Source organism: Bufo gargarizans, chromosome 2 (assembly GCF_014858855.1).
Source record: "Bufo gargarizans isolate SCDJY-AF-19 chromosome 2, ASM1485885v1, whole genome shotgun sequence".
NCBI lineage: Eukaryota > Metazoa > Chordata > Amphibia > Anura > Bufonidae > Bufo > Bufo gargarizans.
This window is the reverse complement of record NC_058081.1, coordinates 517,835,312-517,979,490: the sequence shown is the minus strand read 5'-3', so window position 1 is coordinate 517,979,490 and position 144,179 is coordinate 517,835,312. Positions and strand designations below refer to the sequence as shown.

Here is a 144,179-nt window from a genome sequence, read left to right as displayed (position 1 = left end):
TATGGGGGCACTAAAGGGGAGAACGGCACTATGGGGGCACTAAAGGGGAGCTGGCACTATGGGGGCACTAAAGGGGAGAACGGCACTATGGGGGCACTAAAGGGGAGCTGGCACTATGGGGGCACTAAAGGGGAGAATGGCACTATGGGGGCACTGAAGGGGAGCTGGCACTATGGGGGCACTAAAGGGGAGAACGGCACTATGGGGGCACTAAAGGGGAGCTGGCACTATGGGGGCACTAAAGGGGAGAACGGCACTATGGGGGCACTAAAGGGGAGAACGGCACTATGGGGGCACTAAAGGGGAGAACGGCACTATGGGGGCACTAAAGGGGAGAACGGCACTATGGGGGCACTAAAGGGGAGAACGGCACTATGGGGGCACTAAAGGGGAGCTGGCACTATGGGGGCACTAAAGGGGAGAACGGCACTATGGGGGCACTAAAGGGGAGCTGGCACTATGGGGGCACTAAAGGGGAGAACGGCACTATGGGGGCACTAAAGGGGAGAACGGCACTATGGAGCATCTGGTGGTACTTTTTTTTTGGGTGGCACTTCTTACTGGCACATTATGGGGGAGAGGAGCACTATGGGGCATCTGGTGGCACTATAGGGGCATTATTTGGGGGCACTAAGGGGAAGTGGGGGCTCTAAAGGGGCCTTTATTCTTATTGGCACATTATGGGGGCATTATGGCATTTGGTGGCACTAAGGGGGCATTTTTTACTGGCACATTATGGTAGGCACTATGGGGGAGAGGAGCACTATTGGGGCATATGGTGGCACTTAGAAGGGGCATTTTTTACTGGCATATTATGGGGGACACTATGGGGAAGGGGGAGAGGAGCACTATGAGGGCATTTACTGGGGCACTATATAGGGGTATTTTATACTGGCATACATTATGGGGACATTAGCTCAACAGCGGGCACTAAGCGGGGGTATTTCATGTACTGTCATATTGTAGGGAGAATTATTAGTACTAGGAGGTATTATGCGGAGCTTTGCTAATACTGGGGGGCTATGAGGAACATGATTACTAGTATGGGCACTATAGGGGCATTATTACTACTAAGTGTGCTCTGGCAGAGAATTATTTCTATTTTGGGGAGCCCTGTTACTTTGGGGGCACCCTGCCACGTTTCACCTTAGCACAATAATTTTTGGGGGACATTATCTTTATACTATTAGTGTCTGGGCGCAGTTATTTTTTTAGAGCACTGTGTGCCAATAATTGTTGAAGGGGGCACTATCTGTGTGGTAGTAGTATTTCCAGGGGGACTGTTTCTGCAGTATAGTATTGGGGGCACAGCGGGCACAGTATTGGGGGTGGCAGGAAAGGGTGTTCAGAAGATGATGGAAATGTGGGAAACTAATGTCTGTTTGTTAATCTCTGCAGAGACGGGAGATGGCTGAAAAATCATCATGGCGGTCTGGTCTGAATGGAGAAGATGAGGAAAGAGAACGTCTACAACAAAGGTGACATCACTGGATGTAAGAGGTATGAGGCGCTATGTAGGAGATAAGATGCTCCGGGTCCTCCCCCTGCCATTTGCAGAAGGAGGATTCAGAGCTGGGTGAGGACGGCCAAAGGGGGCAGCAGTCCACGGGCTGGTGGCAGATGGTGGGGGGGGCCACAGGCCTTGAGCAGGGTCTGGGGAGGGAGGAGAGCGGAGGAGCTTTCTGGCTGTAGTCTGCTGTTTATTGTATAATGTGAAGCAGGCAGTGCAGCCAGGACAGACCCTCCCCCTCTCTCCATATGGTGTGTAGAGACAGGCCGCAACTATGTCAGCTGTACAGTGTTTGTTGGGAGTGGCCTATTATATGTAGGAGGGGCTTTTAATAATGGGCGGGGCCAAAAAATTATTGATTTCCTGCTGAGCTTTTAGGATCGCCAAGTAAAAGAATCAGCACAACACACTATACCCCCTCCCTGCAGTTTTAAATATAAAGGGGGCTTTGAAAAATTGAATTAGCACAGCGCACTACCATGCCACATTTCTTTGCCTTTCGGACCCCCCCTAGACAAAATTCCTGGGTGCTCCCCTGCTCTCACCCAGCATGGGTATATGTAAAAATACATGTTGAACAATAAATTTAGTGAAAAAATTATATAGAAATGTAGTTTTATTTGAAAAATTTTACAACCGAAAGTGAAAAATTTCATTTTTTTTGCAAAAATTTCGGTCAATTTCGATTAATAACAAAAAAAAGTTAAAATGTCATCAGCAATGAAATACCACCAAATGAAAGCTCTATTAGTGAGAAGAAAAGCTGGTAAAATTTATTTGGGTGGTAAGTTGCATGACTGAGCAATAATGTGGAGTGCCGATTTGTAAAAAAGGGCCTGGTCACTGGGGGGTATATGTCACAACCAGACAGCTAAGAAGCTCTGACAGAAGCCTTTCAGAACCTCCTCCTTGAGTTTTCTTTGTTGTGATGTTCAGTTCCTCATCTCGTTAGCCTCTCTCAGCTGTCATGTAGTTGGACTGATTGCTTCCCTTTAAATTCCTCCCCATAATGCATTACTGGGCGGCTTATACTTCTTCCTGGAGTGTGTGTGCATGCTGATCCTATTTCCCACTCTGCTACTAAGTTAAGTGCTGTACATTTATCTGCTATTTTCTGTTTGCTGGATCCCAGGTGACCCTGACTCCCTCCGTGTCTGGTGTAGGGAGCCGGTGGTCGTGTCCCCTCACTATTGTAGGGTGTTCAGGTGTTATATAGTCGAGGTACGTGGATATGCAACCATCCACCTCTGGGATTTTTGCATAGGCTGAGCAGCCAGGGAAAGTGCCAGGTTTTGTGCAGGGGTCTCCCTTTTGGTTCCTTAGCTTTGGATCCAGTGAGTCATATATGCATGTTGCATTGTCTTGTTTCCTGTACACCGTCCGTGACATTATAAGCCGCCAAAACCGTCTCAAGCATGGATCCGGTTTCACTTTTTGGCTGAACGCTTCCAGGGTCTTTCATTGGAGGTAGCTGATCTCCGTAACACTTTTTCTCAGCTTCAAGTGACCGGTTCAGCTTGCGTTCATGGAGTTTGTTCTGAGCCTAAGATCTCGCTCCCGGATACGCTCTCCGGGGGTAGTGAGAATTTTGTGCATTTTAGAGAGGCTTGCAAACTCCATTTTCGCCTTCTTCCCCATTCCTCTGGTGATGAGGAACGGAGGGTGGGGATCATTATATCGCTGCTCAGGGTAACGCTCAGTCTTGGGCCTTTTCGCTGCCGGAGGGGGCACGGCCTCTCCGTTCAGTGGATGAATTATTTTTAGCCCTGGGTCAGATATATGATGATCCGGATCGTATTGCTCTGGCTGAGTCTAGACTACGTCTATTATGCCAGGGTAAACAATCCGCAGAGATATACTGCTCAGAATTTCGGAGATGGGCAGCTGATACTGGTTGGAATGATGCTGCACTCCGAAGTCAATTTTGCCATTGTCTTTCAGAGGGATTGAAAGATGCATTTGCCTTTCATGAGAGACCTACCTCCTTGGACTCTGCTATGTCTCAGGCCGTTCGTATTGACAGGCGTCTTAGAGAGAGAGGAGAGATATCTCCTTCCTGTCATACTCAGTCCCGGGACAGTGCAGCGGTCTCATTCTGTGCGCAGGGGTCTCGGTCGCTGTCAGCCCCTTCTGAGCAGGAGCCCATGCAGCTGGGGTTGATTGCTTCTGACAATAGAAGATTCAGCTCGCATGGGAGGGTTTGTTTTTGTTGTGGAGGTATAAATCATTTGGCAAATGTTTGTCCCTCTAGGAGATTCAGGCAGTTTTCTGGGAGTAATAAAGAAACAAACAGGAAAAAATCTTTTAAAAATGTTCCGTCTGTTACTATTGGCAGGGTTGAGGCGGAAATTGAAGGTTTTCCGTTTTGTCCTGCCTGCTAGGGTGGTGCTAGAGAGCAAGAGCATTTTTTGTGAGATTTTTGTGGATAGTGGAGCAGCTGTCAATCTCATTGATAATCAATTTGCAATAACTCATGGTTTCCAGGTGCGCACTTTAGGAAAGGATATTCCTGTTTTTGCTATTGATTCCGCTCCACTTTCTCAGAAATGATTAAAGGGCATAGTTCACAATATCCGTTTAATTGTGAGTGATGCTCATGTTGAGGATGTGTCATGTTTCGTCCTTAGCGGTTTGCCTACTCCTCTAGTGTTGGGGCTCCCCTGGCTCACTAAACATAACCCCACCATTGATTGGCAAGCGAGGCAAATAAATGGTTGGAGTGACTTTTGCAGAGAGAATTGCCTCACGACATCTGTTTCTGAGGTTGCTACTAAGACTGTACCATCTTTTCTCTCTGAATTTTCGGATGTCTTCTCTGAGAGTAGAGTTCAGTATTTGCCCCTGCACAGGGAGTACGATTGCCCTATTAATCTCATCCCAGGCGCCAAGCTGCCTAAATCTCGTTTATACAATCTTTCCCAACCTGAGAGGATCGCTATGCGTGCTTATATCTGAGAAAAGGACACATACGACCCTCGAAGTCACCTGTTGCCGCTGGTTTTTTCTTTGTTAAGAAAAAAGATGGTTCTTTAAGACCTTGTCTGGATTTCAGGGAGCTGAACAGTATCACTATTCGTGACCCTTATCCGCTTCCTCTGATCCCGGACCTGTTTAAACAGGTTGTTGGGGCTAAAGTCTTTTCCAAATTAGATCTTAGAGGGGCATACAACCTGGTCAGGGTCAGAGAAGGAGATGAATGGAAGACGGCCTTCAATACCCCTGAGGGCCATTTTGAGAATTTGGTTATGCCTTTTGGTTTGATGAATGCCCCAGCCGTTTTTCAGCATTTCGTGAACAGCATTTTTTATCATTTGATGGGAAAATTTGTATTAGTGTATTTGGATGACATTTTGATTTTTTTCTCCTGATTTCAAAACTCATAAGGAACATTTACGTCAGGTCTTGCTCATCCTGCGGGAGAATAAATTATATGCGAAACTGGAAAAATGTGTGTTTGCGGTTCCAGAAATTCCATTTCTGGGGTTTCTTCTCTCCGCTTCTGGTTTTCGCATGGACCCCGAGAAGGTCTGCGCTGTGCTTGAGTGGGAGCTTCCTGAGAATCAGAAGGCGCTGATGCGTTTTTTGGGCTTTGCCAATTATTACAGGAAGTTTATTTTGAATTATTCCTCTATTGTTAAACCACTCACTGATATGACCAAAAAGGGGGTAGATTTTTCTTCTTGGTCAGTAGAGGCGCATAAGGCTTTTTCTAATATCAAGGAGAGTTTTGCTTCCGCTCCCATCTTGGTGCAACCTGATATTTCTTTACCCTTCATAGTTGAGGTTGATGCTTCTGAGGTGGGTGTGGGAGCGGTCTTGTCTCAGGGTTCCTCTCCTGCCAAATGGCCACCGTGTGCCTTTTTCTCGAAAAAACTCTCCTCCGCAGAGAGAAATTACGATGTGGGAGATAGGGAATTGTTAGCCATCAAGTTGGCTTTTGAGGAATGGCGCCATTGGCTAGAGGGAGCCAGACACCCTATTACCGTATTACTGACCATAAAAATCTGGCCTACTTGGAGTCAGCCAAGCGTCTGAACCCGAGACAGGCCAGATGGTCTTTGTTCTTTTCTAGGTTTAATTTTGTTGTCACGTTCCACCCTGAAGTTAAGAATGTGAAGGCAGATACCCTGTCACGTTGTTTTCCGGGAGGCGGAAATTTTGAAGACCCGGGTCCCATTTTGGCTGAAGGTGTGGTGGTCTCTGCTCTTTTTTCTGAATTGGAGGCAGCCCAGTCAGAGGCTCCTGATCTTTGTCCTCCTGGGAGGTTGTTTGTGCCTCTTGCTTTAAGACACAAGAGTTTTAAGGAGCACCACGATACGGTCCTTGCTGGGCACCCGGGGGCAAGAGCCACATTGGATCTCATCGCTCGGAGATTCTGGTGGCCTGCGCTTCGTAAGTCGGTTGAGGGTTTTGTGGCAGCCTGCGAGACTTGCGCTCGTGCCAAAGTCCCTCATTCACGGCCATCAGGTCCTCTTCTTCCCTTACCCATTCCTTCCCGTCCTTGGACACATCTGTCCATGGACTTCATAACGGACCTGCCTCGTTCCTCGGGGAAGACTGTGATTCTGGTGGTGGTGGACCGTTTTAGCAAAATGGTGCATTTCATCCCTTTTCCTGGTTTGCCCAATGCTAAGACGCTGGCGCAGGCATTTATTGATCACATTGTCAAATTGCACGGTATTCCTTCAGACATAGTCTCTGATAGGGGCACGCAGTTTGTTTCCAGATTCTGGAAGGCTTTCTGTTCTCGCTTGGGGGTTCGGTTGTCATTCTCTTCTGCTTTCCACCCGCAGTCGAATGGCCAGACAGAGCGCGTCAATCAGAATCTGGAGACATATCTGCGCTGTTTTGTGGCGGAGAATCAAGAGGATTGGTGTTCTTTTTTGTCCCTTGCTGAGTTTGCTTTAAATAACCGTCGTCAGGAGTCCTCTGATAAGTCACCATATTTTGGTGCATATGGGTTTCATCTGCAGTTTGGGACTTTCTCGGGAGAGGGGTCTTCTGGTTTACCTGATGAGGACAGATTCTCCTCGTCTTTGTCATCTATTTGGCAAAAGATTCTGGATAATCTAAAGAGCATGAGTGAGAGATATAAGCGTGTGGCAGATAAGAGACGTGTGCTTGGTCTGGACCTGAATGTTGGTGATCTGGTGTGGTTGTCTACCAAGAATATCAAATTGAAGGTTCCCTCCTGGAAGTTGGGTCCTAGGTTTATTGGGCCTTACAAAATCCTGTCTGTCATCAATCCTGTTGCCTACCGTCTTGATCTTCCTCAGACTTGGAAGATCCATAATGTTTTTCATAAGTCCTTATTGAAACCTTATGTTCAACCCATTGTACCCTCGCCTTTGCCTCCTCCTCCGATTATGGTTGATGGGAATCTTGAATTTCAGGTCTCTAGGATTGTGGATTCTCGTCTTGTCCGCGGTTCTCTTCAGTACCTTGTTCATTGGAAGGGTTATGGTCCTGAGGAGAGGATGTGGGTCCCAGTGACGGACATTAAGGCCTCTCGTCTCATCAGGGCTTTCCATAGGTCCCATCCTGAGAAGGTGGGCTCTGAGTGTCCGGAGTCCACTCGTAGAGGGAAGGGTACTGTCACAACCAGACAGCTGAGAAGCTCTGACAGAAGCCTTTCAGAACCTCCTCCTTGAGTTTTCTTTGTTGTGATGTTCAGTTCCTCATCTCGTTAGCCTCTCTCAGCTGTCATGTAGTTGGACTGATTGCTTCCCTTTAAATTCCTCCCCATAATGCATTACACTCCAGGAAGAAGAATCTCGGCGGAATAACAAGTTAGTAGATAGGCGGTCTGAGGGAAAGGATGGGCGGACGGAGGGAAGGAAGGGGTGGGGGGAAGTGAAGAAAAGGCTGAGCTAGCAGGGCACCTACGAGGGTAACGCACTTGCGAGCCCTCATTTCCATATGTTACAAAGATCGTTTTTAACGGTTTTATAAGTCCAGGATTGATGCTAGAGGTAACGTTTTTATTAACTGTAAGCATGCTAGAGAGCTATGGGAAGGGTTAAAAAAGTGAAATGCTGATGACAGACTCCCTTTAAGGACTAAATATTTTTACCCTGCATCTGAAAGCTATAGACTGATCCAGATTTTGTCCTTTTGGCAGTCCAATGTGGGGACTCTCTCATCCATCTCCTGCTCTCCTTTAGAACTTTTTATCTTACATTTTTTTAGAAGGGTAGGACTGTTATCTCTCCTCTATTGTTGGTTAAACACTCCATCCAGTGACAACAAGCTGCCCTATATGTCAAAGTGGGAGGAGGACATCTATTGCTCAATGTACATAGCTAAATGGCATATGTGCTGTGAAACTATCACAAGGGGCAGCTGGCAAGTATCCCTGGTGGAAACTTCTCTTAAGGTCCTCCACAGGGCCTATTTGGTACCCGAAAGGTTACATTGTATAGATCCATCGGTTTCACCCCTTTGCTTCCGAGGCTGCAACGCTACTGGATCAATGTACCATATATTGTGGGCATGCCCTGTAGCAAGCTCTTTTTGGTCAGGAGTTTGCGCAGTTCTGTCAGACGTTTTGGGCACCAACTTTCATAAGACCCCATCTGTATGTCTCCTTGGAGATATGCCTGTAAGCTTAAAATACACCCTATTTAAGTTGGCCCAACACTTCCTGCTTGCGGCGCGTATACACATGGTAGCCAAATGGCGATCCAACGCCCTTTGTCTTGCCGAGGTTGTCCAACGAATGGATAGAATGGCCATATATGAAAAGATTATATCCACTATGGGGGATACGATGGAATCATACCTGAAACTCTGGCAGCCATGGCTGGCCTCCTCCCCCACTTCTCATAGGATACCCTACTTGTCATTGTAACTTTGGTTACAGGTTATTGACTTCCCCTAATGTATGCTCCGAGATGCATGGGTTAGACTCTGTCCCCAACATCTGCCCCCTCCATGTATTACAATTTTGTTACCTGATATATGTGAATCTATAGATTTTTTTTACATTTTATTATTTTCTCCCGTTCACCTATCCCATGTTGCGGTTTTCTCTCCCGTATGGCAATGCAACTAAACGGAACTAAATGTATTTTGGAGCATTCTGTTCTGTTCAGTTTGTCCCCATTGACAATTAATCGGGACAAAACTGAAGCGTTTTTTTTTCCAGTATTGAACCCCTATGACTGATCTCAATACCAGAAAACTAAAACGCTAGTGTGAAAGTAGCCTAGATTAGGTGAAAAAAACATTTTACATTTTTAAGAAACGAAATACATATCTCCCCCCCATTCTTGATGTCTGGTAAGCTCCACCATAAAAAAAGAAGATTTTTCAGGCTATAATAACCCCGCAAGTTGAGGAATCATTTAGAAGGATGCTTTCCTATGTATAGTTTACCCAGAGTGCCCTTCAATGCTTCTGTAGCATACCGTTCTGTATATTAAAAAGCTTGCATAAGGGACATAAGGTCAACTTGTGGTATATGTTTGGAAATAAACATCCTCCATCGATGAAAGAAACCAGTGTTTTTTTTTATCTTTTTGTGTTTCTGTGTCTAACTTATCCATATACATATAATGTGTCATCTGAGATATAACTTCGGCTATCATTGGAAGAATTGTGTCACGAATCAGTGGGTGTGAACCCACTGTGCCACTGACTGGCTATACTCTGGAGGGGCATGTCTAAGCAACTCCCTGGTTTTCACTAGAGCCTCAGATGGTGAGGATAGATTTGAGCCGTTAGGGTAGTTGCCAGGGGCTACTCCAGAGCAATCCCAGAGTCAGTGGCAGCTGGTCCAGGCGGACCAGGAGATACCTGGGTAAATACTAGAAGTATACGCGTAGTCAGGCAGGCGGGGTCATTTCCAGGAGCAACAGTGCAGTACCGAAGGATGAGGCAGAGACGTTGTCAGACAGGCAAAAGGTCAGGGCAGACGGCACAGGTCAGGCAATTCGGGTCGGCAACAGGAGAGACAAGGCAAGTAGGCAGGGATCAGACGATAAGCAGAGTCCAAGAACGAAGTATAAATCAGGAGCACATAAGAGTATTAGGAACCAGCAAACTCAAGGACCTTGACACTGAGGAATCTGGGAAGAGGGCTGAGACACTTAAATACCTGCAGGAGAGCCAGTGTTGGTCAGCGAGGTCACCTGACCTAATTCACACAGCCCAGGGAGTGATGCGCTGCCCCCTTAGAGCAGTGTAACACGAAACCAGACGAACTGGTGTCCAGGGCTGAGTGGAAGCTGTGGAGCGGAATCCTCAAAAGCAATAGCACCTACAGAAACAGAGCCCAGGACCGCAGCAATGAAATGGGAAGCACCGACCACAGGTCACCGCTGAGCGCAGCGATAAGCAGGGGAACAGCGGCGCACAGCAGCCACTGTTACAAGTTGGCTGCAACCAATGTTGTAAGAGACCCCTCATGGCCACCAACAAGACCGCATCCATTATCAGAGGTGGTTTATGTTCCTCAGCAAAGATATTGAAGAGCATCATCTCCGGAGATAAAGATATCTCTTATCCCCATGTATCAGAAATCCAATACACCACTTCTCTCCAAACTGCCTTTGTTTGAGGGCATTGCCAAATGCAATGGACCAGATCTGCCTCTGTGAGCCCACATTTTGGGCATGCCTCTAGATGGTCAGGGTTCTTAGAATTGTGGGGAATGTTAAAGGCTTTTATTGCTGAATGTCTTAAATCAAAAAAGTATGCACTTTACTCTAGAACAGGGGTGCACAACCTTTTTTGTCACATCACTCTATTTCAAGGGTCTGCAGCGTCCCACTACATGTGTGTGGGCACTACTTAAAAGCACTTTTTTCTCTAAGAATTGTATTATGCTATGCTATGTAATTTTGTACTAACTTATCTGCAAAATCCCTGTTTCTAGGCAGATTAGGTGTAATTTATACATCCCACCACTAGATGGGCTTAGCACCTAGGTCCCATAAATACTTAGGTCAGACCTAGTGAGACAGATTAGATTAGATTAGTGAGAGAGTAGTAAAATGAGAATGCAGAGTGAAGACTCCACACCACAGATTAGTGAGTGGAGCCAACTTCGCTATGAGGTAGTACCAAGGTGTGAGGCGCAGAAGAGCGTTTTCCTTCTGTGGCCGGACTATACACTTGCATCCCTGACCAGTAGGGGAGAGTTTGCCTCCCTGGAACAGACCCAAGCACCAGAAAGATTAATCGATGATAATAGCAGTTATTTAGGGCCACAGACACCTTTGCGCATGGTGGAGGACTTTAGGGCTTCTGGTCGACACACCATAACTCTGGGAAACAGATTAGCTACCTGTCCCAATATTCAGTTTGGAGGGAAAGGACAGGGTATAGGACTGAGCATACCAACAGGAATAAGGTACTCCATATCCACAGCTTAAATCCAGCCTAAGAAAGCCTATAAACAGTGGATTCACAGATTAACTCTACTGCTAACCAAAAACTGCATTTTGATTGATGTACCTACTGCAACCGGAACCATCAGTAAAAGTTGTGAGCCACTGTCTACCTCATTATTACTACTATTGGTTGTACCACCATTAACGGTACTGGCGTCACGACAAATACCATGAAGGGACTCAGCCGCAACAAGCACCCTAAGCACCCCTAACATCAAGGGCACCTCAACCACCATCTTGGCTGATGCTTCCCTACCACAGAGCATGCCCCGGAGGATTTCATGCTGTCCACCTCAACACTGTGCTGTCAGCCCAGGGAGGCTTTCTGCTAACCATGAGTAAACTGATGAACTGGGTGTTATTATTTGGCCCCTCATCGGTCCACCGTGAACCTCACGTGTTGCCCCTGCGCTACTGGCTGGCTGCATGTCCGCAAAAAAAAATTAAAAATTAATCAGTGCTTGTCATTGCTTCCTCATTCAGTTCTTTTGATTATCGGTAGCACATTCCTGATTATACAGGGAGATGTGCTGACGATTATCGTACATCCTTCATGCTGATAATATATGCAAATCAGCCGACAAACGAGTGATTCCTTGTTTATTGACAGATCAGCGGCACGATTATACTGGCCAGATATTAGGAATGAGCGCTCCTAAGAACACTTGTTCCCAGTAATTATCCTGAATATCGTGCAGTGCATAGGAACTTTCCCAATAAAAAAAGATTTTTAACATGAGCCTGCAGCATGGGCCTGAAACAGAAGATTCATACTTTCCTGCTCCCGCTGTCTCCATCTTCTGGTTTTGACGCTGTTTACATCCGGCTGGCTATTGGCATAGTCACATGTACCTCTCCAGCTAATGACTGGCTTCAGTGGTGATGTGGCCACAAGCAGCATTTCACCGCTGAAGCCAGTCATTTGCTGCAAAGGTGCTCTGGGACCCGAAGATGGAGACAACGAGAGCAGCACGGATCAGGAAAGCAGGACCTTCTGTGTCAGGGACCATGCTGCAGGAACTTGTTGAAAATAATTTTTACTGGGAACCCCTTTGAGTGGCGGCATTTCCTTCCTGCGTCCTATTCACTAATAAGCGCTTTCCTTCACTGCAGAGGATGGGGCTCACTGGTTCTTACTGCCTCCTGCACCGCCCCATATACTGTAGGTGCCCTGCAATAACCAGTAAGCCCTTTCCATGAGGGCTTACGCACACGGCCATTGTTTTGGCCCGCATCTAAGCCTCCGCATTTTTTTGCAGCTCGGGTGCGGACCCATTCACTTCAATGGGGTCGCAAAAAATGCAGACAGCACTCCGTGTGCTGTCCGCATCCGTTACTTTGTTCCGCAAAATGCTGAACACACATGGCTGGTATCCATGTTTTGCGGACCGCAAAACACAGCACGGTCGTGTGTATGGGGCCCTACTAGTGGGGAATGCACTAATTGGTTAACCCTTTAATGACCAGACCTGAAAAGGCCTTAATGGCCAGTCACTGTTTTGTGATTTAGCGCACTTGGTTCAAACACTTGTAACTTTTTTATTTGTTGGACGACTACCAAAATAAATTTTGCAGCTTTTTATTACATGACACAGGGATTTTTAATATATATTTGTACTTTTATTAGGGGGAAACTGTACAAATGTTTTTAAATCACTTTATTATTTATTTTGAAAATATATTTTTGCCCATGTCCCCCAAGAGGTCAAAAAAAGACCGTTGGGGGACAGTGAACAATTTTATTTTGCACTTTTTCATTTTTATTGTTTTCTTTTACTTGTATTTTTTTATTTATTTATTTGCTAAAATTTTCTTTTCTTTTAATATATTTTTGCAGCACTGTATGTCCCCCAAGAGGTCTTTAAAAGACCTCTGGGGGACAGGGGGACACTGCCTTTTTTCTTATTATTTTTCCATTTTATTTTCTTTATTTATTGTGTTTTCAAAAAAAATATTACATTTTAATATTTTTATATATATTTGCCACATACTTTGTCTCCAAAAGAACCATAAAAGACCTTTGGGGACACAGACTTTTTTTGCACTAGTTCCACTGTAACTGGAGCATCCAAAGGAGCCCCAGTTACAGGGAAAACCAGCCTGCTGAGAGGGGTTTTGTACAGGCCAGGGCTGATCAGGCTCTGCGCTCCTCTGTCTCTGACACCCAGCAATCACGTGATTGCCAGGTCTAAACTGCTTAGCGTGCCGTTCACCTATCTAAGGAGAAGGCAGAAGGGCTGATAAACCTCTTCTGCCTTCTCTGACAGCTGGGGACCGTCCTGCTCCTTCTACAGTGCAGGGGCAGGAGCTGTAATCCTGCATTTGTGCGGCGCTCTGGGCAGAAACACAGCTGATCGCATGATCAGCTGTGTTTCTGCCCAGCAGGACGGGGGCCACAAAACCTGGCTCTGAGGGCCGCTTGCAGGCCGTGGGTTGTGAACCCTGCTGTAGAAGCTAGAAAAGACAACCTAGCTCTTTTACGTACTTCCCTTCAAGCTATCATGGTATCTCTTATAATTATTGAGAAGTGTGATGGCATGGCGGATCTCTGTGTGTGTAACAGATTTACCAATGGCCATGGGGATGCCAACTGTTGTTCCAAAAGATAGAGTGTGCTGGGGAGAAAGATGGCTAGAAGGTTGGAGGAGTGTTTAAACTAGGGACGGGGGACGGGGGGGGGGGGAAATTACATTATAGGAGGGGAAAATAGTGCAGATAGAGACATAGAGACCGGGGGCAAGGTAGTGGGACTGGGGGAGGAATGGAAGCAGGGACTAGAACAGTTCAGAAATAAAGGTGTAGGGTAAAAAATATACATAAACCTCTCAATGTATGTATACTAATGCCAGAAGCCTGACTAATAAAACTGGTGAACTGGAATTAGTGATGTGTGAGGAGGACTATGACATAGTGGGAATAACTGAGACATGGCTGGATGATAGCTATGACTGGGCAGCTAATGTTCAAGGTTACAGTCTGTTTAGAAAGGATCGTCAAAACCGGAGAGGAAGGGGGGGGTCTGCCTTTATGTAAAGTCCGGTCTAAAGCCCACACTCTGGGAATATATAAGTGAGGGACATAAACATGTGGAGTTACTGTAGGTAGAGATACATGGAGCTCAAAACAATAATAAATTACTAATAGGAGTTTACTATAAACCACCTAATATACCAGAGTCCACAGAAAATCTACTACTAAACGAGATAGACAAGGTGGCAAATCATAATGAGGTGGTTATTATGGGGGACTTCAACTACCCAGATATAGACTGGGAAACTGAAACTTGTATATCTCATAAAGGAAACAGGTTCTTGGCAATAACCAAAGACAATTACCTCTCCCAACTAGTTCAGGACCCGACTAGAGGGATGGCCATACTGGACTTAGTATTAACCAATAGACCTGACAGAACAACAGACATGCAGTTTGGGGGACACCTGGGAAATAGTGACCATAAAGTAATAACCTTCCAATTATCATTCAAAAGAGCGTTTCTACAGGGAGGAACAAAAATACCAAACTTTAAAAAAGCTAAATTTAGCCAACTAAAAGAGGCCATAGGCCTAACTAACTGGAACAAAGTCCTTAAAAATAAAAATACAGCCACAAAATGGGATATCTTTAAAAGCATCCTAAAATCTCATTGTGAGAGGTACATACCGTATGGGAATAAAAGGTTAAGGAACAAAAAAAAACTACAACTATGTGGATAAATAGAACTGTAAAGAAAGCAATAAATGACAAAAAGAAAGCATATAAATCACTAAAACAGGAGGGTAGCGAGGAAGCACTGAAAAACTATTAAGAAAAAAATAAAACATGTAAAAAACAAATAAAAGCAGCCAAACTAGAGACCGAGAGATTAATTGCCAAAGAGTAAAATTAACCCTAAAATGTTCATCAATTATATAAATGTTAAAAAGTATAAATCTGAAGGTGTCGGCGCTTTAAAGAGTAATGAGGGGGGAGTCGCAGAGAGCAACGAGGAGAAAGCAAAGCTGTTAAATATTTTTTTTCTCCAATGTAGTCACTGAAGAAAATAAACTGTCAGATGAAATGCTGAATGTAAAAATAAATTCCCTATTAAAAATGCCCTGTCTGACCCAGGAAGAAGTACAACAGCGACTTAAAAAGATTAAAATAGACAAATCGCCAGGACCGGATGGCATACACCCCCGTATCCTAAGGGAATTAAGTAATGTCATAGCCAGACCCTTATTCCTGATATTTGCCAACTCTATACTGACAGGGAATGTCCCACAGGATTGGTGCATGGCAAATGTGGTGCCAATATTCAAAAAGGGTCCAAAAACAGAGCCTGGAAACTATAGGCCGGTAAGTTTAACATCTGTTGTGGTTAAACTGTTTGAAGGTTTTCTAAGAGATGCTATCTTAGAGCATCTAAACGGAAATAAGCAAATAACGCCATATCAGCATGGCTTCATGAGGGATCGGTCATGCCAAACTAATTTATTCAGTTTCTATGAGGAGTTAAGTTCTAGACTAGAGTGATAGAAAACAGAGGGTGGTTATTAACAGTACACACTCAGATTGGGTCACTGTCACTAGTGGGGTACCTCAGGGGTCAGTATTGGGCCCTATTCGCTTCAATATATTTATTAATGATCTTGTAGAAGGCTTGCATAGTAAAATATCCATTTTTGCAGATGACACTAAACTGTGTAAAGTAATTTACACTGATGAGGACAGTATACTACTACAGAGGGATCTGGATAGATTGGAGGCTTGGGCAGATAAGTCGCAGATGAGGTTTAACACTGACAAATGTAAAGTTATGCACATGAGAAGGAATAATGCAAGTCACCCGTACATACTAAATGGTAAATTACTTGGTAACACTGACATGGAAAAGGATCTAGGAAATTTAATAAACAGCAAACTAAGCTGCAAAAACCAGTGTCAGGCAGCTGCTGCCAAGGCCAATAAGATAATGGATTGCATCAAAAGGGGCAAAGATGCCCGTGATAAGAACATACTCCTACCACTTTACAAATCGCTAGTCAGACCACACATGGAGTACTGTGTACAGTTCTGGGCTCCTGTGAACAAGGCAGACATAGCAGAGCTGGAGAGGGTCCAGAGGAGGGCAACTAAAGTAATAACTGGAATGGGGCAACTACAGTACCCTCAAAGATTATCAAAATTAGGGTTATTCACTTTAGAAAAAAGACGACTGAGGGGAGATCTAATTACTATGTATAAATATATCAGGGGTCAGTACAGAGATCTCTCCCATCATCTATTTATCCCCAGGACTGTGACTGTGACAAGGGGACATCCTCTGCATCCGGAGGAAAGAAGGTTTGTACACAAACATAGAAGAGGATTCTTTAAGGTGAGAGCAGTGAGACTATGGAACTCTCTGCCCGATGAGATGGTGATGGTGAGTACAATAAAGGAATTTGAGAGGGGCCTAGATGTATTTCTGGAGCGTAATAATATTACAGGTTATAGCTACTAGAGAGGGGTCGTTGATCCAGGGAGTTATTCTGATTGCCTGATTGGAGTCAGGAAGGAATTTTTTTATTCCCCTAAATTGGGGAAAATTGGCTTCTACCTCACAGTTTTTTTTTTCCTTCCTCTGGATCAACTTGCAGGATGACAGGCCGAACTGGATGGACAAATGCATTTTTTTCAGCCTTATGTACTATATTACTATGTTAATAGTGGATATGATGTATCCAATATAAGCAGTGTCTGTATAAACAGGTTATTTTGTATAGTCTAAGATTTGGCACATTTAGTCCCCCCTTGCTTCTAGACAACATATGTTTAGTCAAGGCTATCTGTGGTCTTTTTCCTGACCACAAAAAGACATTAAAAGCTGACTGAAGTGCCTTAATGTCCGAGGACAAAGTAGGTTCAGAAAACATACCATCTTAAGTAGATGACATCTTCCCATAAGGGACAGCGAGAGATTCTGCCATCTCTTTAGATCTTCAGCTATAGTTTTAAACAGTGGTACACAGGGGCGGATTGGCCATAGACCTTACAGGGAAATTTCCTGGTGGGCCGATGTTCAGGGGGCCCCCTGTGCATTCCTCTCTGCCGGCCAGTGGAATTTTTTGGGGATGTATTTTGTGCTGCTGAGGCAGTATTTTGTGATGGTATTTGGCTCTGTTGGGGTGGTATAATGTGCCACAATATGGTTTTGCTGGCCCTGCCTTCCATCAATTTGGGCCCGACTACAAAACGGGGCCACTTTTTAGCATTTTTTTCCAGAGCCACTTTAACTTCCCAGTCCGCCCCTGGTGGTACATAGTTCAAGGAGTATAGGGAGCTGGGTGTTTTACTTATCTTCATGCCCAGATAGTCTGCTATTGGGATTTGACTATATCAGGGGGGCAACCGCAACCCCGAAGATGATGTGCCCAGATGTACTAACTCAGACTTATCTGTACTGGCTTTAAAACCTGAAGCTGTTCCAAAGAGTCGGAAAAACTCAAGGACTTTCACAAGGTCTTCACTTGGTTCGGCTATAAAAAGCAAAACATTGTCTGCAAAAAGCGATGTACGAATGCCTCTGAAGATCTCTCCCTCCTCCAATATACATGCCAAGGGCTCCAAAGCTAGATTAAATAGCAAGCAAGATGAAGGGCAGCCTTGAAGTGTGCCTTTTTGTGAAGGAAATGGATTGGAGAGGAACCCGGGGATGGACACCCTCGCTTTAGGGGCTGTATAGAGAATGGATATGAATGTCCTAAAGGGGCCGGTGAAGTTCATCTTATCTAATACTCCCCCTAACGAGTCCCATCTAACGTTTTTGAATGCCTTCTCTGCAACTATCGCCAAAAGAGAGGTGACTCTGTGTAGGACCGCAAGCACTTTTCTAATGTTTGTAACTGTAGATCTATTTCTGATAAAGCCCGACTGGGATGGTGTGACGAGCCCTGGTATGAAAAAGGATAATCTATCTGCCATAATCTTGGCCACCAGCCTCAGGTCAACGTTGATTAATGATATTGGATGGTAGGAGGATGGTTGTAACTGATCCTTGGTTTAGAGATTAATTTTATATAGGCCATGTTATCTGTATCAGAGAGAGCATTACCTGCTAGGAACCCATTAAAGAGATTGGAGACAGGCAATTTAATCTCTTCCCCAAGAGCCTTAAAAAATTCCCCGTGTATCCATCTGGATCAGGGACCTTGTGTAGGTGTAATTTCTTTATAGCCTCAATCAGCTCCTCTTCTGTGACCGGTGCATTTAAAGCCTCAAGTTGATCCTGTGAGAGAAGGAAGAGACACACTATTTAAACACTATTGAAGGCCTCATGCACACGACCGTTTTTTTTTAAGGTCCGCAAAAACGGGGTCCGTAGGTCCGTGATCCGTGACCGTTTTTTCGTCCGTGGGTCTTCCTTGATTTTTGGAGGATCCACGGACATGAAAAATGAAAAAAAAATCTAAGTCAAGTTTGCCATTGAAATGATAGGAAAAAACGGACACGGATCACGGACACGAATCACGGACACGGATGACAATCTTGTGTGCATCCGTGATTTTCACGGACCCATTGACTTGAATGGGTCCGTGAACCGTTGGCCGTGAAAAAAATAGGACAGGTCATATTTTTTTCACGGCCAGGAAACACGGATCACGGACGCGGCTGCCAAACGGTGCAGCTTCCGATTTTTCCACGGACCCATTGAAAGTCAATGGGATCGCAGAAAAACACGTTAAACGGGACAACGGCCACGGGTGCACACAACGGTCGTGTGCAGGAGGCCTAAAATGAAGTCTGCCACAGGATCAGTTGAACCTGGGCCTTTGTATAAAGATTCATAATAGTCCCCCAATATAGAGATAGCCTTATTTGGAGCTCTGTGTACCACTCCTTATTTGTCTGCCAGACCCAAGATATGTTGTTGGTGTCTCGAGTTCCTGATCAAGGCAGAGAGTAGACAACCAGATTTATTTCCATATTGGTAAAACAGAGCTTCTTTATGGGACCTGTCAAACATCATCTTCCGTTCATACCTAAATTCATACTTCCGTCTTGCTGTCTGCAATTGTTGGTTAGTCTGATCAGTGGGTGTGACCTGATAATTCGTTATGTTATATGTAAGGCTTGATTAGCCTCCTGTAATTGCTGTGACACCCGCTTCTTGAGACCCGGTGTATATGCTATAATTCGCCCTCTAAAAACAGCCTTTCCTATATATATTAATAAACAGAAGATTTGTCTAGTTATTCAGAAATCAGTATCGTCTCCCCTAAATTCCAAATACGATCTCTTCAGGAGATCTCAGAATTTATCATCCTTGGTCAAGAATGAGGGAAAGCGCCAAATCAAGTCACTGCCTTTCAGATGTTGATCCAAGAGAGTAATGGATATTGGGGAGTGGTCAGACAATATCATGTCATGTATAAGCAATTGTCACGGATGGTGTAACAGAAAACAAGAAGTTACAAATAAGGATCCGACTGGCTTGATCCGAAACTAAGGAACAAAAGATTGGCCCCTATTTAAGCCCTGAAACTCTCCCTGTCTTCTCAGCCCATGCAAAGATCTCTATGATAGAAAATTGCATGCCCTCGTGCCTCGACTGTATGACACCTGAACACCCTATAATTGCGAGGGGACACGACCACCGGCTCCCTACACTTAATGCGGAGGGGGTCTGGGTCACCTAGGATCAAGCAAACAGGAAAACACAAATAAATGAACAGAGTGTGTACATCAGTTGTAGCATCCAGCATGTACACACTCCAGGAAGTTGTATAAACCGCAAAGTGATACAGTATGGGAGGGGATTTAAAGGGATGCAATCAGTGCAACTAGATGACAGCTGAGAGAGGGAAACGAGATGACAAAACGAAAGCAAAACGAAAGAACCTCAAGCAGGAGGTTCTGAAGAACGTCTCTCAGAGCTTCTCAGATGTCTGGCGGTGACAGTACCCCTCCTTCTACGAGTGGACTCCGGACACTCAGAGCCCACCTTCTCAGGATGGGACCTATGGAAAGCCCTGATGAGACGAGTGGCCTTAATGTCCGTCACTGGGACCCACATCCTCTCCTCAGGACCATAATCCTAGAGACCTGAAATTCAAGATTACCATCAACCACAATCGGAGGAGGAGGCAAAGAGGAGGGTACAATGGGTTGGACATAAGGTTTTAATAGGGACTTATGAAAAACAATATGGATCTTCCAAGTCTGAGGAAGATCAAGACGGTAGGCAACAGGATTGATGACGGACAAAATTTTGTAAGGCCCAATAAACTTAGGACCCAACTTCCAGGAGGGAACCTTCAATTTGATATTCTTAGTAGACAACCACACCAGATCACCAACATTCAGGTTCGGACCAGGCACACGTCTCTTATCCGCCACACGCTTATATCTCTCACTCATGCTCTTTAGATTATCCTGAATCTTTTGCCAAATAGATGACAAAGATGAGGAGAATCTCTCCTCATCAGGTAAACCAGAAGACCCCTCTCCAGAGAATGTCCTAAACTGCGGATGAAACCCATATGCACCAAAAAATGGTGACTTATCAGAGGACTCCTGACGACGGTTATTTAAAGCAAACTCAGCAAGGGACAAAAAAGAACACCAATCCTCCTGATTCTCCGCCACAAAACAGCGCAGATATGTCGCCAGATTCTGATTGACGCGCTCTGTCTGGCCATTCGACTGCGGGTGGAAAGCAGAAGAGAATGACAACCGAACCCCCAAGCGAGAACACAAAGCCTTCCAGAATCTGGAAACAAACTGCGTGCCCCTATCAGAGACTATGTCTGAAGGAATACCATACAATTTGACAATGTGATCAATAAATGCCTGCGCCAGCGTTTTAGCATTGGGCAACCCAGGAAAAGGAATGAAATGCGCCATTCTGCTAAAACGGTCCACCACCACCAGAATCACAGTCTTCCCCGAGGAACGAGGCAGGTCCGTAATGAAGTCCATGGACAGATGTGTCCAAGGATGGGAAGGAATGGGTAACGGAAGAAGAGGACCCGATGGCCGTGAATGAGGGACTTTGGCACGTGCGCAGGTCTCGCAGGCTGCCACAAAACCCTCAACCGACTTACGAAGCGCCGGCCACCAGAATCTCTGAGCGATGAGATCCACTGTGGCTCTACCCCCTGGATGCCCAGCAAGGACAGTATCGTGGTGCTCCTTAAAAACCTTGTGTCTTAAAGCGAGAGGCACAAACAACCTCCCAGGAGGACAAAGATCAGGAGCCTCTGCCTGGGCTGCCTGAATCTCTGCCTCCAATTCTGGATAAAGAGCAGAGAGCACCACACCTTCAGCCAAAATGGGACCCAGGTCTTCAAAATTCCCACCTCCCGGAAAACAACGTGACAGGGCATCTGCCTTCACATTCTTAACCCCAGGGTGGAACGTGACAACAAAATTAAACCTTGAAAAGAACAAAGACCATCTGGCCTGTCTCGGGTTCAGACGCTTGGCTGACTCCAAGTAGGCCAGATTCTTATGGTTGGTAAACACGGTAATAGGGTGTCTGGCTCCCTCTAGCCAATGGCGCCATTCCTCAAAAGCTAACTTGATGGCCAACAACTCCCTATCTCCCACATCGTAATTTCTCTCTGCGGAGGAGAGTTTCTTCGAGAAAAAGGCACACGGTCGCCATTTGGCAGGAGAGGGACCCTGAGACAAGACCGCATCCACACCCACCTCAGAAGCGTCCACCTCAACTATGAAGGGCAGAGAGATATCAGGTTGTACCAAGATGGGAGCGGAAGCAAAACTCTCCTTGATACTAAAAAAGGCCTTACGCGCCTCTACCGACCAGGAGGAAAAATCTACCCCCTTTCTAGTCATATCAGTGAGTGGTTTAACAACAGAGGAATAATTCAAAATAAACTTCCTGTAATAATTGGCAAAACCCAAAAAACACATCAGTGCCTTCTGATTCTCAGGAAGCTCCCACTCAAGCACAGCGCGGACCTTCTCGGGGTCCATGCGAAAACCAGAAGCGGAGAGAAGAAACCCCAGAAATGGAATTTCTGGAACCGCAAACACACATTTTTCCAGTTTAGCGTACAATTTATTCTCCCGCAGGATGAGCAAGACCTGACGTAGGTGGTCCTTATGAGTTTTGAAATCAGGAGAAAAAATCTAAATGTCATCTATATACACTAGTACAAATTTCCCCATTAAATGATAAAAAATGCTGTTCACAAAATGCTGAAAGACGGCTGGAGCATTCATCAAACCAAAAGGCATAACCAAATTCTCAAAATGGCCCTCAGGGGTATTGAAGGCCGTCTTCCATTCGTCTCCTTCTCTGACCCTGACCAGGTTGTATGCCCCTCTTAGATCCAACTTGGAAAAAACTTTAGCCCCAACAATCTGGTTAAACAGGTCCGGGATCAGAGGAAGCGGATAAGGGTCACGAATTGTGATACTGTTCAGCTCCCTGAAATCCAGACATGGTCTTAAAGAACCATCTTTTTTCTTAACAAAGAAAAAAACAGCGGCAACAGGTGACTTCGAGGGTCGCATGTGTCCCTTTCTCAGGCTCTCAGAGATATAAGCACGCATAGTGACCCTTTCAGGTTGGGAGAGATTGTATAAACGAGATTTAGGCAGCTTGGCGCCTGGGATGAGATTAATAGGGCAATCGTACTCCCTGTGAGGGGGTAACTCCTGAACACCACTCTCAGAAAACACATCCGAAAATTCAGAGAGAAAAGATGGTACAGACTTAGTAGAAACCTCTGAAACAGATGTCGTGAGGCAATTCTCTCTGCAAAAGTCACTCCAACCATTTATTTGCCTCGCTTGCCAATCAATGGTGGGGTTATGTTTAGTGAGCCAGGGTAGCCCCAACACTAGAGGAGTAGGCAACCCGCTTAGGACAAAACATGACACATCCTCAACATGAGTATCACTCACATTCAAACGGATATTGTGAACTATGCCCTTTAAAGATTTCTGAGAAAGTAGAGCAGAATCAATAGCAAAAACAGGTATATCCTTTCCCAAAGTGCCTACCTGGAAACCATGTGTTATAGCAAATTGATTATCAATGAGATTTACAGCTGCTCCACTATCTACAAAAATCTCACAAAAAAATGTTCTTGCTCTCTAGCGCCACTCAGGCAGGTAGGACAAAACGGGAACTACAAGCAAACGGAAAACCTTTAATTTCTGCATCAACCTTGCCAATAGTAACAGATTGAACGTTTTTAGAGGATTTTTTTCTTTTTGTTTCTTTATTACTCTCAAAAAACTGCCTGAATCTCCTAGAGGGACAAACATTTGCCAAATGATTTATACCTCCACAACAGAAACAAAGCTGAGAGCTGAGAGCTGAGAGCTGAATCTTCTATTGTCAGAGGCAAGCAAACCCAGCTGCATGGGCTCCTGCTCAGAGGGGATTGAGAGAGACTGAGACCCCTGTGCACTGAATGAGAACGCCGCATTGTCCTTGGACTGAGTATGACAGGAAGGAGTGATCTCTCCCCTCTCTCTAAGACGTCTGTAAATACGAACGGCCCGAGACATGGCAGAGTCCAAGGAGGTAGGTCTCTCATGAAAGGCAAATGCATCTTTCAATCCCTCTGAAAGACAATGGCAAAATTGACTTCGGAGTGCAGCATCATTCCAACAAGTATTAGCTGCCCATCTCCGAAATTCTGAACAGTATATCTCTGCGGACTGTTTACCCTGGCATAAAAGACGTAGTCTAGACTCAGCCAGAGCAATACGATCCGGATCATCATATATCTGACGCAGGGCTAAAAAAAAATCATCCACTGAACGGAGGGGCCGTGCCCCCACTGGCAGCGAAAAGGCCCAAGACTGAGCATATCCCTGAGCAGCGAGATGATGATCCCCACCCTCCGCTCCTCATCACCAGAGGAATGGGGAAGTAGGCGAAAATTGAGTTTGCAAGCCTCTCTAAAACGAACAAAATTCTCACTACCCCCGGAGAACGTATCCGGAAGCGAGATTTTAGGCTCAGAACAAATTCCATGAACGCAAGCAGAAACGGTCACCTCAAACTGAGAGACAGTTTTCCGGAGATCTGCTACCTCCAGTGAAAGACCCTGCATGCGGTCAATCAAGGTTGAAACCGGATTCATGCTTAAGATGGTTTTGGCGGTTTATAATGTCACGGATGGTGTAACAGAAAACAAGAAGTTACAAATAAGGATCCAACTGGCTTGATCCGAAACTAAGGAACAAAAGGGTGACCCCTATTTAAGCCCTGAAACTCTCCCTGTCTTCTCAGCCCATGCAAAGATCTCTATGATAGAAAATTGCATGCCCTCGTGCCTCGACTGTATGACACCTGAACACCCTATAATAGTGAGGGGACATGACCACCGGCTCCCTACACTTAATACGGAGGGAGTCAGGGTCACCTAGGATCAAGCAAACAGGAAAACACAAATAAATGAACAGACTTATCTGTAGAAGCATCAGTTGTAGCATCCAACATGTACACACTCCAGGAAGTTGTATAAACCGCAAAGTGATACAGTATGGGAGGGGATTTAAAGGGATGCAATCAGTGCAACTAGATGACAGCTGAGAGAGGGAAAGGAGATGACAAAACGAAAGCAAAACAAAAAAACCTCAAGCAGGAGGTTCTGAAGAACATCTGTCAGAGCTTCTCAGATGTCTGGCGGTGACAGCAATTCAGGTATGTAGGAAAGAAGAAACAAAAAAGTTACCGGTACGTCATGTGTAGATCCGATCACTGCCGCCCAGCGGGCGCTGATCCGAACACGGTACCTGCTCAAATCATTCAGACCTGCGGTTTGCGGCTTTTACAGGTTGTGGCGGGCGGCGGTGCCATCGGGTCCCCGTGGGGTTGTAGGGGGGACCTCAGCGCTGCCTTCCTGTGATGAGCCTTTGAAATCCAGCCCCCTGGATCTCACAGAATGGAAGCTGTATGAGTAATACACACTGTATTACTCATACAGCTAATGCATTCCAATACAGAAGTATTGGAAAGCATTGTAAAGGGGATTAGACCCCCAAAAGTTGAAGTCCCAATGTGGGACAAAAAATAAAGTGAAAAAAAGTTTAAAAAAAGAAAGTTTTCCCCCCAAAAAATTAAAAGTTTCAAGTAATAAATAAACAAAAAAAAACGTAATTTTCCCCAAATAAAGTAAAAAAAAATTGTAAAAATTTTGACATATTAGGTATAAAAAATAAAAACTGCTAAATAAAAAAATTTTTGTCACCTTACATCACAAAAAGTACAAAAGCAAGCGATCAAAAAGGCATATGCCCACCAAAATAGTAGCAACCTAACCATCACCTCATCCCACAAAAAATGAGCCCCTAAGACAATCGCCCAAAAAAAAAAAACTATGGCTCAGAATATGGAGACACTAAAACAATATTTTTTTGTTTTAAAAAAGCTGTTATTGTGTAAAACTAAATTAAACAAAAAAAATTGGTATTTCCGCGTCCGTAATAATCTGCTCTATAAAAAGATCACATGACTTAACCCCTCAGGTGAACACCGTAAAAACAAAAAAACGGTGTAAAAAAAAAAATTGGGGGTCACCTTACATCACAAAAAGTGTAATAGCATCCGATCAAAAAGTCATACGCACCCCAAAATACTGCCAATCAAACCATCATCTCATCCCACAAAAATCATACCCTACCCAAGATAATCGCCCAAAAACCGAAACAACTATGGCTCTCAGACTATGAAGACACTAAAACATGTTTTTTTATGTTTAAAAAATTAAATCATTGTGTAAAACTTACATAAATAATATTTTTTTATACATATTAGATATCGCCGCGTCTGTGACAACCTGGTCTATAAAAATACCACATGATCTAACCTGTCAGATGAATGTTGTAAATAACAAAAAATTAAAACGGTGCCAAAACAACTATTTCTTGTTACCTTGCCTCACAAAAAGTGCAATATAGAGCAACCAAAAATCATATTTACCCTAAACTAGTACCAACAAAACTGCCACCCTATCCAGTTTCTAAAATGGGGTCACTTTTTGGAGTTTCTACTCTAGGGGTGCATCAGGGGGGCTTCAAATGAGACATGGTGTCAAAAAACCAGTCCAGCAAAATCTGCCTTCCAAAAACCGTATGGTATTCTTTTCCTTCTGTGCCCTGCCGTGTGCCGGTACAGCAGTTTACAACCACATATGGGGTGTTTCTGTAAACTACAGAATCAGGGCCATAAATATTGAGTTTTGTTTGGCTGTTAATCCCTTGCTTTGTAACTGGAAAAAAAAAATTTTACTGGAAAATCTGCCCAAAATTTGAAATCTTGAAATTGTATCTCTATTTTCCATTAATTCTTGTGGAACACCTAAAGGGTTAACAAAGTTTGTAAAAATAAGTTTTGAATACCTTGAGGGGTGTAGTTTCTAGAATTGGGTCATTTTTGGGTGGTTTCTATTATGTAAGCCTCACAAAGTGACTTCAGGCCTGAACTGGTCCTTAAAAAGTGGGTTTTTGAAAATTTCAGAAAAATTTCAAGATTTGCTTCTAAACTGCTAAGCCGTATAACTTCCCCAAAAAAATAAAATGTCATTCCCAAAATGATCCAAACATGAAGTAGACATATGGGTAATGTAAAGTAATAACTATTTTTGTAGGTATTACTATGTATTATAGAAGTAAAGAAATTGAAACTGGGAAATTTGCAAATTTTTCTAAATTTTTGGTATTTTTTCTATAAATAAAAATGAATTTTTACCCACATTGTAGATGTAGATGTTTAAAGTGTCGCAGGATTTTGTTGCGTTTTTGAGGGGATTTCAACCCCTTAACATTTCAGGGTATAATCCTATATATTATATACATATATATATATACATATATATTATATCTGTGTGTGTATATATATCCAACGAAGAAAAAACAGCAGCACTATGAGATAAATACTGGTGCAAATTCCTCAGACCATGGGCAAGATGATCATCAATGGTAGTAGTTCTCCAAAAAAGAGGCAAAAAAGAGGCAAAACATCCACATTTATACCCACAATGCCTTGTGAGCCAATTAGTGAATCAATTAGTGATAATTACATAATCAAATATACAAAATTATATAAAATGCATAATCCAGTGTAAAAAGATGATACAAAAGATACAAAACATATAATGGATCAGTGACATGTACATCTTGTGAAACCATGATTGTTGATCTTCAAAAGTCACATACTTCATTGTAAATTCCCATAAAGTGCCATGTGCATTAATAAAGTGATCACCTGTGCGCGTTTAAGTAAACGGTCAATCGGCCACATAAATTATGTGAAAAACAACTTACACAGCAGCGTACTTGGATGGCGCCCATCTCAGCGTCCCCAGTCCGTCGATGCGCATGCCCGGTAACCAGGATACCAGTGCACACTAGGTCACGTGACCCGTCACATGACCACACGTGATCAGTGACGTCAGTCGCGAGGCATGCATCGGCAACCCGATTCCACCATAGGTGCAGGTGACGAGCTAGAAAGAGGCACCCCAGCCGTCAAGTCACAGGATTACATGAGCGTGTCACATGAGTCGTAACCCGGCAACCGGAAAGCGTCCCAGAAGCCGGCAAATCACTACCACCCAGAGCGGACAGGGCACCGCTAAAGCCAGACTCGGAAGGTGATTGTGTGTACATATATATATATATATATATATATATACAGTACAGACCAAAAGTTTGGACACACCTTCTCATTCAAAGAGTTTTCTTTATTTTCATGACTATGAAAATTGTAGATTCACACTGAAGGCATCAAAACTATGAATTAACACATGTGGAATTATATACATAACAAAAAAGTGGGAAACAACTGAAAATATGTCATATTCTAGGTTCTTCAAAGTAGCCACCTTTTGCTTTGATTACTGTTTTGCACACTCTTGGCATTCTCTTGATGAGCTTCAAGAGGTAGTCACCTCTTGAAGGAGTTCCCAAAGATGCTTAGCACTTGTTGGCCCTTTTGCCTTCACTCTGCGGTCCAGCTCACCCCAAACCATCTCGATTGGGTTCAGGTCCGGTGACTGTGGAGGCCAGGTCATCTGGCGCAGCACCCCATCACTCTCCTTCATGGTCAAATAGCCCTTACACAGCCTGGAGGTGTGTTTGGGGTCATTGTCCTGTTGAAAAATAAATGATGGTCCAACTAAACGCAAACCGGATGGAATAGCATGCCGCTGCAAGATGCTGTGGTAGCCATGCTGGTTCAGTATGCCTTTAATTTTGAATAAATCCCTAATTATTACCATCATTTATCAATATATAACCTATAAGTGGCATCCTCCAGACATCCATTGCAACCCAAACAACCCCCCTCCCCCCCAACAAAAAAACTTCCCAAAATGAATAAACATCAAGAAAAGGACAGAGAGCTGTTTTCAACCCCTGTAACCACTCCGTATGGCCCTTGCAGACTTCACTTTTTTCCCACAGGCGAAAAAACTGACGTCATTTTTATATAAGTATAGCCCTCACCCACCACCTCAGCTACTATATGTTGAATGAGCATTATGTTAACCCTTAAAACAAGTAACATTTATACTTATATGGCTCAGCCAGGCAATCAACTTGTCAAGGGTCCCACTGAGAGACCTAAAACATCAGTATGAGGCCCCCCACATCTCAGTCCAGTCCAAACAAAGTTTATCCCCCAGAACTCAACGTTACTGCTGTAGTCGAACTACTTCAGCGCCTCCCTCTCAGTTTAACTCAAGACAACATCATGGAAGCCGGGAATGCATCTTTTCTTGCCACTGTTCAAGTGGGTTTTCATGGCTTCCTCAGTCCCTGTGGTTCCACCGTGGTGGAGAAGACTAACAGTTGGTCTGGTCTTGGGCCTTTTGTGACGCATCCTTCAAACGGCCATCACCCAGTGCTGCAGATGCCTCCTCTGGATTGGTATAAGTGCAAAGGGTCCCCCCCCAGGGCCCTCTTATAACACGTCCCAGGTGTAGGAAATGCTGAGTTGTGTAATGGTGCCGTCCAAATCTCTCTTTATGTGTGTCACGGTGCTCTTACCTGAATACGGCGGGACCCCAGGTGTAACACCCCAGAGTGGTATTACCACTTCTGCACCTTGCTACTATCTCTAATGGGCTAACACCAATGCCATCTATGTATTTTGTCCAGGTCCTTCACATTGTGCATTCCTAATCTGTTTGCAACTGTTATGTTCATGTAATATGCCTGGTTCACCAGCAGGTGGCAGCAAACATGGCAGAGCTGTACTTAGACAGAATGGAACTTACCATTCCATTCTAATCCCCCTATGGAGAGGAGTGGGCTAGTCCTACTTCCTGCAGGAAAGGTGGGGACCAGTTAGAGTCAGTCTAGCTTACCCCAGCTAGGGGAAGGGTGTGCAGGAGAACGTCTCTGCTGGACGTGCCCACGCCAGCCAGAGCACCTTAAGCTCTGCTGGCCATGGAGGCCAAAGCTTTAGGCCTTAGGAGCCAGGATGAAAGTTCCCTGGCATAATCTAGAGACAGACTACAGAGAGAAAGTGCAGCATACAGAAGAAGCTAAGTTATACAGCCAGCCTGTCAGTACAACAGGGTCAGAGAGAAACAGATATAGCAGAGTGAAGTTTGCCTGCCAGTTTCATGCTAACGTTTATGCAAAGTAAAGCTGCCATTGAACTTCATCTCAATGTCTGGACTCAAGTTATTCTTTTATCCCTCAATTATTCCTTCTATTTATTGCTTCGGAGCCAAGGCCTGGGGTCTAGCCGTATCCAGGCAGGAGCACCGTGACACACATAAAGAGACATTTTAGGCCGCACTATACCACTCGGAATTCCTACACCTGGGACACTTTTTATAGAGGGCCCTGGGGGGAAGGCAGCTAATTGCACAGCTTTGGCTCTGAAGCAATAAATAATGCCGTGTGAACCAAGCATATTACATGAACATAACAGTTGCAAACAGATTAGGAATGCACATTGTGGAGGACCTGGAAAAAATACATAAGATGACATTCAGGTTAGACCAATAAAGACAGTAGCAAGGTGCAGAAGTGGTAACTTACTTAAAACCAAATCGGCTTGTGCTTAGGGTGTGCTCTAAGGGTACCCAAGGAAGGTTAAAGTGCTGCATGAGACTTTATACTATCATGACATACATATACTAACATAGAGACGGCTACCACTAGGTTCCTGCCCATATGAGTAGGGTGTCTATTCACAATTTGCCCTCTTGGTATAACCAGTAAACCAAAAAAGATACTGCACTAAGCGATCAAATACTCCACACAGAACTGGGCCAGAGTCGTATATGGAACGTGGGGGTGTCATGTACTGTAATCCCTTCACGATACTATGAGACGCCCGCAAATAGAAGGGTGATTTAATCCTGTATTCCCTTCCAAGCACTAAGGCCTTATAATGTTTTACGCTTAGTCACCTTGATGACTGAAAAGGTAGCCAAACATACATATCCATAAGGCTGCGCACTAAGCCTTAGGAGACACCAAAGTAAGAGGAGGAGCCGGTTCTCTCCCAGAACTCCCACGAAGGTTAATCCCTCTACACACACATTTTTAGCAGCGGGGTTACCCTTGACATTGTTAGACCTGCTTGTGACTGTACATTGACGTCCTCAGAGGTAGTCCATATGAGCTATGAAGTAAGGTGCTAGCTATCTGGCTAACTATATTAAGTTCACAATCCATTTGTAGTGCATAGGATCAGAGTGTTGTACCTGTAAAAGAGTACATACAATAGGCTAAATACTTGAACTTTGCTGAAACTGTAAAACATGAATGCAAAAATAGTGCAAATATATAATGCAGTAACATAGTGCAATCAAATTTAGATTGGAGTCTTTTCCTTTAATGCTGGTGGATCAAGTGCACCAAACTGGAACAAATAGTGCCAACGTCATTTGTAATCCACATGAGGTAGCAATGTCATCATTTGTAATCCACATGGGTATAATATAAAATAGCAGCAATGGTAATGAGAAACCTTTGAGCAAAAGGGGGTTCTCACTTAACCTGAGAAGGGGAGAAAAAGGAATTGGCACAGACATGCGCAACTTGGGAGTGTTTCTGCAGATGGGGGGAGTCCTTACAAGCATATCTATCCAGATGAGGGCCAAACAAGGGCAACAAACAACAAAATAGCCAACAAGTCCTCACCCTTCAAAAAACCATCCATGATGTGGCTCCCATTAGTCCATGATTTTTTTTCCCTTCAGGATGCAGTAAAGGGGCTCCTTAGAGGAGGTATCGAAAATCCTCCTCACTGCTGGAGCTGCTGAATGACATTAGAGGGCGCTCCTGCCTCTTGTAGGCCAAACTCGCTGCCATAGTGGTGCTCCGCTGACCTCTAGTGGAGGACTTCTGTAGTGACCGGCTGGTCACGCTGGCTATGGCGGCAGCCACATTTTCCTTTGAAGTGCCAGAACCTCCTGCCGGGGCAGGGGAGCTCGGGATCTCCAGCTGTAGGGGCTGTGGCCAAGGAATCTCCAACAGTGGTGATGGAGCCCGGGAACCTCCTGCTGCAGTGGACTGAGGATGTGGAACACCCAGTCCTCAATGCTTTTTTGTAGTTCCACGTTGTTTGGCCGTGGGCTGTAACTTCCGGTGGGACCATCGGGTTCAACTGGGAGAACGAACCGCTCTTCCTGGGTGGTGGAGTGGGCACCTCCGATCCACGCTTAGGGTTCCGCTGTACTTGCAACAGCAAGATTGTCTCTGGTCAACTTGTAGTTCGGGGTTTCTACCCTAGACCATTTCACCCCACTTGGGCTGCAGAGGTCGCGCCATTTTTGTCTTCCTCTGTCTCTCCGGCACACACTGGTAAAAGGGGCATACTCTTGGAGGTGGATTCTTCACTTCCTGCACTTGCATTGGGCGGTTCACAGTGGTCAGGGCTGCCGCTTCCCACTCTTGGGATGGGCGGTTCCCTGTTTTACCGGTCTTGTGGTACAAGAAGAACATATGCCATCACTGGTAAAGATGGCGGATTAACTCCTTGGTAGCGGCATGCACTTTCCTGCGCCTGTCGCTCCGCAATAAACGTAGTAAAGTCATTTTTAGGAGGTTCTCTGACAATTCTGTAGACCTTGTAGTACAAAGACACAAAGGTAAATCCTGTTCGTCATGCCAAAAATGCAACGGGCGCCTCCCCCCAGGGTCCTCTTATAACGCATCCCAGGTATAGGAAATGCAGAGTGGTGTAATGGTGCAGCCCAAATGTCTCTTTATGTGTGTCACGGAGCTCCTACCTGGATATGGCTGGACCCCAGGCTTTGGCTCTGAAGCAATAAATAAAGGGAATAATTGAGGGATAAAAGAATAACTTGAGTACAGACCTTGAGGTGAAGTTCAATGGCAGCTTTACTTTGCAGAAACGTTCTTCAACTCGGTTTACAGGCTTTGTCTTGGTTCCAGCAGGCTTTAGCATGAAACTGGCAGGCAAATTCCACTTTGCTACATCTGTGTCACGAGGGTATCAAGAACCACGCCTGACTCCGTTATACCCTGGGTCAGGATGTCGCAGCGGTTGGCTGCACGCTCTATGTAAGATAGGGCTGTTTCCTTATTGTAGCTTTCTGGGTTTGCTTTGCAACCCTTTTTGGCTCACTCAGGGATCCGTAGCTCCTTCTCCTCAGCTGTTCCTTGTCCAGCACTCCCAACCTCCTTATATTCCCCTCTCACACTTCTCTGGTTGCCAGATATAGAGCTTCCTGCCTGGACTTCTATACTGACCCACTGGAGCTGTGTTGCTGCGTTCTCTGGTTGTTGATACAGAACGTTTCCCTCCAGATCCATGTTGGACCTTTGTAGTCTGCTGTGGTCGCCCACCTGGGTTTATGTGTTTGTCTGTATTGTCTGTCCTCTCCCTGGTGTTTCCCTCTTAGTGTCAGTGGTGCGGACTAGCGATCCCACCGGCCCGTTCACTATCTAGGGCTCAATTTAGGGAAAGCCAGGGTTTAGACACGTCATCGCCGCACGGGTGAGGAACCCGTCTAGGGACGTCAGGGCAGTCAGGTGCCAGCCGCAAGGTGAGTCAGGGGTCACCACCTTTCCCTCTCCCTTGGGCAGGGCTTTCCCTTTTCCCTCCCTGTGCGTGACGCCGGTCATTACATTCTGTTTCTCTCTGACTCTGCTGTACTGACAGGCTGGCTGTATAACTCAGCTTCTTCTGTATGCTGCACTTCACTTTTTAGTCTGACTTTAGGTTATGCCAGAGAACTTTCATCCTGGCTCCTGAGGCTTCAAGCTTTGGCCTCCATGGCCAGCAGAGCTTAAGGTGCTCTGGCTGTCGTGAGCATGTCCAGCAGAGACGTGCCCCTGCACTCACCTAGTAGGGAGCAGGGGCGGACGGGCAATAGGAGATTATGGGGCCCCTGTGTCCCCGCCCACCCTTAAGCCACACCCACACACAGACCCACACTCATATCGTGCCGCCCAGATCTCAAAATTAATCCAGATTAGCCCCCAAATTCATACAGACCCCAAATCAGTCCCAAATCAGTCCCAACTCCATTCAGACCCCAGAACAACCCCCAAATTCATACAGATCAGCCCACAAATGTATACAGGCCTCAAATGTATTCAGACCCCTGTGGCCCCCCATAACCTCCACCTCACTTCTTAGTACACTAAATGCAGCCCTCAGACTAGAAAAAGTATATATACAGTGTATACTCCCCTCTCTGCTCCTCCTCCAGGCGCCATCGCTCTTTGTTTAACACTATGTCCTGACATCAAACAGTGCCAGGTCATAGCGCAGGAGTAGTGCCACCACAGTATCTCCCCTCATACACTGAGCACCCCATCCTCCTCAGTATCTCCTCTCATACACTGAGCACCCCCATCCTCCACAGTATCTCCGCTCATACACTGAGCACCCCCATCCTCCATAGTATCTCCCCTCATACACTGAGCACCCCCAATCCTCCACAGTATCTCCCCTCATACAATGAGTACCCCCATCCTCCACAGTATCTGCCTTCATGTACTGAGCACCCCCCAGCATCTCCCCTCATATACTGAGCACCCCCCAGCATCTCCCCTCATAAACTGAATACCCCCCAGCATCTCCCCTCATGTACTGAGCACCCCCCCAGCATCTCCCCTCATGTACTGAGCACCCCCCCAGCATCTCCCCTCATGTACTGAGCACCCCCCCAGCATCTCCCCTCATGTACTGAGCACCCCCCCAGCATCTCCCCTCATGTACTGAGCACCCCCCCCCCAGCATCTCCCCTCATGTACTGAGCACCCCCCAGCATCTCCCCTCATGTACTGAGCACCCCCCAGCATCTCCCCTCATGTACTGAACACCCCCCCCCCACCATCTCCCCTCATGTACTGAGCACCCCCTAGCATCTCCCCTCATATACTGAGCACCCCCCCCAGCATTTCCCCTCTTGTAATGACACCCCCCGCATCTCCCCTCATGTACTGAGCACCCCCCCAGCATCTCCCCTTATGTACTGAGCATCCCCCAGCATCTCCCCTTATCTACTGAGCACCCCCCAGCATCTCCCCTCATGTACTGAGCACCCCCCAGCATCTCCCCTCATGTACTGAGCACCCCCCAGCATCTCCCCTCATGTACTGAGCACCCCCCAGCATCTCTCCTCATGTACTGAGCACCCCCAGCATCTCCCCTCATATACTGAGCACCCCCCAGCATCTCCCCTCATGTACTGAGCACTCCCCCCCAGCATCTCCCCTCATGTACTGAGCACTCCCCCCCAGCATCTCTTCTCATGTACTGAGCACCCCCCAGCATCTCTTCTCATGTACTGAGCTCCCCCCCCCAGCATCTCCCCTCATATACTGAGCACCCCCAGCATCTCCCCTCATATAATGAGCACCCCCCCAGCATCTCCCCTCATATAATGAGAACCCCCCCCAGCATCTCCCCTCATATACTGAGCACCCCCCCCAGCATCTCCCCTCATGTACTGAGCACCCCTCCAGCATCTCCCCCCATGTACTGAGCACCCCCCAGCATCTCCCCTTATCTACTGAGCACCCCCCAGCATCTCCCCTTATCTACTGAGCACCCCCAGCATCTCCCCTCATGTACTGAACACCCCCCAGCATCTCCCCTCATGTACTGAGCACCCCCTAGCATCTCCCCTCATATACTGAGCACCCCCCAGCATTTCCCCTCTTGTACTGACACCCCCCGCATCTCCCCTCATGTACTGAGCACCCCCCCAGCATCTCCCCTTATGTACTGAGCATCCCCCAGCATCTCCCCTTATCTACTAAGCACCCCCCAGCATCTCCCCTCATGTACAGAGCACCCCCCAGCATCTCCCCTCATGTACTGAGCACCCCCCAGCATCTCCCCTCATGTACTGAGCACCCCCCAGCATCTCCCCTCATGTACTGAGCACCCCCCAGCATCTCCCCTCATGTACTGAGCACCCCCCAGCATCTCCCCTCATGTACTGAACACCCCCCCAGAATCTCCCCTCATGTACTGAACACCCCACCAGCATCTCCCCTCATGTACTGAACACCCCCCCCAGCATCTCCCCTCATACACTGAGCACCCCCCCAGCATCTCCCCTCATACACTGAGCACCCCCCCAGCATCTCCCCTCATACACTGAGCACCCCCCCCCAGCATCTCCCCTCATACACTGAGCACCCCCCCAGCATCTCCCCTCATACACTGAGCACCCCCCCCAGCATCTCCCCTCATACACTGAGCACCCCCCCAGCATCTCCCCTCATACACTGAGCACCCCCCCAGCATCTCCCCTCATACACTGAGCACCCCCCCAGCATCTCCCCTCATACACTGAGCACCCCCCCAGCATCTCCCCTCATACACTGAGCACCCCCCCCCCAGCATCTCCCCTCATACACTGAGCACCCCCCCAGCATCTCCCCTCATATACTGAGCACCCCCCCCCCCCCCAGCATCTCCCCTCATGCACAGGCTCCAGCACATGTACATTATGGTTTTTACTCACTGTGAAGAAAGTTCCTTACAGGTCAGAGCTGCCTGACTCCTTCCCAGATAAGCTCCTCCCCCTCCCTTATGCCGCTCCACACAGCCCTCAGTGCCTTGTCCTCTCCTCACACAGGCCCCACCTCCTTGCCTGACATGCACCCACAGGCCCCGCCTCCTCCCTCACAAACTGCACAGGCCCCGCCTCCTCCCTCACACACTGCACAGGCTGCTCTAGCTTCTATCCCAGGAAATACTGCAGCCATAGTGAAGAGGAGCAGCGGTGAGTGCAGCTGGTGCTGGGAGCACTTTACTCGGTGTTCCTTCAGTCTCCTCCGTGCAGTGGCAGCCCTGGCCTGGCTCTAGAAATGACCCTGCTGGCAACCAATAAAAGGTACCAGGAGCCTCTCACTGGGCCCCCTAGTGGCCGCGGGCCCTCGGTCCATGCCCGAGTGCCCGAATGGTCAGCCGCCCCTGGCAGGGAGTAAGCTAGAATGAAGATAACTAGTCCCCACCCTTCCTGCAGGAAGTAGGACACGCCCACTTCTCTCCAGAGGGGAGTTAGAATGGAATGGAAGGTTCCATTCTACCTATGAACATAACAGTTGCAAACAGATTAGGAATGCACATTGTGGAGGACCTGGAATAAATACATAAGATGACATTCAGGTTAGACCAATAAAGGCCTCTGTCACACTTGGGTTGTTAGGATCCTGCGTGCACTTCCGTTGCCGGAAGTGCCCGCCGGATCCGTAACACTGCAAGTGAACTGAAAGCATTTGAAGACTGATCAGTCTTCAAAATGCGTTTAGTGTTACTATGGCAGCCAGGACGCTATTAAAGTCCTGGTTGCCATAGTAGTAGTGGGGAGTGGGGGAGCAGTATACTTACCGCCCGTGCGGCTCCCGGGGCGCTCCAGAATGACGTCCGAGCACCCCATGCGCATGGATGACGTGATCCATGCGATCACGTCATCCATGCCCGTGGGGCGCCCTGACGTCACTCTGAAGCGCCCCGAGAGCCGCACGGACGGTAAATATACTGCTCCCCCGCTCACCACTACACTTTACCATGACTTTAGCGTCCTTGCAGTCATGGTAACCATTCAGAAAAAGCTAAACGTCGGATCCGGTAATGCGCCGAAACGACGTTTAGCTTAAGGCCGGATCCGGATTAATGCCTTTCAATGGGCATTAATTCCGGATCCGGCCTTGCGGCAAGTGTTCAGGAATTTTGGCCGGAGCAAAAAGCGCAGCATGCTGCAGTATTTTCTCCGGCCAAAAAACGTTCCAGTCCTGAACTGAAGACATCCTGATGCATCCTGAACGGATTTCTCTCCATTCAGAATGCATTGGGATAATCCTGATCAGGATTTTTCCGGCATAGAGCCCCGACGACAGAACTCTATGCCGGAAAAGAAATACGCAAGTGTGAAAGAGCCCAAAGACAGTAGCAAGGTGCAGAAGTGGTAACACCACTCTGGGGTGTTACATAAGTAGTTGACGGTCTGCCTGGATTGAAAACTTCAAGGTTAGCTAGATATATTAACGCAAACCTGGTATTCTTGCGGTATAATTGAGAGCAGATAGACAAGAATGTCTTGCGTTTCTTAATGACCTCTGAGAAGTCTCCAAACAAAAGGATCTTCATTCCCCGTAGCGAGACAGGCTCTTTGGCAGATTTAAACACCCTAAGGGCTGTTTCACACGAGCGGATGCCGTGCGTGTCATCCGCAGCGTGAATAATAGCCAAGCCCCGTTCCGGACAGCAGAAACCTGGAGCAGTAACATGACTGATGATGCTCTGTGCCTCTCTGTGATCTTTTTGCTACAAAATCACGGTGACAACTTTATCTCACTGTGATTTTGTAGTAAAAAGGTCACAGAGAGGCACGGAGCATTATCAATCATGTTACTGCTCCGTGTCTCTGCTGTCCGGAACGGGGCTTGGCTATCATTCACGCTGCGGATGACACGCACTGTATCTGCTCGTGTGAAACAGCCCTAAGTATCGCCAATTTGTCTGTATAGTCAAGGTATCGTACAATAACTTGTCTTGGCCGAGTAGATGATCTCTCTGATGATGGAGGTCGGGGCCAACTCTGTGTGCATGTTCCACTTTGCAATGGCGCGAAAGTCCCAACACTTGTGGCAGCTCCTGTTCAGATTTTGAGAAGTTCCCCCGGAGGATTTCTGTTTCAATGCGTGTGTCCTCCTGCAGCAAGGTATTCTGTATTTGCTGCATGGCATTGGTGACCGATGCGGACAGGGTTTTCTGTAGATCAGAGACCGGATGCGTGGCCACTTTTATGGCAAGTCTTTTATAATCCAGATAGGTGGCAGATGATGGCTGGGGATGTTCTGCCGACGAGCCCTTAACTGTGTCTAGAAAGTATGTCAGACTCCGATTCTCCCTGAGGGCTTGGGACCATATTTGACATTTCGGCGTCTTCAAGTGGAGGTGGGAGAGCCTGTTTGCTCTTGATTTTCTTTCCCCTATTGAGTATGAAACGTCCATATACTGTACCTTGTAGCCTACCTGTCAGACTACCAGCTGGATCTCTCTTGTTGGCAGGCGTATGCAGATATTGGATATCAGGCAATATGTAGCCTAGTTTAGCTGTGTAGCTTAGGAGCTCGCCTCTTCTGCTTGCTCACATGTCGGAACAGGAAGACAAGATGCATTTTTAATGGCACCATGTAATTTACCATATGTTGTATTGGAAAATTCTTTGTGGGGTAAAAATAAAAAATAAAAAAAAAAACACAATTCCGCCAAATTATTTTGGGTTTTAATATTACGGTGTTCACTGTGCACTAAAAATGATATGACTTCCTTATTATGCGGCTCAATATGATTACAACTGTACCAAATTTGTATAGTTTTTATTTTGTCCTATTACTCAAAAACTTTCTTAGCATTATTGCAATTTTATGTTATGTTTTATATGTTATGCAACCTTTATATGTTATGTTTATTCTTTACTGTTTATATATTTTTATAAGTCAAATTGAGAAAAGGAGTGATTTGAACTTTTAATATTTTCATGTTTTTGTATTTTTTTAACTTCTCTTTTACCTTATACATAATAACTTTTAGCCCCCTTAGGGAACTAGAACCTGGGATCTTTTGATCTATTGTCCCGTACACCATAATAGAGAACTATTATAGTGAATGGGATTCTGCAGATCTGCCTGCTGAGCTGTGCCTCGGGCACAGCTTTGCAGGCAGATTACCATGACCATGACATGGCCTGGGAACCTTCAGCAGGCCCCCAGCTGTCATGGTAACCAACTGGAGCCCCATTATATCACTGTGAGGGCTCCAATCGGAAGACAGAGGGAACGGCATCTGCGGCTACGTGCCCATGGACAGATTGGCCATAGACCCTATAGGGAAATTACCCAGTGGGACGATTTCCAGGGTGCCACTTAAGGGATAACTGTTGTATTTTATTTCTTTGGAGTATTGAATTGTGGTGATTATTATCACCTTGGTGGCCCTATTTCAACTTTTCACTGTGTACTCAATTACCCCTTAATTCCACATTTTTGTTCCCTGTACTGCCTATTTTTACCTGTGCTTAAAATAGGGTTGCTAGGCATGGTCCGTCTATCTGTTGAAGGATGGAGGTGTCACAACCAGACATCTGAGAAGCTCTGACAGATGCCTTTCAGAACCTCCTCCTTGAGCTTTCTTTGTTTTGGTTTTCAGTTCCTCATCTCGTTAGCCTCTCTCAGCTGTCTTGTAGTTGGACTGATTGCATCCCTTTAAATTCCTCCCCATAATGCATTAGTGTGCGGTTTATACAACTTCCTGGAGTGTGTCTGCATGCTGATCCTATTTCCCAGTCTTCTACAAGATAAGTGTTGTACATTCATTTGTGATTTTATGTTTGCTGGATCCCAGGTGACCCTGACTCCCTCCGTGTCTAGTGTAGGGAGCCGGTGGTCGTGTCCCCTCACTATTGTAGGGTCTTCAGGTGTTATATAGTCGAGGTGCGAGGATATGCGATCATCCACCATTGGGGTGTTCGCATAGGCTGAGCAGTCAGGGAGAGTGCCAGGTCTTATGCAGGGGTCTCCCTTTTGTTCCTTAGTTTGGGATCCAGTGAGTCATATATTCATTTTGCATTGTCTTGTTTCCTGTACACATTCCGTGACAGGAGGATGCAGAAGCACGCTGCCTGCAAGGTCAGATTACTGACAGCCAGAGACTGTAAGTAAATGATTAAAGCCAGGTCCTCCCCAGCAGCTGATAACAGTGCCTGGGCTGTGTGCACTTCTCCCTGTCCCTGCACTTGGCAGACGCTCCCTCACTCAGCAGACTGGGACAATGCAGAGTGGAAGCAGCGCAGACCAGGGAAGGGAGATCTGCCATCTGCTCAGTGTATAAATTAAAGGGCTATGGTTACTGACACTTTTGGGGGGCTATTGTTACTGGCTAGTGAGGGCAGGCAGGATTAGGGTAGTGTCCCACTAGGTAAAGGTGGGCACCACACAAAGGGGTTAATGTGTTTACTGCCTTACTGTTATGTGTATGCATTTCTTGTGTTAACTGGGTGTCAGGCCTGTCAGGGTGCAGTTTAGCCTCCCAGGCTTTAGAGGGAGCTGGAGAGCCCTAGTTATATATAGGACGGCCCAGACAGGGGAGAGGCAGTGTATTCCAGGGGACTAGAGGAGTCACCTAGTCAGCCTGAAGCTCCTGAGGCTAAGGATAGCTCAGTTGAGATACCCCAGTAGTAGGAAAGCACCTCCTGGGAGAAACCTGCAGCCACCTTTCCCATCCAGCAGTGAAGACAGCTAGGAAAAGAAGGCATTGTAACCTAGGCAAGTGCCAATACAGGAGGAAGGATTTTATACCAAGGATTTAAGCCAGCAATTAGGCATCCGGGCCTTGGGATCCAGCCAGCTAGAATAGCTGTGGGGATAGAGCAGCATTGCACTGCAAAGCATTAAATATATACCCTCCAAGTATCTTGCAAGATTGAAACCTGCTGTGACATAAACCTGCTGTGCATTTGGAACTGTAAAGGACTGCATTAACGTCTTCTGTAACTACATGTACAAAGTTGGACTGTTTTCACCAAGTAAAGCAACGTTTGGTTCACCAACTGTGTACTCATTTAATCCTCCTGCAAACCGGTGTCCGACCGTTAAAGGCACTGGCGTCACGATCCTTAAAGGGACCTTACCTAAGGCACTCAAAACACCTACCACATCCAGGGCACCTCACACACCATCAGGCCCTATCTACAGAGTGTGCCCCAGAGGAACTAGTGTCTGCCTCTCTTTCACTGTTGCATGCCTGCCCAGGGTTCTCCTCAGAAAAGTGAGTAACCCTCGATGCCCATACCGTGACCTCACTGTCGCTATACCCAGCAGGTCTGGCGTGCTGCATAAATTGGCATCACAAACAGTATACGATCATTCCTGCGCCATTGCAGATACAAAAACTGTGTGCTGTTATTTGCCTTAAAGTGACCAAGCCCTAATTGCTTTATTGAAAATTACTGGGCCAAAGTGAACTATAATAATTTGCGGTGTGAAGATTATATTGTCTGGACTGTTTGCTGCTTATTTAAGCCACCGCTTGCTGTCAGTGAATCGACAGCGATTTTGCCCACTTAACCTGAATTGGCGTACAAGTGCGCCTTGTGGAACTGTTTGGCGCGAAAAAGAGGACTTTGGCTTCAAAAAGAACAAGGTGGAGTCATCGCCCAGCCAACAAGGAGGAAGAACGCCGCCCTGTCTGGAAGAAAAGGTGCCGCCTACCTGAGTCCCGGAGCTACGAGAGACCGCGCCCACCAGCTGACGCTGTACGCAGGACGCTCGACACCCGTAGCCACGCATCTCGCAAGATCTGGAGCGAGCATCTCCAGAGTAAGTACGGACTTTAAACTTTTGCCGGCTCTTCCGATTACCTTACCGGAACATTCCCGACCCCTGCCAGGGCACCGGAGGGGATCCCTTTAGTGATCAAAGACTTTATTTTGAAAAAGTTATCACATTGCCGCTCTGGTCCGCTCCGCTGCAATTAAAGGGCCATACCCACATATTAACGCCATGTCCGCACCTGAGGAAATCGGGCAGGTGGCCCCAGTCGTGCCTTCTGAAGTACCCACCACCGACTCTAGGGCCCCTGCCGCCGCGGCACCGCCAAGCCTGATGCCGTTAACCATGCCGTATTATTTTGGGGCCCCCTGGTTCCCACGTTATTCAGGGGAAGCCCACAAGTTAGAGGACTTTAGGGAGCAGATACTGGACTTGTTCCGGCTTTATCCCATATCTGCCAAACAACAAATGGAGATCCTCCTAGCTCAGTTAGAAGGGGCCGCCCGCAGGGAAGTCATGTCATGGCCCCGCTCTGAGAAGAGTAGCCTGGAACAGATTTTTGATCGCTTGGGCACCACATTTGAGGCCAGAACGGTGCCAGAAGTTAAAATGTGTTTCTTCAGCAGAAAGCAGCAGCCTGGAGAGTCGCTCCGCAATTTTGCCCTGTCCTTACAAGAGACACTGAGAGCTGTAGTCCAAGTGGATCCCAAAGAAGCTGAGGACCAGGACCAGACTCTTAGAGAGCAGTTCATTGCGGGCATAAGTACTGAGCATTTAAAGGGCCAGCTACGGATGTTGTCAGCTCAACACCCCCACTGTATATTTTTGGATTTTAAGGAATTGGCCATCAGTATACTAGGCCAGAACCCTGCTCCAGAGCCAGCAGCCTTCCCTGAACCTCAGGCTTGTCAGCCAAAGACTGTTAATGTGGGGCCTGCAGGAGTCAGTCAGGCCACCCAGGCTCTAGTTACCGATGTAGTGGCAGCACTAATGGAGCAAGTGAACCATCTTACTCTAAGCTTAGAGAGGGTGTGTAAGAAAATAGAGGAGTGGGAGAGACCATTGTTACTGGAAGATGAAGGCTCTTTTCCTCCAAGGCTCCCACCTGCCTATAGGGATGTATATCCAAAAGAACCTGATGGGCGACCGAGTCACCAGCCCAGAAGTAGAAAGCAGCTTGTCTGCCATCATTGTAAGAAATATGGACATACTGAATCAATGTGCTGGCAGTTACAACGGGCAACCCCTGAGGCAGAGGACCGCCCTTCGGGAGGTAGAACAGTAGGTCCAAAGCATCAAAGCTGGATGCCTAAATATGTAGGATCCCGTCCAAAAATTAAAATATGTATCAACGGGATACCCTTTGAAGCCCTGCTGGATACTGGGTCACAGGTCACCACTATTCAACGACCTGCCTTTGACAAGTTCTGGGATCCAAGTCTCCTCACCCAGCCACCAGAGTCCTGTCTAGATATCATTGCCAGCAACGGTAAGCCAGTGACAGTCCATGGGTATTGGGAACCTACCCTTCAGGTGGGAGAAGCAACCCTGCCACAGCAAGGCGTGATTGTGGTACAAGCAGGAGATAAAGGAGGACACCCTGTGATCTTAGGGACTAATGTAACTTAAAAATTGTTACTCCAAAGTGCTTGACGCCCTGAATCAGACTATATCTTCAGCCTTGCCTGCTTGCAGAAGAGTCATTCAAAAGACTATCAGCGTGCTGTGTGCTCAACAAAGGTTCGCCAACAAAAGAGGAGAAATTTGTACTGTCCGGATCCGGGATAACTGGCCGGTAATACTGCCTCCAAATTCCCAGATCATCCTGTGGTGCCGTTCTGTGTTAGGGATCCAGGGCCAGGACTATCAAGCCCTAGTGGAACCTATTCCCATTGAGAATCATCCCTTCGTACGAACAGCCAAGAGCCTGGTGACCGTGTCTCAAGGTAAAATGCCTGTTCGTTTAATTAACTTTGGTGATCACCCCGTTACTCTCCTTAAGCATTGCCCCGTTGCTCAGCTTTTCCAAGTGTCTTTCCAGGATGTGATCCGTCTGCCTGCCACGGAGGCGTTCCAGACCACACAGAGCAGCAGCACCCCTACAACATCCTGGTGGGAAGAACTACATGTGGGGAACGAATCCACCCCAAAGGAGCAAATAGTGGGAGTCCTGAAGCTGGTGAAGGAGCACCACCAGGCTTTCAGCAAACACTCCACGGACTACGGAGAGGTCAGTGTAATCAGACACACCATACCCACTGGCTCTCATCCTCCTATTAAGGAGAGATACAGACCCATACCACCTACTACCTATCAGTCTGTGAAAGAAATGATACAAGAGATGAAAGACTCTAATATAATCCGGGACAGTCATAGTCCCTGGGCTGCGCCCCTAGTTCTTGTCCGAAAAAAAGATGGCCGCATAAGGTTCTGCGTGGATTATAGAAAAATTTATCAAATCACCCACAAAGATGCATATCCATTGCCACGCATTGAAGAGTCCTTGACTGCCCTGGGGTCATCAGCCTATTTCTCCACCTTGGACTTAACCAGTGGGTACTGGCAAGTACCCATCGCCCCAGAAGATCGAGAAAAGACTGCTTTCACTACACCTATGGGCCTGTTTGAATTCAATTATATGCCGTTTGGACTGTGTAACGCTCCAGGAACGTTCCAGAGGCTGATGGAACATTACTTAGGCCATAGGAATTTTGAGACTGTACTATTATACCTAGATGACGTCATTATATACTCCAAGACGTATGAGGACCATTTAAAGCACCTGGGTGAGGTGTTTCAAGTTCTTACTAAATATGGCCTCAAAATCAAGCCATCCAAGTGCCACCTGCTGAAACCAGCAGTCAAATACCTCGGGCACGTTGTCAGTGCCGATGGAGTACAGCCTGATAAACTTGCTGCTGTCCGCAACTGGCCTACTCCTACGACCGTGAAAGAGGTGAGAAGCTTTCTCAGTTTTGCAGGGTATTACAGGCGTTTCATCCCGCATTTCGCTCAAATTGCGGATCCCATCCAGGAACTCCTGAGGGGGCATCCAAAGAAGAGCCCAAAAACTCCTATTCCTGTTGAATGGAACGAAGAACGGGAAATTGCCTTTCAACTCCTAAAGAAGAAGTTGACTGAACCCCCTGTTCTGGGTTACCCAGATTATCAGAAGCCATTCCACCTCTACACAGATGCCAGTAAAAGAGGCCTGGGGGTCGTGTTGGCTCAAGTGCAAGATAACAAAGAAAGGGTAATTGCCTACGCCAGCAGATCCCTGAAGGGAGCTGAAAAGAACGACCAGAATTAGTTCTTTCAAACTGGAGTTTTTTGCCTTAGTATGGGCTGTGACCGAAAAGTTTAAAGACTTTCTCGCTGCCACACCATTTGTTGCCTTCATGGACAATAATCCCCTGGCGCATCTGAATACAGCCAAATTAGGGGCACTGGAGCAAAGATGAGCCTCCCGCCTTGCCAACTATGACTTCACAGTGAAATACTGGGCAGGCCTCTCCAACGAAAACGCTGATGCTCTGTGGCGGCTTCCCACTACAGAGGCCCCAGATGAACTAAAAGAGGCCTGGGAAGAAGTGGGAATGCCAGCGTTCTACAATAAATTTTCCCAGCAGGATAATATCCGTACTGAAGATCTCCCTGCTGCTGATCCTCCCTCATCAGATGGTCCTGAGTCCAGAGGCGATCAAGAAAGATGGATTAAGCTCCAGTCCGAAAGTAGAGTCCTCGGTGAACCGCTTGACTTCCTTACCAGTGGGAAAATCCCTGAGAGAATCCGCAGGAAGAGTGCAGACCCAGAACTAGCGAGACTGTGGAGACATCGCCACCAACTATTCCTTCAAAGAGGCCTGTTGCTCAGAAGGAGTCTGGATCCAGTGTCCTGTGATAGAGTGTATCAAATTCTTCTACCACATCGGGATGCCAGCCTGGTGCTGGATATGTATCACAACCAGTCCGGACACTTCGGTGTGCAGAAGACTGAGGCCACCATTCGCAGAAGATTCTATTGGATTGGGATGAGAGAAGATATTGAGAAATGGTGCCGAGAATGCACTGCCTGTGCTGTGGGGCGAACTGAACGCCATGACCAGAGGGCGCCTCTCCATCCTATCGTAAGTAAAACTCCTTTAGAACTTGTTGCTATTGACCATGTGAAGTTGGAGCTGAGTCGCTCAGGGTATACGTATGCCATGACTATTATTGATCACTTAACCAAGTTTGTCATAGCAGTGCCTGTGAAAGACCTGAAAGCCAAGACTACAGCGGAGGCGTTCTGGAAGCATTTCCTGCTGCCCTATGGCTGCACAGAAAGAATCCTCACCGACCAAGGGTCTGCGTTTGAGTCACAGCTGTTCCATGAGATGTGCCTGCTGCATAACTGCCAGAAGGTCTGGACCACTGCCTACCATCCGCAAGGTAACGGACTCTGTGAAAAAATGAATAAGACTCTCATTGAAATGCTGAGAGCAGTACCCCCTGAAACGAGGGGTGATTGGCCTACTCTGTTGCCGCAGCTCATGTACACTTACAACAACACCATTCATTGTTCCACCGGTTACACCCCGTTCTATTTGATGTTTGGCCGACAAGGGAGATTGCCTGCGGATCACTCCCTGGGTGTGCAGGTACCGGATGTGATCAACCCACTGCCAAGGACGGATTGGGTAGTGGAACACCAAAGACGTCTCCTCAATGCTAAGGAGATCGTCCAGGAACGCATGGAGAATGTTCGAGAAAAGCAGCAAAAAGACTATGACCAGGCTGCCCATGCCCATGCGGAACCCCTGGCTCTCGGAGACAAGGTGTGGTTGAAAAACAACCACCGGACCAGCAAGTTGGACAGCAAATGGGAAAGGATTCCCTATATTATTTCTGCCATCCCGAATGCTGAAGCACATATTTATCAAGTCTCCAGAGAAGGAAAAGGTTCCCAAATCGTTCATAGGAACCGTCTCAAGCCTTGTATAGAAGGAGAACCAGCGGCAGAGGATATGGAGCCTGAGCCTTCTGAAGCGGAGTTGCCGGCTCCGCCTATGGACCCTATGCTGGCTGTGGAGAACTTAGTTCATGACAAAGAGCCGCTCCACTGGTTCCTCACGCCCTGGTTGAACTTAATGGTTCCTGCTCCCGTTCCTGTTAGCTCTCAGCCTCAGGACACCTTACCCCAGAGAGCTCCTGAAGTAGCTCCAGAGGCGGTGGGCACCTCTGACCTTCCTGAATCCAGGCACGAAGAACCCCTGCCAGTAAGGAGGTCCACCCGTTCTACCAGGGGGCACCCACCTGTGAGGTTTGGAGACTACATTATGGGCCCAGGTAGCCCCTCACGGGAAACCCCTGTTTAACCCTTTGCAAGCCGGGGTACGGACTCATGATATCTTTTGAGCCTCCCAGGACTTTTTGTTTGTTTACATTTTCTATGGACTACAACTGTTCTATTATGGACAATTTGCTTATTATGGACTAATCCTGGTATCCTCGATATGCTGCACCAGGTCAGCACCCCTGTAACCTTACATTATCCTGAAAGAAGAAAACGACGCCCCTTTTCACCACTCCTTTCAGTGACACTGTTTGCCATTGTTTATATTGTTATTGTGGTGATTGCTGGTATGCATGTTCTCATTTGTCTTTCAGGCTGCCGCTTCCAGATGGGCGGACCCTCCATGTTGCAACGTCATAGCGTGGGGGTATGTAGTGTCCCACTAGGTAAAGGTGGGCACTACACAAAGGGGTTAATGTGTTTACTGCCTTACTGTTATGTGTATGCATTTCCTGTGTTAACTGGGTGTCAGGCCTGTCAGGGTGCAGTTTAGCCTCCCAGGCGTTAGAGGGAGCTAGAGAGCCCTAGTTATATATAGGACGGCCCAGACAGGGGAGAGGCAGTGTATTCCAGGGGACTAGAGGAGTCACCTAGTCAGCCTGAAGCTCCTGAGGCTAAGCTTAGCTCAGTTGAGATACCCCAGTAGTAGGAAAGCACCTCCTGGGAGAAACCTGCAGCCACCTTTCCCATCCAGCAGTGAAGACAGCTAGGAAAAGAAGGTATTGTAACCTAGGCAAGTGCAAATACTGGAGGAAGGATTTTTATACCAAGGATTTAAGCCAGCAATTAGGCATCCGGGCCTTGGGATCCAGCCAGCTAGAATAGCTGTGGGGATAGAGCAGCATTGCAATGCAAAGCATAAACTGTATACCCTCCAAGTATCTTGCAAGATAGAAACCTGCTGTTACATAAACCTGCTGTGCATTTGGAACTGTAAAGGACTGCATTAACGTCTTCTGTAACTACATGTACAAAGTTGGACTGTTTTCACCAAGTAAAGCAACGTTTGGTTCACCAACTGTGTACTCATTTAATCCTCCTGCAAACCGGTGTGCCACCGTTAAAGGCACTGGCGTCACGATCCTTAAAGGGACCTTACCTAAGGCACTCAAAACACCTACAACATCCAGGGCACCTCACACACCATCAGGCCTGGTCCCTATCTACAGAGTGTGCCCCAGAGGAACTAGTGTCTGCCTCTCTTTCACTGTTGCATGCCTGCCAAGGGTTCTCCTCAGAAAAGTGAGTAACCCTCGATTGCCCATATCGTGACCTCACTGTCGCTATACCCTGCAGGTCTGGCGTGCTGCATACTTATCCATACTGTATGCTGAGTGAAATTCTCAGTATCTGCTCTTGTTCTGTATATATGGACACTGCACAGTACCCCTTCTCCTGTCTTGTATACTGGGTGTAATTCTCAGTATCTGCTCTTATTCTCTATATATGGACACTGCACAGTACCACTTCTCTTGTCCTGTATACTGGGTGTAATTCTCAATATCTGCTGTTATTCTGTATATATGGACACCGCACAGTACCACTTCTCTTGTCCTGTATACTGGGTGTAATTCTCAGTACCTGCTTTTATTCTGTATATATGGACACTGCACAGTACCACTTCTCCTATCCTGTATACTGGGTGTAATTCTCAGTATCTGCTCTTATTCTGTATATATGGACACTGCACAGTACCACTTCTCCTATCCTGTATATTGGATGTAATTTTCAGTATCTGCTCTTATTCTGTATATATACACACTGCACAGTACCACTTCTCTTGTCCTGTATACTGTGTCCTGTATACTTGGTATAATTTTCAGTATCTGCTCTTATTCTGTATATATGGACACTGCAAAGTAGCCCTTCTCCTGTCCTGTATACTGGATGTAATTCTCAGTATCTGCTCTTGTTCTGTATATATGGACTCTTTTAATTTGTAAATAAAAAAATAGCAAAAGGCCATAACAATATCTATACACAGAAACTAAACACATTACTAAACCCATCCTGACCAGTCCACTACCCCACTAGAACCTACAATACTATTCACACTTAAAACACTTTCGTAACCCCATACTATACATATTTACATCTTACACGTAGATACATAAAATCCATAAAATAAAATATATACACAATATACATAAACTATATACAAACTATATACTAACTATATATACAAACTATCTACAAATTATATACAACTTATAAATCTAAATCTAACTAACCCACCACCAGTCCACAGCCAATATGCAAACAGATAACCCCCAAAGGGGACAAACCAAGGGGACAAACCCCGAGCTTTGAGAAGTCCTAGTCTTTCCCCAGTCGGACTGGGGTCAGTCAGTTTGCAACAAAAAAAACACCCTTTTTTTTAATATACAGTATATATATATATATATATATATATATATATATATATGTACAGTACAGACCAAAAGTTTGGACACACCTTCTCATTCAAAGAGTTTTCTTTATTTTGATGACTATGAAAAATGTAGATTCACACTGAAGGCATCAAAACTACGGTATGAATTAACCAATGTGGAATTATTTACATAACAAAAAAGTGTGAAACAACTGAAAATATGTCATATTCTAGGTTCTTCAAAGTAGCCACCTTTTGCTTTGATTGCTTTGCTTTGACACTCTTGGCATTCTATTGATGAGCTTCAAGAGGTAGTCACCTGAAATAGTCTTCCAACAGTCTTGAAGGAGTTCCCAGAGATGCTTAGCACTTGTTGCCCCTTTTGCCTTCACTCTGCGGTCCAGCTCACCCCAAACCATCTCGATTAGATTCAGGTCCGGTGACTGTGGAGGCCAGGTCATCTGGCGTAGCACCCCATCACTCTCCTTCATGGTCAAATAGCCTTTACACAGCCTGGATGGCTTCAGTGTGAATCTACAATTTTCACAGTCATGAAAATAAAGAAAACTCTTTGAATGAGAAGGTGTGTCCAAACTTTTGGTCTGTACTGTATATATATTTTTTTTAAATATATATGTATATAATAGAAAGGAAAAATATATACACTCTCTCCTCCTTCCCAGCCCCCCTCCCAACCTAACTAAACCCCACTATAAACTTAACAATACTACCCCACTATAAACTTAACAATACTAATATAATAATATAATATTATCACAATACTAACATAATATAAAACATACCTATATAATACACTATAAATACAATATAAATACAATATAGACACCATAATACTATTACACCTAAACCAGCTATGGTTCGGTACCCGTAAGCCTTTCCATACCTACATTACTACAAAACAAAACAAAAACCCATGAGTGCGCTATATCAGCCCACCACCAGGAAAAGAGTACTACTCAGGTAAGGAACCCCAAAACAGAAGCTCCTCCACAGACGAGAGGTCTTGGGGTCCCCCCACCTTTCGTACTCAAGAGAGCTTACCTTCACCAGGTCACCCATGATGTTCCTATATACCGTCTCCACCGGGAGGATTTTGTGACTCTTTGTTGACACTAGACACCGTGTACACCAGATGTGGTGCCTAACCACTGCACTAACTACGAATAAAGTGCGACGGTGTCACCCACCAAGGTCTTTGAAAGCCCCATAGGCCCACTTCACATAGGACAGGGCGGCCAGCCTAGGCCAACCGATGGAAGCCCCCACCCTTTTGTATACCTCTATATTAAAGTGACAATGAAGTAAGAAGTGGTCCATGGTTTCCAGCAGGTTACCACACTCCTCCCGGGGACAACCCCTTTCCTCAGAGTTTCTACACTTCACATTGTCCCTTACATATAGCTTACCGTGGAAGCAGCGCCAAGTCACATCCCAAACTTTCTTAGGGATCCTTTCTGAATTCAACAAAGACAGTCCACCCTCCAGTTCCTGACTTGGGCAGTCCCTCAAGGCCAGTAAAAAGGTAAGATAGAACCTTCCTGTCAAGGGAAAACCTCGACATGGTCTCCACCTCTCCCTTTTCTCAGACCCCACCGTCTCAGGATTCTGAGAATCCGGGGCAACATAAGCCGGAAGATATCCATGTAACGCACATAGGTCTTTCACTCGCCTGAAACCATTCCCTACAGGAAATTACCCACAAAGGAGCCCTCTCTTTCCAGAGGTTTGCAATATTAATTTTCAAAAAGGTATTTGTTAAGAATACCACCGGGTTGACCATATCCAACCCGCCTAGTCTCCTTGTACGATAAGTAACCTCTCTCCTGATTAGGTTCAGCCTGTTTCCCAACATCTGGAAAAAGAGGCTGTAGACCGTACCCCAGAGAGACCCTGGCAAAACACAAACACTGCTTAGATACAGAAGCATGGGAATCAGGTAGGCTTTGCACAGGTGAACCCTTTCCCTGAGGGATAGGGCCATCCCTTCCAACGGTCCACCTTTTGGGCGACATCTTTTAGTCTACTTTCCCAATTTTGCTGATGATAATCTCCATCCTGGCCAAAATTGATGCCTAAGATCTATACAGACTTCTGGGGTTCTCGAAGAGTACCCTGAAGATCGAAGACAGGGTCCCCTTCCCCCAGCCAGAGAGTCTCACATTTGTCCCGGTTGATCTGAGACCCAGAAACCTCTGAATAGCAGACCACCTCTGACATCACCCAGCTCACCTCCTCTTCCGAAGAGGCAAGAATGGAGACATCATCGGCATACGCCACCACCTTCAGAGATGGCCCCCGCATCACTATTTCCCTGATTAAAGGTGAAATCCACGTGGTCTGGCTTATGCCATAAATGGGCGTCCACCAGACGAGTATCCTCAACTGTCCTAGATAACACAATGTTATAAGCATCTAGCCCACCTTTTGAGCCTCCCCTATCACAGGCCCTCGTCACATTGTTGAAGTCCCCTCCAAAGATCACTTGCCGGCTGGTAAAAAGAAAAGGCTTAATCCTCATGAGGAGACACTTGCGGTCCCACTTACTCTGTGGGTCGTAGATGTTTAATAATATCAATTCTTGTCTCCCCATGAGGACATTTAAAATCAGGCACTTTCCCATTTCTAACTCGATTATCCTACTGCATTCCACTCTTTTGGCGGTCTTAAAAAGTACCGCCACCCCGCTATGTGGCTCGGCCGCAGGAAACCAGAAAGATGGACCTAGCCGCCAATCTCGCTTGGCTTTTGCCAGCAGAGTCGTATTTTTTAACCAGGTCTCTTGCAAAAACAAAATATCAGCTTTAATATGGCTGAAAAAATCAAAGGCCAGGAAACGAGCTGCGTCTGACTTAATACTGGCAACGTTAATGCTTGCCATTGTCAACGGGGTGAGTTCCGCCATCATTGATGATCAAGTTAGATAGCCCTTCTTTTTCCCCACCCCACCACCATCAGCATTTTCATCTGAACCATCAAACTCCTGTCTATTCAAACATACAGAGACATCCATACCATCCTTTTTGCCCAAGGTTACAGGCTTGACCCCCCCTCCAGAAGGTAATTTACCCCCCAAAGGACAGGGCCTGTCAGCCTGCGAGGAAGCCCCCGCACCCTCTGGCACCAGACCCTCCTCCCCCAGCTGAAGCAGTTGGGGGATCCACATCAAGGGCCTGGTACCAATTAGAGACTTTCACCAGAGGGGACCCAGTTGATCCTTCCTTAGGCCTCTGGTCGAGTATGAGTGGGACAGATGGGTCCCACTCGAGAGAGGGCTTACGACCCTCTCCTTTCTTCTGCTTCTTACTCCGCTTGTCCCTCCTACCCTCCAACCATGCTCTGCCGCTCTCGTCCAGGCTTTCGCCGTACGAGGAGACAGGGTTGGCGGATGGGTTAGCCTCCACAGGTTGGGCCTCTGGTTCTGCATCGTTGCTGTACCCTGGGTCACTACAACCGGGATCCTCAGCCAGACCAGCCGAAAGACCAGCTGAAGGGTCAGCTGTCACCTGTTCCCTATCCTTTCGGCGTTGTTCTTGCCGCCTGATCCTGGATGGCCTTTGCTTCTTCAAATCCTGTCTGCTTTCTCCAGCGCTAGTAGTTCCAGCGCTCGTCCCCTCACCAACTGATTCAGTCCCGGCAGCAGGCTCCTCCCCAACCACAGACCCAGCCTCATGGCTCGTGCCTGCCTGATCTTGAGCCCCGTCCTAAACCCTGTTGGCGAAGGCAAGCGGACAGCGACTAAACAGGTGACCTTGGTCCCCACAGAGGTTGCACTGAATCTGCCTACAAGATGCGGCATGATGACCAGTGTCCCCATATTTTGCACACATGCGAACATCACATTGTGCGCTGAAGTGGGTGGGACTGCCGCACTTGTGACAGACCTTTGGCTGGCCTCTATAGAACACCATAATCCTAGCCCTTCCTATGAAAGCAGAGAAGGGAATATGAGTAACAGAATTGCCCCAATCAAAAATCTACCTTATCGACTAAGCCAAGTCATGATGTCCACACTAGACAGTGATTCATTACAGGTCAAAACGGTCACACAGTCGATTGGCGGGTGATGGCCTCAACGGCAAAACCCTGCCACTTCGGAGTGTTCTTCATTAGCTCATATTCAGACCAGAAGAGCTCCAAACCCTCCGGCCTAACAAAGCTGACGTCGAACATAGCGGTCTCATAGATATCATTTGCGACAAACCCCGCCCCCAGGAGAAGTTCCACAACAGTCTTCCTAGAAGGAGCTGCTGCTTCCTTACTCCTCCAATAGAGACGGGCCACATTCCTACAGTACCTCCCTGGTGTGGGGTGAGTCCATACGATCTCACCCCTCTTTTGTTCTCGGAAAGCCCTAAAACCATGCCTTTCTGTCCAAATAGCCAGGTCAACCGACCCTCCCTCTACCTGTATGGAAGTCCCAGGTCCTTTTTTTAGGGCCTCCAGGAGGCGTCGTTGCAAGTCCCCCCCGCCCGAAACCTTGGGCAAAGAGTCTCCCGAAACACCCGCATATGTCTTTGTTTTTGCCATCCTCTCGCTCACATCCTTACTCATTGCTTCCTTCCGCATAACTTCCTCCTTTTCATCCACTTCCATATCCGCAATATACTCCTCAATCAAAGCTTCTTCATCCACCATCTCAATTTCTACCTCATCCACAATCCCATTCACCAGTTTATTTGTATCCTCATTTATAACCTTGTTTACGTTCTCATTCACCCCCACAGCTACCTGCACATCATTACCCACAATCCCATTCACAACCACATTTGCATCCATATTTGTATTTGCATCAACCTTTATTTTTCCAACTGTATTACCTTTCACTCCCCATGAACTGGTCGGGTTCCCTAAAGAGACCGCAGTATTGCTGGGGGCGGGCCCTGAGGAGTCCCCCGCAAAACCCGCAGGGGACTCCTCATCTCCTCCACCCTTCACTGCCTCCGCGACCCGCACAGTCCTGGGATGCTCAACCACAGTGTTCTCCCCAGGTTCCAAAGTCTTTACACCTTCCTCTGATTTTAATGTTTTTGTTTCCTCTTTCTCAGAACCACCACCTTGAACCTCGTCCACAATCATCGCATCCTCGTCCGCCCTCCTCACCTCCTTGTCTGCCACACTGTTTTGGGTTTTACCCCCTGCGCTTCTTGTGCCCACCCTACCACTACAGGAAAGGGGGGCACCTCCCGTCACCATCTTAGAATCAATCTCCCGCACAGTTTTATTTTTCTCCTTTCTGATATTCACAAACTCATCCTCAGGGACCCCCTTATCCCCAAAATACAGTCTGCCCACCGGGGACTCCAGCTGCCTGACTTCCACCATTAGCCTTCCCCCAGGCCCTCTTTCATCCCAGTCTGAGGGGTCCCCCCGGCCACAAGGCAGAGAGTCCGCCTCCGAAACTGGTGTTCCAGGTACCACCTTCCCTTGACTCCCAGCCTGCTGCCCTGACAGACTAGGGCCAGGCGTACCGGATAGTCCAGACATACACTCAAATCTGCAGTCATTCCTGAATTTTTTCAAGAATGGGCCGTCATTTTCCTCAATGGCGGCCCTCTTCTCCTCCAAAACCGCAATTACCTCCTCCAACTTCACTAGTCTGCTTGTGCAGCAACTGGCCTTTCTATAGCATCCTGCTTTCTTAGGTGCCGATTCAAATTGTCCAGAGAGGATTCCAGGCTGGTTGCTCTCCTGGGACCCCTCCGGACCTCACCCAGTACTCCATTAGGCTCACTGCAGGGATCACGGCTGCTCCTAGTAGCGGGGCTGCCCTCCATTGCATGCAACCTTGCAGCCGCTTGCTGCGCTGTATTCATAGGCGCATCGTCGTCCACCTCCAGTAGCACTGAGGTATCGAAGCCCAGGTCTTCAGTCCTGGAGGCCCTCCTCTCCACTCGCACATCTCCGCCGCGGCTGCTGGCACGTGGTGATGAACGCTGGCAGCCGGAGGCCCGGTATAACAACTTATCTGTTGGGGTGGATGCCGGTGCCAGATGTTGTTCAGCCTTAAAGGGAACCTGTCACCGGGATTTTGGGTATAGAGCTGAGGACATGGGTTGCTAGAAGTCCGCTAGCACATCCGCAATACCCAGTCCCCATAGCTCTGTGTACTTTTATTGTGTAAAAAAACAGATTTGATACATATGCAAATTAACCTGAGATGAGTCCTGTCCCTGACTCATCTCACATACAGGACTCATCTCAGGTTAATTTGCATATGTATCAAATCGTTTTTTTTACACAATAAAAGCACACAGAGCTATGGGGACTGGGTATTGCGGATGTGCTAGTGGCCATCTAGCAACCCATGTCCTCAGCTCTATACACAAAATCCGGGTGACAGGTTCCCTTTAATGCGAGCCAAGATATCCTGGGTTAGAGCTGCTAAGAAGATGTTTGCTGGTAGGATGGATTCAGGCGGTGCCTCAGTGGGTTGAAAAGCATGGATGCTCCGAGATAATGCATCTGCCTTCACATTTTTACTTCCCGGCCTGAACGTAATGGAGAAATCAAAACGGGTAAAAAACAGAGCCCATCGGGCTTGCCGGTGATTCAACCTCTTAGCAGACTCGAGAAGCATTAGGTTTTTATGGTCAGTGACATCAGTTACCAGATGCCTTGCCCCCTCCAAAAAATGCCTCCACTCCTCAAATGCCCATGTAATAGCCAGCAGCTCCCTATTCCCTATGTCGTAGTTTCTCTCCATGGGAGAGAATTTCCTGGAGAAGAAGGCACACAGTCTCAGGTTAGTGAGGCTAGCAGGACCTTGTGAACGGACTGCTCCTGCACCGTCCTCGGACGCATCCACCTCCACAATAAAGGGTCTCTCCTGATCAGGCTGGATCAGAATGGGAGCGCTACTAAATGCCTTTTTTAATGTTTCAAATGAAGAAATGGCCTTGGTAGACCAATTCTCCAAATCTGCCCCTTTCTTAGTAAGGTCGGTCAATGGTTTAGCAATTACAGAAAAATTTATGATAAATTTACGATAGTAACATAGTACATAAGGCCGAAAAAAAGACATTTGTCCATCCAGTTCGGCCTGTTATCCTACAAGTTGATCCAGAGGAAGGCAAAAACCCTGTGAGGTAGAAGCCAATTTTCCCCACTTTAGGGGAATAAAAAATTCCTTCCCGACTCCAATCAGGCAATCAGAATAAATCCCTGGATCAACGACCCCTCTCTAGTAGCTATAGCCTGTAATATTATTACACTCCAGAAATACATCCAGGCCCCTCTTGAATTCCTTTATTGTACTCATCATCACCACCTCCTCAGGCACAGAGTTCCATAGTCTCACTGCTCTTACCGTAAAGAATCCTTTTCTATGTTTGTGTACAAACCTTCTTTCCTCCAGACGCAGAGGGTGTCCCCTCGTCACAGTCACAGTCCTGGGGATAAATAGCTGATGGGATAGATCTCTGTACTGATATATTTATACATATTAATTAGATCTCCCCTCAGTCGTCTTTTTTCTAAAGTGAATAACCCTAATTTTGATCATTTTTCAGGGTACTGTAGTTGCCCCATTCCCGTTATTACTTTAGTTGCCCTCCTCTGGACCCTCTCCAGCTCTGCTATGTCTGCCTTGTTTACAGGAGCCCAGAACTGTACACAGTACTCCATGTGTGGTCTGACTAGAGATTTGTAAAGTGGTCAGACTATGTTCTTATCACAGGCATCTATGCCCCTTCTGATGCAACCCATTATCTTATTGGCCTTGGCAGCAGCTGCCTGACACTGGTTTTTGCAGCTTAGTTTGCTGTTTATTAAAATTCCTAGATCCTTTTTCATGTCAGTGTTACCGAGTGTTTTACCATTTAGTATGTACTGGTGACTTGCATTATTCCTTCCTATGTGCATAACTTTACATTTGTCAGTGTTAAACCTCATCTGCCACTTATCTGCCCAAGCCTCCAATCTATCCAGATCCCTCTGTAGTAGTATAGTGTCCTCTTCATAGTAATTAGCGAAACCCAAAAAACGTTGTAAGGCCTTTAAGGATGAAGGCCTTTCCCATTCCTTAATTGCCAAAACCTTACCAAGGTCCATCTTAAAGGTGTGGGGAGTCAGAACATGCCCTAGAAACAGTATCTCCTGTACACCAAAGACACATTTCTCTTGCTTAGCGGATAGCTGATTCTCCCTTAACACCTCTAATACTTGTTTGACATGAGACACATGAGATTCGAAATCAGGAGAGAATATCAAAATGTCGTCAAGACAGACAATAACAAATTTACCTAAGAACTCCCTAAGAATATCGTTCATTAAGTTTTGGAACACAGCTGGGGCATTGCTGAGTCCAAAAGGCATCACCTGATATTCAAAGTGTCCTATCGGAGTATTGAACGCTGTCTTCCATTCGTCTCCCTCCTTGATTCGGATTAGATTATATGCCACTTTCAGGTCAATCTTGGAAAACCAGGTTGCCCCCAGAACCTGGTTAAATAAATCCGGAATCAACGGAAGAGAGTATCTATTTTGGACAGTGATTTTATTTAATCTCCAGTAATCAATACAAGGCCTAAGACCACCATCCTTCTTCTTAACAAAGAAAAACCCTGCTCCCATAGGAGAGACTGAAGGTCTAATATGCCCTTTAGCAAGGCTCTCCTTAATATAATCTTCCATAGCCTTGCGTTCGGGCTTAGAAAGATTATAAATTCGCCCTTTAGGAAATTTGGCACCCTCTATTATCTCTATGGCGCAATCATAAGGTCTATGAGGGGGGGGGGGGTAGAACCTCTGGAGTAGGGGATGAGAATACATCAGAATATTCCTTAATAACTGAGGGTAATGTATTAGACCTTACTGAAACCCCAGCATGAGTCACACTTAGGTCCCCATTTCACCAACTCTCCTTTGGACCAATCTATTGTGGGGTTATGTAAACGGAGCCAAGGCAACCCTAGTACCACCTCAACTGGTAGGTTCTCCATGACTAAAAGAGAACATCTCTCAGAGTGGCACACACCCACGATTAGAGAAATTTCAGAGGTACATGACCTCACCGTACCACCAATCAGGGGAGTAGCATCAATAGCCATGACATGGATAGGTGTAGGTAAAGCAAACACTGGAATACCCAATTTACTATATTACCCAATATTCAAAGTCAATAAAGCTGGCCGCTGAACCAGAATCAATAAAGGCTTTACCCGGCCACTTATTAATCCCCCAGATAATTTGTTATGGGTACCAAAAGCTTACATTTAGAAAGATCAGGGTGCACCTGGTCTTTAGGTTGTCTTGCCTTAGGAGACTTGTCAGAGACTTGTCTTAGGACACTTGTTGATCCAATGGTCAGGATCTCCATAGTAGAAGCACTCTCTGCGTCTGCGACAAAGATTACCCCGGGTCATGCCAACCTGCATGGGTTTCTCGGTGGAAACCTCAGTGTTGTCCCTGGAAAAGGCCTCTGGCTGGACCACCATCTGAGAACAGAACTGTCGTTCTTGTCGTCTCTCTCTAACTTGTCGGTCAAGTCGGACAACTAGGGTCATCATCTCCTCTAAGGTCTCTGGAATTTGATAACTGACTAATAGATCTTTTAAATTATCAGACAGACCGGACCTAAACTGACTCTTCAGGGCTGGTTCATTCCATCCTGAGGGGACACACCACCGTCTGAATTGGGTGCAATACTCCTCCGCAGGGAGATGGCCCTGAACCAGTGCCCTAAGAGCCTTCTCGGCTACCAGGGCCCTGTCTGGTTCGTCATAGAGTGTACCCAGGGCCTGAAAAAAAATCGCCACAGAAGTTAGACAACTGGCCCCAGGAGGTAACGAGAATGCCCAGTCCTGGGGATCACTCTGTAGTAGAGAAATGATAATACCCACGCGTTGGCTCTCGGGACCAGAGGACACAGGGCGCAAACGGAAGCAGAGTTTGCAACTCTCCTTAAAGGAGAGAAACCTCTTCCGGTCTCCAGAAAAGGGTTCTGGGAACTTGATCTGGGGCTCAAAATGTGGACTGGAGGACTGAGGAGTGGAAGAACCTTGCCCTAACTCAAAAGAACAGAGTTTCTCTCCTAGCTCCTGCACCATCTGTGTCAGGTTAGAGACATGGTCAGTCAGGGTCACAAGAGGATTCATGATACAGTGGTTATTGGGCCTGTTAATCTGTAACGGTCACGTCTACACACACACACACACACACAGGGGGAAGGATAGTGACCACTGTGCTCCACCCTCACCCCTGGCCCTGCCTACTTGCCTCACGAGTCCTGATGACAGGGGACAACTGGACGACAGTCCCTTACTTAGGATATGCGCAGGGAAGACAGACAAGACAAAATACGGAACGTGAACGGGCCACGTCAGAACACAGAGAGCTCCTCAGTACAAAGGGTTAAGCAAAGAATGGTCAGGAGAAGCGGGGTCAAATACAAGAAGAGTAGAGAAGTACCAGAGGAGTCAGCAAAGAGTAGTCAGGTGGGAGCCGAGGTCACAATACCAGGAGGGATGCGCAGTACAGGAGGAGCAGGCAAAGGATCGTCAGGGAACAGGATCAGGTGAGTATTCAGTAGTCCAACAATTAGCCAGGAACCTAGAATTAACAGGCAACCTGTGGCCAGCAGGCTGCCTGTATTTATAGTGGGGTCTGAGGGTCATATGACGTGGCCAGCGTCACATGACCGACAGACAGACAAGTCGAGCACCGAGTGATCAGCTCGGTGCTCATGGCAGACCCAGGAGCAGGGAGCCTCCCAGCTAGCAAAGCCGCCCTGGGAACGAGGTCAAACACAGATCCTCGCTCCCGAAGCTAAGCAGCAGGTCTGCGGCTGTTGGGAGACCGAGTGCGCCTTTGGCGCCCCATGACACCCGGGGATCCATACCGAGAGAAACCACCACCCCCTGGGGAAAGGGTAGCGATTCCCCCGGCAAACAAAGCGCTGGTAAGCCTCCCGGACCTCACACACACACACACAACAGGAACAGGAAAGGAACAGTAGCTCCTCCCACCACTTCTCCTGTCCTGTATACTGCGTGTAACTCTCAGTATCTACTTTTATTTACCTTTGGACACCGCACAGTACCACTTCTCCTGTCCTGTATACTGGGTGTAATTCTCAGTATCTGCTCTTATTCTGTTTATATGGACACTGCACAGTACTACTTCTCCTGTCCTGTATACTGGGTGTAATTCTCAGTATCTGCTCTTATTCTGTATATATGGACACTGCACAGTACCACTTCTCCTGTCCTGTATACTGGGTGTAATTCTCAGTATCTGCTCTTATTCTGTATATATGGACACTGCACAGTACCACTTCTTGTATACTGGGTGTAATTATCAGTATCTGCTGTTATTCTGTATATATGGACACTGCACAGTACCACTTCTCTTGACCTGTATACTGGGTGTAATTCTCAGTATCTGCTCTTATTCAGTATATATGGACACTGCACAGTACCACTTCTCTTGTCCTGTATACTGAGTGTAATTCTCAGTATCTGCTCTTATTCTGTATATATGGACACTGCACAGTACCACTTCTCTTGTCCTGTATACTGGCTGTAATTCTCAGTATCTGCTCTTATTCTGTATATATGGACACTGCACAGTACCACTTCTCTTGTCCTGTATACTGGGTGTAATTCTCAGTACCTGCTCTTATTCTGTATGTATGGACACCGCACAGTACCACTTCTCTTGTCCTGTATACCGGGTGTAATTCTCAGTATCTGCTCTTATTCTGTATATATGGACACTGCACAGTACCACTTCTCCTGTCCTGTATACTGGATGAAATTCTCAGTATCTGCTCCTATTCTGTGTATATGGACACTGCACAGTACCACTTGTCTTGTCCTGTATACTGGGTGTAATTCTCAGTATCTGCTCTTATTCTGTATATATGGACACTGCACAGTACCACTTTTCCTGTCCTGTATACTGGATGAAATTCTCAGTATCTGCTCTTATTCTGTATATATGGACACTGCACAGTACCACTTCTTGTATACTGGGTGTAATTATCAGTATCTGCTGTTATTCTGTATATATGGACACTGCACAGTACCACTTCTCTTGACCTGTATACTGGGTGTAATTCTCAGTATCTGCTCTTATTCAGTATGTATGGACACTGCACAGTACCACTTCTCTTGTCCTGTATACTGAGTGTAATTCTCAGTATCTGCTCTTATTCTGTATATATGGACACTGCACAGTACCACTTCTCTTGTCCTGTATACTGGCTGTAATTCTCAGTATCTGCTCTTATTCTGTATATATGGACACTGCACAGTACCACTTCTCTTGTCCTGTATACTGGGTGTAATTCTGAGTACCTGCTCTTATTCTGTATGTATGGACACCGCACAGTACCACTTCTCTTGTCCTGTATACTGGGTGTAATTCTCAGTATCTGCTCTTATTCTGTATATATAGACACTGCACAGTACCACTTCTCTTGTCCTGTATACTGGGTGTAATTCTCAGTATCTGCTCTTATTCTGTATATACAGGGCCGTCTTTAATATTGATTGGACCCTGGGCAAGAATTTACTTGGGCTCCCTTGATCCCACCTTCCCACACCCTAGCATGCAATCACACCCTCCACTACAACACACACACGCACAAAAAAAAATCATCCTACCGCCCCCAATACTGTGCCGCTGTGCTCCCCAATACTATACTGCAGAAACAGATAAACCCCCTGATAATAGTAGTACCATGCAGATAGTGCCCTACAATAATTATTGGCATACAGTGCCCTAAAATTACTGCGCCCAGCAAATAGTGCCCCTAAAACTAATAGTGTAAACATAACATCCCCCAAAAATAATTGTGGTAAGTTGATACTGTGCCAAGGTGCCCCCATAGTAATAGTGCTCCCAAAAGTCCCACCAATAGGAATAATTCTCTGGTAGAGCACACATGGTAGTAATAGTGCTCCTACAGTGCCCCCAACATATCCCCACTGTGCCCCAGAAGTAAAAATGCTCTCATAGTGCCCATACTAGTAATCATGTTCCCCATAGACCCCCAGTAGTCATAAAGCCCATCATAATGCCCCCCAGTAGTAATAATTCTCCTTTAAATGTGCCAGTGCACAAAAATACCCTTTTTTAATGCCCCCAGTTGAGCACCATGTCCCCATAGTGCCCTCATAATGTGCCAGTATAAAATACCCCTATATAGTGACCCCAGTAAATGCCCCATAGTGCTCCTCTCCCCTTCTTCCTAGTGCCCTCCATAATGTACCAGTATAAAATGCCCCATATATAGTGCCCCACTAGATGCCCTCAGTGTCCCCCCCAAAAATATAACATGTCCTATTCTTGTCCGTTTTAGGCATAGTTGCAATGTATCTGCAAAAAAAACAAAAAACAGATGGCATACGCATGTAATCCGTTTTTTGGGGACCGCAAAACACATAGGGTCGTGTGCATGTAGCCTTACATTGTATAGCGGCTGTGCTTGGTATTGTACCTCAGCCACATTCACTTGAATGGGATTGAGCTGCACCTAAGCCACGGGACCAATGAACATTATGTCACTGACCTAGGAGGAAACCAAAGCGTTGACAGAGGGCCACAGCCTCTTCATACAGCCGATCTTACTGCTGATGATAAATCAACATTTTATAAATCCTGGAGAACCCCTTTAACGGGGTATTCTGGTTAGAACAAGTTATTGCCTTTCAACTGGATAAGGGATAACTTAAAGGGACTCTGTCACCACTTTCTAACCCCCACTTTTAAAACTATTGTTCTGTCCATGGAGCCCCTGTGATTACTAAGGTGTTCTTATAAGCGAAATCTGCTGGCTCGTTTTGATAAAAAAAACCTTTTATCTAACCTGTCAGTCATGTAGATAAGGTGCCCAGGGCGTTTCTCCTGGTCTGGACATGCCGCCTGCCGCCGCCGCCGTTGGTGCCCAGCTCCTCCTCTGCTCTGAATTAGCGCCGCCTGAATGTCAAGAAATACGCCTCCGGCTCTCCCTCACTCCCCCCTCCTTCATTTCTAATATCCCGCGCGTGCGCACAGACGTGGGCAGACGTGCGGCTCCGGACAGCTCTTGGCAGGCTCTGACTGGCTGGCGGCAGTATTCGTCTTATGACGAGGTTGAGCGAAGTGCGCGCGCATGCGCACTTCGCTCAATGAGGCTGAATCTAAAAGTCTGCACGGGCGCATCAGGCACAGGCCTGTGCGCACGCGCGGGATCTTAGAAAAGAAGGAGGGGGGACTGAGGGAGAGCCGGAGGCGTATTTCTTGACATTCAGGCGGCGCTAATTCAGAGCAGAGGAGGAGCTGGGCACCAACGGCGGCGGCGGCGGGCGGCATGTTCAGACCAGGAGAAACGCCCTGGGCACCTTATCTACATGACTGACAGGTTAGATAAAAGGTTTTTTTATCAAAACGAGCCAGCAGATTTCGCTTATAAGAACACCTTAGTAATCACAGGGGCTCCATGGACAGAACAATAGTTTTAAAAGTGGGGGTTAGAAAGTGGTGACAGAGTCCCTTTAAATTGTTGGGGGCCCAACTGCTGGGACCTCTACTGACCAGAATGGGGGATCCATGTCCCCCATTTGAATGGAGTGCTTGATTGTGCATGTACAATACCGCTCCATTCATCTTTTTGGACCTGTCACAGAGCTGAGTACAGGAAATATTAGACTGCACTAAAGCATAGGCTTTTCTCATCTGAGACTTGGATAAGAATAGGAGATGCTGTAAGACTCAGACAAGAACATCATCCACCACGTAGTTGGCCCATCTTGTACATTGGGGGAATATCACTAGGAATGCCCCCAATTCCTGATAGATACGGATTCCGCCTCTATTTTTAGAACGGAGCCCGCCAAGTGAAAGAGGGCTCAGGGCACACCGCGCATGCATGGCCGCCCTCCATTCATTCCTACAGGAGGGCCGTAGCTTGGCTGTTTTCAGAAGTCCCATTGAACTGAATGGAAAGCACACTGCCAAGCGCGGCCACTGCTACTGATTAATATCTGTAGTATTATTGTATAAGGGGATTATCATTAGTAATATTATTGTATTAGGGGATTATTATCAGTAATATTGTGATTTTGGGGGATTATTATATTATCAGCAGTATTATTAGGGAGGTAATTAGCAGTTATTTGAGTAATGTTAGGGGATTATTGTCAGTAGTATTATGGGCCAGCAGTATTACTGCCTCTTGTCAGTATTATTATTGCATTAGGGGATTATTATCAGTAATATTATTATTTTGGGGAATTATTATTAATGAATGGTATTAGTGTTGGGCAGATTATCAGCAGTATTATTAGGGAGGTAGTTAGCAGTTATATGATTAGTGTTAGGGGATTATTATCAGTAGTATTCTTGGCCATGGTATTGTTAGTGTTAGGTAGGTTGGTAACTAGTATTATTATGGCTATAATATGAGCTCATTATCAGTAGTATTATTACTGTGATTGTTATTAAAGCATTGTTAGTATTTTCTCCGAGGTACTAGGGTGGGGTGGGCGTGTCCCTTCAGAGGGCTGAGTTATCGCGCAGTGGGCGGTGCCACGCCTCTTGCTCCTCCCCAACCCCCATCTGTTCTTCCCGGTCGGGGCTCACATTGTGGCTGAAGATCCCGCACGCTGTGTCCGGGCACAGGGTGCTGCCCTCGGGATGCCCCCGGACGGTGCCCTGGGTGAGCTCCGCTCGTGCTGGCGGGTCCCGGCTATCGCCCACTTTTGCTCCTTGTTCCGCACCGCCTTCAGGCTGCCCGACTTCGAGATTGAGGTGAGTCCTGGGTGGGAGCCCGAACATAGGTCACCGGATCCTGGATGGATGGAAAGTTCGGAACCAAAATCCACTGTTTGCTGAATGGGAGTAACCGCCGGGGATAACCGTATGTAGCTGAAGATGATGGGAGTAACGGTCCCTGTGTACTGGGTGGAGATGATGCACCTCCTGAGGACCCCCACCCCTGGGCTGCACGGAGCCCTTCCCTCCAGTGCTGGGAGTGTGATGGGGTGCAGGTAGTTCCTGATTACTGGGGTCCCGGTGTGGGGAGTAGTTTGTTGTACCGCCTCTCACCTCGGAGAACTAGTTTGGGAAAGTGTTGTATGATGGGGGTCGCAGTGCTGTCAGTATTTGGGGCTTGTGATCAAAGCTCAGGAGTCACTAATGACAGTGGGAGGGGGGCCTGTGTGGCAGGCAGAAAGATATTGGGGTCATACAGGGGGCAGTATTTGGGGGGAGGGGTTGTCAGGGGGAAGTTTGCTGGGGACCAGCATGACCCCAAACTTCCTCTCTCTGTGATATTCTACTCCCCCCTGTCTTGGGTTAGGGGTCACTCCAGGAGACCCACCTCCTCACATTTGCCCCATTGTTTGCGGTGTCACCTGGTACACCCATGTCTTTGGCCTGCCCATTGCTGGGCATGCTCTGGTTTTGTGGGTGTACACTATTTGCTTGGGTTCCAGGTTTGTGGGTGACATCTGGGTGAGGCTTCTGAATGGTTTAGTGACCACCCATTAACTGTAAAGCCCACCTACTTTTCCAGGCAAATGTGATATTTGTCCCCTTCTTTTTAACCCACTGGCTGCCATTATGAATTCATTAGAATGATCTGATCAGAATAAACGGATTCGCGGGTATATTTGTCATCTCCATGATGTCACTGAAGGCGCTAATTAATAGTGAATTATTGTTAACTGCTGTTAATGAAAATGTTGGCGCATGGCTGACAGTGACTTGGCTATCGATGGGTCAAGTGTCATCAGCCACCACCAGCAGATTGATCCGCGGTTTCGCCAAATAATTTTCAGTTCAACTTTATAATAGAATTTTGGATTTTTCACATTATTGGAAGCTAATGTTAGCCGGAGGTGATCGGCGGATCCGCTGTAATTCTAATCTACAACCATCTATCAGGTTGTCATTTGGGTGCAGCACAGCCTGTATAGGTGTCACCCAGCTTTCCCAGACTCCTGAATGACTAATCTGCCTATCACCGGTGATGATCAGAAAGCTGGACGGTATAAACAGGACTACTGGCACAGCTTTCACTTGAGTGATGGGTGGCCACATTATTAGACCATATGCCATTCAGGGGTATGGGAAAGTTGGGTGCCCCCCTATGTGGGTGCTATAATGGTCCAGTAATGGGGGAAACTTGCAGTCTTATTACACAATCATTTTAAAGCGACCAGTATCTTGTCCCAAGAGCTGACAGTCTATGGGGATGATATTAGTACGTGCAGGCTTCAGCTGGTGATGGTGTGGTTGCTCCCCCCCTGTACTGTCTTTTGGGATGCAGTCTGCTGGATATAATGGAGAGGTTTTGTTCTGCTCCTGGAGAGGGGCGGGTGGGGGTCTCTCACTCCGGGGAAACCCCTCTGTTTGTTTTGTTCTCTGGACTTTGTGTCTTCCAGGGGCAGCATGGCATCTTGGGCTGTGCTGCGGGCGTCTGTCTCAGTTAACTCATTCAGGCCTGCAGGGCTTTGCCACCTCTAGTTTCCCCTATCCTGTCGAGGAAAAGCTGGGTAAAAACTGACTCCCATTCTATTCCCTGGGGTTCCTATTCTGCTGTACTGGGGACTTGCTGCCTGTTTTCTCATCCAGCCCTGTCTGACAAGCGCTGCCATGACGGCCATATTGGTTGTCACCCATCTTTCCTAGCAATGTACATGAACGGTGGGATGGAAGTTTAACAGTGTGACAACAGACAATAACTTGTATCAAATGTACGTGGTTGTCACCTCTGTCAGGCCACGTGCCCTGTCCCTGAGGGGGTTAATTGAATATCCAGCCTGTCAGGAGGTCTCACCTCCTCCCCTCTTGCAGAAGTCTTTGTCCCCCTCCCCACACTTTGCAGGATAATGTGAAGCTGTTTGTAGTGTAAATGGAGTTTGGGGTCTGATAAGTGACACAGGAGAGGGGCCATTAACCCATCACTTGCCGTCACTTTCTGCACCTTATGCCAGCTTCAGTTGTTTTGACCCTGACCTCTTAGGATTCAGCACCATTCAGGTTTATTTCGGAGGAAGTCACCTGATTGTCGGGGTCCTCTTTGTTGCAGTGCAGCTGTTCCATGGTTCTTTTGAGTTGTGCCAAACTTACGTCAGCCGGGATTTTGGCGTTTCAGAGCATACGGGTCTTATTGCAGTCTTACCTCTGCTGGCTGGCCAGGGCTCAGGTCACATAAAGCATTCAGGTTGTGGAATTTCTGCTACTGTTCAGTTATTTATTTTATACACTTATATGGCGCTACTATGTTCCTGCAGCGCTTTACAGACATTAGCACCAAGCTGTCCCCATGTCCCCAGTGAGTCTCACAGTCTAAGGTCCCTATCAGTATGTCTTTGGAGTGTGGGCAGAAACCTACGCAAACATGGCAAGAACAGTACACAGACTCCATGAAGATGTTGTCCTTGGTCATCACCCATTTCACGCTGTGGGGAAGTAAACTGTAGGTGAATACTGCTATTGCTCCCTGTAATCAGCCATAGATATGCAGGCTGGGTAGTGGCTGACTGGCAGGATGTATAGAAACCTCCCTACCCCCCATGATTACTACTTTGTCACATGTCTCCAGTGCTGAGGACCTCCAGAGGCATTTCTATCCAGGTGTCTTGAGATGAGCCACTTCTTTTATAATACTTCTGTTATAAGCTCAAGACTGCAGGGCAAATGACTCTCTATTAAAGCACATTGAGTAATTGGTGAAAGACGAGATACTATGTGGTTATATGTGAATCTGTACTGGGCAGTATTGCAGTGCCTCCGAGCTGTACATTAATATCCCAGGTCTCTGCTGATGCTGAGCGCACGCACGTGGCTTTGTGTTATGGCAGAGAAGAGGGGGCGACTCCAGCGCTTTCTTGTAGAGCAGAGACGCCCACTCTCCTCCCTCTGCTGACGTAGTCCTTGGACTGAGGTGCTAGTTGCTCCATAGAGCACACAGCGAATGGCTCCGGATTTATGCAGAAACTTGCATTGTGCAGTGACTAGACTTTAGGCTACTTTCACACTCGCGTTTTGTGCGGATCCTTCCATGACAATAATCAGATAATACAACCGTCTGCATCCTTTCAGAACGGATCCATTTGTATTATCTGTAACATAGCCAAGACGGATCCGTTTGTATTATCTGTAACATAGCCAAGACGGATCCGTTTGTATTATCTGTAACATTGCCAAGACGGATCTGTCTTGAACACAATTGAAAGTCAATGGAGGACGGATCAGTTTTCTATTGTGTCAGTGAAAACGGATTCGTCCCCATTGACTCATATTTTGTGCTAGGACAGATCAGTTTGGCTCAGTTTCGTCAGACGGACACCAAAGTGCTGAACTGATGCATTCTGAGTGGATTATTTTCCATTCAGAATGCATTAGGGCTAAACTGATCCGTTTTGGACCGCTTCTGAGAGCCCTGAACGGATCTCACAAACGGAAACCAAAATGCAAGTGTGAAAGTAGAATAAGGGTCCATTCACACATCCGTGTGTGTTTTGCGGATCCGCAAAACATGGACAGCGGCAATGTGCGTTCCGCCTTTTGCGGACCGCACATTGCCAGCACTAGGAGAATATGCCTATTTTTGTCCACTATTGCGGACAAGAATAGAACATGTTCTATTTATTTTTTTTTTTTTTCAGGATCGGAATTGCGGACCTGTAAGCTCGGGTCCGCAATTCCGCATCGTGCAGCCCCATAGAAACAGATGGGTCCACAATTCCATTCCGCAAAATGCGGAATGGAATTGCGGATGTGTGAATGGAGCCTTAGCCTGTATCCCAGCCTTCTGATCCAGGAGCTGAGATATAGAGAGCTGTTTGTAGGACCCTTGCCCTGTAGTGCAGCTTTAATTTCTTGTAGTGACTGTGGCATAATGGGAACAAAGTGGTGAGTGGAGACCTTTCACACTCCTTGAATCTTCAGAACTACAGAAAAACAGGGTCCTCAGTGACCATCATATTGCGACATCCCATGAGTGTAAGGGCTGTATTAGACCTGCATAGGGTTGGCTAGTCATAGGAACGCTCGTCAGTGATGATCTGCCCGTGTAAAAGTGCCACCAAAAACCCGATGAACGAGCAAATAGCATTTTTTCTTATGCAGGCTAAAAACAATATCATTGTTTGCCGGCGGCAGATCTTGCTGTCTAATCATGGTCTGCTGCTTGTAAAGAATGATTCTCTTTGGGGATGAGTAATGGTATTAGGCTGGGTTCACACCTGAGCGTTTTACAGCGCGTTCCTACGCGCTGTAAAACGCTCAACAAGGAGAAACCAATGATTCCCTATGGGAATGGTTCACACTTGGGCGTTTTACAGCGCGTACGATCGCGCTGTAAAACGCCCGACGCTCCAAAAAGTACATGAGCGACTTTTGGGGCGTTTGTGGCCATAGGACACTGTAGTGAATCACACAAACGCGCGTCAAACGCGCGTTTACTATTACAAAAACGCGCATAAAAATGTGCGTCAAAAACGCGCGTAAAACGCGCGTTTGCGCAACGCTCAAGTGTGAACCCAGCCTTAGCGATCACTCCTTCCCATACTGTGGAGGAGATCACTACATGTAATGGCAGGGGCCTCCTTCACTGAAGAGCAGGCAGTTGTGTGAAAGAAACGCTTCCTTCCTGACTATCATAATGCTCATCTGCAGGTCTAATACAGCCTTAGGCCTCATGCACACGACCGTAGTTCGGGTGCGGACCCATTTACTTCAATGGGGCTGCAAAAGATGCGGACAGCACTCCATGTGCTGTCCACATCCTTTGCTCCGTTCCGTGGCCCTGCCCCAAAAAATAGCATGTCCTATTCTTGTCCGTATTGCGGACAAGAATAGACATTTCTACAATGGGCCTTCCGTTCCGCAAATTGCGGAAGGCACGTGGGCGGCTTCCGCAGTATAGCGGACCGCTAAAAACGGAACGGTCGTGTGCATGAGGCCTAAAGGCTATGCTCACATCTGCATCAGGTTTATTTGAAGCCTCAGTTGCAAATAAATCTCATGCAATTTGTGGTCCCCAATGCACGGGCAACATCCGTGCGGATTCCGCAGACGGATCCAGACCCATTTAACTTGAATGGGTCGGTGATCCTTCTGCACCACAAAAAAATAGAACATATTATTTTTTGCGGTGTAGATTGCGGACCCGTTTAAGAGAATGGGTTTGCATCCGTGATGTGGGGTACACACGGCTGGTGCCCGCAAATTGCAGACCCGCTGTGTTGAGACGGATGATGGTTACTGCTATTGCTCATGCACATGAACATATTTTTTGTACTTGTCTGATCCGCATTTTTTGGGGGGCCGGATGTGGAACCATTCATGTTTTAGTTGCACCCCCAAAAATATAGAACATGCTCTATTCCTGTCATCATTACGGAAAATAATAGCTTTATTCTATTATGGGCCGGGGATTCCGTTCCACAAAATGCAGAACGCCCACGGCCGGTATCCGTGTTTTGCAGACCCCAAAACAGGCTATAGTCGTGTGCATGAGCCCTTAAAAAGATTTGTTTCTCGGCGGGAGATGGCTATTCACCCAGCACAATCTTCTGCCCAGAAACAATGATTTACTATGATGGATTCATATTAAATCGGGTGTTTGGCAGCAAATTAACATGGGCAGATTATTGCCCATTGTTCATAATAATATTCGTTCCTGATAATGTGCCCAACAATTACCCTAACTGGTGAATAATTTGACAGAATTGCCGATAGCTAGGTGACAACCCCTGCTGAGCTGTAATGGCAGCCATATTGCTTGATATCCAGTCTTAGGGCTCATGCACATAGTTTTAGTCTCCATCCAATCTGCATTTTTATGCTAATCAAATGCGGACCCATTCATCTCCATAAGTCAGTTCCGCGGGCCGGCGAAAAAATTGACATTTCTGCAGGAGTAAAAAAAATAACTAAAAAATGGCTGGATGCCCACAGCCGTCATCCGTGTTTTACGGATCCGCTATTTGTGGACTGCAAAATACTTACAGACTTGGTCATGAGCCCTTAGAAATGCACTACTCCCAAAAAGCTAGGGATATTTGGCTTTCGGGTGAAATGTATGGTACTTGCCGGTCGTTTAGCACACGGACCACACTGATGTAAACGGTTTCAAATGGTCTGATGTGACATTTGGGTGCCTCTTTTAAACGTGCCTGGAGTTGTGTGGCATTCATCATCCGGTTCTGCAGGGCATTGCTCACAATAAAGCAGTCATCAGTGTGGTATGTCACCAAAGGACGTCTACTTCTATGCCTTTCTGTGACTCTTCCAGTCTCTCTGTATGGGCTCATGCACACGACCGTGTGCCGGCCGGGCCCGTTCTGGGGACCACAAATTGCGGTCGACAATGCACGGGCACCGACCATGGGGCCGCCGCATGCAGATCGTGGACCCGTTCACTTGAATTGGGTCCGTGATCTGCATCAGACTGTCCATACCGCTAAAAAGTATCGCCCTCCGTTCCGCACCGCATCTCCTGAATGGTGGACCCGTTCAACGGCTGTGTACATGAGCCCTATCTCTGTTACAACCTACTGGTGACACTCTAAGCTCAGTGGCCTCTTCCGTCTGAGAACATCCTGCCTGAAGTCTCACAATGGCGAAGTACTGTTGATCAATTGTTAGGTGTCATCTTGGTCTCATTATGTCAAAATGTGAACAGCATGATGAGGAGGACTGTTTAAATACCAATTCTAATACAACCAGGAATTTTATTGGGCGATTCATGGATCAAACACCCGTTGTGAATTTTGCCATTAAGCTTCTTGTTAGAGAACAGTAAGGCTAGTTTCACACTAGCGTTCGGCTGTCCGCTCGTGAGCTCCGTTTGAAGGGGCTCACGAGCGGACCCGAACGCTTCCGTCCAGCCCTGATGCAGTCTGAATGGATGCGGATCCGCTCAGACTGCATCAGTCTGGCAGCGTTCAGCCTCCGCTCCGCTCAGCAGGCGGACACCTGAACGCTGCTTGCAGCGTTCGGGTGTCCGCCTGGCCGTGCGGAGGCGTGCGGATCCGTCCAGACTTACAATGTAAGTCAATAGGGACGGATCTGTTTGAAGATGCCACAATATGGCTCAATCTTCAAACGGATCCGTCCCCCATTGACTTTCAATGTAAAAGTCTGGACGGATCCGCTCAGGCTAATTTCACACTTGGCTTTTGTTTGCCAATATAATGCAGACGGATCCGTTCTGAACGGAGCCACCTTCTGCATTAATATGATCGGATCCGATCGAACGCTAGTGTGAAGTTGTGCAAAAGGTACTGAAACATTGAACAGTTGTACATGTGTGTTCAAAAGTTTAGAGAAGGTCACACTAAGTTCACCTGTAAAGGTTAGAGTGCATTTTAGGTTCAACCTGAAATTTCACCCACAGGCCAAATATCCCTATAACTTTTTGTCAGTGTATTTTGAACAAGCTGAATTTTAATTGAGGAATTTTAGGAGGAAATGTTCCCTCTTTTAAGAGCCAGTTAATCATCTCTCGCTTTGGGGGACTGTGCATTACCATTACATGGACAGACCACTGTAATTCTTTATTTCCCCTGTGGAGGCGCTGTAGAGAAATTGAACACTAGCTGCCAGGTTCCCACACAGTCGACAGCTGATCACAGGAGGTCTAGGCACAGGTGCACCCTGTGATCAGCCGAGAAACCCTTTAAAGAGGACCTGTCACCATTTTAATAAATGTGAGCAAAGTACTAGCTCGATTTCCCATTGGAAAAAGTTTTCTGAAATGGATACCTTTTTATAAATATTTCCACACAATACTGTAATTGCTTTTTAACTGACCACTAGGGGAGCTGTTCTGTTGCTGCCAGATCCAATTAATGCCGTTACCTGTTGCATCTTTTGTTCCTTTTTACGAATATGTTCCATCTTCCTCATTTTTGCAAACACCGTTGCTTTCTAATAGCCCTTAACTCTTTTTCAAGATTAGTGTGATGTTTGGGGTATGTATATTTTCTACTTGACTGTAGCTTGTTGTGTTGGTGCTTAAATCCAGTAACCCCAATATCTCTTAGGGTACTTTTACACTAGCGTTATTGTTTTCCGGCATAGAGTTCCGTCAAAAGGGCTCTATGCCGGAAAAGAACTGATCAGGCATATCCCAATGCATTCTGAATAAATAGAAATCCATTCCGTTTGCATCAGTATGCCTTCCGTTCAGTCACTGTCAGGCGTTTTGGCCGGACATAATAACGCGCCGTCCAAAATGCCTGATCAGTCGCCGGAATGCCAGATCCTGCATTAATTCCCATTGACTTGCATTAGTGCCGGATCCGGCATTGCAAAACAACTGAAGGACAGATCCGTCCTTCCGGTCTGCGCATATGCAGACCGGGAAAATTGTGAAAAAGACTGCAAGACGGATCCGTCCATCCGCATGACAAGCGGAGAGACGGATCAGTTTTTGCAATGTATTGTAGACTGATCCACACCCGGATCCGTCTACAAGTGCTGTCAGTTGTCACACTGATCGGCGGATCCGGCAGCCAGCTCAGACGACGGAACTGCCTGCCGGATCACACTAACATTAGTGTGAAAATAGCTGACATATAAGGCTACTTTCACACTCTCGTTTTGGCTTTCCGTTTGTGAGATCCGTTCAGGGCTCTGACAAGCGGTCCAAAACGGATCAGTTTTGCCCTAATGCATTCTGAATGGAAAAGGATCCGCTCAGAATGCAACAGTTTGCCTCCGTTACGTCTCCATTCCACTCTGGAGGCGGACACCAAAACATTGCTTGCAGCGTTTTTCTGTTAGCCTGACTAAGCGGAGCCAAATGGATCCGTTCTGACACACAATGTAAGTCAATGGGGACGGATCCGTTTTCTCTGACACAATAGAAAACGGATCCGTCTCCCATTGATTTTCAATGGAGTTCATGACTGATCCGTCTTGGCTATGTTACAGATAATACAAATGGATCCGTTCATAACGGATGCATGCAGTTATATTATTGTAACGGAAGCGTTTTTGCAGATCCATGACGAATCCGCCCAAAACGCAAGTGTGAAAGTATCCTAATTTATAAACTAGATTTGAGTCTCAGGTGCTGGCTGGATGACAACTGCCGTTGGCTGGTCAAACAGAATCAGGTTGGTGCCCCAACCTATGTCGCAGACATGTCCTACGAGGCTGTAACCCTCTGCACCACCCACAGTATTGCTATCTTATTCCATCATCATGTTACCCGCCCTCCCTTCCGCTCGTGTAAACTCCTCGCCCTGTTTTGTACTGTGCGCTCGTTACCACGGGGCCAACTGGGAGATCCCAGGTGCAGCGCAGCAGCTGCAGGGCTGATTATAGGGGTGAGATGGGACCTGTAAAGTAGCCCCAGACCCTGAATTCTCTCATCAGCAGTCCTGTCACACGGGTCCTGGAGGAGCCATGCAAGAAAATCTACAGAAAACAACCACACGACCATCCATCCCCCCGGTGTAAGCCCAGCTCGTGCAGATGACCGTATCCGTTTTTTGTGGTCCGTAGATCCATCAAACAGACAAGTCAGAAATGTTCTATCTTTTCTGAGGGGCAGCGGAACGGACATACGGATGTGGACAGCACACGGTGTGCTGTCCGCATCTTTTATGGTCCCATTGATATGAATGGGTCTGCATCTGATCCGCAAAAAAGCGGATCGAATGCGGACCGAAACTACAGTTGCGTGCATTAGGGCTCATATTTGTGGTCTGTATCACTTCTTTGCAGATCTGAGCAGAGGTAAATCTAAATGGGGTACTACAGTGGGGCCTGTCCTGGGGTCACATACTTTCCAAGCTGCCCGGGTACCAGAAGCGGCATATTCAGTGGGATTCTAGTTTCATAAGAACATTTGCAGGGAGGTGGTCGGGCCTCACAACTCCCTGTCATGGTGTGGAGCTTTGTTTTGGGGGCAGTCATGGGGGAGGGTGCCCAGCAGGGGGGGTGTGGACTGTTGTAAACACCCCAGCCCCCAAGGCCTTTTGCTTTTGATATGTCAAATACATTCTTTCATGGAGCATGTGTCGAGTTTAACCTGTTCTTTACTCAAGAGACCAAAACTACAAAGAAATAACGCATGGTTGTGTGATGTACTCTGGGGGGAACGTGTAGCGTATGGGTATAGTGATCGGAGGTGTACAGTTACACCCTGCCTCTACACCAAAATCGCTATGTGGCATCAAAGCCGGTCACATCGCAGGTGACTACTGCAGCCTGCCATAAAGTGACAACCGTCTCCACTTACTAGGGGCAATGCTGACCTCCTAAAGACTGATCCTCACAGGTTATTCTGGGGTATATTGCTAAAATGAAACACCAAAAATACTTCCCCATATAATAATAATAATTAACCCATATACGTGACAAAACATAGAACCAACAAAAATATATGGGTTTAATGTAGAATAATTGGAATGATCACACGCAATTCATAATTAATGTATCTAATTTTATTAGTAATTACAGTATAAACATGACTGGCACAACACAATTAAGTTAAAAACATTTAAAATTCATAAGGTTTGTGGTCCAGGAGTGGAAAAATCCATTAAAGTGCAAGTGCATGGACAGGTCGGAAATTGCTAGTTACCAAAGATCCAATGGAAATGCATGTGATATAGAAAGTATATGAATAGTAATGACCTTGATGGTAAATTAAGATTAAAGAAAATCACAGCAAGTGTGAAAAAAATAGGTCTACCAAGATCAATACAAGATGTGAACAAAAATAATACCGGTAATTTAGTAAGTCCCACAACAGCAAAATTAAGACCAAAATTAAGTGGGTTGGTGGTCTTAATTTTGCTGTTGTGGGACTTACTATTTGGTCAGTATGCTGTGTACCCTATACATTATTATTTTGGTTCACAACATCTTTGTATTGATTTTGGTAGACTTTTTTTATTTTTTTCTTTAATCTTAATTTACTATCAAGGTCATCACTATTCAGATACTTTCTATATCACATGTATTTCCATTGGATCTTTGGTAACTAGCAATTTCCGACCTGTCCATGCACTTGCACTTCATTGGATTTTTCCACTCCTGGACCACCAACCAACCTTATGAATTTAAAATGTTTTTAACTTGGGGCTCTTTCACACTTGCGTTGTTTTCTTCCGGCATAGAGTTCCGTCGTCGGGGCTCTATGCCGGAAGAATCCTGATCAGTTTTATTCTAATGCATCCTGAACGGATTTCACTCCATTCAGAATGCATCAGGATGTCTTCAGTTCCGGAACGGAACGTTTTTTGGCCGTAGAAAATACCGCAGCATGCTGCGCTTTTTGCTCCGGCCAAAAATCCTGAAGACTTGCCGGATCCGGAATTAATGCCCATTGAAAGGCATTGATCCGGATCCGGCCTTAAGCTAAACGTCGTTTCGGCGCATTGCCGGATCCGACGTTTAGCTTTTTCTGAATGGTTGCCATGGCTGCCGGGGACGCTAAAGTCCTGGCAGCCATGGTAAAGTGTAGTGGGGAGCGGGGGAGCAGCATACTTACCGTCCGCGTGGCTCCCGGGGCGCTCCAGAGTGCCGTCAGGGCGCCCCAGGCGCATGGATGACGTGATCGCATGGCACGTCATTCATGCGCATGGGGCGCTCTGACGTCACTCTGGAGTGCCCCGGGAGCCGCACGGACGGTAAGTATACTGCTCCCCCGCTCCCCCGCTACTACTATGGCAACCAGGACTTTAATAGCGTCCTGGCTGCCATAGTAACACTGAAAGCATTTGGAAGACTGATCCGTCTTCAAATGCTTTCAGTTCACTTGCGTTTTTCCGGATCCGGCGTGTAATTCCGGCAAGTGGAGTACACGCCGGATCCGGACAACACAAGTGTGAAAGAGGCCTTAATTGTGTTGTGCCAATCATGTTTCTACTGTAATTACTAATACAATGATTTTATTTAATAATTTTGTAATCATGCCAATGATTACACATTAAATCCATATATTTGTTGGTTCTGTACATTACTAAAATGATTTGGTTCTGGGAATGGAAAGTTCTATATTTTATTTTTTAATGTTTTTTTATGTGGGAAAATCATTCCAGTTATTGCAGATATTCTGTGTATTTCCCTTGAAAAACCAGTATTGCCGTAGTGTGCAATATCTGAAGGTGGGTTGCACTAGGTTGTGAGGGTGTTTGTTGACTTTTCAAGGGGTTCATTTCACTGCATTACCGCTGTCATATTAGGGTCCATTCACACGTCCGTAGTGCATTGCGGATCCGCAATTCACCCGGCTGGCACCCCCAAAGAACTGCCTATTCTTGTCTGCAATTGGGGACAAGAATAGGACATGTTCTATTCGTTTTCCGGAGTCGCGGACCGGATGATCGGCGGCGCCCACCGGAAATGCGGATGCGGAGCCCCTCATGCACCATGTCAGTGTCTCAGCACGCATGGGGTCCTACCATTCAACTGCCCGTGGTGCATGAGGGGCTCCGATATGTTCCTGACTGGAAGATATTGGCAAAGTTCTCAGCTTTTAACATCAGCCTAAGGAATTGGCTAGTATTGTCAGTTGCGTATCATTTTGGTGCATTTATTTGCAGTGATTTGTGTAATAAATGACTATTTTAGGTGCTGCATGAAGGAAACTAACACCCGACAAACAAGCAGAGAGACTTGCTTCCAGTTCAGTTTATTGGCAAGGTTGATTCAGAGGAAGGACAAAAACCTTTAGGCCCCTTTCACACGGGCGAGTTTTCCGCGCGGGTTGAACGCATTGCACCTGCACTGAATCCGGACACATTAATTTCTATGGGGCTGTGCACATGAGCGGTGATTTTCACGCATCACTTGTGCGTTGCGTGAAAATTGCAGCATGCTCTATATTGTGCGTTTTTCACGCAACGCAGGCCCCATAGAAGTGAATGGGGCGTATGAAAATCGCAAGCAAGTGTAGATGCGGTGCGATTTTCACACACGGTTGCTAGGAGACAATCGGGATGGGGGACCTGATCTTTATTATTTTCCCTTATAACATGGTTATAAGGGAAAATAATAGCATTCTGAATACAGTATGCATAGTACAATTTTAGTAAATTTTAAAAATAAATAATTTAACTCCCCTTAATCCACTTGTTCGCGCAGCCTGCATCTCTTCTGTCTTGTTCTGAGAGGAATAGGACCTTTGATGACGTGACTACGTTCATCATATGGTCCGTCACATGATCCATCACCATGGTAAAAATATCATGTGATGGACCATGTGATGACCGGAGTGACATCATCAAAGGTCCTATTCCTCTCAGAACAAGACAGAAGAGATGCCGACTGTGCGAACAAGTGGATTAAGGTTAAATTTTTTATTTTTATTTTTAACCCCCTCGAGCCGTATTGTACTTTGCATTCTGTATACAGTCTACACAACCTTGAACCCAAACCTGAACTTCTGTGAAGAAGTTCGGGTCTGGGTACCACATTCAGTTTTTTTATCACGTGTGTGTGCAAAACGCATTGCACCCTCTGACTGCAATTGGGTACCTACTCTCGCGGGTTTGCCGCAACGCATCCGGACATGCTTGTGTGAAAGAGGCCTTAGGGCTCTCACATGAGCGAGTTTTCCGTCTGGATGCAATACGCGTAGCAAGCGCATAGCATTCGGACTGAATACTGACCCATTCATTTCAGTGGTTCTGTGGACACAAGCAACATTTTTCATGTATCATCTGTGTTCAGGATAAAACGCAGCATGTTCTATATTTAGCGTTTTTCATCTCTGCAGATCGGATGCGGACAAAAACTACGGTCGTGTGCATGAGCCCTAAGGTACAGGGATCACAGCACTACTTGTATATATGGGGAGGCTTTGAATCAAGCATCTGAAAGGCTGGAGGGTTTCTGGGAAGCAGGCTTTGGCCAGGTGAAAAGTTCAGCAGGACATCAGTGGGGAAAGGGGGATGTGGAGGGTGAATGGAAAAATGTGACGTAAATTCCCATACAGGACAGTCTACATGCTAAACACCCCCCTCCAGTTCACCAGAATAGTGGTCAACACCAGCACAAATCACGGTGTCAGTGAGAGCCATTGGCTATTGTCCAGCCAACTCCACGGCAGTGCAGTCTGGCAGTGCCTTTACCTTCCGATTCACATTTTGTGATTTTGTTGCATCTTTTAGCTGCAATTTTCAGGAAGAAAAAAGAAAAGGAACACCACTGTTTTGCAAAATCCAAACATTTTTGTTTGTTTTTTACTGGAGGAAAAAACAAAAACTAAACAAAACATCTAAACCGTAAGGCGTGAATTAGCCCTTCACATTGAATTACGTTTCATTCCGCACCACTGTTATGATCTCTGCAGGCTTTCATTCCTGAATACAGCTGTAAGTGAGCTTTTGCCCTATGAGGGTGAGATCATATGTTGCAGTAGTTTTGGCCCACAAGTGAGCGCACCTAAATTTTGGCGTAAATTGGACCAAACTGTGCCATATTCCTATGCCAGTTTTTGTCATAAAGTTGTACGACCCTGTTTTGTGACTTTTTACGCCGTCCTTGCCATGGGGGCTGGAATATTGGCCCCTGCAAATTTACTAAATACTGGAAAAACTTGTAAATGTTGGTGAAAAACTACTCTACTCTACTAGTGGTGTATTTTTACTATTTTTATTTTTTGCTCCAGGCGCATGGACCGCTGTAGATGCGCCTAATTTAGGATGAGACCAAGGCCTTATTATAAATGATGTGCATCCTTTGGCAGCGCAGGGGGGAATCAAAGACCGGCATTGTATGTAAATGACCCCCATTATCTGCAACTACCCTAGCAAAGGGTGTAGCAGATGCAAAATTTAGCACTTAGGCTACCTGCAATTTCCGTGGTGTTACTTGCAGTTTTTGGTGTGGATCTGATGCATTTTTGCAGTGGATCTCACCTTTCTGTTGAAAATGGGGAAATCCGGACATGCTTGACATGCTGCAGATTTCTAGATCTGCACAGCGTGGAAGAAAGAAGCAAAGAGTACATGAGAATTGTTTAGTCTCATACACTTTGTTGATACTGTATTAGGCCTCATGCACACAGCCATTGCCCGGCCGTGTTGCGGTCTACACTACATGGGCACCGGCCGTGTGCACCACGCATCACGGATGCGGACCCGTTCACTTGAATGGGTCCGCAATCCGGGAGATGCGGAACGGAAGCCCACGTGATCCGTGATCTGTCCGCACTGTATCCAACAGGTCCGTGATCCATAGTGCTTCGGTTCTCTCCATGCCGCCACACTGCAAAAAAAATTAGAACATGATATATATATATATATATATATATATATATATATATATATATATATATATAATTTTATTATTATTTTTTTCGGTGCGGACGGATAATAGACCTATTCAAGTTGAATCGGTCTCGATCCATCTTGGCCGCCGCACAGATGTTGCCCGTGCATTGGGGACTGCAAATTGCGGTCCCCAATGCATGGAACGGCCGCACAACGGCAGTGTGCATGACTCCTTGGGCTGTGGATTTTCTGCACAGAAAAAACACATGTATTCTGCAACGTGTGCAGGTAGCTTAAGGCTCCATTCACACGTCCGCAAATGGGTCTGCATCCGTTTCGCAATTTTGCGGAACGAGTGCGGACCCATTCATTTTCTATGGGGATGGAATGGATGCTGTGTGCTGTCCACATCCGCATTTGTGGAGCGCGGATACAGTCTTCGGGTCTGCAGCTCCGCAAAAGATAGAACATGTCCTATTCTTGTCCGCAGCTTGTCAGCAGTGTGACTCGCATGTTTGCTGTGACGGTGACACTCAAATCACAAAAAAATCCAACACTGATGGATTTTTTATTTTTTTTGCAATTCGCATGTTGTGATTGCAGCAAACCTGCAAGCTGCTCTGCGACCCCATTCATTCCCAAGTGTCCATCCCTGCACCACATTCATCATCCAGCCTGAGCCCCTGTGATGAATCTGCCGCAGGTCTAGACAACCTGTCTAAGCTTACCCTATCTATAGGAATAGTAAATTTAGGCCATTGCATTTCTTGCTCTAATTTGCTCAATATTGTAGGACAATGATGTGGGATTAAGCTCTCATCGAGTCAAATCTAAGGCATGCTGCTCCTCTGACCCGAACTCTCTGCATTGTAATAGTTTATGGTGCTGTTAGTTCCTGCCTGACCGCAGGTCTGCTGTACTGTGCTAAGATAATGCCCTGAGTACAGGTACGAACGGTTATCGATGCGTATAATGCAGCTAAAGTTTTTTGTCGCTACATCTTCGATCATTTATCGTTATCTGTAGGACATCTGCTAGTGTAATAGTACCTGAAGTCATTATGACGCTGTGAGTTTGGGTCAGAGGAGCAGTTGTCAGTAGTGTTGAGTGAAACGAGCTTCCAATGTTGCATCCGAAGTCGCTTTGTTCAAAACTTCGGATATGTCTCCGTACAGTATTAAAATGCACAGCCTCCAATGAGTCAAAGTCCGTATTCGCGAAGGCGTGAGCATTTGTTGAATAACTTCGTTAGTTGATCTTTAAAGTGGAAAACCACTTTAAAACTTGGAACCGAACTCTGCTTTGGTTCAGACTGGTACCTCTGAGCTGAAGCCGAGTTCGGTTTCAAGTTTAAAGGTAGTTTTCCACTTTAAAGATCAACTACCAAAGTTATTCAACGAAGTCTCGTGCGACTTTGCGAAAAACTGACTTCAGCTCATCAGTGCCCGTACATTTTAATGCTGCACGGAGATCTCCGTACAGCATTAATCTGACGTTTTGAATTAAGCGACCTCGGATGTAGCATCCAAAGCTCGCTTCGCTCAACACTAGCTGTCAGTCCAGGAAATGCAGCAGTTATACGAAGCGTGTTTCCTGGACTGAACACACGTGTGAAACTGGCCTTACACTATTCGGGGGTAATTGCATACCTGCTGGCCTTACACTAGTTGGTCCTGCTTCTCTGATAAGCAGGAGGTAGTCCAGGCAGTCGTGGCTCTTCTGGAGGTCTCCCTTGGAGGTACAGCCAGGTGGAGCACTGCCACGTCATGTGTATATAGCTACCCTCACTGATGGTGCTATTTCATAGTGAGGACCGCGTGGTACAGCCCTCCTACTCTAGACTAAGGCCTCTTTCACACGACCATGTGTCCCCTGTGGCCATATTGTGGCCCGCATATAGTGTTTCCGCAGTACACGGGGCACCGGTCGTGTGCATTCCGCATCACGGATGCAGACCCATTCACTTGAAATGGGTCCGCAAATCCGGAGATTCGGAACGGAAGCACTACAGAGTGCTTCTGTGGGAACAGAGGGATCGCGGAACCCATTCAAGTGAATGGGCTCGCAATCCGCATGCGGCTGGCCCACAGTCGGTGCCCGTGCATTGCAGACCGCAATTTGCGGTTTGCAGCACGGCCACGGGGGACACACGTTCGTGTGAAAGAGGCCTTACACGGAGGTGTGATACATTTTTCTTCTTTTTGGGCGCATGTTCGCAGTAATATATTCTGCTACTACCCCAGATGCTAGAACTACTCCTAGTATTCTCCTCTCTTTATCCATATATTCGCCTTTTAGTCCGTGTGAAGTTTGCAGGCGCCTCGATCGTTGCACCCCCTAATTCTCCGGCCTGGCTGTAGGATTTGGTGACAGATGGGCAGACACTTGTGCCTCTGTGCTGCAGAGCGGACTGATTTAAGGGGCAGGGGCTTACAGTCTTGAGCGATGTCACTAATGACCTGTTGTGTCAACGTCTGACGTTGGTGTTGGAGTGAGATCCCCTTCTCTCCTGTCTCTTGTCCATTGTCTGCCTCACCCCAGGAAGACTCTGTACGGCTCCAGTGCTCGGCAGGGCCCAAGGCTGCTCTTAATGGCCTTTTCTTCTATCAGCTCTTTCTTTTCATTGCGTGTTTGTTTAATTCTGCTGCGTGAGGGGCTTCTGCATGTGCATGCATAATGGTAGGGCGGGGGTCCATCAAATGTCCCCCACCCCTCCCCTGCTGCCAGCCTGTCTGTCTAAAGTCACAACAGCAGAAGTAAGAGGACTCTGTGTAGTTGCAGTGACAGCTGGGACTTTTAACCCCTTAAATGCTACAGAGCCCTGTGCTCATCTCAAGCCTATTGTGCCCGCAGTTCTAGGTACAGTCTGATCCAGTGCAGCAGCTGATTGGTAGTGTTGAGCGAATTTTAGGGAAAAATCTATTCGCAGCAAAGGGTAATTTCCCTGTGCTTTGTGGTAGCGATTTTCTTAGAATGACGGTACAAAACAAAAAACGCCTCCTCTGAACGCAAAGAGCACGCCGCCATCTTGATTGAAGATCTTGTACGAAATCCTGTGCACTGTAATGTATGACATAACCACGGGGCGCACGAGATTTCACGCTAGATCTTCAATCAAGATGGTGATGGTCGTCTCTTTGCGTACAAACAGAGGAGGTATGTATGATTTTATGTATGTCTGTATAATGCCACGATCAGCTATGAATGCGGCATCTGAGGGGTACAATGATGGTGGGCGGAGCAATTGCCGCTCCCTGTCATCGCTCCCACTGCTTACAAAGATATGCGCTTCGTGACTAAGTAATTCGTCATAAAGAGAATATTTATTTTGTAAAATTCGGCAAAGCAGCCAAATCAAGTTTTGGAATACTTCGCTCATCTCCAGTGATCGGCTTGTGCATACGAGTTTTTCTTTTGATCAAATTTATTTAGCAGCCTTCCATAAATACGGTTTATTCACCGTCTTATGAAAAGTTTAGCATGTTTATCGATTGATGCTTGCTGTCAGTGAATAGGAAGTCTCCCAGCTCAGGGTTCACTTAAGTTCTATCCAGTAAAAAAAAATAAAAAAATCCTCTATGTGCTAAACAGCCCAGACCGACAAATTTCATCTGCACTGGCACTTTACCTCACAGAGGATTGTCTGGATGGGATACAATGGTAACAAACCCTCAGCAGTGAACAGTATTTGGTCTTTGAGTTTTTAGCTCATGGTTCCATTTCACTGACAGCAAGCAGCGATGTAAAAAAAATAAAAATCGGTTGCAATTTTGTTGGTGTTCTCTCACGATCCCATGTTTTACAAAGTTCTCCTACCTGGTGCGGGGGTGTAGGTTAGATATCGCTGTGCTCATCTTGATCTTTATGGTCCATGAATAGATCAAACTTCAGCAGAGCAATGGATTAGATTGTGAGATGGGATTGGTGGCTGATAAAGGAGGACAGTAGCTTAGGTAGCGCTGACGGTCTGGTAACTTTTCTTTTCTTTGTTTCTGCAGGAATTGGAAGATGCATTGTATCGAGATGATGTGGAGTTCCTCAGCGAGCTCCTGGCCTGTCTCTTGCAGGGCTGCTATCAGCGACATGACATCACGTAAGTGCAGTGGGGAATCGACCGATAGACTTTTTTTTAACGTGACACAATGTTACCTCCTTTCCCACTCCTCTGGGTGCTTGTTTCTTTTCATACTTGCTCCTCATCCTCATGACTTCTTCTGTCGCTCTGTCAGGCCTCAGACCTTCCACATATACCTGGAGGATATCATTAGCTACCGTTGGGAACTTGAAGAAGGGAAGCCCAACCCACTCAAGGGGGCCAGTTACCACCAGCTGCCACTGCGCACAAGGCTGGAAATCCTGCACCGTCTGTGCGACTACAGGCTCGATGCAGATGACGTCTTTGACCTCCTTAAGGTTTGAATCCTTTTATCCCCCTTCAGCTCATAATCTAAACTGTACAAAACCACCATAATTAGTATCTTATTATCAGGGTCTGGATGGGGACAGCCTGCGCGTGGAGCCGCTAGGAGAAGACTCCTTGGGGAACTTGTACTGGTATTTCTATGGGACCAGGCTCTACAAAGAAGAACCATCCTGGGAGAAGAGACAGCGGGCACTGGAAGAGTAAGGACTACAGACATTATAGATCCTCTTTACACAGCTCAATTCTCTTGTGTTCACATTTTAATCCAATTTTACAATGTACTGCGTGCATACATTACTTATCCTGTATTATACTCTAGAGCTGCACTCACTATTCTGCTGGTGGAGTCACTGTGTACATACATTACTTATCCTGTACTGATCCTGAGTTACATCCTGTATTATACTCCAGAGCTGCACTCACTATTCTGCTGATGGAGTAATGTGTATATATACATTACTTACTCTGTACTGATACTGAGTTACATCATGTACTATACTCCAGAACTACACATACTGTTCTTCAGAGCTGAAGTTTTCCAGCATTTCCGGCTTGCGCTGGAGATTTGCTTTACAATACAGTTATATAGGAAAAGGCTAACTGCCCACTAAATTATAGAATATAGGAATGTCTTTCTACAAGTTTACAAGGGAGTCTGTCACGTTGAACATCGTTTCTGAGGAGAAGATGAGCAAATTGATGTTTATTTTTGTGGAAAAAGATTCAGTAAAATTTGTAATTAATCCTAATCTATGCTCATTCTTGGCTTTGAAGTCAGGGAGGTGGTCCTCTCTCTATAACTGCAAATACAGATGGCTGTCAGTCACTGATAGGACCGCCTCCTTTAGGGTCCATTCAAACGTCCGTAAGTGTTTTGCGGATCCGCAAAACACTGACACCGGCCATGTGCACATGGCTGGCACTATATTAGAAAATGCCAATTCTTGTATGCTATTGCAGAATTTTTTTGCAGAGCCGCAGACCAGAAGTTCGGGGCCGCGGACAGCACACTGTGTGTTTGCCGCATCTTTTCCAGCCCGATTGAAAATGAATGGGTCCGCACCTCTTTCACAATTCCGGACCATTCAGACGGACTTCTGAATGGAGCCATACTATAAAGCCAAGAATGAGCAGGAATTTAGATGAATAAAATACAATAAGTTTTACTGAATCTTTTCCAATACAACTGTATATTAATCTGCCCAGCATGTCCTGCTCTATATGCCGCATGCAGATTACACTCCATTTTTATGGTGACAGGTTCCCTTTAATTTAATTTTTCTTTTGATATCAGAGCAGCTGCAGAGCCAGAAAAGCCAGTGAGAAAAAGAGGACGACCTCCAAAGAAGAAGAAATTGCTGGAGGAAACTGTCATCAGGTGTGTGTGACCCATGGGGCAAACAAATAACTCCATAAAAAAAATTGTGCAGTGGCTGATGCCTATTTGTCTGCAGCACGTACAGTAGACATCAGTGGGGGGATTTTTTACATTTTTATTTTTATTTTTTGACAGTGACCAATTAGAATTAAAGCTACCAACAGTTGAAGGATTGAAGAATGAGAACGGTAAGAGGCATAAGGCATGTCTTGTGTTAATACTAGAGACGTCCCTTAATCTGGTAACCCTACAAATTTTAAGATGCGCGGCGACACTGTCACAAGCCAGGATAGCAGAGTAGTGGTGATCCCATAAATTTCTGTGGGATCACCACTACTCTGCTATCCTAGGTGGGACACATCGTGTGACCATTGTAGCAGGACCCTAAGGCCTCTTTCACACGAGCGTGGCGTGCGAGGGCCCGATAAGATGCGGGTGCGTTGCGGTAAAATGCGTGATTTTTTTTCCGCGGGTGCAAAGCGTTTTAATGCGTTTTGCACGTGCGTGAGAAAAATCGCCATGTTTGGTACCCAGACCCGGACTTCATCACTGAAGTTTGGGTTTGGGTTAGGCCTCATGCACACGACAATATTTTTTCACGGTCCGCAAAAACAGGGTCCGTAGGTCTGTGATCCGTGACCGTTTTTTCGTCCGTGGGTCTTCCTTGATTTTTGGAGGATCCACGGACATGAAAAAAAAGTTGTTTTGGTGTCCGCCTGGCCGTGCAGAATTACAATGAAAGTCAATGGGGACGGATCCGTTTGACGTTGACACAATATGGTGCAATTGCAAACTGATCCGTCACCATTGACTTTTAATGTAAAGTCAGGAGTCCCTTTATCCCTTTATGGTATATTTTAACTTGAAGCGTCCCCATCACCATGGGAACGCCTCTATGTTAGAATATACTGTCGGATATGAGTTACATCGTGAAACTCAGATCCGACAGTATATTCTAACACAGAGGCGTTCCCATGGTGATGGGGACGCTTCAGGTTAGAATATAATAAAAACTGTGTACATGGTTGCCCCCTGCTGCCTGGCAGGTGCTGCCAAGCAGCAGGGGGCAGACACCCCCCCCCCCCTGTTTTTAACTCATTGGTGGCCAGTGGGCCCCCCCTCCCTCCCCTGTAGTTAACTCGTTGGTGGCCAGTGGGCCCTCTCCCCTCCCTCCCCCTCCTAATTAAAATCTCCCCCCCTATCATTGGTGGCAGTGGAGAGTACCGATCGGAGTCCCAGTTTTAATCGCTGGGGTTCCGATCGGTAACCATGGCAACCGGGACGCTGCTGCAGTCCCAGTTGCCATGGTTACTTAGCAATTTGTAGAAGCATCATACTTACCTGCGAGCTGCGATGTCTGTGTCCGGCCGGGAGCTCCTCCTACTGGTAAGTGACAGATCATTAGGCAATGCACCGCACAGACCTGTCACTTACCAGCAGGAGGAGCTCCCGGCCGGACACAGACATCGCAGCTCGCAGGTAAGTATAATGCTTCTACAAATTGCTAAGTAACCATGGCAACCGGGACTGCAGTAGCGTCCCGGTTGCCATGGTTACCGATCGGAGCCCCAGCGATTAAACTGGGACTCCGATCGGTACTCTCCACTGCCACCAATGATAGGGGGGGAGATTTTAATTAGGAGGGGGAGGGAGGGGAGAGGGCCCACTGGCCACCAACGAGTTAACTACAGGGGAGGGGGGGGGGGGTGGCCGCACTGGCCACCAATGAGTTAAAAACAGGAAGGGGGGGGTCTGCCCTCTGCTGCCTGGCAGCAGGGGGCAGTCATGTACACGTTTTTTTTTTTTTTTTAGTATATTCTAACCTGAAGCGTTCCCATCACTATGGGAACGCCTCTATGTTAGAAAATACTGTTGGATCTGAGTTTTCACAAAGTGAAAACAGCTCTGAAAAAGCTTTTATGCAGACGGATCTTCGGATCAGTCTGTATGAAAGTAACCTACGGATCACAGACACGGATGCCAATCTTGTGTGCATCCGTGTTCTTTCATGGACCCATTGACTTGAATGGGTCCGTGAACCGTTCGTCAAAAAAATAGGACAGGTCATATTTTTTTGACGGACAGGATACACGGATCACGGTCTCGGCTGCAAAACGGTGCATTTTCCGATTTTTTTATTTTTTTTTTTATTTTTATTTATTTATTTTATTTATTTTTTTCCCTTCCCACGGACCCATTGAAAGTCAATGGGTCCGAAAAAAAAACGGCACAACGGTCGTGTGCATGAGGCCTTAGGTGTTGTGTAGATTTTATTTTCCCTTATAACATGGCATTCTTAATATAGAATACAAAGTAAATTAGGGATAGAGGGGTTAAAAAAAAAAAAAAAATTAACTTACCTGCTCCATAGCTGCCGTTCTCTGTTGTATCTTCAGGACCTGGCAAAAGACCTGTAGTGATGTCACTGTGCTCATCACATGGTTCATCACCATGGTGAGGGACCATGTGATTGGACCATGTGATGTGACATCCCCACAGGTCCTTAGCCGGCAGCTCAATATTACAGAAGAAGACAGAGATCCGCATTTATTATTTTACTTTGCATTCTGTATTTAGAATGCTATTATTTTCCCTTTTATAACCATGTTATAAGAGAAAATAATACAGATCGGGTCCCCAGCTCATGTGCACAGCCCCATGGAAATGAATGGGTCCGGATTCGGTGTGGGTGCAATGCGTTCACCTCACGCATTGCACCCGTGCGGAAAAATCTCCTGTGTGAATGGGGCCTGATACTTCTCTTCTCAGCTGAGGGTTTGCTACAAATCTCTGCCCTATCATGTCCTTGATACTTTGCAATATTGTATAGAGCCCACTGTGAGAAGTATTAGGGCAGGGTGGGTTAGAGGGATGAATTGAAGATTTAGAGCCACTTAATAGAGTTAGCAGTTTTGGTTGAGTTCCTCTATAAGGGTACATCATGTCTGGATGTATTTGGCAATCCGCAAAATACAGATCATGTCCATGTTACATCTTTTTTTTTTCCTGTGGACACATTGACTTTAATGGCTTCGTGGTCTGCATTTGATGCCAAGCATAGGACATGGTCTATCTTTCGCAGAACGGACATATGAATGCGGAAAGCATATGAAAGACATCCTTGTGCTTTCCGTGTCCGTTCCGCAAAAGATAGACCATGTCCTATACTTGGCTGCAAAATCCGGTTCACAGACCCGCTGAAGACATGGGTCCTTAGAAAAATTGGATGCAACATGGACATCATCCATGTCCTGCAGACTGCATCTCCTCTAAGGGCGGGGGAGGGGTGGCCCGTATTCTTATGGTCATGAATGTGGTGCTGCAGCATGAGCTATAACGAATTTTGCATTGTTTCTTGGTCGTCCCCTGGTCTGTTTACTTAGCTAGTTCTCCTGGGGAGGGATCCTGGTGTCTCCTTTGCCAGACGGAGCAGGAATGGCGAGAGGTGACAGAGAGCTTCCGGGACAAGACTTCGTATAAGGATCGCCATCTTTATAAAATACTGAGTGAAGAATTCCTGCCTGAAATCTGCAATATGATCTCTCAGAAGGTGAGCGCAACATACAGAGCAGGATACTCCACCCAATGGAGACATCTTATTTCCCGACGTATATGCATATAGAGGCATACATTGCCCATACTGTGAACAGACCCTTATTTCGGCTGCTGATGAGCAGAACTTGTGCAGATAATCATAGGGCACATTTTACAACATTCTTAAATATTTTTTTTTTTTTCTTAGGAGACCAAAATACAGGATGAGCAGACGCGGTTTACCTCCAAAAGACTATCCAGCCATTCTGGGTTCAGATCTTTCCAGCAGGAGGTGAGCACTGAACAGGGAACAATGGGGGAAATGTGAATATTACAATAAAAAGAAATATTAGCACTAGCGACCTATGAGATGTCACCGATAATGAGCAAGTGTCTGGTTGCCATAGCCAGCAGCACTTAATTTTGTAATTTCCTATGTGATTCCTTTTACCCAGAATCCAGTAATCTAGAAAATTTTGATCTGGCACAAAGTAGTATGGAACCCTGCAAGACTTGCACAGAACAGAGAATTTTTTTAGTAAAATGGCAGGTAGCTCGTAATTGGCTAAGGGTACGGCTACATGTTCAGGTTTTTTAAGCCAAAACGAGTGGATTCAAAAAGAGAGGGTAGCGTTTGTCCTTTAATACCTTCTCTACTTTTTATTAATTTGCTCCTGATTTTGGTTTCAAACACTGCATGAAAATAACCCGAACGTGTGGTCTTACCCTAAGGCCTCATGCACACGGACGTTTTTTTTCACGGTCCGCAAAACGGGGTTCCGTTGGTCCGTGATCCGTGACCGTTTTTCCGTCCGTGGGTCTTCCTTGATTTTTGGAGGATCCACGGACATGAAAAAAAAGTCATTTTGGTGTCCGCCTGGCCGTGCGGAGCCAAACGGATCCGTCCTGAATTACAATGCAAGTCAATGGGGACGGATCCGTTTGATGTTGACACAATACGGTGCCATTTCAAACGGATCCGTCCCCATTGACTTTCAATGTAAAGTCTGGAGTTCTGTTATACCATCGGATTGGAGTTTTCTCCAATCCGATGGTATATTTTAACTTGTAGCGTCCCCATCACCATGGGAACGCCTCTATGTTAGAATATACTGTCGGATATGAGCTACATCGTGAAACTCATTTCCGACAGTATATTCTAACACAGAGGCGTTCCCATGGTGATGGAGACGCTTCAGGTTAGAATATACAAAAAAACTGTGTACATGACTGCCCCCTGCTGCCTGGCAGGTGCTGCCAGGCAGCAGGGGGCAGACCCCCCCCCCCCCCCCCCCCCTGTTTTTAACTCATTGGTGGCCAGTGGGCCCCCCCTCCCCTGTTGTTAACGCGTTGGTGGCCAGTGTGCGCACCCCCCCCCCCCCCCTCCCTCCCTCTATTGTAATAATAGCATTGGGGCCAGTGTGCGCGCCCCCCCAACCCCCCCCCTCCCTCCCTCTATTGTAATAATAGCATTGGGGCCAGTGTGCGCGCCCCCCCAACCCCCCCCCCCTCCCTCCCTCTATTGTAATAATAGCATTGGGGCCAGTGTGCCCCCCCCCCCTCCGATCATCGGTGGCAGCGGAGTAGAAGATTCATACTTACCTGGCTGCTGGCTGCTGCGATCTGTGTCCGGCCGGGAGCTCCTCCTACTGGTAAGTGACAGGTCTGTGCGGCGCATTGCTGTCACTTACCAGTAGGAGGAGCTCCCGGCCGGACGCAGACATCGCAGCAGCCAGCAGCCAGGTAAGTATGAAAATCTTCTACTCCGCTGCCACCGATGATGGGGGGGGGGGGGGGGTGCGCACACTGGCCCCAATGCTATTATTACAATAGAGGGAGGGAGGGGGGGGGGTTGGGGGGGTGCGCACACTGGCCCCAATGTATTAAAACAATAGAGGGAGGGAGGGGGGGGGGGTTGGGGGGGCGCGCGCACACTGGCCCCAATGTATTAAAACAATAGAGGGAGGGAGGGAGGGGGGTGCGCACACTGGCCACCAACGAGTTAACAGGGGAGGGGGGGGGGGGGGGGTCTGCCCCCTGCTGCCTGGCAGCCCTGATCTCTTACAGGGAGGGGGATATGATAGTGCGGCACCTGAAGGGGTTAATTGTACTATCATATCCCCCTGTAAGAGATCGGGTGCTGCCAGGCAGCAGGGGGCAGTCTTGTACACAGTTTGTAGTGTATTCTAACTAGAAGCGTCCCATCACCATGGGAACGCTTCTGTGTTAGAATATACTGTCGGATCTGAGTTTTCACGAAGTGAAAACTCAGCTCTGAAAAAGCTTTTATGCAGACGGATCTTCGGATCCGTCTGTATGAAACTAAAACCTACGGCCACGGATCACGGACACGGATGCCAATCTTGTGTGCATCCGTGTTCTTTCACGGACCCATTGACTTGAATGGGCCCGTGAACCGTTGGCCGTGAAAAAAATAGGACAGGTCATATTTTTTTCACGGCCAGGAAACACGGCTCACGGATGCGGCTGCCAAACGGTGCATTTTCCGATTTTTCCACGGACCCATTGAAAGTCAATGGGTCCGTGAAAAAAAACGGAAAACGGCACAACGGCCGCGGATGCACACAACGGTCGTGTGCATGAGGCCTAAGTGAGCAATATTTTTTTTATTAGCCCGGTAATGTCAGCTGCCAGGAACTTGTTGATATTGTGCACGTTGATCTTTGTTCTCGGATGTATTGGATCTAGTTTTTGGTGGCTTGGGGGTGCCCTCTGCTGGTAGAAGTAGGTAACTACTTTTAATTATTGCATATTACCTTCCTCCAACACTTGATCCAGCCATAAACACGATATGGACATAATTATTTGGACACCTACAGGAGCTTTTATGAGCTTTTATCTCACTCAAAATCCATGGACATTAATATGGAGTCGCCCCCCCCCCCCCTTCCCCCCTTTGCAGCTAAAACCTCTTCCACTTTTCTGGGAAGACTTTCTACAAGATTTTGGAGTGATTCTGAGGGAATTTTTGCCCATTTTTCCAATGTTGATAAAAAATATTAACCTATTTAAAGGGGTTCAGACCTGAACCAGGACATATCCCCTTCTTCATCCAGGCAGCCCCTCTGAGATGAGCATGGGAGCATTTCAGGCTCCGATGCGTCCTCTTGCTCTGTGCTGTATCGCGAAGGGCAATGGCTTTTTTGTTAGATCGGGTTACGTACCGGGTCTCTGCTAGGCGGAAGCTTCTGCCTAGCAGTGAGCCCGGTGATGTCACCAGCACAAATGGACGGCTTTAGCGCTGCTCTAGTCTGTAAAACGGCTAGGGCAGCGCTAAAGCCCACCCATTTTGAAAGTTAACTATTCCCCCCCCCCCCCCCCCTTAAAACTTTTGCACATTACTGTATATAAACAGACAACATGATGGTATTTGGGATGTTCTATTCTGTGCCCTATAGGATTCCAATCCCTCCAGAGTCCAGGAGGAAGAGGATGAGAAGCAGCTGCTGTTGATGATGCAGAGAAAGGAGCAGGAGCTATTGCTGAAGGAGGAGAGGAAAAAGGCGCAGGCGGAGAAAGTTCGATCAGTTGAAGGTAATGTTAGGATTTCTACAAGTTGTCTATGATGCCAGTGGGGTTGTAGCATTGATATTTCAGCCTGCACTGGAAATGAATACCAAGTAATAGATGTAAAAACTCCTCTTATTACGGAATGGAGGCGATGTGTTCTCAGCAATGTTTCTCTAATGACTACAGACCGTGCGCGGAGGAGGAAGCTGAGAGAGGAGCGTGCCTGGCTGTTGTCGCAGGGTAAAGAGTTACCCCCAGAATTATGCCATCTAGAACCCTCCTCACCCATCCGCGGAGACTATCGAGTGCCAGATTTGTGAGTGTTCCTCTATTTGTGTTCTGTTTTATAGAGGCCTGTACAGTGTATAAGGGAGGAATTTGGTGTGTGTAGTATTCAATGTATGACCTGTAATTATTCTCACAGTCCACTTAACCTCATCTCCCTTTCCCTTTCTTTCAGGCTTGGTATTGACTTGGACGATCACTACACAGCGATGTACAAAGGTGAGCTTTCCCTAAGAGACCAACGGGACAGTTTTCTGAACAAGAAATGTCTCTTAATTTGTGACGTAAATCCTGTTTTGCAATAAATTGACCAACTTTTTCCCATTCTCCACCCTCACCGCTTATATAAAATGTGGGCGGGAGGTGTCACAAATTACACTAGATATCTACGATAGCTATGGGTTCTAAGTTAATATCCCCTTTATGTAATCTGCTGGGGAAAAAATCCTGATTGGGGGTCTTTTTGTGGTACACACACTCTAGTGTACAATATACATTTCCCATGGTGTCATAGATTTGCTTATCTTGCTGGGTCACAAGTCAAAAAATAGAGGAATTTTCTGCTGCTGTCACACAGTGATGCAATTAGAGTTGCACCGGGTATCGAAGTATCGATACCCAATCAATACTTTTAGACCCGGATCGATCTGATATAGGTTTTACTATTTAACGATACTAGGCTGCACAGCCTAGTATAAGTTGGAGAACATGGCACTCTCAGCGCGCCATATTCTATTCAGCAGCACAATGGAGAAGAAGGCAGTCCCTCCCTCCCCTCTGTGCCGCTGCTGCCACCAATGGGAACTATGTACTGAGGAGGAGGGGAAGGGAATGTGGCCACTGCACCACCAATGACTATAATTAACACATTAATTCAAGTGTAGGCTGCGGGTGCTGGCGGCGTTATCGCATACCCAGCACCCGGCCTTAATAATGGGGCACAACGATCCCGGGAACTGCAGAAATGAACCCCTGCCGCACCTGAGGGGTTAATTGACTGTGATCGCAGCGCTCTGTCATAGAGGCCGGGTATGCGATACCGGCACCTGCGGCCTACACTTAATTTAATTGGTTAATTATGTTCATTGGTGGCACAGTGCCCCCCCCCCCCCCCCTTTCTACCCCAGTATTATTATTGGTGGTGCTGTGCGCCCCCCCCCCCCCCCAAATCCCCCAGTATTAAAGTGATTGGTGACAGGGTCCCCCCCCCCCCCCCCCTTTTATTGGAGGTGCAGTGGCAGCTTCCGATCGGAGCCCTAGCAGTGAGAGCGCAGGCCTCCGATCGGTTACCATGGCAGCCAGGACACTACTGAAGTCTTCCATGATTCGACATTTTTTAGTTACCCAAAAAAATAAATAAATAGGATACGACTATTTTATTATGGGCCGGACCGGATGTTCCATAGAATGCACACAACTTTTTTGTTTATTTTGTTCCGCATGGTATCGAGTATCGCAATACTTCTTTTATGGTATTGAAATCAAATCAAAATGTTGGTATCGTGACAACCCTAGATGCCATTATGTGTTCCCCTCAGATCGACAAGAAAATCTACGGTCATTGTGCTGCTTTAGATGCAGATTTTCAAACTCCATTGCGTTCATTTAAAAAAAAATCTGCAACATGTACACAGTGTGAACAAAGCTCCATTCACTTCCAATTTTGTGCAGAATGGCTATGTGAATTTCAACCCAAAAATCTGAGAAATACAGGATATGTGAACTTGGTCTGTTTCCCTTGATTCATAACTGGTATTTTTTTTGCATTATGCTCTAGAACAGGCATGCTCAACCTGCGGCCCTCCCAGCTGTTGTAAAACTACAACTCCCACAATTCCCTGCTGTAGACTGATAGCTGTAGGCTGTTCGGGCATGCTGGGAGTTGTAGTTTTGCAACAGCTGGAGGGCCGCAGGTTGAGCATGCCTGCTCTAGAACATCTCTTTAACACCTCTTTTCTTCCTCCAGTTCTTGATGCAGTGAAGGCTCATAAGGATTCCTGGCCCTTTCTGGAGCCGGTGGATGAGTCCTATGCTCCCAATTATTATGATATAATCACCGTAAGTCACCAGTGCATTCTTGTTCTAGACAGCTTTTATTCTGTTATCAGTTATATTCTGTTCCTTTTTCATTAGTAATCATGACAGCAGGTAAATGACCTATTGTAGGTTCCCCATCTAGAGCCTTTACATAAGACCTCCTACACCCCATCCACAAACCATGATTTGAGGGAAACCCTCCATTACTTTAACTTACCTGTTTTATTCTCCAGTGTCCTATGGATATTTCCAAAGTGGAACAGCGGCTCTGTTCTGGGTATTACCTTACGAAGGACCAGTTCGTCAAGGACATCAAAACTATTTTTAAAAACTGTGTCAAGTACAATGGACCAAATAGTGGTGAGTTGAAATACTAGTAGTATATATATTTTTTTTTTTTTTTTGCAGTTTATGTAACCAGCTATTTCAAATATCCCCTATTATGGAAGGGTACATTTTGCTCATCTCTAAATTTTTATTTTATTATTTTTAATATCATTCTTATAATCATTATTTTTATTATTATTAGTAGTAGTAGTAGTAGTAGTATTTCTGATACTGACATGCTCATTGCAGAATACACAGAGATGGCTGAGAGTTTGGAGCGCTGCTTTAAAAAGGCTTTACTTAAGCATCTCCCAGATGATGATGCAGATTCTGATGGAGAGACCTGGATCTGCTCAGATGACAAAGAGAAGCCCCTGAAGAGGCGGAGCCAAGGGAGACGCTCCAGGACTGGGGGCTGGAGAAAAAGTAAAGATGAGGGGGGCAGAAAGCGGCAGAGTTCAGAGAGCAGTATGATTCACCAGTCATCACCCAGTGAGGATGGAGAAGATAGACTCCACCCGGCTGTGACTAGAGTGCCCAAAGGACAACCATGCACCCAGCCACTTCAGTTTGGAAGCATGCCTAGGAACAACTTCCACCCAGGGGAAAGGGTAAGAGAATTTCACACTAATTTATGCACCTAAGGCCTCATGCACACGACCGTTGTTTTATTCCGCATCCGTTGTGCCATTTTTCGTGATTTTCTGCAGACCCATTGACTTTCAATGGGTCAGTTGAAAACTCGGCTAATGCACAGTTTGCCATCCGCGTCAGTGATCCGTGGTTCCAGTCCGTCCAAAAAATATATAACCTGTCCTATTATTTTCACGGAAAACGGTTTGCTGACCCATTGAAGTCAATGTGACCGTTAAAAAACTCGGAGGCACACAAGATTGACGTCCGTGTCCGTTTTTTTTTTTCCTATCATTTGCATGGCAAACCTGTCTTAGACTTTTTTTTTTTACTTTCATTAATGTCTGGTGGTGCTCCAAAAATAAAGGAAGACACACATGGAAACAAAAACTGAAACTGATCACGGAACAACGGAACCCCGTTTTGTGGAATGGAACACAACAACGGTCGTGTGCATGAGGCCTTACACTGTTAATATGTCCAAGAATAGAACCACTATAATTCCGCCTCCTATGTACAGGAATATAACTACTATAATACTGTCTCCTATGTACAAGGATATAACTACTATAATACTGCCTCCTATGTACTAGCATTGATGGCAAACCATGCAACTGCAACAGGGCTTGTGGTGGAAAGGAGTCCCGGCACGGAGCTGCTTTCACTGGTTAAGGCTTTATGCACACGGCCGTTGTGCGGCTGTTCCGTGCATTGGGGACCGGAATTTGCGGTCCACCACGCGTGGACAACATCCGTGCGGCGGCCGGGACAGATCGAGACCCATGCAACTTGCATGTGTCCGTGAACCGTCCTCACCGCAAAAAAATAGAACATTTGCGGTGCGGAGGCACGTACAGAAGCACTCCGTGGGGTTCCGTGCCTCTGTTCCGCACCACAGCTCCGGATTGCGGCCCCATTGAAGAATGGGTCCACATCCGTGATGCGGGGAGCACATGGCTGGTGGCCGCATATTGCAGGACTCAATACGGCTATGCTCATGAGGCCTAAAGGAGTTGTCCACTTTTTTGCTTTATTGATGACTTGATGATCCTTGGGGTTGGTCATCAATATGAGATCAGGCGGCCCAACTCCGGGCACCCCCGACAATCAGGTGTTTGAAGAGAAGGCAGCGCTCGTATGATCCTGCAGCAACGAGCAGGTGTAATTACAGCATATTTGTTCAATTCACCTAAATAGGGGGGAGCTGGTAGTCGGCCCTCCGCCAGTCTGATGTTGATAACTTATCCTGAGGATAGATCATCAATGTAGCAAAAGCAGAGAGAGCCTTTTAATGACTAGCAAGTGAATTACCTGCAGTTGCCACTAGGTGTACGCAGTGTATTTATGACCAATTTATAGCATAAATACATAGAAAAATACCATACTTTTTCTGACATGACTGTGTCAGTGTTAACAATAGCTGTTCATTATAACAGTGGTTTACCACATAACTTTTTATTTATTTTTTTAACAAAAAAGGCAAATTTTTGCGGCACATTTTTTCCCCAGTGTTTTTGTTTTTTTAAAATACAGCTGCTGCCAGATGTTACCTTAAAGTTAATTGGGAAATCTAAAATGCCCTACAACCAAAGCATTGCTGAGGTACTTTTTACTCTTTAGGTGCGCCTTTTGGGCCCGTGGCCAATGTCACCAAAAAATTAAGCCATAAAAAATCTCTATGCATAAAGAGTACCTAAGAAAAGTGACAGAAAAACAGTGTCAGGTCCAACTATGCTCCATTTACAGACATGTTTGCAGGACCCATTCTGAATTTTTCTGTGGGCCCTTTTTTCTATATATGCCCCTGTGTACAAGAATTTAACTATGATAATATTTACCCTATTTGCAAAAATATATTCTCTATAATAATCCCTGTGGCAAATTATACAAGTGTTATAGGGATTATGTTCTTGTCCACAGGAGCAGATCTGGTAATTGTCTCCTATGGGCAGGAACGTTTATAATAATACTCTAGTTTTGTGATGTGTGCACACCAGTGATAAATTAAAATCTCCATGTTTGGCTGGAGTGGTTCTTGTGATATAATTCCTATACTTTGCATGTTTGTGTTTTATTTAGCTGTCTGCACCAGGGATGCATGCTCTTCTTAGGGGTTCAAACACCAGCCTTTGCTATGGACCCTTGAGATTTCCAGAACCGCTCCCAGGTGATCCTATTCATGTTGTTCAGACTCATGAGGCTCAGGTAATAAATGTGTATAATTAGCGTGATGTCTTCCAGTATCCAGTGTCCACCGTTTAACTCCTCCTTCTGTTGTAGGCCGTTCCTCACACTCCTGAAATGCGTGATAATAAACCTACGGATTGCAGAGCTCAACGAGCACCCAGTGGTTCTGAACTTGTGCCTTCAGTGAAGGCATCTGTTCAAGAAGGGGCCAAGCATCCACAAATTAACTGTCCTACTGCGTATATTCCACCCATCAGACCCTCTGCACCTGACCTCACTCATCCACCTTATAGATATGGACTTAAACCAGCTATGTGGAATGGAAATGGCCACCAGAACAAAGGTCCAATAGGAGGGCCTCCACATTATTCCCAGCTATTTGACCCTCGATTAAGAGCCCCAGGACACGACTCCAATGTTAAAAATTCTCTTGGTTCTTCTGGGAATTCCATGATGGACAGTCCTGAGATGATTGAAATGCAAAGGCTGTCGTCCTTTATCTGTCTCCCTTCATCAGGTTACACATCTCAACCACTCGCAGCTCCGTACCCTTCCCAGCCACCCTCAACTCCATACACTGATCAACCACCTTCGACACCTTACCCATCCCAAGTTTCTCCTATTCCTGAGCCATCTCGGCCATCTCCCTCTCCAGTGCAGCACAGTGAAATACTTGATGGAAATGATGGAATAGATGTTTCCCCTAATCCTGACAGACTAACTGACCAAGCAACAGATGCTAAAGGTAATGAACTATCCTATCTATCTATTAGTGGTACCAGGACAATAATTGTATAATAAGAAACTATTGTAACTTGAGTCCATAACAATATGGAAAACTAGTAATTGGGTCCAAAGTCCCCAAATGTCATCCCATGATGAGAGAAAATGAGGATTTAAGAAACTAAGATAACAAAGACAGATAAAACGAGTTCTTGATGCTGTAAATCTTACAGAAGCTTCTTCAGGGTCCTCCATAGTACACACGTACCAGAAAATTTAAATGGAGCTGCCCTTCCCTGACCTCAAATGAGCAGTACATCTTAGGCCTCTTTCACACTTGCGTTGTCCGGATCCGGCGTGTACTCCACTTGCCGGAATTACACGCCGGATCCGGAAAAACGCAAGTGTACTGAAAGCATTTGAAGACTGATCCGTCTTCAAAATGCTTTCAGTGTTACTATGGCACCCAGGACGCTATTAAAGTCCTGGTTGCCATAGTAGGAGCGGGGGAGCGGTATACTTACAGTCCGCACGGCTTCCGGGGCGCTCCAGAGTGACGTCAGAGCGCCCCATGCACATGGATGACGTGCCATGCGATCACGTCATCCATGCGCCTGGGGCGCCCTGACGTCACTCTGGAGCGCCCCGGGAGCCGCACGGACGGCAAGTATGCTGCTCCCCCGCTCCGCGCTACTTTACCATGGCTGCCAGGACTTTAGCGTCCCGGCAGCCATGGTAACCATTGAGAAAAAGCTAAACGTCGGATCCGGCAATGCGCCGAAACGACGTTTAGCTTAAGGCCGGATCTGGATCAATGCCTTTCAATGGGCATTAATTCTGGATCCGGCCTTGCGTCAAGTGTTCAGGATTTTTGGCCGGAGCAAAAAGCGCAGCATGCTGTGGTATTTTCTCCGGCCAAAAAACGTTCCGTTCCAGAACTGAAGACATCCTGATGCATCCTGAACGGATTTCTCTCCATTCAGAATGCATGGGGATAATCCTGATCAGGATTCTTCCGGCATAGAGCCCCGACGACGGAACTCTATGCCGGAAGACAATAACGCAGGTGTGAAAGAGCCCTTAGCACAGACCATGTAGTACTGCTCTGTACTGTAAAGAGGATCTACTAGACAACCAAAACAAGTGTTTAAATTTTTTTATAATAATCTGAGTCATTGTTTGTGGAGTAGTTTCAATTTGCTGTGCCCCAGGAAAGACCATTCTAAGTTGAAAATATTGTATCCTGAGGCCATTGTATCTTGAGGTATGTGTATATGTGTGTGTATGTGTATATGTGTGTATATATATATATATATATATATATATATATATATATATATATATATATATATATATATATATATATATATATATATATATATATATATATATATGAGAGAGATGTATGTGCAATATCAGGATATTGTTTCTTAGAAATTGTATCTGTACCATTTAAACTTCATTTTATTAGGAAATCAGCCGGTGATACAGTGGAGACTAAAGTTTACATATAGCTATTAAAATTATTATTCTTCAGAGCTGCTCTCACTATTCTGCTGGTGAAGTCACTCACTGTGTACATACATAACATTACTTTTCCTGTATGAATCCTGTATTATAATCCAGAGATGACATTTCTCTGTTTTTGCAGGGCCTCCATAGGGCTTGTCTTGGTGATCTGCCTACTGGGGATGGTCATATTTACAGTATATCGGGCTCAGTACAGGATAAGTAATGTATGTATACAGTGATTCCACAAGCAGAATATTGAGTGCACCTCTGGAGTATAATACAGGATGTAACTTGGGATGAATACAGGATAAGTAATGCACAATTTAAAGTCTAAGATCCTTTGTTGCATTTATTAAAACTCTGTATTTCCAATTGCTAATTATTTAGTTCTAGTGCAGGTTCCCTCTCATTTCAGTTAGGATCACTGCTATATTTAAAAAATGTGAAATGCCAGAATAATACTGGAGACAATTATTTCAGCTTTTATTTCTTTTAAAGTATAACGGTTATAATATATATTTTTTTATTTTATTTTTTGTATTGGATTGTGGTGATTAATATCACCTTGGTGGCCCCATTTAAACTTTTCACTGTCTATTCAATTACCCCTAATTCCACAGTTTTGTTCCCTGTACTGCCTACTTTTACCTCTGCTTAAAATAGGGTTGCTAGGCAGGTCCGTCTATATGTTGAAGGACGGAGGATGCAGAAGCACGCTGCTTGCAAGGTCACATTGCTGACAGCCAGGGACTGTAAGTAAATGATTAAAGCCAGGTCCTCCCCAGCAGCTGATACCAGTGCCTGGGCTGTGTGCACTTCTCCCTGTCCCTGCGCTTGGCAGACGCTCCCTCACTCAGCAGAGCTGCACAAGGCAGAGTGGAAGCAGCGCAGACCAGGGAAGGGAGATCTGCCGTCTGCTCAGTGTATAATTGAAAGCAACGTGTGGTAAGAGGACCCCTTTGTGCTGCAGGAGTTTAACCCTTTAGGGGGGGGGGGGGGCTGTGGTTACTGACACTCTTGGGGGGCTATTGTTACCGGCTAGTGAGGGCAGGCGGGATTAGCCTCAGGGTGAGGGCAGTGGTGGCCATCTTAACTGATTAGTGAGATTGCAGTTTTATGCAGACTAAGGGCTGAATCTTATTAAATATGGGGTAAGTCAGTCTAATAGTAACTGATTCTGGAATATCATGTTATTAGTAACTACATATATGAAAATTGAAATTGGGGTCCAAGTGTGACAGTTATCCTTTAACCACATTCCCAGTGGCTCAGAAGTTTACATACAAGTTGACTGTGCCTTTTAAATAGTTTGTAAAATTCCAGAAAATAACGTCATGACTATAGAAGCTTCTGATAGGATAACGGACATCCTTTGAGTTAATTGGAGGTGTACCTGTGGCAGCATTTCAATGCCTACCTGCCTCATTCTTGACATCATGGGAAAATCAAAAGGAATATTAGCCAAGACCTGAGTGGACCTCCATAAGTCTGGTACATCCTTGGAAGAAATTTCCAAACGCCTGAAGGTACCACCTTAATCTGTTCGAGTAATATATAAGTTTAACCACCATGGAACCATTCAAGAAGGAGACGCGTTATGTCTCCTAGAGATGAAAGTTTTTTTGGTGCAATGAATACAAATCTATTTAGAAACAACAGCAAATGATCTTGTGAAGATGCTGGAGGAAACCGGTACAAAAGTATCTATAACCATGGTAAAATGTGCCCTATATTGTCCTAAAAGGCCACTCAGCAAAACTAGCAGTTTGCAACTGCACAGGGGGCCATAGCTCTTACTTTTTGGAGAAATGTTCTCTGGTCCAATGAAGCAAAACATTGAACTGTTTGGCGCTAATGACCAACCTTATTTGTGGGAGGTTTGCAACCCAGAGAGCACCATCCCAACTGTGAAGCATAAGCATCATGTTGTGGGGGGTGCTTTGTTGCAGGAGGGACTGGTGCACTTCACAAAGTAGATGACATTATGAGAGAGGAAATCTGCATGGAGATATTGAAGCAACATCTCAAGGCATCAGCCAGGAAATGAAAAATCAGGCCTTATAACCACTTTTCCCTGTAAATCATCTTTTTCCTAATACATTGCACTTGCTTTTCTTATAACGTAGGAAACTGACCTTTCCTGTGCTGCAGCCATACAGAATACTACCTGTATGTGTTGTCAGGAGAAATCCACATACTGTTTCTGCCTGTTGCATGTGTGTTCCTTGATTCTGCCAAAATTTCAGTCCACCTGCTTTTGCAGTTTCCGTACAGTCCCAAAGTCACAGAAGAACACGGGCACTCCCGAGGCAGGAAATGAGGATACAGTTAAATTAAGAGCAACAGGATAGCTACTGTTCATGCTGACAGAAATGGCGCCCAACCTGGATTAGAACATGGGAAATGGAAACTTCACAAGTTAGAATGGCTTGGCCAATGTTTAGCAAATGCCATTTGGAATGAAATTGGGTACACTTTAAACCTTGGGTGCAAATGGATCTTCCAAATGGATAACGACCCAGCGATATGGCCTAAAATCTCTATATTGCGATATAATTTTAGAATGTGTGATATGCGATTTATATTGCAATATATTCTATATTTCGGGGGGTTAAACTTTTTTTTTTTTTTTTTTAACTTTTTTTTATTTAATAACTATTAGCCTCCTTAGGAGCTAGAACCCTTGTCCTATTCACCCTAATAGAGCTCTATTAGGGTGAATAGGATCTCGCACTCTCCCTGCTGCCCTGTGCATAGTGCACACAGCAACAGGGAGCTGACTATGGCCACCAGGGCTTGAGTAGCAATTACACTGCTGGGGCTCTGATCAGAAGCTGCCACCCTGGGGCCACTGCCTCCAATGATTTGTGTGGAGGGGGGCCCGCAATTAATATAATACTTAGAAGAGGGGGAGTAGAAGGGAGGGGCTGTGGCCACTGCGCCACCAATGAATATAGTTAATATGCCTGAATACAAACGTAGCCTGCATGTGCCGGCCATATCCCATACCTGGCCTCTATTACTGCACGGCGTGATCCGCCACAATTAACCCCTCAGGACCTGAGGCGTTAATTGCGGCGGATCACGGTGCACTGTAATGGAGGCCAGGTTTGGGATATGGCCGGCACATGCAGGCTACGTTTGTATTCAGGCATATTAACTTTATTCATTGGTGGCGCAGTGGCCACAGTCCCTCCCCTCCTCCTCCTAGTCTGTTCTCATTGGTGGTCATCGGCGCACACAGTGGGGAGGGAGGGACTCCCTCCTTCTCCACTGTGCCGGCTCAGGAGAACATGGTGCTTGCCGAGAGCGGCGCATGCCATGTTCTACCGCGATATAAACAAAATATCTATCGTTGGCCAAATTTATATGATTTAAATTGCATATCGTCTATCGCCCACCCCTAACCCCAACCATACTTTTAGAAGTGTGGCAAAATGTCATCTGTCAACAGATTTGTACCTATGACACTGGCTGACCTGTTACATGTGCGCTTGGCAGCTGAAAGCATCTGTGTTGGTCCCATGGTCATATGTGCCCGCATTACTGAGAATAATTATGTTTTAATATATGCAAATGAGCCTTGCTCTTACACTTAGAGGCTCAGTCTTCTGTGCAACTGTCGTGCCCTCTACACTTTAATTGACAGGGCCAAGCATCATGATCATGATGTTTTCACCTCCTGTCCTGTCAATCAAAGTGCAGGGCACTGCAGTTGCAGTGAGAGCAGAGTCTCTAGGTGTAACAGTAAAGCCCCCGTTGATCCTAGAGGTTAATTTGCATATATAAAAAAAATTGTCTCAGCAAGTCGGGCACATAGGAACATGGGACCAACACGGATGCCTTCAGCTGCCAAGCGCACATGAAACGGGTCAGCCAGTTTTATAGATATAAATCTGCTGACAGATGCCTTTTTAGGCCCTCACAAAGCACTGACCTCAGACCCACAGAATATGTATGGACAGAACTGGAAAAGCATGCGTGAGCAAGGAGTCCTACATACATGACTCAGTTCACCAGTTCTGTCAGGAGGAATGGGCCAAAGTTCCAGCAACAAATTTGTGAAGATCAACCAAAATGTTTGACCCAAGTTAGACAGTTTATAGATGCTACAAAATACAGTACTAACCATGTGTATGTAACTGTCAACATTATGAAAGAAATAAAAGCTGAAATAATTCATTGTCTCCAATATTCTTCTGAACATTCATGAAATAGTGATGACCTAAGAGAGGAAATGTGCACTAGGATTACATTCAGGAATTGTGGAAATTGAGTTTTAATGAATGTGGCTAAGGTGTATGAAATCAGCTGTCTGTATGTACAAAGTGACCCCACCAACAGGATAGTGAGTACAGCTCTGGAGTATAATAAAGGATGTAACTCGGGATCCATACAGGATAAGTATTATACAGTGCCTTGCAAAAGTATTCCCCCCCCCTCCCCCCTTTGACTTTTTTCGTGTTTTGGTGCCTCACAACCTAGAATTAACATGGATTGTTTGAGGATTTGCATCATTTAATTTACAGAACATGCCGACAACTTTGAAGATTTTCTTTTTTTTTTTCTTTTTTAATTGTGAAGCAAACAACAAATAGGACAAAATAACAGAAAAAGTCAATGTGCATAACTATTCACCCCCCCCCCCCCTAAAGTCAGTACTTTGTAGAGCCACCTTTTGCGGCAATCACAGCTCCAAGTCGCTTTGGATAAGTCTCTATGAGCTTGCCACATCTTACCACTGGGATTTGTGCCCATTCCTCCTTGCAAAACTGCTCCAGCTCCTTCAAGTTGGATGGTTTGCACTTGTGAACAGCAATCTTTAAAGGGTTTCTACCACTTAGGTGTCACATATTTAGCTGTCAGACACTAGCGATCCGCTAGTGTCTGTTCTGGCCAACCATCCTAATATAATTGCTTTTGGGGCGGTGGTTTGGCTAAAAAAACTACTTTTATTAATATGCTAATGAGCCTCTAGGTGCTATGGGGGCGTCATTAGCACCTAGAGGCTCCGTCTACCTTCAGAAACTGCCGCCGCCGAGCGCGTCCCTCCAGTCCGCCCATCTCCTCCTGAATGCGATCGTATGTATTCTGCGCATGCGCAGTGAATGTCTGACCGCTTCCTTGCTCAGACATCTCCACTGCGCCTGCGCGATGACGCCATAGTGCTCCGAGGAACAGGCGCAGTGGAGATGTCTGAGCAGGGAAGCGGTCAGACATTTACTGCGCATGCGCCGAATACAGGCGCTCACAAGGAGGATCGCATTCAGGAGGAGATGGGCGGGCTGGAGGGACGCGCTGGGCGGCGGCAGTTTCTGAAGGTAGACGGAGCCTCTAGGTGCTAATGACACCCCCATAGCACCTAGAGGCTCATTAGCATATTAATAAAAGTAGTTTTTTTTAGCCAAACCACCGCCCCAAAAGCAATTATATTAGGATGGTTGGCCAGAGCAGACACTAGCGGATCGCTAGTGTCTGACAGCTAAATATGTGACACCTAAGTGGTAGAAACCCTTTAAGTCTGACCACAGATTTTCTATTGGATTGAGATCTGGGCTTTGACTTGGCCATTCCAACACATTTACATGTTTCCCCTTGAACCACTCAGGTGTTGCTTTAGCCGTGTGTTTGGGGTCATTGTCCTGCTGGAAGGTGAACCTCCGTCCTAGCCTCAAATCACGCAGGTTTTGCTCAAGAATATCCCTGTATTTAGCACCATCCATCTTTCCCTCAACTCTGACCAGTTTCCCAGTCCCATCCCCACAGCATGATACTGCCACCTCCATGTTTCACTGTGGGGATGGTGTTCTTTGGGTGATGTGATATGTTGGGTTTGCTCCATACATAGTGTTTTCTTCTATGGCTGAAAAGTTTAATTTTAGTCTCATCAGACCAGAGCACCTTCCTCCGTACATTTTGGGAGTCTACCACATGCCTTTTTGCAAACTCACAATGTGCCTTTTTGTTTTCAGCTGAAAGTAATGGCTTTCTTCTGGCCACTCTGCCATAAAGCCCAACTCTGTGGAGCGTACGGCTTATTGTCGTCCTATGTACAGATACTCCAGTCTCTGCTGTGGAACACTGCAGCTCCTCCAGGGTTACCTTGGGTCTCTGTGCTGCCTCTCTGATTAACGCCCTACTTGCCGGGTCTGTGGGTTTTGGTGGGCGACCGTCTCTTGGCAGGTTTGCTGTTGTGCCATGTTCTTTCCATTTGGTTATGATAGATTTGATGGTGCTCCTGGGGATCGTCAAAAATTTGGATATTTTCTTATCACCTAACCCTGACTTGTACTTCTCAACAACATTGTCCCTTACTTGTTTGGAGAGTTCCTTGGTCTTCATGGCAGTGTTTGGTTAGGTGTTTCAGCCTCTGGGGCCTTTTCAAAAAAGGTGTGTATATGTAATGACAGATCATGTGCACACAGGTGACATCATTTCACTAATTATGAGACTTCTGAAGGTAATTAGTTGCACCAGAGCTTTTTATGGGCTTCCTAACAAGAGGGGGGGGGGGGGGGGGGGATACATACGCACATGCCAATTTTCTGTTTTCTATTTCTAACCAATAGTTTTATTTATTAATTTTTTCTCATTTCACTTCACCAACTTAGACTATTGTGTTCTGATCCATCACATAAAATTCTGATTAACAAACATTGAACTTAACGCTGTAATGTAACAAAATACGAAAAAAGTCAAGGGGGGTGAATAATTTTGCAAGGCACTCTATGTACACAGTGACTGTACCAGCAGATTATTGAATGCAGTTGTGACACTCTGGATCAGTAGAAAGTAGGTCATACAGCTTTGAATTTTTTAGGTTCTACTATATATGAATACAGTAGGATGGAATTATACATTAACACGTTATTTCCCCTGTAGTGTGAGTGTACTATATTTTTGTGGCGATAGAGATGTCTCATCCATCTAACATCTGTTCTTTAATTTTAGAAGTTTCTGCATCTCCTGTGCCACCAGTGTCATCACAGGAGCAAACTCCCCTTGACTTACCTGTGCCACCAACAAATTCAGGTCCTAGTCCAGCTCCTCCCACTGAAGTCAACCCTGATAGTCCGAGCAATCTCGTACCCAATGATGCTCCAAATGCGGATAAGTCAGAGACTTTAGTGTCTGGCATATGCCTTGGAAACAGCCAAAATCATTGTGTGAGCCCTCAGAATGGATTGGGCACACCAGAAAATGCACTAGAGGTCTCCAAGCTGCCAGAACCTCAGCCAGTCATTCACCAGGTGGTTCCTCAACCATTACCCCAAGTAGACATGGCTGACCCAGGGCATAGACATGAATTTGCCTCTGTAATGCCAACTGCTGGCCACACACCAGTCATTAGTCAGCCTCCAAAACCTCATCACCCTATCCAACGTTTTGGAAATGGACACCTACGACCTCACCTGGGCCATTTTCCCAGGTACCTTCATCAGGGTGAAGCTTACTTATATCCACAGCCACAACAAACGCAACCTCCATACCAGCCTTATCAGAGGCCTCCTTATTATCCTCAGGAGTACCAACGTTGGCACCACAATAGACCTCAAGCCCCGCAGAACTTAGGGGGTTACCACCAACCAGATAGGGCTCTCAACACACCCAATATGGGAGAGTTACGAAGCCTTCTCATGTCTCCTCTGCTAGAAGGAGAGCCACGAGCTGTGCCAGGAGAAAGCATTGAGTGTCCAGAGGAAAAGGCAGAAAAGAGTGATGATCCCTCCAGCCGTCCGGAGAGCCCCAAACAGTTCTTGGATTTAGACAGTCATAAGAGACAGAGTGGCTCATATGCTTATGGACGGCAACATGGCTGGGCAAATCCAAACTTCCAACTCCCATCCAATATGATGCCTCAGTCACACTACCCTCCCCAACACCAGTACCACCCTCGAGGATACCCGCACCAGCCTTTACAACAGCATCGTCACCCTGTCCCCAGACAGACCAATGGCCATCCTCAGGTGGGCCCTGGTTATCCACATATTGACAGTAGGGGACACTTCCATGCTGCAACGTTGGAAGGCAGCATGCATCAGTTTACTGACATGTACCGACCGCAAGGGTATGTACAATATTGCACAAATAATTTTCGGTTTTTAGAATTTATTATTAATAATATTATATTTATTTATTTCTTGATAAAACGTTTGTGTGACCTTCAGCGTACAGTTTGAGAATAGTAGGAAATATTTCAATGTAAGGCCTGGTATAGATGCAGTGACAAAGAAGCACCACTAGATGTCCGCCAGTTCAGCTACCTATTTATATTAGTTTACTAAGAAGCCCTTGGGCTACATTCACAAACGGTGGAAAAAAGTCTGTAAAAATAGAATAACGAGTGTTTTATTCACTGGTGCTTTTTTGAGAAACTGAAGAAACTAGTGTAAACCAGTGACTCAACCTATAGACCGAATAGATATGGGTGCTCACCTCTCGGTCCACCCAGACCGCACAAATAGATCAGAAAAAATGGTAGGTAAATGAGGGGCACTCTGTGTAAGGGAATACAAACAGCAAGTGAATAATGGCTAGATTTTATTAATCCTATAAACACGCCAATGCATCAAACAATAACTATGTTAAAAACATCCATAAAATATGATATAATGCATAAAATAAAATGAATACCCAATGGAAAAGGGCCCTTAGAAAAATTCGTCAGACAAGCATGAAAGTCCACAAATTCGTATACGCGAATAATCAGCAGTCCCCACAATAGAAATAATCGCATCGGGTCTTTATACACTTGGAAAATTCGTAACTCAAGCCTGTATCAGGCTTCAAATGGATCACATCAACAATCTGACTATGTCAGAAAAATCGTATTCTATACTGTCCGATTTTAAATCCTCCAGTAAATTCGAATAGTCGGACAGTAAGTAAGTAAGACAATCGATCCTTTTTAAAGATACAGCCTCTGATTCGAGACAGGGTAGTGCTCCAGATGCGACAAGGTCACCCCGATTATGTTTTTTTCCTCCTCGTAGATCTTGATTTCTTGGGGAACGACTCGCTGTCCCAACTGGCCCAGACGAGTTTCAGGGTATACACCCCTTCCTCAGTGGTAAAGACAGTGAGCACTTTGCAACATTTTATACCTTCCCAGGAGACCAGCCATAGGGTGGGACTGATCTAATTGGAACATCATGAAAACCCGATATGGAATCCTATTGCCCTTTGTCTCTATAGGAGCCATATTCTTAAAGCAAAAGTCACCTTCAGCTCCTGTATTATATCATTAGTCCATAGAGTATTCCAATATGCAATATAACACCATGTAAACAAAAATAATAATAAAAACATATAAATAACAATCAGGATGTGATAATTATAAGAAACGCACATGCGGTTACATGTGTTTTTGATGCGTTTTTTTCAAAAATGTTAAAAATCCTCCACCTAGGGGGTCCAGATAGCAGCATATAGGGGAGTTTGCTTTCACTTGGACAAGATTTTACCATAAATTCCTGCCAGAAATCTTCTACAGCCTAGCATAAGTTGAAAAGGGAAGGAGAGCCGGGCAGGGAGGAAGGAACAGAGTGCTGATAAACAGCCCGACTCTGGATCTGCATCACCACCTGGCTCGCCCCCCCATCCCTCAGAGGAATCCAAATAGTTCCCATTCAGCATTCAGACCCCTAGGGATCAGGGATTCAAATTCAAAAATACGGCGGGACTCCTGCCTGGACATAGCGGCCACATGATTGCCACCTCTCCAAGGTTTCTTTACTCTCTCCAGTGCAAAGAATACCAAGGACGAGGGATCACAATTATGTATATCTTAAAAATGTTTTGAAACAGAGTGTAACACGTAGCCCTTTTTGATATTGGCCAAGTGTTCTGCCACCCTTTTCTTTAGTGTCCTTTTCGTCCTCCCTATATATTGTTTGCGGCATCCACATTGTAGTAGGTAGATGACATCAGTCGAGTCACAGGTCATACATTCGTTGATGTCAAACCTGAACGAATTCTGAGTCGAAGTGACACTGGTAGTTTTCCTCGCAAACTTCGTCACCTTACAATTACCACACCGTCCACATCTATGGAAGCCTCCAGTCGCTAGCCAATTATGACCTTCAGACGGGCCCTTCCTATTCATTTTTAATGTGGGTGCTACTTTTGCTGCCAACGTAGTGGCTCTCGTGTAAAGTAATTCTGGGATCTTTCGTAAGAGACGACCCTATAGTCTTGTCATCTAAAAGGAGATACCAATGTTTCCTACCTGTCGATTTATTGTGAGTGGTAGGGTAGGATCATCCTTAACACCTCATCTGGTGGGGGTGTGCACTTCTGGACAAAAGTCCTGCCTATTCATATTTCTCACTTTGACCAAGGCTTTTTCCACTATCTGATCTGGGTACTCCCTCTCTTTGAACTGCTGGCTGAGAACCACAGCCTCTTCTTCAAATTGTCTGTGATCAGTGCAATTCCGCTTCAATTGTTTGATGCATTGGCGCGTTTATAGGATTAATAAAATCTAGCCATTATTCACTTGCTGTTTGTATTCCCTTACACGGAGTGCCCCTCATTTACCTACTATTTTTTTTTTTTTTTTTTTGAGAAACTGACATTAAAAACTGTCCCCATTAGTCACTGGCTGTCAAAAAAAAAAAATAGCCGTATGAATAACCCCATAGACCACCATTGTTAAAATTGTCGTTTGATGGCCATTAAAAATGGCCATCACACATCCGTTTTTCACTGTCATGTGAATGTAGCCTTCTGTCCTCATGCACACGGCTGTATCAGTTTTCACAGTCCGCAAATCGTGGATCCGGAAAACGCAGATACCGGCCGTGTGCATCCCGTATTTTCTTTTCCGCAGGTCCCGCAGAATGTACCAAATGCCTGTTCTTGTCCGTAAAACAGACAAGAATAGGACATTATATAATTCTTTTTTTTTTTTTTTGTGTGTGGCCAAGGAACAGACATCATATGGTGTGAAACTACAGTTGTTTGCCTGAGACCTAGGGTAGAGGGGGAAAAAAGCCATTAGAAACTGAAACTGTCAGTTTTTCATGGCCATTTTGTACCAGTGTGTGCATCCATTTTTTGTCTGTTGATCTGCTTTAACACTGGGTTCACACCTGAGCGTTTTACAGCGCGTTCAAACGCGCTGTAAAACGCTCAACACATGAAAACCAATGCTTCCCTATGACCCTGGTTCACACTTGAGCGTTTTACAGCGCGTTTGAACGCGCTGAAAAACGCCCTACGCTCAAAAAAGTTCTTGAGCTTCTTTGGGACGTTTTGTCGCGCGTTCCCGTACATAGACTTTTGGGAACACGTGACAATGGGCGTTCGCTTGTCTCTGTATGCGCGATTGTAAACGCCGGTACAATCGCGCATACAGAGCGCTCCTTTCAGAACGCTCAGGTGTGAACCCAGTGTAATGGCCATTTTGCATCCTTTTTTATCAGAAATAAAAAGGACCATTAAAATCAGATGAATTTTATAGATTTTTAGTCCCGACCTCTGAAGTGCCCTCAGTATACATAATGCCTCTGAACACCCAGTGGGCCCCATAGTGTCCATCACCACAATATAAAGAATGGCCTCCACAGTGCCCCACAAAAATAAATAATGGCCCCACACCAGACCACTAGGACCTGATGCTCCCAGACACCACATCATGTCAGGTTTTACATAATGTACATAATCCTGTCTAAGGCCTCTTTCACATCTACGTTATTGTTCTCTGACGGGCTGTTCCAGCATGATAGCCTGCCGGAGCTGTCTGGTTCCCGTGTAGCCAGATGTTACCTTAATGCCTGCTAACCCCATTTAGTATAAATGGGACCCGGAGAAGATCCGGCTGCTATCAAGCAAATATGCCGGGCTTCAGCCGGATAAAAACCGGTGCGTGCAGATTTCCGCCAAATCCCATTATAGTCCATCAGGCCGGCGGGCATTGCGTTATCCAGAGAGCTGCTGCCCAAGACTGCTAACATTAGTGTGAAACTACCTTAAACGGCCATTAAAATTGATCTCAAGGGGGTCAGTCTAGCCTTGAAAGGACATTCTATTTTTTGTTGGCTGCTGATCACTGGCTATTTGAAAATAAAATAAAGCCCCATTTTTATTTTCTTTTTATTAACCCACTAGTATCCATTTTCAATTTACAGTTGCCATACAGTAACAAAACAGTCAAACAATTAACATACACAGCAGGGTGTGGTAAGGAGCACCCCAACCTCTATTCCGGGTATGGCCAACGTGAGGCTCTCCATCTGTTGCAAAACTACAACTCCCAGCATGCCCAGACTGCCTACATCTATTATCCTACAGCAGGGCATGGTGGGAGTTGTAGGTTTACAACAGCTGGAGAGCCGCAGGTTGGCCATGCCTGCTCTATTCCCTCGAAGCTAAGCCCCACAATTCGCAAGTAATTATTTCCAAAGCAAAAAAAGCCTATCTGATGGTCCTGTAGACTTTAATTGGTTCAGAAAATGGCAATTTTGCTTGTGAATGAGCCCTTAAAGGGAGCCTGTCACTAGGAAAATTAACCATTTAAACAGTGTACTATGCCTTGTACAGATAGCTCAGTAGAAAGTACTTCATTCTGGAGAAAAAGTACTTTAACTGCTCATTTGCATAAGGATTTCAAGTGTTTCTCCGGGAATTATTTAAAATGGCCGCCAGCAACCTGTCCCAGAATGTGAGCCTCCATTTGCAGAGTAAGGGGGGGGTGATGTAGCTGGAGCTATTGGTGAGTCTTTCTTTCAGGCTGCTCCGCCATGGTGGCATATGGTGGGCATTTCCATCTGTTGTAGAGTGTAGTGAGGCCCTGCCCCCTCACTCCCCTCTTCACGTGATGGCACCCAGTCCTCCTCACATTCTAGGACAGAATACTATTGGCCATTTTAAATACCAAAGGCAGGCCTAAGCTACTCTGTGTACCCCTGGTTCTCCAGGTTCCTTCTTAGCGGGCATGGTGGTCTAACGGTCCTAACTTTTATTTGTTGAACTACCAATTTAATTTCTTTACATGACATCCAGGGTGTGTTTTTTTTTTTTTTTTTTTTTATTATTAAGGTTTCTGTTTTTTTAGTTTTATTTGGGGGAAAATTGCAAAAAAAAACTAGAGTACCGGTAAGTTTGATTTCAAAGTATAGGTTTATAATATTGAAATATGCAAACTGACACCAAAATAAATTAGAATGGGTTCCCTATTTTGCGATATGTCATTTTGATATATGTATAGTTTTGTATGGCTGACTATAGTAACTGTTGCGGTCATTAAGACTTCCTTTTTTTTTTGTTGCAAATTTCTACTGTAACTGGGGCATCCAAAAGAGTCCTGTGTGGGGGCATTGTATAAAGGCTGAGCTGATCAGGGTCTGCTAACACCCTGCAGTTCTTCTCTGCCAAAGACATAGCTGCTTCCTCTTTTCACTGATTAGCGCCCAGTGAGCACTATGTACAGAATTAGCGCTCATGCACATGGACCTATTCATTTCAATGGGGCCACAAAAGATGCACGTCTTGCTGTAGGTCAGGGCAATCTTCAGCTTCAACTCTCGGCGCGCGTGGTCCCGGCCGGTGACCCTCGCGCGTGAGGGAAGCCTGCAATAGTAATCCAGGAAGGGAATCCTCGGTGTGATGTCACACTAGGTACGGGTACCCTGCTTGGACCAAAAACTTCAACGCGTTTCGGAACTATCGAGTTCCTTTCTCAGCAAGATGTCACTACTACCTTTTGTGAGGAACATCAGAAATTAGAAAAAGAGGCAAGTGATACATGGTAGCCTTATGTATACTGAAGATTGAAGCGCAACACTGTGGTTATTATAACTAGCGACACTATAACTCTAGGGGGAACATATATATCTTTGGAGCAACTTTATTTTATATTACTACACCTTCCAGCGCGGGTCGAACCCTTTTATCCTTTTTGATACTAATATTAACACTTTGCCTTTTAGGATGCATCTTCAAGTGCAGCTATCGCCTTTCCCCAAAGGCAGAGCTCCATTGCAAGGGGAGATGATGGAACAACCTCCCATCTTACCAATAGATCAGGTACGTTTGAGTCCATGATGCAATTTACAGTATATTTATGAAGTGTGGTAATTACACATTCTAAAGTCAAAAGTTAAAGGGAACCTGTCACCTGCAAAATGAAGTGCAATCTGCAGGCTGTATGTTGGAGCAGGAGGAGCTGAGCAGACTGATATATAATTTAGTGTGAAAAGATTCAGTAAAACATGTAACATACATTTACGCTATTCACAAAAAGTTAGGGGTATTTTGCTTCTGGGTGAAATTGCAGGATAAACCTAAAATTACTCTAACCTTTACATGTGAACTTAATGTTATCTTCTTAATGTCCAGATTTTCAATGTTTCATTAGTTTTTGCACAACTTGCTGTTCTCTAACAAGGAGCAAAACCGATACAATTGAACAACCTATTAAGATTGAATGTGTGCAACACAACATAAATAAATACCAAAACCAAGACACGCACATAATTTATTAGCAAATTTTATTACAAATCAATTAAATATTACATATCAAAAATTTATAAAAACTAGCAGCAATGTTGGAGGTGCTGATACACAGGATGTGCACCTCGGACCCACTTGGTCAGAAAAATGACACAAAAGAAAAGGACACTAAATATGGTAAAAGGCTGGTACCAAAACCACTATCTTGTGAACAAACCAATGTCCTAATACAGCTACTACACAATACTAGGTAAGATGCCTAGAGGATGCTTTCATGGATAAAGTATAACCAGGAACTAACATCCTGAACAATCAATGATCCAATATAACCCACCTAATAGAACAACCATATATATCCATGATAAAAAAAAAATAGCTGTAATGTCATACAGACCAGGAGTACCGCTGGACACACCAACCACAATGCACGATTCTCTTAAGCTTCTTCCTGGGGGCGTGTCTATACCTCCCACCCTTTATCCTCTAACAAGGAGCTTAACGGCAAAATTCACAACAGGTGTTTGATCCATGAATTGCCCAATAAATTTTGTGGTTCAATTAGAATTGGTATTTAAACAGTCCTCCTCATCATGCTGCTCACATTCTGACATCATGAGACTAAGAAGACGCCTAACAATTGATCAACATTACCTCGCCATTGCGAGTCTTCAAGCAGGATGTTCTTAGATGGAAGTGGCCGCTGAGCTTACAGTGTCACAGAGTGTCATCAGCAGGTTGTAACAGAGATACCTTGAGACTGTAAGAGTCACAGAAAGGCATAGAAGTGGATGTCCTTTAGCCACATCCCACGCAACTCCAGGCACATTTAAGAGGTGAGAGGCACCACCCAAGTGTCATGTCAGACCATTAGATCACATCAGCGTGGTTTGCGTGCTAGACGACCTGCAAGGGTACCTGACCACACCACCAGGCACAGCCGTCATCATATTGCATGGGCCAGGGAGCATCTATGCTGGATGAGGGACCAGTGGATCTTATTGCTGTTCACTGATGAAAGTTGATTCCTATTTAGCAGAAATTATGGCCACCAACGATGTTGGAGACATCAAGGAGATCGCTATGCATCAGCCACTGTTGTCACCAGGCCAGCCTTTGGTGGTGTTCGTGTGGGTATGTGTGTTTAGTCATTACAGAACTGCCCTACACTTTGTGAATTGTACAGGCCCATACTACTTGAATAACATCAGTAAGCCAGTCATTGTGCCTCTGCTTGAACAAAACACAGGCCTAATTTCATCTTCATGGACAACAATGCTCCAGCTCATCGAGGTTGCATCATTAGGGAACGGCTGCGGGAGACTAGGGTACCTCAAATGGAGTGGCCTACACTTTCTCCAGACCTGAATCCCATTGAAAACCTATGGGATTAGTTGAGTCGCTGTGTAGAGGCTCATAACTCTGTACCCCAGAACCTCAATGACCTGAGGGCCGCCTTCAAAAGAGGGGGGTGCCATGCTTCAGCAGACAATAAGTGGACTTGTGAACAGCATGAGACGTTGTCAAGCTGTAACAGATGCTTAAGGCCACATGACAAGTTATTGAGACATTGACATTTTTGTGGGGGTATACCCACCACTGGGGTTGGCCTTTGTTTCAATAAATTGTTTGCGATGAGGAAATCAACATTGCATGCTTCCACTTAAATGGCCTACTTTCATGATATATCACTGTAGCGTGAACTTTTACGTTTTCTATAAATTTCACCCAAAAGCCAAATATCCATAACTTTTTTTTTTTTTTTTTTCTTGAGTGTATAGATCTGCTCTTTCTATACTTAAGATCGCCCTACCAACTATCAGTCACTGACACCTATCGTTGTATACACACTTAGGCTGAGTTCACACGGGCGTGATGGATTAGGTCCGGATGCGTTCAGGGTGCGTTCAGTGAAACTGAATTGGGCAGTCTAGATGGGCCAAATGGTTCTTATCTGCCGACGCATTCTATGAAACTCGCACCATTTTGCAAGCAAGTTCAGGCAGTTTTGTCTGCGATTGCGTTCAGTTCTTTTTTTTTTTCCGCTCGGGTGCAATGCGTTTTGATGCGTTTTTCACTTGTGTGATAAAAAACTGAAGGTTTACAAACAACATCTCTTAGCAACCATCAGTGAAAAACGCATCGCACCCGCACTTGCGTGCGGATGCAATGCATTTTTCACGCAGCCCCATTCACTTCTATGGGGCCAGGGCTGTGGGGAAAAACGCAGAATATAGAACATGCTGCGGTTTTAACGCAACGCAGAACTGATGCGTGAAAAACGCTCATGTACACAGACCCATTGAAATGAATGGGTCAGGATTCGGTGCGGGTGCTATGCGTTCCCCTCCCGCATTGCACCCGCACGGAAATCTCGCCCGTGTGAACTCGGCCTTACAGAGGGAATGCTATCGATCACTGATAACCTCTCTCTGTGTACGACTGAGTCAGAAAAAGCAGAGATTTAAATGTATTAGACCTCATACACACAACACTATCTGTTTTGCAGTCCACAGATGGCGGATCCGCAAAAATGGATACTGGCCAATTGCTTTCTGTGGAATGGACATAGAGATGCATACACATGATGCATAGCCTTTTTTGCGGTCCTGTTGAAATGAACGGGCCCACATCCAATCCATAAAAAATGGTCATGGGGCCTAAATGACAAGTTTTGCTGAATCTTTCCCCACATAACTATATATCAATCTGCTCTGCTCAGCTCTTCCTGCTCTATAACATGCTGCCTGCAGATTACACTGCAATCAGGTGATTTCCTTCTTACTGTGTATTTGTCACATTTGAGATTCTGGGGTTTCCAGATTATTGGAGCTAACTGTAATTGGGGTGGTAGGCACTTACGAGGGATTTTCAGTAATTGGGATGGAGTTGAATTTAGTAAGGATCATTTCAGGAGAAGACCATGTATCTGTTCTGTGCTGTCTGGGATAATTCATCTTATTATTCTTTCCACAGACATAATGTGAGCGACGTTCAGGACTCCTCCTCCATTTGGGCACCATGAACGCTGCCCTCCATGGATCTATGCCTTCTGGGGTCACACATCTGTGTTTCCTATGTCCTGTGGAAGCTCCTGCAGTCTCCTTTATGCTCAATGTCCACCAGAAACTGGTCAGATTATACCGTAATGCCTCCAAGTGAGGTTTATGGTCACTATTTTCTCAGGAATGCACGCGGTGCCTGTGGGCACCTGATTCTCTGTTTACACAGTGCTGATTGTTGCCTTTAACTCCCCCAATAACTTTTTTTTTTTTTCTCCAACTGAATTTTTTAATAATTAAAATGTTTGGGGTTCTACATTGGGGGATCTAACAAACAAGTATAACAAAGTATAGTTAGAAGCGGAGAAACACTACGTGAGGCAGATGAGAAGCATCGTTCCCAACATCCATTTTTAGACTTTTTTTTTTTTTTTTATATACAGTGATTTGGACCTTTAGAACTTGTGATGCAAAGGTCACTTGCAGTAACTGTTGCTAACCACCAGGTGGTGATCTACGACAGATGTATTTATGGATTTATACATGAATTAAAATGGATTATCAATATAGTAAAAATGGACCTGATCAAGAGGGTTGGACTTTAGCTTTGCATATTTGCTGGATTTACTATCTTTTTAAATTATAACTTTGACCCGAATGATGCAGGATGGTTTTTAGATGTGATCTTTGTCATCAGTTAAAAAAAAAAAAAAAAGCCTTTTCCAGAATTGCATTGCTCAGTGGTCTCCAACCTTTGGCTCCCCAACTGTTGCAAAACTACAACCGTAAGCATGCTCTGACCCCAACTGTTGCATAACTGCAACTTCTGGCGTGCCCTTAAAGCCCAGCTATTGTGAAGCTGCTCCTAGCACAAATCTGGTAGCTCTGTGACCAAAAGTTGTTACAACTTTATAATTATGAATAATTGTCCTCCTGGTATCTGATCTGTCTCCAAGTTTCTTCCATACCATAATGGCTGCCCGATCTATATTTTTTTTTTTATACTCTGCCCCCCTTTGTCTGACAGTATTCTCCAGACTGTCCCACAGAATGTGAATTGTATTTATTTTTTTGTAATATTTTGTATTACATTAGTGTATATATGGATCTTTTGTTGTATCGATTTCAGCCACACAACCTCCAGTTACCTCAGCAGCAGCTCCAAATGAGAGAAGTGGTATTGTTAGAGACAATTGATCTTTTTTTTTTCTTTTCTTTTTTTCTTTATGCCATGAAGAGAGAAGGACGGAGAAGATGAGTTCACATATGAGTTAATTTTGTACAAAATGCATTATTAGAATAAACACTTTAGGTTTATTTGATTACTATGATTTATGGTGTGGTTTTTCCATATAATGTCCTGCACAGAAAACAAATTCCTTCTTAAGAAATTCTACAGGGGCAGTGTTGGACAGCCCCTTTGAATTGGCCATATACATAAGATGCATGTCGTCTGACATGACTTTCATTTGAATCAGCTGACCCTCTAATGTATGGGGGCTCCTGACTCTCCCCCCATTAATTTCATGAGGGAGGGGTTGGGAATATTGTAATTTAGACAATTTCTGTTCTTGGGCCACCTACCAGGTGTTTCAGGCAGCGTTTTTCTACCCCTTTTCTATTCACAGTACATGCATGCTCAACCGAGTGCCATTCTATTCAATGCAGCAGAGCTGCTATACCATGCATTTACCAATGGGCAGATGTGGTGCTGCTTTTGGAAGGAAGCAGGCATGTTTTTTCTAATCCTGGACAGCTCTTTAGGCATCATTTGATCAAAAATGGCACCTTGCTGTTCCTCTCATTCCTCCTGGAAATGTATGGATAGAATTACAGCCATTCTGCCAACTGGGCATGTATCTACTACTTGTCTAATTGTTGTCAGAGTGAATAGAGACACCGCCTATTGAAACAGGTACGGTATATCCCTATAATGCCACTCTAGTCATACATTTCCAGGAAATAAAACCGAGGAATTGCATGTTGCAAAGTGCTAGGAAAGAAAAATACTCCAGCATTATTTTATTTTGTGGGAATACAAGTGTATATATAACAGAAATGTCAAGAAAGTGGACAGATCTTCCAAGGCCACTGCTTTTTTAGATGCCAAAGCCAGAAGGGGATCCAGCAGAAAGGAGACGTACAATTCTTCCTAAGGCCAGTTTAACACTTGTGTTGTGGCATTCCGTTTTTAAGATCCAGTCAATGGGTACCGGATCAGTTTTTTTCGCCAAGAAAGAAAACCGATCTGGCACGGCTGACTTAAGCCTCATGCACACGTCCGTGGAGCATTGACCGTGTGATACCGGCCTGGATTCCTGCTGAGTGCAGGAGCGCACTGTGTCATTGGTTGCTATGATGCCGTGCGCCCGCTGCTGTACAGTAATACACTCGTATTATCTATACGAGTGTATTACTGTACAGCGGCGGCACGAAGTGCACGGTGTTATAGCAACCAACGACGCCGTGCGCTCCTGCACTCAGCAGGAATCTAGGCCGGTATTTCACGATCCGTGTTCCACGGATGTGTGCATGAGGCTTTACCATTGATCTTCATACTGGATCCGGTTTGTTCTATTTCACAGACCGGAAACACAAAAACGCAGCTTGCAGCAGTTTTGTGTTTTGTCAAAAAAACGCAACAAAATGGAACAGAATGCATTACGATTTGCATCCTGATCAGTTTTGTCCCCATTGACAATGAAGGGGGCCAAACGGATCAGTTTTGGCCCAGTATTTAGATAATTTGGTGCATCTCAAAACCGGAATGCCACAATGTAAGCGTGAAAGGGGTCTAAGATATACTGTATTTTTCGCCCTATAAAACGCACCTGGAATTCTAGAATTTGGAGTCAATAAAGCAAGAGCATTAGAAACACACAGAACGCTATTCTTCAGATATCTCTATGGCCATACTGTAGGTCCCATCTGCATGTTGACACATTGAGCCAGGGGTGAAATGATTATTTATACCTATATTTAACCGTCTAAGACTGGCAGTAAGAAATATCTTATTATAAGACGGAAATTTTATTTACTAAAACCTTTTGTTTCAGTTAGCTCCCAAAAAACTCACCTGCCCATAAGATGCACCTGGGTTTTAGAGAAGGAAAACACATTTTTCATCAGACCTCAGCTCAGACTCCCAATGTTAATCAGACCTAAAAATAAATCAACTCGCCTCTTCTGTTTCGGCTGCCACTTCTGAGATCCAGCGCTGTTCCTGCTGCACTGTGCTGTGACCGGGCATCGCACAACATGAGGTCACAGACAACGTCTAAGTCCTCACACTGTGCGCAGGCCACAACACAGTGCGGCACCGACCGAAGACCAGGGAGCGATGCGTACAGAGCTAGCACAACGAGCGCTGTATTCACTGATCCTACTTCACTAACGAGCACTTCCATAATCAAAGCGCTCATTAGTATTTGCCCTATAAGATGCATCATTTTACCTCACATTTGGGGGGAAAAAGTACATCTTACAGGGCAAAAAATATATACCGTGGCATGCAAAAGTTTAGGCACCCAAGTTATAATTATTGTTGCTGTGAACAGTTAAGCAAGTTGAGGATGAAATTATCTCCAAAGGCATACAGTTAACGACACATTCAATTTGTATTTTAAGCAAAAACTATTTTTATATTTTACATTTTCAAAATGGCAAAAAAGGAAAAGTGCCTGAAGCAAAAGTTTGGGCACACTTTTTTACACAACATCAGTGTATTATTTTGGTTTGGTACAATTTTGGAGTAAAAAAAAAAAAAGGAAATAGTATCTTGTAAAAGTATGTGAACCAAGGAGATTTGAGCACTCTGATAGCTTTGACCAAGGTCTTAGACCTTAAATAGCCTGTTAGAGTTAAGGCTTGTTCACAATCATCTTTGGGAAAGGCCAGGTGATGCAGATTTCAAAACTTTTTTTTTCTAAATACCCAGACTCTCCTAACCTTGTCCCACAAAACGGTTGCCATGGGGTCTTCTAAGCTGCTGTCTAACACTTAAAATGAGGAGGAGCAGGAGAAGGCTTTAAGAAGATAGCAAAGCATTTTCAGGTTGCCTTTTCCTCAGTTCGAAATGTAATTAATAAAAGGCAGTTAACGGGAATAACAGACGTCAAGAGAAGGTCTGAAAGATAAAGAAACCCTTCAGAGACAGCTGCTTGTAGGATTGCTACAAAAGCAAATCGGAACCCCTGCTTGCCTGCAAGACCTTCAGAAAGATTTAGCGGGCTCTGGAGTTTTGGTACATTGGAAAAAGTAGTCATTCTCCTCAAACTTTTCAACTTTTTTTTTTTTATGGTACACCCACAAACTTATAGGGGTATTCCAGTAGATACAATTTATCCCCTAGCCACAGGATAAGGGATATCTATCAAATCAGTGGGGGTCCTACTGATCATGAGAACGGGAGCCCCATACCCCCTGCAGGCCCCTAGCTGCTCCCCTAAAATGACCGGAGCGGTCGGTTGCACATGCATGCGGCCGCTCCATTAATTTCTATTGAAATTCCAGAGCTAGCAGAGTACAGTTCTTGTGATCATTGTGGGTCCCAGAGGTAGGACCCCAACCGATCTGATAGTTATCCCCTATCCTGTGGAAAGTGGATAACCTGCATCTACCGGAATACCCCTTTTAAATTTATTTTATTGGGATTTCTTTACACGTATGTGTAAAGTGAAAAGAAAATGATACAGGGTTTTCAATTAAAAAAAAAATAAAAGATCTGAAAAGTGTGGCGTGCATTTGAATTCCGCTCCCCTGAGTCAATACTTTTCAGGACAAACTTTCGCTGCAAGTTTTTCGAGTTATGTCTCTACCAGCTTTGCACATCTACAGGCTGAAATTTCTGCCATTCTTTGTGAAGTAGCTCAAGCTCAGTCATATTGGATGGAGAACGTCTGTGAACAGCAATTTTCAAGTCTTGCCACAGATTCTTAATGGGATTTAGGTCTGGACTTTGACTGGGCCATTCTAAAACATGAATATGCTTTGATCAAAACCATTCCATTGTGGCTCCTGCTGTATGTTTAGGGTTGTTGTCCTGCTAGAAGGTGAAACTCTGCCCTAGGCTCATCTTTTGCTGGCTCTACCAGGTTTTCCTACAGGACTGCTCTGTATTCAGCGCCATCTATCTTCTTATAAACTATGCTTACCTTCCCTGTCCCTGCTGAAGAAAAGCACATTTCATTGGGGTCAGCTGACGTATAGCATTTTGCATTTAATTAAGAAAGTTGAACTTTGGTCTCATCTGAGCACCTCCTTCTGCATATTTTTGTGTCCCCCAACATGGCTTGTGGCAAACTGCAAATGGGACTTCTTATGGCTTGCTTTCAAAAATGGCTTTCTTCTTGCCACTCAACCAGCCGGATTTGTGGACGGCCATGTCTTGGTAGGTTTGCAGTTGTGCCATACTTCTTCCATTTTCAGATGATGGATTGAACAGTGCTCCGTGAGATTCTCAGAGTTTGGGATGTTTTTTATACCCTAACTCTGCTTTACACTCCTCCACAACTTTATCCCTGACCTGTCTGGTGTGTTCCTTGGTTTTCATGATGCAGTTTGATCACTAATGTTCTCTAACAAACCTCTGAGGCCTTCACAGAGCATCTGCAGTTATAATGAGAATAAATTACGGGTGGACTCTATTTACTAATTAGGTGACTTCTGAAGGCAATTGGTCACACTGGATTCTATTTAGGTGTATCTGAGTATAGGGAGCTGAATACAAAGGCACGCAGCAATTTTCTGATTTTTGTTAATTTTGAAAACCATGAATCATTTTCTTTTCACTTAACACATACATGCTACTTTGAGTTGGCCTATCACATAAAATCCCAATCATAAACATTTAAGTTTATGGGTGTAATGTGGAAAAGCTCAATGGGTACGAATACTTTTCAAGGAACTATATGACCTTCATGGAAGAGTCATCAGAAGACCTCTCCTGCGTCCTTACCACAAAATCCAGCGTCAGAAATTTGCAAAAGAACATCTAAACAAGCCTGTTGCATTTTGTAAACAAGGCCTATGGACCCATGAGGGGTCCATACACGCCTAACCAACATGAGGTTAAAACGGAATTCTTTGGCAACAATGAGCAAAGATATGTTTGGAGGAAAAAGGGCACAAAATGTAATGAAAAGAACACCTCTTCAATCATTAGGCATGGTTGTGGATCAATCATGCTTTGGGGTTGTGGTGCAGCCACAGGCATGGGGAACAGTTCACGTGTAGCGAGAAGAATGGGTTAATTTTAATTCCAGCCAATTCTGGAAGCAAGCATAACACCAACTATAAAATAGCTGAAGTTGAAAAGAGGAAGGGTTCTGTTGTGCTTTTTCATAGGTGTATAACATTTATATCTAAATATCCTAGTTATAGTGCACTTGATTATATATGAGGGGCCATATTTGTATGTATGTATGTAAGTCGGCCAAGAGAGTTTCATTGAAAGGACACTGTTCATAAGGTTTCTTCTCAATAGATGTACCAGTCTGAGAAGAGTCATCCTTATCTCCTTATAGATTTATTACTGAGATAAGGATATTCTCTAGACTATCTGGTACTAATTACCCCTACAGTTGATGTCTATTGGTGAAGCAGAAAATCTGTGGTGTCTGTATACACATATAATGAACCTTAGTTTTTTTTTTTTTTTTTTTTGTATGAGATAATCAATAGGACATATGTATTGTTTTGTACTGGTAAATATTATGAAGGACGTCAATTCATCTATTATATTATATATTTTTCACTAGGAAAGCATGTACTCCTAAAATATGATGAGAAGAATTTTAAGTATAGGCTTTGTTGATGAGTCTCCGTTCAGGGAAGGTGGTGTTTTTTTTTAACTAACAATCACCCGTTGAAGTGATAGAGGAGGCACACATGTCTGTGAGAGTACAAGGTCTATTATATTCTTATCAATACCATAAATTTGATAGTTGGGAGATGTCTAACTGGTACCTAATGTCTATACTTTTAATTGGTACATGTGTCAAAGTTAATCCCTGTAGCTCTAATTTTAGGATTCCATATGTTATGTGTATGGAATGTAAGATGTCAGACCTGGACATTTAACCCTTACTGATAATGATGCTAATAGCTTATGCAATAGTGCCACCTAGGTATAAATAAGAAACATTACACCAACAGCAGAAATGCATTCTCATTATCATATGTACACGCCTAACCAACAATGATTGGGAAAACTCCCAAGTTGGGAAGGTGTGTCTAACTGATAAGTTTTTGGATAATAAACCACATAAAGGAGAGCAAAGGGTAGAAAGAGAAAGAAAGAAAAGAAAGGAGGGCCACCCCAGGAGAAAAATCCCAATGATCAGAACAGACTTTAGAGCTGATTTCGCTTAGACTGCATATTATCTGCATTCTCGGGTAACGTATAACTTTATTATGTGTAGTATTGATTGAATTAATTTGCCTGATTATTTATTAACTCCCCGGTTTAGTGCAGATGTATAATGTTAAAAGTGCTACATCGATATTATCACTATTCAGTAAAGGTGCATATTGCTGAATGAAAGATCTAATATTGATATCTGAGAAACTCTCTGATTGGAATATTCACATTCCATAGTCAATCTCAGGCCTGATAATTTATACGTTGTGTAGCAATACTACCCAAGGGTTTGTATCTACCCTAATCACTATTAAGTTTACTGTGTCAACTGATAGTATATCTCATAATTGTGGTTGAGATGGTTGTATTACATTTTATGTTTGAGAGGTAATATGGAACACTGGTATTTGTGTAAGAGCCATCTAGTGGCGAATTTAGGGCACTGCATATCACTGTGTAGTATTGCATACCATTTGAGTTTTATATTGATTTAAGCTTTGATTGTATTTTAAGTTATTGTATAATAAATAATTAATATTTTTGCATAGACGCTTGTACCTTGTTTTACTGATTGCACAATATAATTAAATTAACGGCTAACTCTTTTTTTGAGGTGTTTTATATGTCCACCTCTAGGATCAATTCCCTTTGAAATGTTTCTGTTGATCCTTTCTTTTATATAAAGCATTACCTTTTTATCCTTGACACTTCTACAAATGGATAATGATCCTAAACGCACAAATCCACAATAGACCACCTCAAAAGGTGCAAGCTGAAGGTTTTACCATGACCCTCACAGTCCCCTGATCTGAACATCATTGAAAATATTGGATAGACCTCAATACAGCAGTGCATGCAAGACAGCCCAGGAATTTCAGAACTGGAAGACTTTTACAAAGCAGATCTGATGAAAATCCCTTGGCTGGTTACAAGCCTAAGCCTAAAAATAGCTCAATACAGATCACTTTTCAGCAGTCATCCCATTATTATTACAGGCAGGATTACAATAACATCCCATCTATATATCGATAACACAGGATCCACTATTTACATTAGGTGATATCACAGCTTATTTACTACTTCCTTGTATTTATTTTATGCACTTATATAGCGCTACTATATTCCGCAGCGTTTTACAGACATTAGCATCATGCTGTCCCCAATGGGGCTCACAGTCTAATTCCCTATCAGTATGTCTTTGAGGTGTGGGAGGAAACCGGAGAACCTGGAGGAAACTCGCGCAAACACGGGGAGAACATACAAACTCCATGCAGATGTTATCCTTGCTCAGATTCAAACGTAGGACCCCAGCGCTGCAAGGCACCAGTGCTAACCACTGAGCCACCGTGTAATGGCCTCTGCACAGGTGACAGAGCATAACTAGAAAACTCTCCCACAGAAGTCAGAGATCTCCTCCAGTCTGCTGTCTCTGGGGCCCCATGTGGCTGCTGAAAACAATATATTTAGATACTGTTAAAGGGGTTGTCTCATCTCACCGTAAGGCAAGATGAGACACAGTCCCAACCACCAGCCGAGTGGGGAAAAAGCAGAATGCTCTTGAGCTCACTGTTTCCATAGCTTCAACTACAGTGCACAGGAGCTTCAGATACAGCGTAGCACAGCAAGCTATGTTATTTCCCAGCCAGCTAGTGGTCGGGACTTTGTCTCTGAGAGCCTACAAAAGGGGAGAGCACCTCTGGAAGTGAAGGACTATAAAGTCCTTATATTTGAAGACTTCTCGGCGGAGGTTAGTAAGAAAAGAGTTTACCAGCGTGTGCTCAGAACTCGATCGCGCACATGTTAAATTCGCCCTATTGTACCCAGCTACTTTGAAAATCTTTAAAGCGGGTGGCTCTTGTGCTACCTTTCAATCCTCAAAGAAGCCAAACAGGCATTACAAGAAGGAATCGTCAACTGCCCAGGCAAACCACAGGGGAAAAAAAAGGAAAAGAGATGCCGCGGAGGTGGACACCCAAGCAGTCTCCAGAAAACGGCAAGATCCTGATCTAGCACCAAAAGAACAGCGCAAGAGGACCAGAGATCTTCTCGGAACATGAACTCGGGTTGATCGTCTTGGGTGGAGTATAATGGTTTTGCCCTTTGTCTAGCTATTTGACTTTCTTATTTAATCTTATACTGTCCAAATTTGTTAGGCACATCAGTATTGCTACCAGGGTAGGGGATTACTACCACATATGTTTCTCTCTAGGGGTGATATTCGCCTTGGGTTTTACTTCATTTAAACAAGAAACTTTCTGCAACGTCAGTCTCTGCATTTACCTGATTCTATTAAGGAGTCGTTATGGAGGGTCGCTTGCTATGGGAGTGGTCGGGAAGGCGGGAAAACATGTTGGGAAGAAAAGTACGGAATGTTATTTGTGCATTCTCTAGTTATGTGTTTAATACGTTATGTTATGGGGAAAAGTTAGTCTGTCTCCAGGGTAACTTATGGGCCCCACTTTTCATGTATTCAGCTATATGTATCACGCACATATCTTAAAGTATGACGATCATTACGTGGAATGTAAAGGGTTTAAAATCGCCCCACAAAAGATTGAGGGTTCTGAGACACTTGAAACGACTAAAAGCTGATATTGCTCTCCTCCAGGAGTCGCATCTTGCTAAGGAAGATTTTGAACGTATGAGGAGGCTGTGGGTGGGTAGGGTTTACGGCTCCCCTTGTAATGGGAATAAAGGTGGGGTCTTCATAAGAATTTAGTACATTCGGTCTATTCGTGTTTGGAGGATCAGGAGGGGGAGATGGGTGCGGGTGGTTAGCTCTCCATCGGATTTCTTTAGTATAACCAATATATATGGTCCGTATGACCCTAACATTTAATTCTTCAGGGAGCTGAGATCCACGCTGCTCCAGAACTCACATCCCTCTCAGATAGCAGGTGATTTCAATACCGTGATATCCCATACAGAGGAATGCAATTCAATTAACCCTGTGGGTATTCCAGGCAGAAGTAAAGATGAAACGTTAGGGAGAGCTATGCAAGGACTGGGCTTACATGACGCATGGCGTCACTTCCATCCTTTGGGGAGGGAGTTCACACATTTTTCAGCGGTACACGACTCCTGGTCCTGGCTTGATTATTTTTTGGTTTCAGATCGGATACTTAAAAAAAACTACCTCTGTAGTTATTGAAGATTTAGTCATTTCGGACCACTCCCCGGTATCGTTGGAAATTGTCAATGCTATCCCAAAGGGGACTGACTTTCTGTGGAGATTCCCCTCTGACTTATCACAAAACTAATCCTTTACCGAACTTTTGAACCATTGGTGGGTGGAATACTGGAATGCTAACTCCGATGGTAGTGATATTCAGTTACTATGGAGAGCTGGGAAGGCAGTCTTGAGGGGTAAAATTTTGGCTTATACCAGGTCCCTGAAACAAAAGCTATCATCCCAAATCCAGAAGCTCACTACTGTCCTTAGAAGTTCCTACTTGAGTTATAAATCGGCTCCAACGGACTGCAATAGGCAAACTTGGTTAGATGCTAAATCAGATTATGATAAATGGTGCAATCAAAAAGAAGAATATTATAGGGCAAAAAGGGAAGCCAAATTCTTTAAGTTTGGGAATAAGTCTGGAAAGATGCTGGCATCTCTGGCACGGAGCCAGAGGAATCCCACAATGATTCCCAAGCTGAGGAACGCCCAGGGGGTCATATGTACCCACCCAAAAGACATAATAAGATATTTTTACAGCTCCCTATATACTGAGGAGAAGCGGGAATCGTCGGGTAACAAATCTTGGATTGATTCTTTGCCTTTACCACAGATATCGCCAAAAGATATGGCAGCCTTGAACCAACCCATTTCATTGGAAGAAACTCAGAGGGTCATCAGACAGTCTAGGAATGGGAAAGCCCCAGGTCCAGACAATTTCACTAATGAGTTTTATAAGGTACTTGGGCCAAAAATCTTTCCAACTCTCACTAAATTGTATAACCAAATTATGCAGGGACAAGTGATACCCCACGATATGAACACGGCCTATATAAAAGTTTTACCAAAACAGGGTAAAGATCCCACAGACCCATCTTTGTATCGGCCGATTTCACTAATAGACAATTACCTTAAATTTTTGGCCAAAATATTGGCAGATAGACTGTCCCAATTCCTTCCAAAACTTATATCTAAACACATAGCGGGTTTTACTCAAAATAGATCTGCTGTGAGCAACATAAGAAAAGTACTGGCAGTTTTGGATAGTGTTAAAAGAGATCCTCATCTTCACCCACATCCAGCTTTATTGGCTGTTGATGCTGAAAAAGCTTTCGATAACGTGAGCTGGGTGTGGCTGAATGATGTATTGGATCGTATGGGATTTAATGGCCGTTTCAGGACATATATTTCATCTCTCTATAAGGCTCCATTTGCAAGAATATCCATCCCAGGATTTCTATCTCAGCCCTTAGCATTACAGAAAGGTACAAGGCAGGGTTGTCCCCTGTCACCTTTACTTTTCAATATAGCTCTTGAACCCCTGTCGCTAGCCCTAAAAAAAAATCTTATTCGCTCGGGGGAATCTCCATAGGAAACGCCTCTGTAAAACATACATTATTTGCAGACTATCTGCAGTTTTAGACCTCCTTTTGGATTTTGGGCGTCTCTCTGGCTTTAAAGTTAACGTTTCTAAATGTGAAATGCTAGACATCTCACAGTCCCAAGTACTGAATCAGGACAACCCTAGGCACTATACTGGTCAATATAGCCTCTCACTTGTTGAGTTATCTGGGGATACAGATAGGCAAAACTCCGGAATCTCTTTATTCCCTGAACTACCCCCCATTATTTAAAAAAATTTAATCGGAGCTGGATGATTTGGCAGATGTCATCTGATCAAGATGATGAGTTTCAGATTATTATTATGCCCTATGCAAACCCTGCCACTGTTATTGAGACATGCTGATGTCCAAGACTTGACAAAAGCTTTCCGGTCTTTTATCTGGCAATCCAAACGCCCTAGGATACCTCTGAATATTTTAACCCGTCACAAATCTATAGGGGGTTTGAGCTTTCCAAACATCAGACACTACAATTTATCATGCCTGGTGAGGCATTGCTTGGACTGGCTGCAGGATACCACGTACCACTCGGTACCGTATATTGAAAGGGAACTGGCCAAGCCGTCAGGCCTTGGGGCTCTACTCCACACAAAATACTCAGGACTTCCTAGGCCCATTAAAAAACAGTCTGCTAATGCGAGACACGATAGCTACCTGGAAGACATTTAGGAAGTTATATAATTTTCCGATGTCCATCTCTAAAACAATGCCTCTGTGGGATCATCCAGAGTTCTACTCCACTTAAATTAACAAACAGTTCCTATTATGGGCTCAGAAGGGTATAGTTAGGGTCTCCCACATGTGTAATGCTTCGGAAAGAAGATTCTACTCTTTCCAAGAACTTCAGCAAACCTATCAAATACCATCTGGTCACTTCTTGGCATTCCAGCAAATCCTGGCATTCTTAAAATCTCGGGTTAGAGACATTTCGGCTGAATTCCAGGCAAATTCGTTTAATGCTCTCTTGAGGGGAGGCAACTCATTGTCTACTATATACGATTCCCTTACGGACGTAGTTTCCAGGAAAGAGGATCTCAACTTATTTAAATCGTGGCGTAAGGATTTTCCCTCCTTGACAGATCCGGAATGTCTTCTAGATGGCTGGAATTTAGTTAGGAGGGTAGCCAGTAGTGAACTCTGGAGAGAGTCGCAGTTTAAGATAATGCATAGGGCGATATATGGCTTCCATTCTTCGAGAGATCCCTCACACAATGTGGAAGGGAAAATACCACATTGTCCTAAATGCCTGGCGCACAATACAGATATGACCCATCGTCTGTGGCTCTGTTCTGATGTACAGACCTTCTGGGCAAAATTTCTAGATGAAGTACAATCTAAAAGAAAATTAAAATTACCTAAGGATCCACAGCTTCTCTTGTTCCATTCGCCAAAGGAGGCCCAAAAGACCAAGATACCAAAGGCGATATATTTGTTAAATTTGTTATAAGAAGTCTGCTTAGCCATTGGCTGTGTTCAGAAGTCCCTCCAATACAGGTCCCTTTTCAGTTAACACTGGGATACCTACAATTGGAACTGATGGAAACCGAATTAAATAAATCCAAGTTGACGAGCTCTTTATTCGAAAAATGGAGGCCATATATGGAAGCTTTCTTGACAAGGGAGGAAACGAAGAGTTGTGAAACCCTTTCAACATACTGAATGGTTTCTGAAGTTAAGGGAAACAGATCCATGGTCTTCTCTCTTCACAGGGGTTATTTGAATCTATACTAATAAAATAAGTGTCATAGAAGTTACTCTAGCTGAGGGTGGGTCCCAAAGGAAAAAAAAAAGAAAAGGGAATTCATGAGAATCTTTGGAGTCAGACTGGGTAAAGTTGGGGATAGGGAGGGGGGGAAAGGAGGGTATTTCATGTATGGATTATGTACTAGATGTCTACGCATGATGTTTAATTGTAATGACAATGAACATGATATCTTTATCTTTATTTGCTGTGGAAAATGTATATTCTTAAATAAAGAATAGAAAAAATAAAAATAAATAAAAAGGATGTGTGATTATATTCCCTTTTAAAGAGATTTTTCCATCTCATATGACTACAATTAGAGATGAGCAAATTTCATGTTATGAAATTCATTCACGCTTCGTTTGGTGGTAAAAGCAGAATTGCGTTACGGACCATAACTCAATTCTATGACTGAAAGCATAATGGAATGCCTTTAGAGGCATTCCGTTATTCTTTTCTTTTTTTTTTTAAACCATAGATAATTTTTTTTTTTGTAATTTCCATGTCGGAAATAATCCTAAAATGTACAAGTTACAAATAGAAATGTATAACAACATTTTCTAAATAACCAAGCAATATGATCATTATATTGGATTTGCAAATTGTTTGAAGTTTTGGAATGGGGGGAGGGAAAGTTCATCTCAGAAATAACATTTCTTGATTTTGTTAAACTATACAGTTGAAATAAAGCAATTTCATCATCAAGCTTGTATCTATTGTTTTGTTTGCATTCTTATTGCGTGTTAATATTTTGTATGTATTTTATACCATAGGTCTGCCATATCTAGTTTATTGTACCATTCAGTATATATGAAGGGTCTAATGGTTTCCGATAAAAGGCCAACATGTAAGTTTTCCATTTCCCCAAAAACTTTGCTATTCATTTAGAACAGTGTTTTTCTGTTTCTAGACGTTCCATTTTCATACACTTGGATGTTTGGCAGATCTGTCTGAAGCCAATAAGTTAGGAGGCATCTTTTTGCTGCCAAGATAATGTCATGAAATGCTTCCGGGATCTTGCTGGCATCCGTGGATCTATTCATATGAAAGAGTAAGATCTCCGGATCCATTGGAATTTTGAATTTGCTGCGTTTATCTATCTCAGTAATTAGAGATTGCCAGAATATTTGTACTCTCTGACCAGACCAAAGGCCGTGTGTGATATCGGTGTTTTGCATTAGGGACACTGCGTGATTCTATCTCCCTTAATGTCGGAAACCATATATGGCCTTGTGGATTATCTTAAATTGTGGCTCTATCATATTTCACTACTCACACCTTTCCGTACGATATTCCACCCCTTTAATAGTTGTTCTGGAAGATCTAAATCAGGGAAATCCCTAAGCCATGCTTTGAATAGAGATCCATCTCCTTTTTTAGCATCTACATCCCTCATGACCATATATATATGGACGCTAAGTTGTGCTTAACACATGTGGGCTTCACAAAATTGTCGAAAGGTCCCTTTGGGAATTCCCTGGATAGATCTAGTACTCTGTTGCTGAGAAAATCCCTAATTTGGTGATAATGTATCACAGCTAAGACAATATCCCGTCAGAGGGAGTGATTATCACAGGTTGTATGTATATATGTATAATTATTTAATCACAGGGTACCTCCTGCTATAAAACATAACCTTTAATAATGAAATAATTAATAAATAAAATAACAAACTCCCACAGACAAACAAAACATAAAAATGAAAATAAGGAAAAAATATAGTACGACACATCAGGGGTGAGTCTTGCATATTCTCAATGGCAATGCTAATATTCCTCACTGGTGGTTGGAGGGTGTAACATTTAGGCAAGGTAGTATCTTGTGGTGTTGGGCCTGTCCCTAGAGTTGACCCTCTACCTTGTAATCCTTGCCTAAAAACGGAATGGCCACCCCGATAGGGGCGATCCCGTATTCTGGAACCTGATTAGCCCTAGGCTGACCCTATAGTGTCTCTCTGGGCCCATATATAGGGGGGGGGGCCTAGCCTAGGTACAGAAAATAACAAATCAGTCATACAAAGAGCAACAGAGCACCACAACCGTGGATGCCCTGATAAATAATAAGCAATGTTATTGATCGTGTCGTCAGCACCATATGATATGATATGGTTATCTATGTGTAACCAGCACTTGCAGATATATATATTTACAAATATTCAGATGCCAAACATAGTTAAACAAGATGCCTGGAACCGCTGCCACTAAGCAGCCGTGGACACCTAGGCACCCTAGTCTCAACGCGCTTCACCCACTTCAATAAATTGGGCTCCTCAGGGGACACTTGGCTCAGTGTCGTAGCAGGCATCAACACTCAGGTAGAGATGGCACCATCAGGTACGGATAACCAATTGATCATGGGCCATCAGCATTTGATGACAATGCATCAGACTTTCATGGTAGATAACCTTATATATACACTCTATTTGAATAGCTCGTCCAGTCATGCACTGAGACACATGTATAATCTCAGTGGGACTCATAGGCACGTTTAAATGATGTTACTTGCATGCCCAGGTAGGGAATAGGTGATCCCATCCAGTCACTGGGGTCTGTGGCACATCACCGGCAGTCCAGTTTGACCCAAACATAGTCTGTATAAGAGACACGGGTGTAGGGCATTATTAGTCCAAATATAAGTTAGTGTAGACACCAATAACATAATGAGACCAAGTCAACAGAACTGCTTAAAACCAACACTCACGTTTGCTGGCGGCTCACTGGTTCCTTATGTGAGAGCGTCGGCTATTCCTTGGAGCGTGGTTTAAATAGCCCGCCCTACTAATTGGGTGGGCGGGGTATAGAGTGGGCGTTCAAATCATCGTCCGTATGCTATCCTCAGTAGGTGGGCGTGGACCTGTGCCGTCATAGGCTCCACGTCATTACGCCTACTAGTCATGTGATGGAGCGTCATCATCCGGAGGTAAGGGCGCTTCCTGATGACCCGAGTAGTATGTTACCAGGTTAAGGCGTCTATTGCAGTGACGTGAATCGTGTCACTACAACCCAGATCACGTGAGGGCGCGCCGTCATATTATTGATCACATAATAGATAATCGTATGCGGACACTATATCGGCCACTCTTCGCCCGATTATCCAGATAGCACTTCGTACGTCCCAAATGCTGACCGGACTATAATATACGAATAAGTGTGCAATCATGCAGTTCCTGAGTCATATATAGACATGAATAGCTAAGCAGCCCGATGCTTTTGATGATGTTATATACACCCATACCTCTTTTAACATACATCCGTCGATTTATAGATTTGAAATCATGATACACCCATCAATTTTTTACGTACAGCCGTCTATTAGTATATATGAAATCGTGGTGCGACCATCGATTTTCGGGATACAACCATCGATTCATATATATATAAAATCGTCCCCATTCCAAGTCAGGGAATAAATAAAGGTGCTAAAGCCCATCCATTGTCTCTATAAGAAAACCATATATGCAGACTACCTGTGATAGAAATCAACAATTCACTATACATGTATGGTGGAAATATTCTGGCTATTCATCCTATTTCTATGCCTAAACAGTGTGGGCAGAAATATCAATATTCCCTGTTTTTGCAATATTACATATCTGGGACGTGAAGCGAATATAATGTAGGGGAGGGCTACAAATCTACCGCATCTTAAAATTACCATTATATTCTAATGTACACTAATTCCCGTACGGATGAATCATGGTCGGCTATAGAAAGCAAGAGAAATCAATGTTCTCATTTAATCCTACCGGTGACATAGTATTTAACCTATGGATCCATTGTGACTCTTTTTTTTTTCTTTTTGTTTCAAAATAATATATATGTCCCCTCCCCTGATAGTGTTTGATCGTTTCTATCATGGAGAAGCGTAACGTATTAGGATCAGCTGCATGTTGGAGTACAACATGTCTAGACAGTGGCTTGTCGCGTTTATGGCGAACATCACCTATATGTTCCAATATTCTCTTTTTAAAGGCCCTGCATGTTTTCCCAACATATCTGAGGCCACATCCGCATCGTGCCATATACACCAAGCCAACAGTATTACAGTTTGCAAAGCTCCGAGCTGTATACACATAGTCTTGTTTCGTGTTGGTAAAGGAGCTTCCTGCCTCAATAAAAGAGCAGGCCTTACACCTGCCACATTTATGTGTGCCGTGTCTTCTGTCTGCGAGCCAGGTATTTGGTGCAGGAGGTGCTTCAAAGTCGCTATGTACCAGCTGGTCTCCTATAATCCGGCCACGTCTAAAAGTAATCGATGGACGTTTGGGGAGGAGATCAGTTAGGTCCGGGTCAGATTTTAATAATGACCAATACTGTGTCGAAAGCCACTTCGCCACAGTGTTTTGGAGGGGGCTGTTTATCCTGCCTCCTGCCCCTGGATTATGGCCCTTTAAGAACCATCTAGGGACATACTGTAGAGTTACTGGATGGCCACCATTTCATGTATTAGAGGCACATGGTGAGAACAATGGATGAAGCACATGGTGAGAACAATGGATGGCGTCCATTTTTAACTCAGACACTGTTTGGACTTTTCTACACGGTGCCATCTCGCCGGTATTTGGTGCACAAAGACACCGGGCAGTAGTTTTAAACTATACAACAGGGGACACATTATACAGTAATTATTTTTGATATAGCCTGTATATGTTCTGCGGAATCTGCATTAAACTGTATCTTCCATACTACTGAATGGATCTGGGTGAATTTTGGATATGTGGTTCACCCAGATCCCCCGGTTCCGATGATATACTTGTTATGGGGTTATTGCATGTTTTGGGGTTCCTGTGATATGTTTTATAAAACTGTATTTCTCTGCCTGTGATAATTATATTACCCATTGTTTTCAGTAATCATATCACAAGCAGAGGGGAGGATTTTGTGTGGGAGTGTCTGTGTGTATTGTACGGATTGATTGGTTGTATTTCAAAACCCTGTAGGCAGTACTATGTGTGTGGATTGTGAATAAAAGAGGCTGTATGTGCCAGTACAGTCAGTTCTGCTTGACCTCAAAACAAAGTGTCGTCTTGTTGTTGGGGGAATTGGATTGTATGCCGATTGCCAGGAGTGTAAGCTGATTGTATGCTTTTCCTGTTCAGCGGGTTTCCAGTGTTCATGTGTTTCCTGTTCGGGAGTTGAAGGATTCGTGTAGTTTGCAGTTCAGGAAATTGGTGCTTGCAGTAACTGCCTGTCAATCTGAAAGGAGGATATCGTCTGAACGGAGTTGCGTGCTGAACGGTCCGTTACAATACGTCCTATTATTTCGCGGACATGGTTGGATTCGGTATCATAGGTCCCAATAATCCTTATAACATCTTGTGATGTTTTCCGCTTCATCACATCAGAGTGAATTAGCACAGACCTGTCAATAGATCCCGCATGGTTCCAAGCCTCATTGTAATGACCGGCGTCACGCACAGGGAGGGAAAAGGGAAAGCCCTGCCCAAGGGAGAGGGAAAGGTGGTGACCCCTGACTCACCTTGCGGCTGGAACCTGACTGCCCTGACGTCCCTAAATGAGCCCTAGATGGTGAACGGGCCGTTGGGATCGCTAGTCCGCACCACTGACACTAAGAGGGAAACACCAGGGAGAGGACAGACAATACAGACAAACACATATACCCAGGTGGGTGACCACAGCAGACCCCAAAGGTCCAACAGGGATCCGGAGGGAAACGTTCTGGACCAACAACCAGAGAACGCAGCAACACAGCTCCAGTGGGTCAGTATAGATGTCCATGCAGGAAGCTCTATATCTGGCAACCAGAGAAGTGTGAGAGGAGAATATAAGGAGGTTGGGAGTGCTGGACAAGGAACAGCTGAGGAGAAGGAGCTACGGATCCCTGAGTGAGCCAAAAAGGGTTGCAAAGCAAACCCAGAAAGCTACCATAAGGAAACAGCCCTATCTTACATAGAGCGCGCAGCCAACCGCTGCGACTTCCTGACCCCGGGTATAACGGAGTCAGGCGTGGGTCTTGACACCCTCGTGACACTGATATAGACAGTCGTCAGAGTAGCCTCTCTGTTTAAACCGATGGAAAAATGTGGAGGCTTGTCTGCTAAAGTCAGTATGATCTGAGCAGTTTCTGCGTATCCGCAGGAACTGCCCTTTGGGGATACCCCGTTTCAATGGCTTGGGATGGAAATTTTTCTACCTAAGTAAGCTGTTTTGAGGTTTTCTTGCGAAACAGGGTTGTCGTTAGGGTGTTATTGACACTCCTGCTAATCTGTAAATCCAGGAAACGTATGGTTTCTTGCTGCAACTCATATGTGAAGAATAGACCAATATGATTTATATTTAAATCTTGCATGAAACCTTTAAAGTCATCAGGAGTCCCTGACCAGAGTAACAGAATGTCGTCGATGAATCTCGACCAAAATGTTATATATCTGGTCCATTTTGTCATCTTCTCCGTGAAGACAATGGTGTCCTCCCACCAGCCCAGGAACAAATTAGCGTATGTCAGGGCACACGGGCTCCCCATCGCTGTGCCCCTGAGCTGGCGGTAGAATTGACCATTGAACACAAAGTAATTATGGTTCAATGCGAAGTCTAACAACCTAATCACAAAATGATTGGGATTCTTCAGATCAATCAATCTAGAGTCCAAAAAGTACTTAATTGCAGCCAGACCTTTGTTGTGTGGGATAGATGTATATAGCACCTCCACATCGATGGAGGCCAACCACACCCCTGGATCCACAGTAATGCCCTCAATCCTTTTTAGTAAATCGGTTGTGTCACGAAGGTAAGAAGGTAATGATGTAACAAATGGGCGTAAGATCCTTTCGATGTATGTGCCCACATGCTCTGTAAGACCCCCTATCCCAGATACTATTGGACGGCCCTTGAGGGGAACCGTGCCCTTATGGATCTTAGGGAGGCAATATAAGGTAGCTACTCTGGGGTTAGATGGTCCCAGATACTCGCATTCATGTCTGTCAATAAGTCTCCCCTCAAGGGCCTCCTGTAGAATCTGAGATAGTATTTGTGTATATGAATGGGTTGGATCTTGCTTCAGTATCTCATAGCTTGACCTGTCAGATAAAAGAGATAGACACATGTCACAGTATTGTTGGCTGGACATCACCACTACGTTACCACCCCTATCCGATGGTTTGAAGATCAAGTTCTTATTGATACTTAAGTTACGTAGCGTTTCCATCTCTATTGGTGTATAGTTCTTATTACCACCACTCTGGGAGGGTGCAATGTTCTCCAGATCACGGACTACCGACTTTAGAAATAGGTCAATGTGGGCTTCACCTAGTGTTTTCTGAGGCATTCTAGTACTTTTATTCCTCAGATCCGTGAATGGACCCTGACCTGGAGGGCGATCGTTATCGTCCAGTAAATCAACTAGGGCATCATAGCCCATTAAATCACTTGGTTCTAGCCCTAGTTCCAGACTTCTCCTTATCGGAAGCACAAAATATCTTCCACCATCTCAACTTCCTAACAAACAGGTGAAGATCTTTTATCCATTCAGATGACCTAAAGCGTGTGGTGGGCACAAATGATAGTCCTTTGGAAAGTATCTTTTGTTCTACATTAGACAAGTCAGTTACAGATAATGATGGAGTTTCTGATGTAGTTATCCAGAGATTGGACTTCCCACCAGGATTTATGATACTCCTTGTGGATATCATATAAATCCTTAAAGGTGGTCTTAATAGATGGGATAACAATGTACTATTAGTACCTACTAATAATAGTATGAAGACCTATTTATCCAGTCTAGGCAATGTCTTACCAGACTTGACACATTATATTGTCTGATATCTGGGAACCCGACACCACCTTCATTTTTATGTCTGGTAATGTATGTAGTGCAATTCTGCTTCTCTTGGATCTCCATATAAAAGAGCGTAATGCCCCTGTAAGTGCTTTTACATCCTTATGGTTCAGTAATATAGGGAGGGTTTGCATGGGATATAGTATTCTGTCTTTCAATGGGATATAGTATTCTGCCAAAGCGCATCATTTTCACTAAGTGACATCTGCCCATGAATGAGACAGGTAAGTTTGACCAAGATTAGGGTTCAGTTATTATTTTCACAAATAATGGGGGATAATTTAAGGTATATAGCGATTCTGGTGTTTTCCCTATTTTTATCCCTAAATATTTGATATACTTTGGAGTTATGGCGACTTGCGTGTTTTGAAGCTGGCGTTTGTGTAAGGATTGTAAAGGTGACAGATCTAATATCTCACATTTTGTCATATTGACTTTAAAACCTGACATTTCCCCAAACTGGGAAAGATCAAAAACCGCCTGTACCTCGTCCTGTGGTTTTGCTAAAAAAAAAAAAGTAGTAAATCATCTGCAAAAAAGGCCTGTTTGAGGGGGAGTTTTCCAATTTGGATACCTGTAATCTTGTTTGACAGATAAATCGCCCTTGAAAGAGGTTCTAGCTCTACGTTAAATACTAAAGGTGAGAGTGGGCAGCCCTGTCTGGTGCCCTTTTATAGACTGAAAGGACGGGAAATGAAACCAGGGATGGAAATTCTTGCCATTGGGGAGCTATAAGGGGAGTTGATATACAGTTGCAAGAAAAAGTATGTGAACCCTTTAAAATGATATGGATTTCTGCAAAAATTGGTCATAAAATGTGATCTGATCTTCATCTAAGTCACAACAATAGACAAGGTAGAAAAAGTATGTGAACCCCTAGACTAATGACATCTCCAAGAGCTAATTTGAGTGAGGTGTCAGCCAACTGGAGTCCAATCAAAGAAATGAGATTGGAGGTGTTGGTTACAGCTGCCCTGCCCTATAAAAAACACACCAATTCTGGGTTTGCTTTTCACAAGAAGCATTGCCTGATGTGAATGATGCCTCGCACAAAAGAGTTCTCAGAAGACCTACGATTAAGAATTGTTGACTTGCATAAAGCTGGAAAGGGTTATAAAAGTATCTCCAAAAGCCTTGCTGTTCATCTGTCCACGGTAAGACAAATTGTCTATAAATAGAGAAAGTTCAGCACTGCTGCTACTCTCTCTAGGAGTGGCCATCCTGTAAAGATGACTGCAAGAGCACAGCGCAGACTGCTCAATGAGGTGAAGAAGAATCCTATAGTGTCATCGAAAGACTTACAAAAGTCTCTGGCATATACTAACATCCCTGTTAACGAATCTGCAATACGTAAAACACTAAACAAGAATGGATTTCATGGGAGGATACCACAGAGGAAGACACTGCTGTCCAAAAAAAACATTGCTGCATGTTTACAGTTTGCACAAGAGCACCTGGATGTTCCACAGCAGTACTGGCAAAATATTCTGTGGACAGATGAAACCAAAGTTGAGTTGTTTGGAAGAAACACACAACACTATGTGTAGAGAAAAAGAGGCACAGCACACAAACATCAAAACCTCATCCCAACTGTGAAGTATGGTGGTGGGGGCATCATGGTTTGGGGCTGCTTTGCTGCGTCAGGGCCTGGACGGATTGCTATCATCAAAGGAAAAATGAATTCCCAAGTTTATCAATACATTTTTCAGGAGAACTTAAGGCCATCTGTCCACTAGCTGAAGCTCAACAGAAGATGGGTATTGCAACAGGACAACGACCCAAAGCATAGAAGTAAATCAACAACAGAATGGCTTAAACAGAAGAAAATACACCTTCTGGAGTTGCCCAGTCAGAGTCCTGACCTCAACTCGATTGAGATGCTGTGGCATAACCTCAAGAAAGCGATTCACACCAGACATCCCAAGAATATCGCTGAGCTGAAACCGTTCTGTAAAGAGGAATGGCCAAGAATTACTCCTGACCGTTGTGCACGTCTGATCTGCAACTACAGGAAACGTTTGGTTGAACTTATTGCTGCCAAATGAAGTTCAACCAGTTATTAAATCTAAAGGTTCACATACTTTTTCCACATGCACTGTGAATGTTTACATGGTGTGTTCAATAAAAACATGGTAACATGTAATTCTTTGTGTGTTATTAGTTTAAGCAGACTGTGATTGTCTATTGTTGTGACTTAGATGAAGATCAGATCACATTTTATGACCAATTTGTGCAGAAATCCATATCATTCCAAAGGGTTCACATACTTTTTCTTGAAACTGTATTTTCTAAATTGGCCCTGAAATCCTATGATAGCTAGTACTTCATTGATCCATAACCAGTTTACGTTATCGAATGCTTTTTCAGCATCAATTGTCAGGAGTGCAGGACTAGGGTGCAGACATGGGTTTATTTTTTATCTCATCTAGTATTGTCAAAACCTTACGAATATTATAAACAGCTGATCTACCTTGTATGAATCCCGTTTGATGACTTGAGATCAATTTGGGTAAAAAGATAGATAATCTGTCCGCCATTATCTTTGAGAGATATTTCATGTCGTTATCTATCAAAGAGATCGGACGATAAGAGGATGCCAGTGTATTATCTATACCTGCTTTAGGGAGGACTTTAATGTATGCTGTTCATGTCTGGTGGTATGGGTTGTCCCTTCAATATCATGTTATACACCTCTGTGAGTGTTTTCGTAATCTTAGGTGCAAGTACCTTATATAATTCGTTTGTATATCCATCTGGACCTGGAGCTTTCCTATTTATTTATTTACTTATTGTTTTCTGAATTTCTTCAGGAGTAATAGGTTGATTTAGTAATTCTAAGTATTCCGGTGCTATTTTCGATAAGGGGATGTTTTTCATCAGCGAAGGTGGTTTGGACCCTTTTGCTAGGTTAGCTAGTAGTCTGCCTGATTTATTTCCAAATTTGTATAGTTGAGCTTCCCTTTTTGTTCCATCTCCTCTCTCTGTCTGATCCATTCGTCATATTCAGTTTTTTAATCTATCCATTTTTGTTTAGTATGTGGTGAGGGATGAAGTGTAAAGTATGTATAGGCGTCTCTGAGAGTATTAGTTAAAGCTGTTAATTTTGTCTTTTTTTTTTCTCAAGTTTCTTGTGTATGCTAGTATTTTCCCTCTCAATACAGCCTTCCCTGTCCTCCAAAACAACTGAGGGTACTTTGGTCTCCCCATATTCCATCCACCAATGGTTTAGCATTTCTGCAAAATTTTCATTCATAGCTAGATCTGATGGGAATCTCCATAGGAAATCTGACCGTTTCGGAATGCTATTAGCGATTTCCATGATCACTGGAGCATGGTCAGATATGACCAAGTCCCCTATGTTTATATCTATAGCTCTCTGAAGAACTTTCTCATTTGCTAAAAAGTAGTCAAGTCGAGACCATGAATTGTGTGCTACCGAAAAATGTGTGAATTCCCGACCTTCCGTATGAAAGCTACGCCATACATCTCGTAAACCTGTTTCTACCAACAATTTCGTCAGTACCTTATCTCTGGATCTAGGTAATATTCGTCTGCTTGTGTTGCTACGCCTATCTTCTTCATGGGACATCACTGCGTTCATATCTCCCGCTATTATTTGTAATGAAACTGAGTCTCTGTGTATCCTGTCTCTAAGGTCTCCAAAGAAGCTAGTGTTAGTGTCGTTTGGCCTATATACATTATAAATGCATCCATCAGAGTCTCTGATGGAGATTCTAGGATCAAATGTATCGGCCTCCCCTGTTGGTCCTGTGTAATTGATTTCACCTTGTGTATTAATTTTTTATGTAATAGTATCAACACCCCTCCTTTTGAACCCGTAGAAGATGAGCCCTGAATTTCACCCACCCACAATTTCTGCATGCGAAAAAAATCTGACTGGGGTAAGTGTGTTTCTTGGAGCAAGGCTATGTCTGCTTTCAGGCGTTTGAGGTGTTTCAGCACTATTAATCTGTGGTGACTTTAGTCCCTTGACGTTCCATGATATTATCCTTGTCATGGTACCATGTTGTGATGCATAGTGGCTGATCTACAAGCTTTTCTACCGATTTCAAGCATATGTTTAAACCGAGATGTTTATAACTCCCTCTTATAACATTTCAACAGAATACATTGAACT

The 144,179-nt window shown here is 45.1% G+C and overlaps 1 protein-coding gene across 1 annotated transcript; it reads left to right on the top strand.

Annotated features, from left to right (window-relative positions):
- The first annotated feature begins 64,985 nt into the window (after nt 1-64,985).
- Nucleotides 64,986-109,356, top strand: LOC122926100 (cat eye syndrome critical region protein 2). Its single transcript, XM_044277486.1, has 18 exons — nt 64,986-65,099; nt 84,541-84,635; nt 84,772-84,955; nt 85,032-85,165; nt 86,260-86,343; nt 86,479-86,531; nt 89,727-89,893; nt 90,086-90,169; nt 93,297-93,432; nt 93,595-93,724; nt 93,869-93,912; nt 95,660-95,751; nt 95,964-96,090; nt 96,307-96,668; nt 98,770-98,895; nt 98,971-99,622; nt 108,064-109,180; nt 109,281-109,356. Exons 1-18 carry the CDS (start codon nt 64,986-64,988, stop codon nt 109,354-109,356), a joined length of 3,777 nt encoding a protein of 1,258 aa, XP_044133421.1.
- The last annotated feature ends 34,823 nt before the right edge of the window (nt 109,357-144,179 follow it).

Coding starts and splice junctions, on each gene's coding strand:
- LOC122926100 (XM_044277486.1), top strand. CDS start 64,986: ATGCCCCCGGACGGTGCCCTGGGTGAGCTCCGCTCGTGCTGGCGGGTC. Junction 86,532..89,726: donor AGGATTGAAGAATGAGAACG/GTAAGAGGCATA, acceptor CTGTTTACTTAG/CTAGTTCTCCTGGGGAGGGA. Junction 109,181..109,280: donor GACATGTACCGACCGCAAGG/GTATGTACAATA, acceptor TGTGACCTTCAG/CGTACAGTTTGAGAATAGTA.